Genomic DNA, 130469 nt, shown 5'->3' on the forward strand with positions numbered 1-130469 from the left:
ATCTAATTAGTGTTCAAATCTCCCCAATTGCCTTAACACTTTTTGTTTTAACCTTTGGTGTGTTTGAATCCTGAAACAATGGAGCAAAGGTAGGGGTGTGTGTGTGTGTGTGTGTGTGTGTGTGTGTGTGTGTGTGTGTGTTCTCCTTAAGTCATTGCGCACACTGGCTGGCTACATTTTACCTCTCTTCAAAACAGGCATTTCATTGTCTCTATAACACATCCCCATTGAGCAACAGAATTTAGAAATTAACTTAAAACCTTGCTATGTGCTTTACAAATACCAGATAAGGTTCTGGTCATGAAACTATGGTATAAGTGATAGCTTATGCATAAGTGATAGCTCGAAAGGTACCCTTGGACATGAGAACCCAAAAGGGAGCAGGGACAAGCAAACACTCAGCTTTGCAACCTTTGGGATCTCCTTACCTTTTTGGTGGCAAAAAAGACCCCCGCCATTTGACAATATCTAATAAAATAGTTGGTTTATAAGGCAAATGCATTCATATGTTTATTAAAAATGTCTGTAGCTTCATTTACAACCAACATCCTTATCTTTGTCTTACATGGCTTTGTTTTTGTGTACAATCAAGGCCCCAGTATCATCCCTTCTGGGTATAAATGAATATATTTATTTTGCTTCCCCTCAAGCATAAAAGGATGAAAACATTGCTACGGACAGCCCTACAACTTTCTTCTCCCAAAGAGGAGGTGCCAAGGGGTGAAGAGTTAAACTTTCAGCCCCGCACCATCTCCACCCATCTCATTAAATAAATGAACAATGTAAGTGATCTATGTACTTGCTAAGCAACCTCAGCATCTTGACAAGTCCCTGGTAACCCCTCCTCTCCTCAATCAGATCAATCTCCTTCAAGTCCTTCTCTAGAGTTAACACTGGCTGCAACCATAGTAACCTAACATTACATATTTCATTACTTTAGATACTCATTATCCCTTTCTACCCGGGACCACTGGGTCCCCAACCAGGCATGGCTCCCCGCCCTCCCTGCCCGGTGGGATTATCACTCTCACTTTACTATTAAGATCTTGAAAAGGTTTTTGATTGTTTTTAAATCTGTCCCCTGGAGAACCACTAGGTGCATCCCCTAAGCTTAGGGACTCGAAAGGTTTAAAACCGCCGCCCCAGGCGGTGCGCTTTTACGGCACTCTGCCTTCCCCGCCTGCTCTCGGTCCGCGCCGGGTAAGTGCCCCGGTTCTGATCTGGGACAAAACTCATGATCTTCTGGCTCAGGTTCTGTGAACTGAGTCATTCTGGCACCGAAAATATTCCGTGACTCAGCAGGCCCGCAAAGGAGGATGTCAGATCCAGATAATTTCGAGTCTTTTAAAGGCAAGCTGGGGAACATAAACAACACAGTGGAAGAATTTCGCAGTGGGTGCGTACCCAGGGGAAAAATGTCATTCCATTCCCAGCCTTTTCACTTCCTCCCTTGCCCCTGTGAAGACGACAGGTTACACTTTATAATTTAGAGGCAGGAAATCGCTTCAGAAAAATGCATTTTGATGCTGCAACCAGACCCCTTATTCTCCGGGGACCGGGTCAGCCCCCTAGACATCCCGGCCCTCTCCCCGGGAAGGGGTTGGAGCGGAGCCCGCGCGGCAGGGAGCGATCCCGGGCCGCCGGCGGGGGCTTGGAGCCTGCGGGCCACCCCCACCGTCGGGTCCCTCCCGTGCCGGCCTCCGGGCGCGCCCCGCTGGACGCGAGGACGGACACCTGGCGGGCGGAGGTCCGCGCTTCTGCGGCTCTGGTTGGCGCGGGGCCGGAAGGCCGACCCCGAGCGACCTCACCGTCGCGCCTTTAAAGCCACCTCACTACCCCCGCCCCCAACCCGGAGTCACCCGGGGACGCGGGGTCCGGGGACCCCGATGCCCAGCCCGCGCGGGGCGCTGTGCCTGCAGCCTCCCTGCCCTCCCGGCATGCACCGCCCCGCGCCCCTCCAGGCCCCTCCCCGCCGATCGCGCGCCCGGGCCGAGCGCGAGGTGCCCCCGCCCCTGCCGCCGCCACGAGTCGCCGGGGCGGACCGAGGGCGGGGGAGCAGCGACGGGGGCCGCAGGCGCTGCCGAGAGGAGGCCGGGCTTGGGCTTGCGCCTCCGCCAGACCCCACCCCACCCTGCCGACCCCACCCCCTGCGCCTTCCTCCCGGGGGCGCGCGCGCGGGCACGCGCTCGGAAGTCGGGGGTCGGCGCAGAGTGCGGACAGCGTCCCGGGCGGGTGAGGGCGGCGCGGAGGCGGCGCGCGGGGCAGTGGTCAGCGAGCCGCACGGTCCTCGCCAGCAGCGCGCCCACCCGCCGGTCTCCAGCCGGAGCCGCCGCCGCCACCGCCCGCCCCGCGAGCCCGGCCCCTGGGCCCGGGAGCTCAGCCCGCAGAGCGGCCTCCGGGGGACGCTGCCGGGAGAGGAACGCGCCGTTGCCGGTGCCGTGGCCCAGCGCGCGGGCGGCGGGATGAGGGGCGGCGAGCGGGCCGCGCGGGCGCTGCGGCCCCGGGGGCGCCTCTGGCCGGTGCTGGCCGTGCTGGCCGCGGCGGCCGGCTGCGTCCGGGCGGCCATGGACGAGTGCACGGACGAGGGCGGGCGGCCGCAGCGCTGCATGCCCGAGTTCGTCAACGCCGCCTTCAACGTGACCGTGGTGGCCACCAACACGTGCGGGACTCCGCCCGAGGAGTACTGTGTGCAGACTGGGGTGACCGGAGTCACCAAGTCCTGTCACCTGTGCGACGCCGGGCAGCCCCACCTGCAGCACGGGGCCGCCTTCCTGACCGACTACAACAACCAGGCCGACACCACCTGGTGGCAGAGCCAGACCATGCTGGCCGGGGTGCAGTACCCCAACTCCATCAACCTCACGCTGCACCTGGGTAAGCGGTGACAGCCCTGCCCCCTGCTCCTGCTCGCCCACAGCACGGCGCCCGGGCCGCCCCCACCACCCCCACCCCCACCCCCACCCCTTGGCCCAACCTCTGGGGCCCACACAGCCGCGTGCGGGCCGCTTTGCTCCCCAGCCCGGGCCACACAGGAATTCCCTCCTCCAACTTCACTTACCATCCCGCGAGGGCCAAGATGCTTCCCGCCAGCATCTCTCTGATTGCTTTTCTATTTTTATTTTTTATTTTTTTCCTAACTCGGCCGGATTCTCGCTCCCTTGATTAGTCACTATTCCGGCTGTTTTTGTCCCTCTTCTTTGAAACATGGAGCAGAAGCTCCCACCCATGCGTTCCTCTCTCCTAGCGGGGCCATCGCCACGCATTCTTGGATCAGAGGCAGGAAGGTCCACCTTAAGCACCGTTACCTCGTTGCCATGTCTCCAGGGTCGAGGGTGATTGCTCTTTGCTCTGTTGAGTAAGCTAGAGAGGAAGGGGTCCCAGATTAGGGAATGTGAGGAGACCAAATGCCTGTACGACCCATAAAGCTCTATGTAATTAGAGTAGGAACTCACTTTTAAAGTTATTGCTCCTTACAGTTCTTCAGCCTTAAAGTCACAAAGCGATTTCACTGCTAATCCCAGTACAGAGAAAACAAAAGGAGGTGTCTGCACTCCCTGTAATTGCTTGGGCCCAGTTTTGTCCCTGGGTAAAAAGGCTCTCCTGGCTGTCTTCCTTTTTGCTTTGGTTTCAAGCAAGTGTAGAAACATGTATAAGTGAGCTTTTAGAAATCAGGAAAGGGATGTATAGAAAACTTCATTGGGTGGGGAGCGGGGTGGGTGGGGGGTAATGCATTCGGATGGACATGTTTATCCTCAAGGATCAAACATCATGTTTCAGCTAGATAAGTGTTTCTTCATCACTGCAATATGTAAACAAGGGAAATGATTTACGTTGTTTAACAGAGTAACAAACAACACGCTGTGTGAGAAACCAGCATTCCAGCATTTGATTTGTGGAAGCTTTAATCCCCATTGCCATTGGAAGTCTCGATTTCACCGGGAGCTGGTAGTAATGAACTTCCAGAGAGGGCAGAGTAACAAGCCATTCTTCTGTCAACGCAGGATTATTCTATAAAGTGAATGACATTAATTTGGGGGGCCTTTGGAAGGAATGTTTTGTAGGCAAATGGTTCTTTTGGTAGTGGTTTGGTATTTTTCTTTCCACTGCTCTCTGGTACACTGAACTTTATACAAGTGTCCAGATGCCAGAGGAGGAATATGACTTACAAAAAATGCTTTGAAAAGTGGAATGAAATTACTGTGTATGGAGTGTTAGAAAAGCAGTATTTAGCACCTTTGCTGTGGCAAGTACCATTTTATTTGTAGTCAAGGCATTAGGAAGAGGAAACTTTCGGAAAGTAAGTTCAGAAAGTGAAATTCTGAGACACCTCTTTTTCAGGAAGAAGTAAACTGTGCTGAGCTCAGTTTTTCAGAGAGATTGGGAACGTGTAGAATTAGCAGTTTTGTGGATGGAGCCAGGTGCAAGGCACCTAGGGTCTCAGACTTAGTGGGGCTGCTCTGGAGCTATTTCCTCCTAAGTGTTACATTTTTAAACTTGGCCAAGATCACTTTTGAAATGTATATCCAGCTATTTTTGTTTAAATTGTGACTTGTTAAAATTTCTGTGTTGAATTTAGAATGGCCCACGAAGTCTTATATGATCTATTTTCAAATACTGAATATTTCAAAGCATAAGGCATTGCCTTAGGCACTGCCTTGATGTCTCAAAGTGCCTGAGAGTCTCAGCTGAACATTTCTGAACAAGAATCTCCTTATTGAGGTAAAGGTGGGGCTGTCAGTCTTGCCCTCTGAGTTTTCTGCTGTGGGTACCATGTAGCAAAGGTTATTTGAGGTGAACACAGAGGTGGCTAGATTACTCAGTGATTACTTCTCTGTTACAGCCACCATGTGGTGGGTAAGACAGTATCAGTCCAGCTAGGTTGCTACTGCTGGGAGATAGATGGATTAACTGTGGGTCTTGGTGATTAAAAGGTCAAAAAGAGATTTTAGAGTTCACCTACTTAGGACTCTAACGTGACTTTTTGCCCTAAAAATATATGTTTGGACTTGTTTTTTGCTGTAAGCTTTTTTTTTTTCAGGGTTTTTAAATAATCTTGGTAAATGCAGTTCATAAACTATAGGTTTAGAAATTCTAAGTACAAAAAAAAAGCTAAAGTAGTTTTCAGATGACCCTGTGATTAACTGTAAAAATATTTACTTTAAACTTTTCAGATAGACAATTTCTAAAAACTTGACTAGAACTTATTGTACTTGTTCTTGGGTCAGAAATGATGTCCTGGAGGAAATTGTGTATGGTGGGAAGGGGAGGGAGATTAGTGTGTCTCATCAATATCTCTCCCCTTCTCACTCACCTTCTATCCTCCTTTCCTCCCCCCCCCCCCGCCCTTTTAAATGACAGGATATATGTATACATGCTTGTTATGGTCTATAATTTATGGCAAATAGGCAAGGCTTGATGATGTCCAGCATATTCACTCCCTCACCCCAGTTACTCCATGGGTTCTAGCTAACTAATTATTCCCACGAATTCAAGTACCATGACTGCCTGTGCATCTATTAAATCTCCCCTCCAGTTCAGATTTCACATACCCTCAAACAAGTGATGCATATTGTGCCTTGCCCTTCCGGAGCATGTGAAACGCCAAGTGAGCGGTGTGAAAGAACTGGTTCTGGCGGCCACTTTTCTAGGCTTCCTTTTAATGTTCAACTTTGAACACAGTACACTTTAAAATAAGCAAAGTCAGATTGCACTTAAGTAGTCGCAAGAAGCATACGTGTTTTGGCACCGATCGTAAGTCATTTTTTATTGTAAAAATAACACATGCCACGGTGAATTAAAACAGTAAGTATAATGACTAGCGAGGCTCTGCATCTCCGGTTGCTAAGTTGCTTTAGAGACCACCGTGCACGGTTTCTTATGTAACCTTCTGGAAACTTTTCATGCACACACATGTGTATATAAAATTACATGATCATTTTAACTGCTACCTTTTTTTGGGGGGAGGGGGGATGAGGCACATTTTAACAGATGGCAAGTACAAATTAGATCATTGTACTATTATCATCACTTGCACAAAAGCCAGGAAAATCAGCACTGGTTCTGAAAGTAGCCACGTCTTCAGTAGCATATCCAGGAATCCAGGGTGCAGGGTGCAGAGTGTCTTCTGATAAAATGAGTTAAAGTTGCTGTGGGAACCAGGCACCCTTTTCTGAAAAGAAGTCTTATTTTGCCTTCAACTTCTGGATCTTCTAACATCTGTGTGGATTACTCGATTGCTGATTGTGTGGCTGTTGTGTTTTATAATAAATCACTATAGGTTTCATTAGTATCAGTGGGGTAGCTGATAGTAAGATTGTGGCTGAGGATTTGCTTTTTATTAAGCTGCCCTTTTCATTAACTTGATAGTCATTGTGGATGGAAACTCGGTAGACGGGGGTCTTCATCTTGGAGGAAGGTAGCTTTCTCTCTTTCTAAAAACAATTAGATTAAGGGAGTGCTTATAAAACCAACTCAGTCAAAGTTTATGGAACTCCTAAAATTTACACCAAGACCAGATTCATTCCCAAGCTCCTCATCAGCTTTAGGAACAAATCGTGATTAAGGGATGCATTTTTATCTCTCTAAATATCCTTTCTGTGTATCTAAATCAGAATAATTGATCTCTAAGGATATTACATTTTATTCTGTTTGGTCCTCTGAGTGGCCAGATTATTATGATCTTTGAACGCATAATAATCTGGCCACTCTGTGTGTGTGTGTGTGTGTGTGTGTGTGTGTGTGTGTGTGTATTAGAGGCCCGGTGCATGAATTCATGCATGGGTGGGGTCCTGGCCAGCCTGGCCAGGGGGAGGGGACATGGGCAGTTGGCCGGCCTGCCTGCTGGTCGAACTCCTGGTGGATGGGGACAATTTGCATATTAGCCTTTTATTATGTAGGATATACACTGAGTGGCCAGATTATTAGGCGTTCAGAGATCATCATAATCTGGCCACTCAGTGTATATTTGGCATGAAACAAACAGCGTTTTCTCCCCAGGAAAATCTGCTGGGTAGGCTCTGACTGACTCCGTCAGGGAATGGTGTGCTCCGGTGACTTCACTGTGGTATTTGCGTACCCCGGGGGGACACTATTTTAGATTGTCTCACAAAGGCCTGATTTACACTTTGCAGGTTTCAACTTGAGAAGTGAAGGCGCTCTTCTTTAATGGCCAGGGGTTGTTGAACACAGTTTTAGAAAGCCCTTGTTTTCCGGTTCTGCAGTTCACTGCTTTTTCTGTAAACGCCTTGTCCGTGTTCCTGAAGTATTCAGAAAAGCCTCGCACACATTAGGAGAGAAGTTGGAACTAGAGGCCACCCCAACCCCTCCCAGTAATTTTTGTCATTGGCCACATCTGTGGGAAGGCTAAGGCTTGCCTATTTCAATTCTAAATCCTTTTAGGAAGTTGGATATGCCTTTTGCTATGCACTCCTTCCCGCTGTGCATACATTCTCAGGTTACTGCCAGAGAGTCTGCAAGCATTTTAAAAATACCCACTCAGTACATGGCGCAGTAGCCCATAGGAAGGTACAGGAGATTGACGGTCTCGCCTTCCGAAGTTTAGACTCTGTTAGATGGAGTTTTCCTGCTCACTGTAATGCCGTTTCAATAATAAACCGGGAGTGCCTTTATACTAGTTCACAGTTTGTAAAGCCTCCAGGATATCACGGATTTGATTTTCACAGCTCGGAGCAGGTAAAGGTGAGGATCCTGAGGTGGTGATTTGCCAGCATTCACCAGTAGAGGTAGATTTTGACTCCTTAGTCTAAAGCACTCGCTCCTGGGACTCAGCTTCTTTAACAGATCTCTCCGAAAAACTCGTTTATTCCAGAGCAACTTTAAAATACAAGGTCATGTACACACTGACTCAGAGATACCAGACTCCCTTGGTTTCCCTCCTAGTCCCTCTCAGTTCCTTTTTACTCGTTTCTGGAAGCCTTATTTTTATTTTACTTTTTTTAAATGCTGCTCACTCGCCCTGAATGAACTCTTAATCCCAAGGCTTCATCTCCAGGCTGGCCAGCTCTTTCTCCGGGCCTAAAGACCTGTTGGTCATGGTCAATTTGGCATGTCCAGAGCCCATGTCCAAAACTAAAATTCATCCCCATCATCGTCTTACCCCACTCAAAAGCCGTATCTTCATGCACAGATGAATGTTTAACCCCGAGGCCCTCGAATCCAATCCTTTGCCAAGTCTCCCATGAAAGATAACCACGCTGGACAGGCTCTCCTCAGCAAAGATTACCGTGTTTGGCGAGCAGATAGGATCCACTGCTGGGCGGTGGGTCAGCCTGGCGAGCTGTAACTCCACCCCCCCTTCCCCACCCATCTTTCCCCGCCATCTGCCTAAGACTCCACTCTTACCTCCTCTATCTGCCACTGTGGCTCTGGAATCCTTATCTCTGCCTCTGCCTGACGGTAGCTCCCATGGAATTTCACCTGGGTCACTGCAAAGCTTCCTCGCTAACTGGTGGTCTTTGTGCCTCCGGTTTGGCTCCTGGTATTTGGACAGCCTCACGCTGGACTGAGCGATGGTTCTAAAATGCAAATCTGAGGATAACATTTCCCAGCTGAACATGGTGCAGTGGTTCCTTAAGACTTGAGGATAATGTGCAGACTCCTTGGGGTGGGGGTACAAGATACTTTAGAATCTAGACCTTCTTCATCGCTGGGCTTCAGTTTTGTCATTTTCATGCTCAGAGGGCTGGTTCTTTGCTTTGGAACCCTTCTTCCTGGTTGCTGCCACCTCCGGGTATCCTTCCCCCCGTTTCTCTCTCTCCCTTTTCCATTCTCACTCTCTGGCCTGGATTAGGGGTTCCACTCTGTGTGTCTCTGTCTGTTTCCACTTCTAGACCACGAGGTCTTTGAAGGCAGCATCAAAGACTTCGTCGTCTTCTCAGTTCAGTGCAACCAAACTAACATTAATTAATTGCTTGTTAAAAAAAAAAAGGGGGATTAATCTGCCCCTTATCCTGAAGATGATCAGTTCCCAAGGGCAGCCTTTCAAGCGCCTGTGTGCTGGTTCTGTTACCTTGCCTAACTTGCTTGCTCTAAGGTTTGTAAGAGGGACCTGCTGGGATTTGCAAGCATCTTCTTTCCTGTGAAATGATAAAGTTAGATGTTTGCTCATTTGGGCTTACATTGACAGCTTGCTAAAAGGGGCCTACCAGAAAACTCATTTATAGAAATGTCCCTGAGGTTTTGGAGCATTGTGCCAGACTGTGGTGACACTAATTAAGTATGTCTGCTTTTCTTTCCGCGGTCTCTTCCCGGGGGCCAGCCTAAAATAACTGGGCCCAGTCAGCCTGGTGCCCTGGGCAGCTCCATATTCATGAAATAAAATAAAGCAGGCTTATCTCCTTCTTAGACAATGGCGCTCTCAGACCTCTCCTGGGAGGAGAACCTTGTGGCGAGCCTCGGGGATGAATTAGGGGATTTACAAGATTTCTTTTCAAACTTTAGGATTTATATTCCCTCGGCTTCCTTCTTTTACTCTTTGTTTCCAACTGTGTGGCCGCTTCCTGTCATAGGGAGGGCGACATCAGATTTTTGTTATATCATCTTCCTTGCATTTCTGATATTGTCTTCGGATTTTTTTTTTTTTATTCTTTGTTATTTTATCTTCTTTCTGTTTTGAACGTTTCTGGAAATATTAATCCAGAATCAGCCTCCTTCACATTTTAAAAAATTTTCTTGAAATAAAAAATACAAATGGTCTTGTATAGAGTTTGAGACTCAGTGAATTTTGTTTGATGATAAATCACCGTGGATGTGAAGCTCTCCGCTAACCATTAGTCAACAGAGCGGCAAACCACGGCTCACGAGCCGCAGTTTGCCAACCACTGGCCTAGGGCAGTAACCTGCCCGTGTTTCCAGAGATACTGCAATGACCAGTCTTTTCCCCTCCGTTATAGTTCTAATTTTATGTTCTATGTCTTGACTGGGGTGGAGGTTACATAGGTGTATACATATGTACAAATTCAGAAGTTCACATTTAGTGTTTGTGCACTTCATTGTATGCAAATTATTCCACACACAAAAAAACCAATCATAACACAAAATAATATATAGGTGATTTCATTTGGTTTTGGCTTAAAATAGAAGAACACAGAATCTGAGGCTTGATCATCTAAGATATAGTTCTCTTACTGTCTTTCTACTTGCTGGCATTCATAGGTGATGTCAGAAAGTGAACCCGCTGGTTTTAGTTGCGATATCAGCCGGTTTTAATGGAGAGTGCCTTCAGAAGGGTGTTCAGGTGAGCTTCTCACCTACCTTTAAGCAGGTAATGGTTTTGGTTGATGCTTTGTGGTCTGAAGTGATAAGTTGGTAAGTTTGTGGGTTTTGCTGCTGGTAGATAATCCTCTAAGAATGTGTCTGCACAGTGGTGGTGGGTGCTTGGTTCCAACGTCTGGTTTTTATATGTAAGTTGTTTAATTTCTGTGGTGGAAACGAAATGTTCCACAAATTACGTGTAGCTAATGTGAAGGCCCCGTCTTCTTTCCTTTCTACCAGTGGCTGCTTCACATTGAGCCAGTAAGTCTGCAGCTTGGATTGTGTGGCTTTCTTAGAGAAGTTTATGAAATGTTGTGAAGTATTTACAACTCAGTGAAAAGACCCACTCACTCAAAATGAGTTGAGCTTAATGGACTGGGATTCTGAATAGTTAGTGGACAAAGATCTTATGTAAATAAGGCAGCTGGTGAGAGAATTCTTCATTTATGCCCATTGTAATATGGGATGTGTGGGTAACAATAGATGTTGAAACGTTATATCCTCAAGTAATTTGTAATGTGTCTGAGGAGATGAGACAGAAACATTCATGTGCAGGAAATCTATGGGACAATATAAGCACAGCAAAAATAATTCAGTGGAAACTTTTTGAAGTGCAGAGGGAAAACCTGCAGAGCCCTTTGAATGAAGAGTGAGGAAAAGCTTCTTGGGTCTTGAAGAAAAGACCCAAGAGGGACATGAATGGAGGATTTTCCAGGAAAGGTGAGGTGCTTGAATGAAGGTCTAAAAGTAATCAGATAACGGTGAGGGCATTGTTTGCTTTCCTCAGAGTAGAGGAGACATGGAGGATGGGTTCTGGGGAGATGAGGATCTTGCAAACTAGGTGACAAAAGAAAGGAAATTACCTTCCATTGAGTGCCCCCTGGTTACCTCTTTGAATCCTTTAAAAACAATCTTGAGATCCACTTACTATATCCACTATGAATAATAATATCCACTATGAATAATAATATGAACTAACTTGTAACTTCTCTGAGGTTGGACAGGCTGAGTTTAGGTTGGAATCCAGAACAGACCTGATATGTGAGAGAAACTGTAGGAAGACCTTGAATTGGGGAGTGAAAAGAACTTAAAACCTAGGAGCTGAGCCTGCTGTCTCTGTAGACCTCTGCTTGGGGAGCTCTGGTTTTGGGTTGCTTCTTTCAAAACGGGCTTTGCAATTTTTTTCTTGGCAATGGAAGAATTTTAAATTTGGGGCACTTACACTATTTTAAAGTATTTAATTGTTAATGCCTCTAGGACTTTGTTAGGAATTTATTGAATTTCAGAATGAGATCCTGCGTTTTGTCAGCATCTCCTGACAGGGAAAGTGTACCTCATTGCCCATTTCCTGAAGGGTGGTCGGGGGAATGCCAGCTTATCTCCTTTTTGCCTTATCCATGACACCCCTTCTGGTGGTTGAGAATTGCTGAATTTAGTCCGGTTGCTTATGTTATCTGACATCCTTGAAGATAAAGCAGCCAGGCCCTCTTCAGGTTCTATTTCATTTCCCCTCTGCTCCACGTAAATTCTAACTCGTACGTGGCTGCTTTTTTGTTGTTCAGGTTTGCTAACTGAATAGGTCTAACCACCTTTTATTGATTGATTGATCCGTAACAACGGTGGTCCTAGATTTCTTTGTCTCTGTCGTCAGAGTGACTCCCTTCACCTTCTTTTCTGTATAAGTTACTTTGTAAATCTCTAACTCTGTCTATCGGATCTACCTTATCTATATTTCTATCTGTTATTTAATCTGTACCTTCTTAGTCTCCCCAGAGCATCACTGAGTGAAGGTTCAATCGGGGGACTATAGATATCCTTTAAAAAAAGTGTTTTGTTTTGCTTTGTTTTATTTGCTTTATCTCTAAAGAACAGGGTCATAGTTTCCACTTAGATTTTATATTTTGGGCTGCTCCCCTACTACAGACTATTTCCACTTCTAGAACTCAAGATTCTTAGGATGGGCTGTTCTTTACAAGTATCAGTTGACTGACTAAATTTTAAGTTCTGCTTTCTCCATAGTCCTGCTTAGTACACATGGTATTCCTGTGATGTTATCATACCATCACATCCGAGTGACTGATGATTTTTATTTTTATTTTGTTACTATTTTAAATATCTTTATTGATTTTAGAGAGGAAGGGAGAGGGAAAGAGAGATAGAAACATCAGTGATGAGAGAGAATCATTGATTGTCTGCCTCCTGCATGCCCCCTACTTGGGATCAAGCCCGCAACCCAGGCATGTGCCCTTGACCAGAATCGAACCTGGGACCCCTCAGTCCGTAGGCTGATGCTTTATCCACTGAGCCAAACCAGGTAGGGCTGTGACTGATGATTTTTAAATGTGCACGCTCAGTGTCTTTTCTGATGGGGAGGTTGGGTGGATGACACCCATTGTTACATTTGAGGAATGAGTGTTGGCCTTAAAATTGCCCGAGTTGGTAAAATATAGAGAATAAGTATTTTCTCAGGGCTTTTCTATCAACTCTGTGCAAAGAGAATATAAAGATCTGAACTATAGACCCTTGAACAACATGGGTTTGAACCGTGTGGGTCCACTTACACCTGGATTTTTTTTCAATAAATATATGGTTGGCCCTGTGTATCTGCAGTTTTACATCCTTGGATTCATCCAACCTGGGATCTAAAACAGTATTTTTGATCTATGATTGCAAATCCAGGGATGGGAATCCCCAGATGCTGAGGGCCAACTGTGTGCATTGTTCTAGGCCATGTTATGGAAAGGACTTGAGCACACAAGTATTTTGGTATCTGCAGGGGGGATCCTGGAACCAATCCCCCCAGATACTGAGGGATGGCTATAGTTAAGTTTTGGGGGAGTCAAAAGTTTCTGAAAAGGCGGTAGTGACAGCTTGCTGACAATGAGTTGACTAGGTTCTCTTGAGCTTTCTGTTCACTGGCAGGGACTGGGAAGTTAGGGTCTAGTTGCCTTGGTTTATACTTTTCTGTACAGCCGAGCCTGGTGCTGCTGTTCCTCCCACAGTGGTTTCTGCTCGTCCTGGACCCTATTCCTATAGGACTAATGACTCCTGTTGTTTTGGTGTCACTACGTTTTTAGATTATTATTATTTTCATGCCAGATCATGATCTGGTAGAGATGAGCATCCTGGAATTTTCATTGAAATTGTGTGTTCTTTTTGGAACTGGGAAGAAACAGGGGCTAAGGGTAAAGATTATGGGGAGGAGGGAGTTGGAGACCAAAAGAGCAATTGTCTAATGGCTTTGGCCATGTGATCGCCTCTTCATGGGAAAAGGGTCATGTTCTATGGGGTTGAGTGTCCAGGATTAACGTTTAGAGCAGCCCTGTATATACTTTTGGAATTTACAGTATTTTAGATAAGTTCATGGAATAGAAAATCTATTGAAGACTAAATTTTTAGAACTCTACTACAAATGATGCAAGTTTGTGGGAACATCTGTAATGCAGCTGTAATAAAATTTGTTTACTTGATCGGGATTGCTTTAGAGGCTCACACTGGTTCCTTTACTGCTATTTTCTGCATTTTTGCCGCATGCCAAGAAATAAATTAACACCAACTCCTGGTGGAATTAGGGGTCATTCAGTTTTGTGGCTATTCTAAGATTTTGGTTCTAAACTTATGTCCATTTCAAAGCTCTTCTGTCCTGGCACAGGGCATGGATGGTGAAACCAGGATACCAAAAGATGGACTGATTCTGAAATTAACATATTTTCCAGATGTTTGGAGAATGGAGGCTTGTTTTCTGTGCTGCTTTCTGTGCGTCCTTGTGTGTGTCTCTGTATTTTTATAGGACAGCCCCTTGGGGAAGGGAGGATCTGCTATTTGGATTGGGAAATAAAATAGGTGTTAAATTTTTGTGTGAAAACTTTTGAGTTTGTATTGCCATTTCTGTGATAGATTGAAGAGGCAACTTTGTTCCGAGGAAGGAGCTGTTGGGAAGGGTGGTGTTGGGGCGAAACTGAGAGGCAGTAACTAAAAGCAGACTCGTTCACATCTCTAGTGACTTTCAATTATGAAACGGGCCCCTGACGCTCTGACTCAGCAGCCTTTTCACCATGCCTGACTAAATAGACCTTGTTTTTGAAACTCACAGCAGTGCCTAGCTCCCTGCTGTCTTTTGTTCATCCTGCTAACACACAGCTGTTTTGTTCATACATCATTTTGTGTTCAGCTGCCCGGTTACTTCCTATGGTGAATAATGGACACATGGGAATTTGAACACCCAAGTGTGTGCTTATTCAAACAGGAAGTCTCAAGGAAGCGCAGTATCCTCGTCAGAGGAACAAAAGGTGGAACGGGAAAGGCCATGGTTGATTCTAAGCCTAAACCATCTGCAGGGAAACAGCTGACAGTTCCTGAGATACAGACACTCTGCAGCTTCAAGGTGGGATCCTTTCTTCAGAACTTGATTCATTTTTTAAAAAAATGTTTGGAGTCTTCCACCCTAATCCATGAAATAGAAATAGGAGGTGAACAAAGTCACGTGACAGCTCTACCTGTGGGGAAGCGTTGTGGATCTTAGGAAAGAAGGTGCAACAACTTGCTTTTACCGAAGGTGACAAACACTGTCCCCAGGTATAAGCCCAGACGTGGGACTTCACAGGGACTTGGAGAGCGGACAGGGTGGATGGAAAGATGAAATTCTGCACAGCCTTTGGTCGCTGAGCTGGAGGACTATGAGATAAAGGCGAGAGTGGGTTCTACACAGAAAGCATGCGTTCTAACAGAGCCATGGCGGTGAGGACCATGTGTGGCCTCCGAACATCCTGCTCACGGGTGCACCAGGGGATGGAAAAACCACGCTGGGCAGAGAACTTGCATCAAGATTGGGACTGAAACACATTAATGTGGGTGATTTTGCTCGAGGAGAGCAGTTACATGATGGTTATGGTGAAAATATGACTGTCCCATTTTAAATGAATTGAGAAAGGTAGGAAAACAGAGTGAAGGTGGAGTTATTATTGATGACCACAGCTGGGATTTCTTCTCTGAACGCTTGTTTCATACAGTTTTTGTGATGAAAACTGGTTATAGTGTATTGTACCAAAGACTTGAAACAAGGGGTTATAATGAGAAGAAACTAAAAGATAATGTCCAGTGTGCAATTCAAATTCTTTATGAAGAAGCATTAGCATTAGCATCCTACAAGGAAGAAATAGCGCAACAGCTGCCCAGCAATAAACCAGGAGAGTTAGAGGATAATGTCAATCAGATATTGAAGTGGATTGAGAATGGATCAAAGATCATAGCTCTTGACTTACAAGAATGGCCACTTTATAATCACTCTTAGTATTTCCCTGTCCACATCATATAAATTGTCCAATTATTAGTAAACCCCATTAAAATTGTGCTGCAGAACTGGTAGGTGGGTAGTATAAAGGTTTATGTTTGTTTTTGTTTGTTGTTTTTCCCATGAGAAAGCTGAACAACCTGAAGTGTAATGAATATAATGTTATTAAAGATTGGGACTAAAAACAGTCATCATTTCATGCTTCAATTGCTAAAGAATAAATAAATCTGACCAAATGTGTGGATGGATATCTTTTAAGTTTATCATAGAAGAAAATGATCATGATCTCTTAAAATAAAATTAAAGTCTAAAGATAAAGTAAAAAATGTGTTTACCACCATATACACTCTAGGACAAAACATAAAGCGCCAAAGAGAAGGATAAAAACTGTGGGACTGCAAAGGAGATCTGATTAGAGCTGATCAAGATAAGTGACTTCACGGAAAATGTTTAGATTCCTACCAACTTTGAGATTCTTTGATTATATGATAGAGGACTTGTTAGGACGAGTCAAATCCTGATTTTAGATTTAAAAATGAAAATGAAATCTCTAAAAGAAGGGGGAGCAAACAATTTATATTAAGCAAGTAGGGCAGCGATGTTTAACCTTTTTCCTCTCGTGGCACATACAAAGTAATTACTAAAATTCTGCAGCACACCAAAAAATACATATTTTTTTTGCCATTTGGACCAAAAAAAAATAGGTATAATTTTGATTCATTCATGCCAGATGGCTATTGTTGGCTGTTGTCATTTGTTATTTGACAATCTAAGAGAAAAGAGGTCAGTGTCCCCTGACTAAATAGGTATTTATTGCATGTTTTAAAAATTCTTGCAGCTCACTGGTTGAAAATCGCCGAAGTAGGGTGATGCAAATGCTAAAGAAAAAAAAACATTTTGGGGCTTAACAGGAACAATAGTATTCAAGTCAAAGGAGTATTGGCTGTGTTCATTGTATGGTTGGAACTCTGCCCCCAATTCCAGTTACAGTAAACATGTTTACACAGCATGGGTGCTGTGTCTTTTCTTGATTCCCCTTTTTTCCTCCTTTTGCTTGTTTATTTGGTTATGTCAACCTCATGGCAAATTTCAACTCCGTGAAGATTTTATCTTAATATTTTAATTGATTTTTAGAGATAGAAGAAGGGAAAGGGAGAGAGAGAGAGAAACATTGATGTGAGAAAGAAACATCGATTGGTTGCCTCCTACACATCCCCTATCGGGGTTTGAGCCACAACCCAGGCATGGGCTCTGACCGGGAATCAAATCAGCAACCATGTGGTGCACAGGATGACGCCCAACCAACTGAGCCTCACCAGCCGGGGCTCCAGGAAGATTTTGTTAATTTCTGGTTCCTTCTGCCCCCTCCATAGCACTTGCTATTACGTTGTTGGATATTCATGTATTCATTCCTTTCTAAAAATCAGTAAAACAAACATAGTGCATGCCTATGATGAAAGAGGTGCTATCTTCTATTGTTTTCTCTATTTCCCCATTAGGCTCAGTTCATTGAGAACAAGTTGAGTTTATTGATTCATCTAACAAAACACTTACCGAGTGCCTGTGTATAAAAGGTGCCACAAAGTGCTGGAGACAGGGCAGGGAAGACCTAGAGCTGAACTTCTGGGTGAAAAGCATGCAGTTCAGAGGACCTGACCCAGGGAGGGTTTTATTGCTTTCTTTTTTCGTTGGCTCTAAGATCCCTAGCGTAGAGCATGATACCTTTTTCTCTAGGTGCTCAGAAGTTTGCTGAATGAGTGAGTTCCTATTCTATGAGGCTATGGTCACAGAATGCAGATGCAGGCGAGAATGGCAATTTTGTTTAGATTTTCCCAAGGTGGGCTTTGCCTTTTACATAGGGTTGTCGGAACTTAAGTGGAATGGGATGGCTAGTGCATGGTGTAGCTTCCTTACCAACATCCCTAGGTAAAGGCTAGCCACAGTAGCAGAGAGCCCCAACAAGAAAGCTGTTTAAAAAACGTTTGTTTCCCTTTCACGGGGTGGTCCCGAGGTAGGTGGGCAGCTGGGTAGATCGATCCACACAGATGTTCCTTTCATCTTCATGCTCTGCCATCCATCCCTTGGGGTGTGGCCCTCACGTGTGTGTGTGGTGGAAGTTGGGTGATAGACTCTTCTGTATTCCAAATGGGAAGATAACGGTACTGCCAAGGAGTGTGTGCTTCATTCTCAAGACAGAGACCCAAAGGTGGCACATCATTGTATCATCTGCCACTGGAGGGTGCTTAGTCACCTGGCCACTTCCTGTATGCAGTGGAGGCTGGGAAATGTAGGCTAGCTGGGCACCTGTGCCCAGCCACATGTCTGATACGGTGACAGAGGGAGAACCGATTTTGGCAAGTGGCTCTGGCATGCCAACACTTCTACTCTGGTGATGTCCTTGCCAGCGCTGTGCGGGAGAGCCTACCTCTCCCAGGTTCTGGTCTTCCTGGAACACCTTCTTTTAGAGGCTCCCATTCTGTGGCTCACAGTTTTAGGAAATGGATCTAGAAAAACTAGCAACCTCTGTGGACCCTCACACCCTCGGGCTCCAGGAGAAGAGGCTCTGCCAAAACGGGCGCGTGCTCATCCTGCTCTTCTCAGCGTGCAGCCGTGGCTCCCTACCTTGGCAGAATTCATTTTATCCTGAGACGGGACCAGGCTGGCACTGAGACCTTGCCTCGGCGTTGAGGACGTAACGGGTCCAGGGCGGAGGAGCACCTCCCGGGCAGGATCCTGATTCAGGTGACAGTCCTGAGCATGTTTACCTTGGGCTGTGATGGATGAATCAAGTCCGCTGTGAAATCCAGATGTGTTTTTAGATCGAGAATCCCGGGAGTGATAAAACAGTGCCTGTTGTTTGTGCCACTTACCGGCCACTTGGACATCCTGTCTTGTTCTGGAATCTTTTTTTTAATGTGTTTACCTTTTTCTTGAATATGAGTTCACGGAGGGCAGGAACTGTGTGTAAATTCACTAGATCAGCATTTTAGAGCTAGGTACTTGACTTATGGAATCAGAGTAAATTTAGTAGAATGGGTGTGTACACATAACAGCCACAAGCAGTAGCAGTACCCCCAGCCAAACACTTCCATATTCCTGCAGCGAAATGTATTTACACTTGAGGCTGATTAAAGGCTGCAAGGACCTCACACTAAGTTTAAGTCATGCTTTGTTGTCATATGTCAGGAAAATCCTCTGCTCTTGAGCACTTTTTGAATGTTGGTACATTGCGTCACATTTCATTATATGTTATACCACTTCTATAGATGGTAATAATAGAACTACTAAAGACTATCTCAAAATTTGTCACCCAATAGGCACTTGGCAATTGATTATTATCTAACTAAATGAATAAAGCCCATTTAATAGGAACTTTTATTTGGTCAAAGGAAGAATTTTAACATTTATTTTGAGAATTTGAGTGGATGGGTTATTAAATTACGGCAAAAATATTTAGAAGTACATAAAAGAGCGTTATAGAAATGTTTAAGAGAAGTAGTAGTGGTTGAATTCTAACCAAAAATATCCATTCTAAGAAAAAAGTATTTTTTCCTTGTTGGATTGTGTGTATTTTTTTTGTAAAAATGTGATTTCATCTCCAATACCTGTGCATAGTTTGTTAGGAACCTGGCTGCACTAAAGCCATCTCATTTGAGATGCTTTTTGAATTGGAGTTAATTCTGATTTCTTGTTCTCAGAAGCAGATGTCTGGGTCCTTCCTCTATTCACACTTTTGCATCTCCCCATTTTCCTACCTACTTAGCACAGCTTTGTGTGTGTGTGTTTTTTTTCTGTCCTATTGTTTTAAATCAGTAGTAAATCAGTGTCTCTTGGAATCTTTTATTTTTTTTTATTTTTTATTTTTTAAATATATTCCATTGATTTCTTTACAGAGAGGAAGGGAGAGAGACAGAGAGTTAGAAACATCGATCAGCTGCCTTCTGCACACCCCCCACTGGGGATGTGCCCGCAACCAAGGCACATGCCCTTGACCGGAATCGAACCTGGGACCCTTCAGTCCGCAGGCTGACGCTCTATCCACTGAGCCAAACCGGTTTTGGCCTCTTGGAATCTTTAAAAAAAAAAAAATCATGTTGAGGATGAGTGTATAGATGGTTATAAATGATTTCTTTTACCCGTTGAGTTCTCTCAGCTTGGGTTTTGCTTTCTAAAAGATTGTGGTCTCCTTGAATTACTCTTATTTTTTTCTTGATCAAACTTATTATCTTTATTTGCTCAGGGTCCTTTGCCATCACCCTTTGCCTAAAATATGCCATGTCCTTTGGCCTTGATCATTCCAGTGTTGTTTTTTAAGGAATTTGCCTTCTCAATACATTCTTTGCAACATGCAGAAGGATGAAGACAGCAGTGGGTATTGCACCACCCATTTGGTCACTTGAGCATACTGTCTTGTTCTGGAATCTTTTTCATGTGTATTTCCTCATATGAGTTCACTGAGGACAGGAAGTATGTTTTAAACCACTAGGTCAGCAGGTTAGAGCAAGGTACTTGCCTCACGAAATGATAGGCATTTGCATATGCTTTGTCTTGATGAATCAGAAAACTCACTTCGAAACGGATAGGGAAGCATAGGGCTAAATTTAACAAATATGTGCAGGCTAATTTCCGGACATCGCCCCATTGTGGACAGTAATAATAGAAGACCTGCCCGTGGGTTCCGATGCATTTTCTTTTCAGAACAGGAAAGTGGCTGAAACCAACTATAAACTTGTTCTTTTTAAGAAGCCTCCTCTTCCTTTCCAGGATCCACGATGCCAAGTTCAGTACCTTTCTTTTTTTAGGATGGCAGAGTTTCTCAGACTGAGACTTGAAGAATTTCTGTCTCACTAAGTATAAAGTCCTGCAAAGTAGGTGTTTAAATTCCTTCTTCATGTCATTTGAAGGGTATTACAATGTCACACTTCCCTTATAAATTCTCAATACTGATTGCCAGCAAACCCAGAGGTTATTTCTCGGTGAGGAAATCTGTTGTCACTTAGGCCAGTGGTTCCCAAGGGCTCACCAGTAACAAACGAATCACCTCTGGAGTTTTTTGAAATAAGTTATGTGGATTACTGTGAAGTGCTGTTCAGTATTTACAGGTAAATACAAGATAAAAGAGATAATTATGTTGTTTGTGCAGCCGATTGTCTGTTTCAGTGCACAGAGACCGGAGTAGAAGTGAAAACTTCTTTTTTTTTTTAAATTACTTTATTGATTAAGGTATCACATATTTGTCATCAACCCCCTCCCCCGTTCCCTTCCCAAACCCCCCCACACGCATGCCCTCCTCCCCCTGTTGTCCGTGATCACTGGTTAGGTTCATATGCAAGCACACAAAATGAGTAGAGGAGTACTTCTTCTAACCCTAGGTACCCACTACCCTAGATTTTGTGTTTCATTCCCTTGCTTTCAAAAAGAGACAGTTTTATCATCCCTAGACAACGGATGGCTTGTTGTTTTTTTTTTAGTTTATAAAGATGGTTTACTATGTGCAGGCATCTACTGCAACTTGCTTTTGTCACTCAGTACATTTCTAAAGTGTAATAATTGTAATTAATTCATTTGCACCCTTCTGTAGGATTTCTACTAAGCGATTATACTACAGTAACGTATTGGTCATCCTGTTGATAGACTTCATGTTGTTGTTGTTAGTATGGATAATGTTCTGTGCGTATTCTTACACATGTTTCCTGATGCTCATGTGTGAGAGTCTCTCTCACTGGGTTGCTGGGTCATAATAAGTATTTTCAGTTGTATGAGATCATGCAACTAGTTTTCCACAGTGGATATGCTAGTTGAATGCTCACCAGCAGGGTTAATATAAGGCTGTTGACCCAAATTTAGTATTGTTAGAATTCTTAAGTTTTGCCCATTTGATGGTCTAAAATGATATTTCAGTGGCTTAATTTATAAGGTTAAGTATCTTTTCATGTGTTTATTGGTCTTCCATATTTCATTTTCTGTAAAATGTCTCTCCATGTTTTTTGACCTTTTTTCCTTAGAATTTTTAGAATTCTTTATATATTCTGGGTACTGATCCTCTATCTGTTACATAGTGTCTGTATTTTCTACCAGTGTGTGTGATTTGTCCTTTTTATATTTCTTATGATATCTTTTGGGCAGAATCTCTTAATTTTAATATGATCAGGTGTATCAGTATTTTCTCTGGTAGTTAGCCTTTTTATGTCTTCATATATTTTCTTTTAAGGATCTTCTAAAGTTTTAGAATCTGCCTTTTACATTTAAGTTCTTAATCCATCTGACATTGATTTATGTGTTGTCCTTAACTCCTTGGGCAAACCCCTTTCAAACTTAGTCTTCTAATTTAGTTATATCCCAGCTGTCTTTGGGCCTTTGCTCTTCCACGTAAATTTTAGAATCAGGTCATCAAGTTCTTCTATAACCTCTCTTTAGATCTTGATTGAAATTACATGAACTTTATACATCCATTTGGGTTGAATTGATATCTTGACAATATGGAGTTTCTCTATCCATGAACATAGTATAATTTTAGCCCTTCTTTAATGAATTCCAGTAATGGTTTCTAATTCTCTCTACACAAGCGTTGGCCTTTTTCTGTTAGATTTAATCCTGGATACATTTTATCTTTTATAATTTTTTTCTAAAATTAACATTTTCTACATCTTGGTTGCTGGCATATAGGAATGTAACTGGTTTTTGTATGTTGATCTTATAACCACTTGCTTAATTCTCTGATTAATTCTGATTATTTGTCTTTAGAGTCTCTTGGGTTTTATATGAAGACAATCACTGTAAATAATGTCACTTTTGTTTCTTCTTACCAATCCTTAACTGTTTTATTTATTTTTCTCTTTTCTTTGTCAGTTAGAACAATATACAAAGTTTCTGTTTAAACATTCCCCTTAAATACTGTGATTCCCAAAGCTTTGCTAATTTGAAAGATGAGAAATGTTTTTATTTTAGGTTGCATTTCTTTTGTAATTGTTGAGGCTATTTTTTATTCTGTGGCATAATATTTATTTCTGTAAGCTACCTCACTTCCTTTTTTTGTAAAGAGATGTGGTATTAATACAAATTTTTTTCCAGCTTAGTTTCTGACTTCTTTTTTCTATTAAACCACTGTAAGGAATGTTTTGGGCACAGATTTTAGTGGATTAAAATAGCTCTAAAATATTAAACTTAGTAATACACAGGTACTACTCACTTCTTTGGTAAAATTAGTTACCAAATTAGTTGCTGTCCATACTGTTCAACCTGATAAGTGGTAATTTGAATAATGAAAAGTTTGCTATTTATAAAATTCAGTCAAGACTTGATTAATACATTTGTGTCCCTAAAACACGAAGCAAACTGTCTCCGTGGCAACTCCAGGAGGCACTGATGGAGGGACCTGTGCTTTATTTAGTTTTCATAACTGAATCACTCTTGATTGCAGAGTTTGATAAATTTCTCAAGCTCCTGAGATGTTTTAGGACAGTCTTCTTGGTTTTCCTATCATGAATGTGGGCCATAGACTTTAAGCTCTTTCCTCCCCTTCTCTTTAAAATTTAATACACTTTGAAACCTTATTTATATCTGAGAAATGGATTGAAGTTAAAGGTCTTGGAACAAAGAATGGTGAATCTGTGTGACTTGGTAGAAAGATTGTCTGTACAACGTAAAATGTGATAAATGTCAAGTCTTTTGAGTTCTTGGGATAGATAAGCCCCATGTATCATTCATCTGTAAACCCCACAGAAATGGTTCTCAAAGGAGTTATGGTATTGTCGCTTTAGGGCCATATAGTGGACAGGTGGTGGGGAGGGCCTGAGAGGGGAGAGGGGAGGAGGCAGTCCCACACAACAAAGAATTGCCTGAATCCTGCCCATCTGCGGGATTTCCCAGGGGACATTTGTGCTATTAAAAAACACAGTTATAAAGATCTGAGCCTAGAATATAACTTTGTCTTCATACATAAACACAGAGGTTTTATAACATAATTTTATTGTACATAATTTCTCATGAAAACAAGTACCATGTAAGTAAATATTTTTTGAGCTTAACAAGAGTTTACAATCAGGAAAGTCATTTCACCGCCAACAGTGTCTCTTGGGGTGTTCAGGTTGCCCATAAACACACAAGCAGACCACAGTCTGAGGGATTCTGTGTATGTACTGCATATTCTTACTTAGCCTCTTTTCTAAAGTATCAAATGTTAAAGAAAAGTGTTAACGTTCAGTTGAAATTTGCCTTTACAGTTTTTCCTACATATGGATAGTAACCAACATGTTATTTTCCTATGGAACAGTGAGATAATTAAATTAAGTGGAATATTTTATAAGGAAACAAGCAGATCACGTTGGCAGAGGTATATCATCCTTCCTCATGTTCTCCACTCTGATAGTCTGTAATCTGTCCTGACATGTTATACCTACTCAGTTAAAGCAATATTCCTCTCTGTCTCAAAACATATGGGTGAATCTAGTCTGTGGTTACTTCTGACACCAATTTTCATTGCAGGGTTTACATGTACCCCTGCCCCTTCATTGTCTGTGTGTCTTATACAGAATGGCATCCAATCCTGTTTTTAAAAATTCTAACTTATGTTGTAGTGAGGAGGTACAAGTGTCAGATGGGTTTGCTATGCCTTCTACTGTAGTAATCCCCAAGGTTTTATATATTGAAATGAGCATGTTTTCTTTTAATTCTGGTTTACATTATAGTTTGGGCTACACACACACACACACACACACACACACAGACACACACACACACACCCTAGTTGGAAGTCATATATGTTGTAGATTACATAACTCAAGGATTTCATTTCATTTGGTGATAGTAATGTGGAGGCATTACAAAATGTTTATTATAAAAAGGGTCAGGAGTCTGATGGCTTGAGAATCATCCTGCAGCAGCCCACCTCATGTGCAATCTTCTGTGTCCTGCCTCCGAGTCCCGCCCGCCCCAACCCAGTCTGTTGTACTTGGAAGCCAAAGCATCTTCCTAAAATATCAGGTGTTAGTTATTTACCCAAGTACTATCTTGTATTAACTTTTTGGTTTCACCAACTGGAGACATGGAAAGTAGGGGCTATATCTTAAATTTCTTTGTATCTCCAACATTAACATAGTTCTTTGCAACTGGTGTATATTCCAGAAGTGTTTTCTGATATATTTAGTCTACCTCTCCCTCCTACCCCATTATGGTAGGAAGTCGGAGGAAGTTCTCCATATTTCCTTATAACTCTCCCTATTTGTTGTGCACAACTGCTTTTTCAGTGAGTCTCAGTGGTGAGTGTCATCATAATGTTTTCCATGGTGGAGAATCAAACCCGGGACCCCTCAGTCCGCAGGCCGACACTCTTTCCACTGAACCAAACCGGCTGGGGCAATATTTTGTTGACTTTTGATAACTGTTTTCTCCAGTGTGGAATTTGATTTATTGTGTGAGATTTGTTTTTGTTTCCTAGAGAGGAAATTTGTTTTTCTTGTCCCTAAACACCATACTCTTCCATTCTTACCACATTGTAAAAAAAATCAATCTGGACCATCTCTCTTCTGTGTGAGTTTTTGTTGTTGTTGTTGTTTTTTTACTCTGGATACAGCAAGAGTTGGGGCAGTACCCCTGGTAAATCATACCTGTATTGGGTAGCATTTTACATATGTTTTTGTGCATTGGTCTTCCAAACTCAATATCCTTGCCTGATTGTGCTGGAAATACAGGTCCCAATCAAGATGGTATTATCTACTAATTGATCTTTATCCGTCAGATTTCAAAAAGTTGCTATTGATTACACCGGAGTGTAGGATTTCATTGCCTGTTGACTCTGCCCGTGGATTTTATTACATTGTTTAATCGTTTAAGAGTAATTTTTGTCTGTATATATTTACCCCACCCTTTGTTAGAAATGTAGGTTACTTCAGCTTTGTGACTACTGCCAATAGTGCTTTGATATACTTGTCTAACTTTATGTGCCTTTCTGGTTGTTTTGTTAGGTAGAATTCTTGAATGAAACACGTGAGTATTTGTAAGGCCTGTAGGTGTTTCAGTCTTAAACTTTTGAGTAGCAGGCAGAGTGTATCTCTTGCTCTAAAAATTCCCCATTTCTCCTCTCCTTTTAATGTGAGGTAGTCAAATGAATTTTTCTTCACCTGATGCTTTAAATGTCCAATATTCAGAAATTAGCAAATCAGGACTGCCTAGGATGCAGCTCTGATTTTGGTTGTTATAGTGGATTAAGATGACCACCAATGCTTTGACACTTGTCCCTTTGCCTGTGGGCTGGCTTGTGACCTTGTTGACCCATATGGATAGTAGGTGAGATGACATGCCAGTTCCAGAGAAGTGAAGTTTCTATCTGGGTCTCCTAGAGCCCAAGCATCATGTAGAAGTCTGACTACCCTCCAACCAACAGGCTTGAGAGGACGTGGATAGGCACTCTGGTGGCTATTCCCAGCTGTGTCCAGCCTTCCGTCCCATCCCCATCAGGGCACCATGTATGACCACCCAAGCTGCCAGCTGCATACTACCAAGTGACTTCAGTCAACACCGTGTGGAGCGCAAGAACCACCCAGCTGAGCCCTTCCCAAATTCCTGACTCTCAAAATCGTGAGGTATAAAAACAGTGGTTGTCCTAAGCCACTGGGCTTGAGAGTAGCTTGCTGTGCAGCACTGGATAAGTGGGACAGTTTTGAGCCTCGGGGGTATTGAGTATGAGAGGCTAAGCTTTTCTTTCCCAAGGGGAATTAGCCTCTCTTCCTTCCTGGAATGTTGCTTAAAAAGAACCTGTGGACTCCCTCCCAGCAGAAATTGCCCTTCTCCTTGGCTTCTGCTGGAGAGCAGTGGGAAAGGAGCCAGAGCTATCCCGAGGCTGTGCGTTTTTGCATGAGAGCTGAAGCTTAGCTGGAGTTTCAGACCAGGTTACCATCACTGTGTCTTGTGTCTGAGAAAACAGGCTCTTTTCTGGTCGGTATCCCTGTTGTCTACTGAATGGGAGGCAGGTGCAGGGACCACCTTTAAGCTGATCCCCAGCAAAGCCTTAAATGTGGGGAGCAGTAAGAAAACAAGCTGTGTTCAGATTCTTGGTATCCATAGGCTCCTGCCACCCTCCATCAAAAAGCTTCCCTTCCATTGCCTGCCAAAGAAAGCATGTAGCCCCTGGTTGCCACCGAAGGTACTTACTCTGTGGGCCCCACGCTGAAACCATAGCCTTTATCCCCACCTTTTCCCACACGTGTCCCCAGGGTGCCTGTCCATTTTGTTGGTTTTTTTGTAGCTCATACCTTTTCCTTGCTCTTCTCTCCTCCGTCAAAGGCATCCCCCTTTCCACTCCTCACCCTCTCTCTCCCAAACTGCCAGTTGATACTCTTCTTCATATACTTGGAGGCTCCGATTATCAGCGGCTTTCTATTTCTTCAAGTTTCATTTCTTTATTCCTCCTGCTCATGTCTCTCCCTCTCCCTCACCTTGAGCACAGTCACTGTGGCTTTTTGAGTGTTTGTCTTATAGCCCTTAGGACAGTGGTCGGCAAACCGCGGCTTGTGAGCCACATGCGGCTCGTGAGCCGCGGTTTGCCGCTCTGTTGACTAATGAGTTTGCCGACCACTGCCTTAGGAGATTATAAACAGAGAAGGTCTTATTTATGATATAAAATAGTGTACATTAAATTATTTGCACTAAGTGGAAACCATTTCTATATTTGTATTTTCTTCTCTTTTATTCCAAGAAACTATGTGAAAGCTCTTTAGAGGTCAGTGACCAGAAACTTATGGAATTATTGTCTTCAGAGCATGTCGGTTTCCTTATGCAAACACAGGTAAATGAGGCAAGAGGCGTGCACAGTGCTTACTCTCTTTTTCCTAGTGTTGGCTGCAGTTCTCTGTAATTCTGCTTCCTGTCCAGGGAAGCACATTTCTGAATGTATTTGTTTGACTTTATGGTATAAGAATGCTGCCAGTCAGATAGCTTTACAGTGCATTAAATGTAAAAACTTGAAAAATTTGCTTAAAAACTTGATTTCCTTGCCCATTTTTAGTAGTCAGATCAGTTTTTCCCAGGTATCTTTGACTGTAGCCCATTAAGAGAAATAAGTTTTCCATTACTACCTAGTCAGACCACCTAACTGAAACAGGTTTCTTAAAACGTGTCTCGCCATTATTTCATTTATTGTACTAGGATATTTTCTATTCTATTCTAAATATATATACATATATATTTAAATGCTGGTCTTTGACCTGACTTTTATTTTTTCATTTCAAACTAATGTATTGTTTTAAAAATACTGAGTTGGGTAATAAGTGCTTGAATGGTAAGGGTCTGATTCTGAGGCCAATCAGCTTCCCTGAGAGAATTAATGTGTTTCAAGACCACAGTGATGATGGATCTAAGCAGGACATTTTATAAAGATTTTATAAAGACCTCATGTAATTCACAACTTGCCTTGTATGAACCCCTGACCTTGCTGATCCCGGCGTATTTGCTGTCCAGTGGACAAGTGCCCCGTCTCTCAAGCCTGATTGGAGCCGTCTTATTCCTGAGGGCTCTTCACTATGTTCCTCCCCTCCGCCCCCAGCTCACTGATCTCACCCTCCATCCTGATTCTTTGGTACCACTTGTTTAAAGGGACCTCAGAGACCTCAGAATTCATTTCACCACCACACCCATTTTGCAGAAGAAGAAACTGGAGTCCAGGGAACCGAGGGATTGCCTAAGGTCAGGTTTCCCGCCTCTCACTGGTGCTCTCTCCACTACTCTGTGCACCGTCTCAATTTTTGAGCTTCTTTTAAAAACAAAAACCCAAAGAAACAGGACTAGGAGGTTATGTATGTAGACCCGTACCCCCTAGGACAGAGAAGCCTCTTCCAGATATGCTCCTGCTTGCAGTCTATATACCTGTCTTATTTAGATGGTAGGTATAATATTTGAGTAATTCTGTCTTATTTAAAATTACACCATAGGCGTAATTTACTAAGCACCTACTATGTGCAAAGCTTTGAGGACCCGTGGGCTTTATCAGAGAGTCTGTGCCTTTGGAGAGCTCACAGCCTCCTGGGCTGTTAAGAGGCCGTGGGAATAAGGAGGCCTTCGGAAAAACCTGTTGTTTTCCCACAAGACAGATACAGAGAGACACAGATTGGTGCCCACCCAGTTCTCTCAGCTCCTCATTTGCTAGTGGCAGGTGTGTTTATATTTCAGAGCAGCAGGGCTGCCCGCTTCCTAGCTCTCTGGAGGCATCCAGGGACTTCTATTTTATTCGGTCTGCTTTCATTCCGTGCCCCTCCTCAGCCACCTTTGATGGGTAAACAGATTTCAGGATGCAGGCTAATGTCCAGTTTGACTAGTTTGCCTGTGTCTCTGGAAACTTCCTGGACCATCCCAAACCATACAGAAATTTATTTTAAAAACTTTTATAACAACTTTCAGACCAGCCTAAGCTGGTGGGGTTGGGAAGTTGAAAACATATATTCTACATCACCTTCATTTAGTCTCTATGAAAGTTTTTCTTTGTTTCTCTTCCTACGTAAATACTGTGTCCTAACTAAATGTATATTTTTTTATGTGCAGTTGAACACCTAAAAAGTAGCCAAGTCATAATTAAAGGTCATCTTTAGGATTTGTTCTTGGTTAGCAAATATTAGCAAACCTCATCTCTTTCTAAATATAAACCATCAGTTTATGTCATTGAGTATATTTGGCCATTCTAAAAAGAGACTCTCTCATTCTAACATGGAGAAGGACATTTAGTTTTTTGTCTATGATGTAGTTTCCCAAAACTTCACCACTATTGGCTGTTTGATCTACCCTAAATGTAGTCAGTTCTTGGAAATGTACTTAAAGACGCAATTTAAAGACTTTATCTCAAGCCTGCTGGTTGTGTGGCTGAATGAATGTGAGTTTTGGTTAACAGTTGTATTTTATACCGATATCATAGGGATATTGGGGTTGACTGAATTTTACAATGTTTTAGTTTTCCTACATCTTTATGGCTGTCTGATTCTTGAAATGAACACATTACTTTTTTGTGGTGAAAACTCTGTGGTTATATTTTAATTTGCTTGGCAGGTGTAAATTTAAGTCTGGTCTTGTTTCTTCTCTGCACTATTATCTATTATTTATTATAATAGATAATAGTGAGTGATATTGTTTTTCTGTCCCCAGGAAAGAATGGTGGATTTGGTGGATCTGAGAGTCTGCTATGTGAATGAATCATTAGAAAACACATCTTAAAGTGTTTAGGTTGAAATTTTGTAGTTCTTATACATCTTTTCCATTTTCCTGTAACATTTTCTATGTCTCAATGTGTAAATATTTTATCTCTACTCATACTAATATTTCCTGTTAAACAAATTAAAACTGTTTATCTAGACTTGAAGTATTTTTTTTTATGTCTCTGGGTGTGGGTGTTCTAAGTACCTCCCAGAAAAAACCTCCAGGAATTTTTGCCCACCTACTTGGTTTCCCTGGAGGGCGAAAGAAGGTGATTAATGAAGGAGAGAAAAAAAAAAAACCTCTCACACACAAAAAACCACAAACAAAAAGCTACTTACATGTTTATTAAAGATAAGACCCATCAGCTCCAATCTCAGCTGCCAAGGGCTCTTCACATAAGGTAATATGGATATATTGTTCTGTTTTGTAGCATGTAACATTTTCTTTTGTTGGAATAAAGTCTCAAAAGATGTTCTCGGAAGATAGCTATACCAGGACAGGATCTGTTTTGTTTTGTGTCTCAGTTTGGTGGGTGTTTAACGGAGGCAATTGCTTCCATTGTGTTCCCTGAAGCAGCTCATTGCTTAGCTTGTGATTTTAGAATCTTCCAGTAGTGAAGTGGTCTCTACATCAAGCCTTCACAAGCCCAGCATCCTTGCCCGGAGGAGACAGTATTAGACTAGACTAAGACGCCTGTTCAGAGGTTAAGAGGGGCCTTCCCTGTGGGTGATTTTGTTAACCCAGGCGTGGCTTCCTGCTTTGAGAGGTGTTGTGCTTAAAGGCGGGTGGATGGACCATTCATAAGTTATGTCACGGTGGACATGGCATCCCAGGTTCTATCAGCCCAGTTGCCCCGTTCTATACCCACATTTGTGGTTTGTATTGACCCAAGTGTGTGGTTGGAGATAATGAAGTGATCCGAGAAGCCATCTGATCTAATTCTTCATTTTAGCCAAGGAAAGTAGCCAGGGTAAATTACCTGCCCAGTGTAAGCCAACAATTAATGTGTGGCCGCTGTGGGCATAGAACCCAGGTCCCGCAGCAATCTGTAAGATAGTAAAGAGAGGACACAGATGTGGAACGGGGAGAAGACAAGGAGAGTGCCGGTCAGAATGGATGGAGAGCTCAGAATCTGGAGTCAGCTTGAATACCGTCTACCACTTACAAGCTGTGTGATATTTGGACAAGAACATTTTTCTGGCTCTAGGTTCCTTACCTTAGAGATCTTGTGAGGGTTAAATAAAATGGTGGTGTGAAGTGTGTGGGGACATAGCGAATGCTCCATAATGGCAGCTGTTCTTGTTCCAGGAGTTCCAAGGCAGGAGGGGGGGAAAGCAATGGGAGAAATGTGAGCAGTGTGGTAGCAGGGAGATGTATTAGTCAGGGCTCTCCAGAGGGGAGGAAATACATATATGAATGGAGAGATTTATTATGAGAAATTGGCTCACGCGATTATGGAGGCTGAGCTATCCCACGATCTGCTGTCTGTAAGGTGGAGACCCAGGAGCGCTGGTGGTGTGATTCCAGTCCGAGACCAGAGGCCTGAGAACCCGGGAGCCAACGGTGGTGTCAGTTCCGGCCCGAGGGCAGGAGAAGACCGTCCTCAGCGCAGGCAGGCAGGCAGGCAGGAAGCAAGATGTGGTGAATCCTTCCTGCCTCTGCCTTTTTCTATTCAGGCCCCCAGTGGATTGGAAGATGCCCACCACATTGGGGAGTGCAGTCTACTTTATTGAGTCCCAATTCAAATGCTGAGGCCACCTGGAAACATCCTCGCAGACACACGCAGAAATAATGTTGGATCTGAGCATCCCTTGGCCCAGAGAAGCTGTCACAGAAAAATAACCATCACAAGAAGGCTCTGCTGATGTTGAGGAGACAGTCTTCAGAGCAAACCTTTAAAAACCTCACATCTAATCCGTTTCACTGCTTAGGAATCCTCCTGGGCTCCCCCTCACACATCTAGAAGTTCAAGCCTACGTGACCGTGCTTTCCGTGGCTACTTCTTGTATTTTAGTCATGCGGAGTCTCTTGCAGTTCCCGAACCACGGGATGCATTTTCATTGTTTTTCTTAAGTAGCGGTTGTCCCTTTATCCTGTCCCACCGCTCCCCATTAGTCATCTTTCAAGACTTCATTCAAATTCCATCTCTTGGACCATGGTCCCCTCATTTCCTACCTTTCTTTACAGTGAATCAGTACTTCCATTGTGTTTCCATAGTGCCCTGTACACAACGTTACAGCAATTATTAAACTGTGCCCTAATGATATGTTTACACGTCTGACTCACCCAATAATCATTACATTCCCTGACGTCAAGGTCTTAGTCATCTTTGTATCCCTAGCACTAGATTGGTGCAAGATACTCATGAGATGCTTGTGAATGAGTGAATGAATGAATGAATGAATGAATGGAAACATACATTACTATGATTAGAGGTTATCCTAAGTTGATAGAACAACACGAGCATAGGTAAGGGTACAAAATTAGCGTTCTTTCGATGGGAAGAATGAGACAGTTTAATGGGAAAGAAGGATTTGTTTTGGGAAGTGGGCTTGTGTAAACGAGAAGACATGGTCCCTTCCTTTGGAAGGCTTTCACCGGAAGCAGAAGAGTTGAGCTGTCTTACGGAAGGGAGCCGTTTAGGTTTCTTGTCAGAGCAGTGACATGGTTACATAGCAGAGTTACGGGAAAATTCGCCTCGGGGTGGGATGGTTTGGAATGAGGAAAAGTTTGGATCCTGGAATACTAGTTAAATTATTGCAGCGATCCAGATGTGAGTTAATGAGGGCTGAGAAAGGCAGGAGGAGAGACTTAAAACAACAAACCTCGAGCTCTGGCAAAGTAGTTCACTTTTAGATTTCTCACATTTTGGTTTGCCAAGGTGTTATTTTTTTCTTTCCCTCTTCCCTTCAAAAGTAAAGCCCTTTCTATTTAAGTCTTTGGCATTAGTGGCTAAAAACTCCACCTAACTCTGAAAGTCTATACTCTGATTTTTCAAAGAGGAACAGAAGTTCTTTCTGTAATAACTCTTGTCTCCGGGGTTTTTAAGCATGTTTAAATTTTTATTTATTTATTTCAGGTTAGGCTCATCTCTGCTGGGCTGTGGGCCCAGAAGGAAGCTTGGGAAATAATTTGTCAGTTATTTTGTCATTTACAAGATGTTCCTATAGTCTCGTAATAGATAGCATAGCTTCCTTCTGTCATCCTTGTCGTGGACAGTGACAATCGGAAAACAGTGCCTAAATCTCTTTTTTAAAGTGTCTTTATTGTTGTAGAGTTGACTCTTAAACTGTGGCAGGTGCGGGCACCAGGTGAGCAGGCGAGTTTAGGCTTTCCCTGGCATATAAGTGTGGCATGCAAGGACAGTGACAGTGTGCGCGCTTATAAAGTTTTATGCAAGTGGACAAGCCCAAAAAGGAATTCACATGAAGACAGAGCGGAACCAACCTAATTAAAGACACACAAGTACACCACAGAGATGGAGAAAAGTTATTCCAATGTTTGTGTAAAAACAAATTTGACTTGTCTGCCTGAGTTAATGCATTTGATGTTTAAAATTTTATATGTAATACATATAAGTATATAAGTCAGGGTTCTCCAGAGCAACAGAACCAATAGGAGGTAGATATACACACACATACACAAACATATTAATCATACATGTATGTATAAGTCAATATATGATAAGTACATGCATACATAAATCTCTATATATATACTAATTTATTTTAAGGAATTGGCTTCCATGTTCGTGGAGACTGGCAAGTTTGAAAAATCTGTAGGGCAGGCCAGCAGGCTAGAAATTCAGTTAAGGGTTTATATTACAGGATTAAGTCCAAGAGCTGGAAACTCAGCCAGAATTTCTGTGTTGCAGTTTGGAGGCAAAATTCCTTCTTCTTTAGGGAACTTCAGTCTTTGTTGTTAAGGCCTCCACCTGATTGGATGAGGCCCACCCCTGTTAATCTGCTCTCCTCAGAGTCTACTGATTTAAATATTCATCAGAACTAAAAAATACGTGCACAGAAATACCTAGAGTGGTGTTTGACCAACTATCTGGATACCGTAGTCTAGCCAAGATGACACATAAAATTAACCATCATAGTGTGTATCTTTAATAGCAAGTTTTGAAACATTGTAAGCGTTATAAATTTAAATTTTGTTGAGTGTATTTCTTTGGAAGCCCAGAGCTCTGACAAGAATTAGAAGTTCTTGGCTCTGAGAGGCAGAAGGGTATGGAAAGAGCCAAGGATTGGAGCTGAGTGACTGGGGTTCAAATTCCAGTTCTGCCATTTATAATGTGTATGACTTGGTCAAGTTTCTTAAACTTGACTTTCAGTTTCTTCATTTATAAAATAAGGTGTTACTTCATCAGACTACTGTGGTGATTAAAGGAGAGAAGGATCGTAAAACTCCCCATATAGTGATTGGCATATAGTGGCATTCAGTACATGATGACTTATTATTGTGACTATTATTATTATAGACTTACATTTATATTGCATTTTAACGTTTTCAATTTCCCTTTATATCTTGTACCCTGTAGCCTTATACACAAGTGTCCTATTGAGTATACTGTTGGTATTATTAATAAGGAAAAATGGAATAAAAATATGGCATCTTTCAAATTTATCATTCTCTGTTTTTTAAAGACTATTATGATTGAACAAACTAAAAATAAGTGACATTATGATCTTAAAGTGTTGTATGAAAATTAAATGAGGTTGGGACAATAAGTTTCGCTTATTGTGTTTTTAGTCATTGGTATATAATTTTTCTGAAGTCATAGTTACATTTACATAAATTCTAAGGGTGCGTCTGGAAGTTAATTTATTGTTTTGACACCAGTATTCTTGAAAGGGAACTTTATTGTCTGGAAAATCTTTAAAGCAGGTCATATTCTTACAGATGTTACATCTAGAACCTTGTCTAACTATTGCTGACTTACCGATCAGTTCTGGGACTTTGCTCAGAAATAAAGTAATCTTTGATCTGTAAAGCTTTTAATGTTGTCTGGAATGCTTTTCTTATAAGTGCATTTTTTAAAGTTATGGAAGCACTCTTATTTTGTTTTGTTTTTTAAAGAAGGATTAGTGTGCTTCCTCCTGAAGTTGACCATTTTGTGCATTTCTCTGTTGCTGTGGTTCCACGCTGAGTGTTCTGTAGCTTGTCAGTATTGACCTCAATATTCATAGTGTTTGGGAGTATCACGATAGCAGAGAGGCCTTGGGAAAGGTAGGTTATTGGGGCTTCACATAGGTGATAAAATGAATGAGAAAAGGAAACTTAGCTGTGTATAGCTGTTGCTTCTGATGAATCTCCCAGAAAATGAGTGGATTGGAGTCCATTACCCTGAGCTTCCCATAGCACAGTGGGACATGTGCTTGGGGTCTATTTCCTAGTAACCTACTAAGAAGCTTATGGGCTAGATCGAAAGTACCTGGTGACATTCATTTTCTTACTTGAAAATGGAATAATAATTTTTAAAAAGCCTTTGCTATGCAATCTTATTGCCTAAGAGGATGGTACATTTTAATGGGTTATCTGTTTTGTACTGTGGTTTCTTTTTGTATGAATGACGCTGGATACAGTTGTCCTAATCTCAGATGCTTAAATGAACTTAAAGTGTAAGATAATTATTTTATCTAGATTAAAGTAGCACCTGGGATATAACAGTCCAAGGTGTAAGAAATAGTTAGCCAGCACTCAATTTATTGTACATGCATAAAGAGGGGTAAGTACATCCTTTGGAGTATGAATGAAGAAGAAATGAAAACCAGAAATGTTTTAGGGGTATTGCTACCCCTCGGATTAGTCCCGGAAGGCTAGCAGCAGCCACTAACTCCTGAAAAGGACCTGTCATGTGCAGGCACTATACTAGCATTCTATAAGTTCGTGATCCTCAAAACCACTCTGTGAAGTAGATGCTAAATTGTTGCAGGTGTGAAGTCAGTTTCCTTTGGGGCAAAACGTGTTTCAGAATTCATGAATTTTTTGGATTTTTAGAAAGGCAGTGCAGTGTGGATACTTTGTATTATATATTCTCCCTCCTTGAGCATTTTTGACCAAGTATCCCATAATTGAACGAATGACTATTTCTGTAGTGAAATACAGAAAAGTCACGCATTAGTGGAATAATGACTATAAATAGTCCCATGTCCTTCAGGTCAGATTTTGCTACCAGTGAGCTTTTCTGCCAAAGGAATCTGCTGCTAACTGAAAAACAACAAAAACTGGTTTATGGGAATTTCTAAGTTTCAGATTTGAGGAAAAAGGGACTATGGACCAGTATTTCTATTTTTACAGTTAAGGAAGTAATGGCCTAGAAAAATAATTTTCCCAAGGAGACTTGACCTATACTCATACATTTACCACTTAGTATAGTAGGATATGATCCTTCTGGAATAAGAGCAGATACATACAAATAATGTCATTTAATTTCTCTATCTTTTGTCATCATGACCCCATTGTTTCTGATTTTTTTTATGTGTCAGTGAGTTCTAGAGACAATATAAGTCAATATTGGCTTTTCCACCTCATTCTTTCCCCTCTAAAATGCAGGTTAGAATGTGCATTTTAACCTGGTTTTAGTGCAATACTGGGAAATTTCAGTCCTGCAGCTGAAGTTAGGAGATTTCTCTTCATTGTTTTCTACATGAAATTGTTCCTAACACTTTCAAAGTTTCTTTATAATTTATAGCCTTACTCTGTGGTAAGAGTATTTTTTTATTAGATATTTTCCCCTGGTAGGTTTTTAATTAGCAGAGCCTCTTAATTTTGTCTTTTTTCATGAAATGCGAAAATAGTTTATTTGGCCGTAAACTAGTACATATTTACTGGTTTGTTTATAGAAGGAGCTTGCTCTTTAAGACGTTGCTCTGTTTTTCAGGGTTCAAAACATACCTGCTGGTGTTTTTCTTGGGAATTAACTGCAATATATTTAACTATAATTAGTGTTTACTTTTAAAAATTTCATTTGAATGGGAAAAGTTAAGGAAACTCAGAATAGGCTCATGATGTCAGGGAGAAGATTTGTGTACCTTCCAGCCCAGCTGCCTGGTCTTAATGGGGCTGTTAAACTACCTCTTTCAAAGCCTGGGGTGAAGCCCAAATTACCTAATGCTGGTGTCTAAACTACCTCTGGATAAGCCTGTTCTTCAGCCTCGTACAAGCCCTCACTCTTTGTGGATGCAAAGGCAGGAGGGAGCTATTGGGATGACAGATGTTTAGAAAGAAGCCTTCAGTCTTGGGTAGAGGTGCAGTGAGAGAATGAGAGTCTAGAACGTGAGACTTTCAAGGGCAGAATTAACAGCTGTCTTCCCTTACATGAATACGAAGTGTGAGGTTCAGAATTGTGGCAAGGAGGGTATACAGTTGGATACAGTTGATAGGTTGTGATGGACTCCTCATCTCATGCACCTGGCATGCTTCTGATGGCCTGGACCTCTGTGCCAGGGGTCACGACGGAGCACTGAGAAACTGCATCCGAGCAAGACCCACCATGTTTGCCTCGGGTCACATTGCCAGTTAGAACAGGCAGTGATTGAAATTTGTTAGGATGTGGTAGTAAATTCCAATACCAAAATGCCCACGAAGGCACCACTCTGTACACACTAATAACCAGGACAGATTTACCCCTTCCAACACACAGTGTGCCAGACATACTGAAAACTGCGAGTACTCTAGACAAATGGACCGTTCCAAGCCCACTGAAATCTCTGGACACAAATTATTACAGACACGCAGTATGTAGTACTTCCGATATACTTACCTCTCACGCTCTGGCAAGCTCAGTGCATTGGCCGTCTGATGCAGTGATAGCTGCAAATACACCAAACTCTTTGGGCATCTTGAGTGTCTTGTCCAGATAACCCAAGCATACACTAGGAATCACATGCCCACTTCAACTTAGATGGGGAGAAAGGATCCAGACTGGGATTTCCTTGAGGCCATATCAGATCAATTTGTACCTTCTTTATTTTTTTAAGGGATATAGCAGACATTTATTAGTTTCTGGAACTGAAAGAATTGATCCACTTCAGAAAAGTTCAAGTTTCTCCATATTGAAAGGGTGGGTGGATCATAACACTGGAGATCAATTCTAGTCGATCTGTACAGGTTCCATGAATAGCTAGAGTTCCCTCTCGGACTCCAGAGAGCTGCAGAATGGGGGAGGGATGAGGGAACGGATCCCTCCCCAAAACCAGTTCTAGATCAGCTCCTTTTGGGTGATGCTGAGGCTGTAGTATTCCTGGGGGGAGGTGCCAGGTCCTTGGCCCCCTGGGCTGCTCTGGTCCTTATTTTGATCTCCCCGACTGGTTCCATGGGATCTTAGGGTTGACTTGTCCTCCCACGTCCTACCAGGATAGGAAGGCCTTGTGGGAGTTTCCTCCTTTTCCTTTCTCTTCCTAAGGGCTTCAGTCTGGTGTTGGGAGACTATCTGGTCTCCACTCTGTACACTGGTATTGTCTTTACTTTGCCAGGTTGACATGAAGGGTCCAGCGCCTGGACCTTCCATGGTCTCTTAAGTGGTCTGCCGGTCATCTCCCCTCCTGCCACCACCCTCACACTGACCTTGGGTGTCACTGCTACTGCCCCTGGTCAGCCCTGCTGGTGCAGGGTTAGGAAAGACAGTGTAGTGTGTTCCTAAGCACAGAGTATTTGTGTGAAGCAGGTGGTTGGATTCCTTTCCCACCAGCATAAGCAGGAGAGGTGGCCGCAGATACCTCAGTGACTGTGGGAAGGCTTCTGATGCTGACCCGATCATGGTCACCTTCTCCATGGCGCTCCATGGCCTATACCGAGAGGAGAAACATGGAAGTAGAGAAGACAATAAGTGAGACTAGATAGGGCTGTCCCCGTCTTCAAGAGCGTATCGTTAGAAGAATCTTTGAAGTCACCAGGTGCAGTTTCCCAGGGGATGCAGGAATCCCCCTACGGCACCCCCACAAGGGTCACTGCAGCTTTGCCTGGACAGTTCCAGTGCCAGGGAGAGCACTGGTGAGATTCACCAGTGAGCATCTTCAGGCTTTTACCGTATGCACTTGTCTTAGCATTTCTACAAATCAGGTTCCTAAAGGGAGACTGCTGGTCAAAGGCTCTGTCCATCTTACACTCTGAGCGCTAGTAACAGATTGTGCACCTGTGTGCAAAGCATGCTGCAGCGCCACACATTTATGCAAAAGTCAGTTCCTGGCTCGAATAAAGGGCTTTCTCATAGTTAAAAATGTCCGGCGGCAGATCAGTCTGCTGAGTCCACAGCAGTATGTGAGTGTTCCCGAACAGACAGGATGGTCAGGAAACTGTATCTCATCCAGAAACAGCTGTAATTTAAAATAACAATAATAGGGACAGCACAGTTGGTCTTCTACTTCTCTGGACACTATTCACAGATTTGGCATTTGCAAAATTGCCTATTCACTATTTGTAACCCGAAAATCAATATTCATGTTACTTTCTCTATTATTTGGGGACATGTGAGTTTTAGTTGTAGATGTCTATAAACTGCTTTCTCAAAAATCCCCTTATTGGGCTTCTTTTTTTTTTTTTTTGAAATATTGCGTTTGCTATTTGTTGCCTATAAGGGAATAAATAACTAAACTGCATTAAGAGTTGATTAAGTTAAACTGGAGTTCATATGTTATGTAAAGGTGAATTTTGCCTTTATTTTTCAATAAGAGGTTTTTATCTAAAAAAATAAAAATAAAAAGAAGTCTTAGTGAATATGTTTGCTGAATTTCTTGTTAGAATGTTTTAAAAATATTTATATACCTAGGGTATTCACCTGTCGTGAGAAATGTTCCCAGACCCATAGAGACAGAAGGTAGATTAGGGGGAGAAGGTAATGGGGATGGACAGCTAGTGGGTTTGGGCTTTTTTGAGGGGGGGAGGTGATAAAAGTGTTTTGGAATTGGATAGTGATGATGGTTGCACAGTCTTGTGGATGTACTAAAATCCACTGAATTATAAACTTCAAATGGGTGAATTTTATGTCAATCAAAAGAAGATGAGTGTTCTCAGGGCGCCCATCAGATATAATATACTTGGCACATTAATCTAAATCTCAGGGTCTTTGTGCATTTTTTATTTATACAATAACTATTGAGTTAATTCATTTACCATGCCCTCCGTACTCCAGGGAATAAAGACGTGGAAGATGGAGAGGACGTGCCAGGTGGACAGAGTGGTGTGGGCAAAGTCACGGAGTCCAAAAGGAGAAACTCAGTTGAGTGATGTTAAGTAGTTTGGGATGGCACCGTGCCCGGCACAGAGTAGACTCTTCATAAATAATTACTCAAAGAATGATTGAGAGTATGGACAGGTGAATGAACGTGCTGGATTGTAGGGTGTGTGCAGAACTAGGTAAGAGATACGTGGACTTGGCCATGAAAATCTTTATGCCATATGTTCAGGAACTTTTTAAAGTCCGAGTGCTTTGGGAAATTATTAGAAGTGTGAAAAAGGGGATGGAATGACCAGATTTGTATTTTATAAAACAGCGGTGATTTTATTGCCTATTAAATCATCCTCCCCTAGCCCTTCATGAGGCAAATACAGAGTCATGCAGTTGAGTCCCTGATTCCATTGTTAAACTGTTAGCAAATCATTTAATCTCTGGGCCTATTTCCTCACCTATAAATGAAGCAGTTGCACTTGGGAATTCTTCTCTTCCTTCCACTCTAGAGCAACCTGTGGTTTTAAGAAAAGGGACCAGGGACCAGTGCTTCTGTGGGGCCTCAGAGCTGAGCCCCTTTGGTTGGGTTCTGTGTCCTGGCTGTCAGCATCACTCGAGCCTGCTGTAGCGTTTAGATGACTGAGAGGCATTGTGGATGCTCAGGTGTTCCTGGGGTGCTTTCCAGTTTTGGGGGTGATGGTAGCATCTGTGTGTGCTTCCTTTGTTGTCAGGGTCATTACCACCACTTTTATTTGGATACTTTGATCTCTGGGGTAGCGAGATAAAAGCTCCTATTAGATTTCTATAAGTGGAACCAATGCTATATTTAGTTGGGAATTATGGAACCCTTCTTCTTTGGAGGTGGTGGGGAGACAGGGGCTTAACAATTGCTAGAGATATTAATGTTACTTTGTTTTTTTAAATTGGGGGCTTAAGAAGAAGAAATGCTTTTAATTTAGAGAATTCGGAATTATTATTATTGTTTAGGAATTAGGAATTTTTCTGTACTTGAATTTAGTGGAGTCTTTCTCATTGTAATGTCACCCTTGGTGAATTTCTGGTTAACATGTAAAGAATTATATGGAAAGAATTGTCAGGCAGGTGAAAAGGTAACTGTGAGCAGTGGGTGGGGGTGAGTTAAAGGAGGAGAAACCCTGCAGATAGTGGCTGAAGATGTGGACTTGTGTGCGGATGAATTCCCTGTGGTGGTCTGCAAGTTTGTGTGGGAGACATTTGTTCTCATTTCCTGTCTCATCACACCCTGCCACCTGCTGTGTCGCTATACAAAGTAACAGCACTTTTCAAGATTGCTGTTTAGGAAACCATATTTTATATGTCAGGAAGCCCATGTTTATTTTGTTGTTGTTGTTGCACAAAAGGCAGATCCAGGAAATGTCTCTCAAGGCTCTAAATTTGAAAGTTGTGTGAGTGTGTGTGTGTGTGTGTGTGTACATATAGGTGGTCAGGTTAGGGAATTGGCGATTGGTGGAGGAAGAGACATCATGAGTAACTTGGACCTGTGCACATGTAGATGTTTTGTCTGCACGTGGGTGGAGGAACATGCTCTACATTGTGTTCTGTAGCTCTTACCCTATGGGGTTTCTCACTTGAAAGTTGAAACAGCATCCAGTGACAGCTATAATTTAAAACAATAATAATAGGGATAGCACAGTTGGTCTTTTACTTTTTTTTTCTGGACACTATTCACAGATTTGGTATTTGCAAAATCGCCTACTCACTTGTAACCCAAAAATCAATATTCAGGTCATTTTCTCAGTTATTTGGGGACATGTGCAGAGCAGTGAAAAATGTGAGTCCCCTGATACGCACATTCATAGCTAAATTGCAGGGGACGCTCTGCCTTCTTGTTTCAGCTCCCATACGACAAATGTGTCCTTTCCATGGTCTATTTACTGCCAGGTTTTGCACATTTTTGTGCTTTTGTTGATTTTGCTACCTAAAATGGCTTTCAGAGGTCTAGTGTCCCTAAGCACAAGAAGGCTTTGATGTGGGAGGAAATGCGTGTGTTAGGTTAGCTTTGTTCAGGCACGAGTTTGTAGCAATGTTGGCCATGACCTCCATGTTAATGAATCAATAATATGTATTAAATGAGGTGTCCTAAAACAGCAGCACACATAGGACAGGGTTGATCTGTTGACGGGATGTGACCAGAGGCTTGCAAGAATCTAAGCCTGTATTTCCCCTGGGAGTAATGCTTCAATATTTGCTAAGTTGGTGTTTATAGCAACTTTATAGAACACTAGAGGCCCGGTGCACAAAATTTGTGCACTTGCGGTGGGGGTAGGGGGGAGGTGGCGGGAGGAGGTCCCTCAGCCTGGCCTGCGCCCTCTTGCAATCCGGGAGCGCTTGGAGGATGTCCAACTGCTGCGGAGGCAGGAGAAGCTCCTGCCACCACTGCTGCACTCACCAGCCGTGAGCCGGGCTTCTGGCTGAGCGGCGCTACCCCTGTGGGAGCGCACTGACCACCAGGGGCAGCTCCTGCATTGAGTGCCTGCCCCCTGGTGGTCAGTGCATGTCATAGCGACCGGTCGTTTCGCCGTTTGGTTGATTTGCGTATTAGCCTTTTATTATATAGGATAACTACCAAGAATAATGAAAATTGACTGTATTTAGGGTAGAAGCTTATTGTTCCTACTTACTTATGGTTCAGATGTCCGGGTGAACATGGGGTACTTTTATGCTTTCTAAAAGGTAAAAATAATCTCTTGAGAATTAAGGGAACTGTTTAATTTGGAACTAAGAACAAATACTAGCACACAGGTGAAGCGTGACTTTCTGAAGTCGGTTATTTGGGGGCACCACCTGTGATAATGTGACCGTGGTGAGCTCTGACTGTAGGTAAAATCTTGCTACACTGAAGCCTTGTGACAATTAATTCAAGTGGTCCTTGCAAGGTCCCCAGACAGCTCTGTGGACATGACTGTACAGTAATATTGAGCCCGAGTCACATGCTTAGTTCATGAAGAAGAGGCGGAGTACTTACCTAAAAGAGAGCTGAGCATACAACATTTTTAAAATATATTTTATTGATTTTTACAGAGAGGAAGGGAGAGGGATAGAGAGTAGAAACATCGATGAGAGAGGAACATTGATCAGCTGCCTCCTGCACATGCCTGCAACCAAGGTACATGCCCTTGATCGGAATCGAACCTGGGACCCTTCAGTCTGCAGGCCAACACTCTATCCGCTGAGCCAAACCAGTTAGGGCAACATACAACATCTTTTCCGTCTTCTCCATTATAGAGGATTTGGACACTATGTATTAGAAAAAGTTATCTTTTACATTCTGATGCGTTAATTTTATATTTTAATTCACAATCATTGGAGTCTATAAGAACAAAAATCCTGGAAGTTCTCAATTCAGTGCTGCAAGAGTGAAAGATGAAACTTTACTTAAATATCAGGTAGCTGAATAGAAGTAATGGAAACCTCTTTCACTGCCTACCTTTGGATATACAGATTGGACTTTATCTCATTTAGTTTTTTAAAAGACTTTTTTTCCTCCAAAATTCTAACATAGTCTCAATTCCACTTAAGCCTAAAAGAATTTTACTGAAATAAGGAGTGTCTGCTGTTTATATTTTTCTTGTCTCATGAAAAATATTTTCTAAAACAGGTTATTAAAATGATAGGTACATTTGAGCAAGCGTGAACGGAATTTAAAATTAGGAAGTGAACTCTCAGGTTATCTCCAAGTCCTGCCCAATGTTTGAGTCCTTTCACAAACTTGGGCTCTAAGCGGTTAGCTGTCCGGCCCTGTGGTCTCTAAACTTTCCTGATTCAGCGCATTAGAATAAAAATATTTCTTGGCATACAGCCACAATATATGTATACCAATTTATTTATAAGTTATATACACATATATACGATTGTCATTTATACAAATACAGTAAATGGAAAATGTAAAAGGTTAAGAGAAAGCTGAATATAAATAGAGTTTCCAATATTTTCCCCACACACATCCCAGTGGTCCATCTTGCTTGCTCATCGTGGATAGCAGTGATCTGTGTCCTTCCCTGGAGACGGAATTTACAACTTGTAGAGTCAGCCCCCTTCAGGTATGGCAGTGATTTCTGTAGTCCCGTGATTGGAATGAATAGCTACAGGCATTTGGTAGAGAGAACTCTCCTACCCTTGGAGAGTTTTTACAACTACATTTCCTTTAAAATAAATCCTCAAACTCTGAAATGTTTGGCTTGTAACTCTCAGCTGCCTCCTGTGTGGAGAGGGAAGGAAAGATACAGTACAGTAACGGTTTCTTAATCTCTTGGTGCACTGGGGCATGTGAAATCAGCGGATTGAACATTGCGTTGTCTGGCCAATTTCTATAAATGTTTCTGCAGCTGTCATAAGCAATGTATTACAAAACCTCATTCTGTCCTTTTAGCAGATCTTATAGCTTTTATAAAGAGAGAACCTTCTTTCCTTGGCCAGTTCTTCCCAACATGAGTCTATAAATAGGCCTGCACCGCGGTGAGAAGGCCGGAAGTGAGGACTCTGTTCACCCTGTGAAAGGCTGTGTGCTCTGCGAGTGTTTTTGTGATGGTTAGACACACTTCACGGTAATGCCTTCAGCTCCCTGTTACTCGCTTTTATTTATCCCTGAGTGACGAAAAAGGACATCTTGTCCAACAGAGCTTTGCCATTTTTATTTTTTAGTCTTAAGGAACAAAAGGATGCTGCCATGGGATTTTTGATGAAAAAATGAGAATCATGAGAAAAAACACCTTAGTAGTTATATTTTATTCCACTAACATGTCTAATGACTTTACTAATTTTTTCATCACGTTTTGCCGTCTTTGTCCATCAAACTAGGGCAGTGGTCGGCAAACTCATTAGTCAACAGAGCCAAATATCAACAGTACAACGATTGAAATTTCTTTTGAGAGCCAAATTTTTTAAACTTAAACTTCTTCTAACGCCACTTCTTCAAAATAGACTCGCCCAGGCCGTGGTATTTTGTGGAAGAGCCACACTCAAGGGGCCAAAGAGCCGCATGTGGCTCGAGAGCCGCAGTTTGCTAACCACGGAACTAGGGGAGCAGTGGAGCCAAGCTGGGAGTTGGGGCGGGAAGGCAGGAGGGGTTAGCCTCCGTTCCCTCCTCCGCCTTCGTGCACATCCTACTTGGGCACCATTGCAGACCTCTAGGATGCGACCGTGCGCCCGGACCACCCTTCCTCTGCACCACTTCAGAGCGAGGCCCATCTTCACTCGTTTTTCTGAATTTCCTGCCATCTCAGTTGCCACTTGACCATGTGAATGCACGCCAATGCATGTTTTAAGTTTGATCACTGGTTATCAAAGCTTTGATATAAATTTTGACGGAAAACCCTTCGACATTTACAACATTTGTGGATGTGCCAAAAAATTAAACTTTTCTCGTAGAGACCCCAATATGTTCCTCCTCCATGTCCATCCTAAGTATTTAAACACAGAAAGATACTTTAACTTCATCCCCAACTAGTTAAAGAAGGGCCTGCTGGTTTTAGTCGTTACCAGTGACCCACTCTTCCCACTGTAGTCCCTTGAAGCGCCCTGAAAGGCCAAGACAAGGCTTTTCATGGGTTCACTTTGGTAACTGGTGTAATTAGGAGGCACTTTGGGGAACAGCGTGGGTTGCTTTTTTTTTTTTAATTTAGAACAAAAGAAAGGACCTAACAATGCAAATAGTCTCAAACCTAAATTGCCCCTCTGTTTCTTTCTTTCTTTCTTGAAAAGCAGGCATACTTGCTGAAAGTTTGGGGGAAGCGGGAATTCCTTTGAAGTACCTGGCGGCATAATTCTATAGCATTTTTCTTTTTACATAGTGATCCCAGAGATAATCCTGTTGGGTCGCTTTGAACCCGGAAACTCCTGGAGTGGACGGGCGGACTGAATGCAGGAATGCCTTTTCCTGGGGTCGCTCCCTTTCCTGTCACCTCCCGCCCAGTCCCCGTGCTTGTGTGGACTAGCTCTGACCAGTTCTCTCTTATCCTTTCGCCTGTTACTTGTTTGAGGCCCTAACATGCTCTCTCTTAGGTTTACTCAACCCCGGTGTCATTCTTCCCTTCACCTTTGAAAGTTGTGCTTCGCTTTTTGTTTGTTTGCGTGTTTTCAGGTACATTTTCCTTGATATTTTAGATACAGATTAAAATTATGAAAGATATTGGTTCAGAAAGATTGTTCTTAACAGGAATGTTGTCACTTTTTTTTTTTTTTTTCCACTAGTGATGGGCCCTATGAATTTCTACGTCTGGAGGCAGGTATTAAATGGGAAAGTATGTATCACACTGGAATGTTAATTGTGTTTTTAAGTGCTCTTTAGTCTAAAAGCTCCCGTAATGAGATAAGATCCTCAAATTCCCAAATCTGGAGTTATGGTGAGGAAACTAAACCTTTAATAGATGGAGTCATTTTAGCTCATTCCTGTGATACAGTTAGAGACCACATTGGGAGATTAAGGAGATCATGACAGGTAATTAATGTGAGAAACTGTAAAAAAACAGAAGCTTTCGTGACGTATAAGGTATATGGAAAAAGGACAAGAGTAAATGTTTTAATCTGTGTCCCATTCTCTGGGAGATAGAATGCTCTAACTTTTTACACAACTGGTCTGATGGCTTTTACTAGTAGAGAGAACCACCCCTAGACCAGAGAAGGGCAGTTTGCCATAACTTGATAGAAGAACTGTTGCCTAAGAATGTTCAACTCCCGTTTGCCCCAGTTCTCTGCTTACCAAGCAACCTTCTGATCTCTAATTTGGTCTTCTGTAAGGGCCTGCCCTGTGCAGATATCTGTCCTATTGTTTTGACCAAAGTAGCTTTCATCAAAAATGAACATGTGGTTGTTTATGGGATATGGTTACTTTGGTTAGCACAAGTCACTTCCCAAGAGCCTAATCAGCTGATAAACATTGCATTTCTAGTTTGAAAAGCTGCCGGTCAGATGATTTTGCTTGAAAAAACTAACCAGTGTTCAGTCTTTGTAATAGATGCCATGGAGTTCTACTGAATAGCAACATAAATATTTGTATTACTGTAGTCATCTTAGAATGAAGGATAGCCTAGTGAGTAATGACAGTGCCATGAAAATGTACAAACAAACTTTTTGTCGTTGTATTGGCTATTTTTTCTACAGTGGATATTTAAGGCATCAAGATAGTTTCTGTATTTTCTAGGCTGTATCCTTCATCTTTAATTAGAAATTTATGTTGTTAATGTGATTTTATTAGTGTCATTTATGTTGCTAGATTGGCAAGTTTTTATTTTTTATTTTTTTTTAAAAAACAACACACAATTTTTGTCTTTGCTTATCTGAACTTAAAAATTGTCCTTAGGACAAACTTTTGGCAGCACTAATATTCTACGGTTTTCGTAGTTTTGGATGAAAACTGCCTTTGAAAGGCTATAGCAAAGTTTATTTGGCTTCTAAAACAAGTCTTTTAACTGAAATTTAGTAATGCTCCCTTTTAAATTAATAGACTTTATTTGTAGAGAAGTTTTAGGTTCGCAGCAAAATTGAGCTGAAAGTAAAATACGGAGATTTCCCACATACTCCCTCCCCCATCCACACACACAGCCTTTCCTACTGCCCACTTCCTATGCCAGAGTGGTACCTTTGTTATAATCCGTGAAACAACATTGACACATCCATATCCCCTGAAGTTTCTACATAGCTTACATTAGGGTTCACACTTGGTGTTGTACGTTCTGTGGGTTTGCACAATGTTTAATGACATGTAACCACCGTTACACTATCACACAGAATAGTTTTACAGCTCTAAAAATTCTCTGTGCTTTACTTATTCATCCTTCTCTCCTTCCAAATCCTTGGCAACCACTGATCTTTTTACCATCACCATGGTTTTTACTTTTCCAGAATATCATATAGCTGGAATCATACAATCTGTAGCCTTTTCAGATTGGCTTGTAACACGCATTTAAGGTTCCTTCATGCCCTTTCATGGCTCGATAGCTCATTTCTCTTTATTGCTGAATGATATACCATTGTCTGGATATTCCACAGTTTATTTATGAATTCACCTGTTGAAGGACATCCTAGTTGCTTCCAAGTTTTGGCAATTATGAGTAAAGCTGTAATAAACATTCATGAGCAGGTTTTTGTGTGGACATAAGGTTTCACCTCATTTCGTTTTCAATACCAAGGAGCGTGACTGCTGGATCATATGGTGAGCGTGAGTGAAATTTTGTAAAAAACTGTCTTTCAAAGTGACGGTACCATTTTACACCCCCCACCAACAACGAATGAGCGTAGTAATGCTTTTTAATCCTAAAGAGATTGGGATGCTCAGTGTGTTTTTGATGACTTCCTTATGAGGATATCATTTGGCAGATGACTGTGAAGTGTGAAAGGTCAGGGTAAAAGGGTTGACTGTGGTGTGTGATGTGTGTGCATACACCCTGGTGCCTGAGAAAGGGTGCTGAAGGGCGAGGACTTCCCAACACCTTCCATTTTCCGAATCACCACTGGCCATCCTGAAACTGCATCTTACATTTGGAATTGCTGCTGCAAATGCAGTCAGGTTGCTACTGTGACGATGGCACTGATGCTTCACTGTGTGAGTGTTGATGAAGAGATCTGTGGCATTTCAGGCATGCGCCTGGATCTCTGAAGATGGCTTAATCTGGGGTTTGTTAGGACCAGGGCCAACCATATCCTAGTGCTGGGAGTAGAAGTGAGGACTGTGACCCTGGACAGTGCTCTTCAGAGTCAGGATAGTTTCCTGGCGAGGCTCCCCGGCTCGAGCCTTGATGTGGACAGTATCATCGTTTGTCCTGTTAGTGACATCGTGGAGCAAGGGCTCTCTGGCCTTAGCACAGCTCATGCAAAGATAGTGAAATGCTCAAAAGCTCACATTCCGGCTGTCTGGGCTAACAATTCTGCCAACACTTCTGGCTTTCACAATGACTTGTGTAGGTGGGAGGACTCCAGAGGAAGCAAAGCAAGGTGATAATTTTCTGAATTGGTGCCAGGCAAATAAGAGAAAAAGATTTGTTTTTCTCCCTTTGCTATTCTGTTACCATACTCCCATTCTACCAGTATACTGATTTCTGTACTGATATTTCATTTTATTAGTGTTGATCTGCCTTTAAAGTTGATTTTCCTTTTGAATTCGGAATAAAGTGGGAAGGGGATGGAAGAGTCTCAAGCAGGGCACCCTTCCGCCTGGGTGACTTGTAGCTACTGTGTGGCAACATACGAGGTTCATACCTGACGCATGGCTGGCCTGCCACCCACATGCTACCTGACCTGTGCTGGTGTCTTCAGGGACTGAAAAGGGTGTAGGTACTGCTCTGTTCAATTTTGAAGAATTCTCATACAGAATCCCCCCCTCGGGCTCCCATCCTGTTTCTTTTGAGTAATAACATGAAATTTACCATCTGAATATTTGTAAAAGATATCTGCAAATATTAAGCTATTCCTCATTTTCCCTATTAGAAGATTTTTAAAACAGGTTTTTACCGACTTTTAATATGTAAACATTTTAGGGATATAGGTGAAATAATCAGATGTCTTTTGAAAATATTTACTTGATTAATTTGTGTGTTTAAGTAAAATAAAAAGTTAGGGTTGTTTCCTACATTCTTACATCTTATGGAACAATTTTATTACAATTTTTTTGCCTACATCTTTGACATCATTGATTATTAAAGTTACTTTTTAGCTATCAGCAGTTTCCCAGAGTACATTATGTACATTCATTTCCATGAATAAGTTGTTTATGATACAGTACTTTTCAAATTTGTATGAGATTGCTATCATGGAAATTTAATCTTAAGCCATGTATACTGATTCATATAACAACAGTATATTTTTTTCCTTTGTTTTATATTTGGGGGTTTAATGATATAGCCACTTACTCTCCTGCCTAATAAAGTATCATTTAAAAGGCTTATTATTTATAATATTCAGCACTTTTAATTTTAAAGTTATACCTTCCAGAGATAATTATATAAATCTGGCTTAAAATGTTTGCCTCTAAAAAAAACAAAACCCAAGAAACAAAAAGCCTTCTATCCTGTGTTCTTTATAAACTTCCCAAACTTCTGTTATTTGCAAGCTAATTTGTGTTCTCCACAGTAATTTGTGGTCTAAAATGAAGTAATTGGGAAACTTAGTAAGAACTAGAATATAAAGCAGTTCTCCTCTTTCTGAGAGGATAACGTAGGGGAGAAATTATTTTCTTTGTTCAGGCACATATGATATTAGAACCAGGCCCTGCCCTTACCTGTACATGTTTTCATTTAAGTTCTGGGTGGGTTCCTTCCAGTGAAATGCTGACAGTACCAGGCCCTTACTCAATGTGAACATTCTTAAAATTCATATACGAAAACAGGAGGAACACTGAAGTAAAATGCAGTTAGGGGTGCATCTTATATTGGTTTATTGTGTCAAAAACACCCATTTTATCAATTATTTAGAAGAAGAAATCTAAATTTGTATGTAACTGCTTTTTAGAAGTTTAGGAAACACCCACTTGGGATCAGTCAGCCTGCTTATGCCTTTGCTGAAACGCACACCCTGCTTGCTCTGTGTTGCCCTTTGATTTGGGTTCCACTAGATTGTAAACTTCGGGAGGGCAGAGACACATTCATCCTCACGTATTCTATTCCTGTTCCTGCTTGGAAATCAATTCCGAAAGTTGTTGCCACTAAAAAATGTGTTTATGAGCATGTTTTAAGAATTCTAAAGGCATAGAAAACTGGTGAAAACTGGCTTACGCTCATGCTATCCTTTTGCTCATGTTTTCTCCCACTGAGCCCTTTCCCATCCTCACATGCCTTTCGTTGATTCATACTAACGTTTTTTCTCTTTCGGTCCTCCCTGGACACTTAGGAACTTGAAGTGGTTTGACCCTTAGCATGTGCCCACTTAGTCTGGACTTTTCGGAGAGTTCTAAAAAGGGTTGGACACAGCACTAAGTATAAGCAGGCAAATTTTTTAAAAAATATAATGCCCATATCTGTTCTAAAATCCACAAGCAAACCTGCTTTATGCTAAATGACACATTCAGGTGATATAGGGTGGCCTTGCCAGTGTGTTTCTGTGGAGAGAAGGAAAACAGGGCAAAATCTAGGGACATCGGCTCCCCGGACTCACCAGGGTGGATCCACTGTGCTGCATGGCTGCATTGCAATTCTAATCCGCCTACATGCGGAAGTCAATGGGGTCTTTGTTCCAAACTTGTGGAAGAATGCGGGAGCCAAGTAGTGGTGGGAGTTCAGTGTAGTTCCACTGTTCTGGGGATTGGGCTAATTTTCAAAGGGCTCCAGACATTTACTTTTTCTGGTGAGAGAAGCAAGAGCAGAAAACCCCCTTCTTTCCTGCTGCGGAGGAACTTACTGTGAGACATTGCGTGTCCTTTGTCCCTTGTGGCTAGATGTGGACAGAGATGTTTGATTATTTGTTTAGAGCCTGGAGATTGAAATGCTTCATCGTTTGTGCACTTAGAAACCAAAAGTTATCTTTTCCTCATCCAAAGGCGAAGCCGCTGTGTGAGAACCCTGTGCTCGCAGTCAGTAGAGAAGTCTTACCCTTAAAAATGGGACCTGGATTTCTGTTAGCCTTCGCAGATCATTCAGTATGCGCTCACCGGCAGCTGGCAATCTAGGATTTGACCGGGCGCCTTGTATAGGTTCAGAAAATTACCTAAGTCTTTACAGAACTGACGTTAACTGGAAACCAGATGATATTTCATGTCTCAGATGTCATTTGTCCTTGTGAAATCAGCTCCTACGGCATTCTGGCATTTCTCTGGAATGTAACTCTAAGAAAAAGGGTTTCCGATCTAGTGGGGAAGTATCCTTAGAAATGTCACTGACACATAAGAGTATAGAGTCCAGCTTCTTGGAACTGGATTTTAAAGTTCCTTTTGTCAGAACTGGCTTACGGATGAGAAGCAGATGTAAGGTTGCTGCTTACTCCCTACCTCAGCAGTGCACTCACTTTACATTTTAATTATTCGTGTCTTCCCTTATAGATTGTATGGAATTCCTTTAGGACAAGGGTTGAGTCTTGCTTTATCCTTGTATCTTCAGTGTCTAACCTGGGGGGCATGCAGTAAGTTTTAGCCTATGTTTGCAAAATGAGTGAATTAGTGAATGAATGAACCAGATGGCAAACCAGACTTACCTAGGCCACTCTCTTTCTCTCATAGGGATGCTGCTTATTGCATAAGTCAGACACTTCTCTCCCATTAAAGGGCACCAAGAAAAATGTACCCCAGAGTAAAGAGACAGCAAGAGACAAGTCCTGGTCCTCATTACTCTCTTGGGTATGAGTATGTTGGGAGGGGCGGCGGGGGGCGGGTGGTGAGAGGGATAAGAAACGGGGATTTAAACAAAACATGCAAAAAATAAGTGAGATGATTCCAGGTACTAATAAGTCAATGGAAAAAGTGCCATGAACATGGGGCATTGAGTTTCTCAATAAATACCCAAATGTCTTCTTTTTAGTAGAAATCTTACCCCCAGGACTGGGCATCAGTCCATCTACCCCACAGAGAGGAAATCCTTGCTACTCCCCTGAAGGCTCAAGCATGCTCATGGTGGAAGGACTTCAGGAACCAGAGCTGCTAAACAGAAGGTCTCTGGAAGGATTAGTTCAGGCAGGGCTGGGGGCTTCTGGCCCTCTTAGTGATGCCATTCTGATGAACGGAATTTTTGCCTTTTAGCTTTTGGAAAAAGCTATTTTTTCTCTTTGATCTTGTTAAAGGCTGCTACATACAAAGGCTCTTTTTTTTCTATTGCCCTGTTTTTAAAATAATTGGAAGAAGGTCTTGAAAGGTTTCATCTTAAACTTTATGTCAGTATCCAGAAAGCACTGTTTCATTGTAGAATTCTGACCTGTTGTGTATAGGACATGAGTCAACCGACAGTAAACCAATATTTACTGGTCACCTGTTTTGTACCAAGAGCGGTGCCCAAGAGATTGCAGAACAGTGCTTTCCAGATTGTGGGTTACAACTTCCTAATGTCATAAAATCAACGTAGTGAGCTGTGACTAGCGTCTTCTAACAAATGAAATGGATAATAGGATAGAATATCAGATTGCATCACAGTATTGCATTGTTTTATCAAGCTGGAGTTTCAGTTGTGTGTGCTTGGGGTTACAACGTAAAGTTTCTTTTTTACTGTGTATGATGGTCAGGAAAGCTTGAAAAATATTATTCTTGAGAATATCTAAAAAGTATAGATAGATTTCTTTTGAATAAGTTAAACTCTTGGAGGAGAAAAGAAACTTATACAAAGGAGTAAATACTCAAGTGCAGAATTACACGGTGCATCCTGAAGAGCTTAGAGGATAATACAGGTTGGAAGTGTCATGGAGACAGTGGCACTTGAACTAAACCTGAACTAAATACGGGTGGGGTTTGGTAGGAGTGAAGGCTGGAGGATGAGTTAGAAGGGAGAAATGGTTGATGGAGAAAAAAGATGGCAAGTCTGGAGAGGAGTTTCAAGTTATGTTGGAGTGTTTTAGGGTCTGGCTTGGAGGTAGAAAGTGAAGCACAGTTGTTCAGACTTAGTCAAGTCTTGCAATAATACACCTTGGGAGTTTGCACTGACCTGCACAGGTAACCTGCACAGATTCATACGCTGGGGGGTGATGTGATGGAGGGTGGGCTCGTAGACTGTCTCCCAGCTCCTTCCTACCCCCTCTTTCGTTGTGAAGCTCCTGAGGGAATTTCTCCTAGGTGGGTGTTGGATACCAAGTCTTTGGCATCCGATCAAAGAGAGCCAGGAGGACTTTGGCTGCCATCCAGAATGTAAATAGAAAGGAAGAGCGGGTCCCATTGTGGGCCTTCGAGGCACTCCTGTGGGTAAGGGCTGTCTGTTTGAAATATGGCAAAGGATGGACTTGAGCATTTCTTCTGATACCACCGCTAAGTTTGCTCTCACTGTACAAGGAAAGGCAGATAAGAGAGGCTCCTTTTTGAAGCAACGGGAATCTGACCGGCCTACCTGAAGGGTGCTATGCAAATAATTTGTCATGATCTTCTCTTTGACCTCAATGCCCCCTCACTGGCTGTGGTGTGTGCATAATTTATAAGACAGCTTTGGGAGTGATCACTAAATATTTCTCCTCCCTAAGTAGGGACATTGATACTCTTTACTATTTTCCTTAAAAAAAATAAAATAAAATAAAAACCTTCTTCACTACTTTACTAATTTCCTGAACAGAAATTTAAAACAAAGAAATTTCTGAAATTATGATGTACATGAAAAGGAAAGGGATTTAATAGAAAAAAAGTGCCTTTATACATGACTATTTCATCTGTAACACTGCATACATCAGTAATTTTGATTGACTCTGGTTAGACGTTTTGATTCTTTGTTGTAGTAGATTATCAAATGTTCTAGACTGAGGCTGTACTAGAATGTAATTCAGTGTTTAATTCGAGTCATTAGGACAAACAGGCAGACCCTAGCATCTGGGAGTACAAGGTTGCTCACAGATACTTAGGGAGATTGCAGACATCTCAGATATTCGATGCGGGTGGGGGGCTTAATTTAATCAGCAGTGCGCCAGCAAGTCCAAGCACAGCCCACGAGAGATGAAGAGATGCAGAGAACACGAGCTCTGGTGTCTAAGGAATACTTTGTAGAGTGTGCATTTCCATTCCTATGCAAAGAGGGGGGCAGGGGTGAACGACAAATGCAAAGGGGCCGTATTCGCTTATACTTATTTACAGGGGCATCTGCTCACAATCAGTCGCTTGTGGAAAGAGTGACAGTTGGCAGAGCATTTTCATGATGTAGAATGTCCATCCGCTCAGAAGAACAGAGGCACAAGGAGGCCTGTGTGAAGGACCGAATTCCTTCCCACCCAGCGGACAGGGAGGGAGGTTCTCGCAGAGACTGAATGGGATCCGCTCGCCTTTTCCACTCTGTGTGTGGTTTTTAATCTGTTTTTTCCTGCTGTCCCAGCTCCTTGAATTGATCAGTCGGGTTCCCTCCTTTCATTGCTGTTACTGCTATTAAGTCTCCCCTGGAGCGGGTTGACAGGGGCACCACTGGGGAAATGCTGTGACTGAAAAAGTGTTGTTTTCCTTGTCTTTCTGCTTGATGGCTTCAAGTTCGTGGGCCGTATAAGAGCTAAAGATTATTAGTACAGATTTGACCTTGGAAATGAGTTGAATCTCCATCTCCTCACCTTTTAACTGCTAATTATCTTGCCCCTTCATTTTACCTCTTTTCTGCAGGGCACACAGGCTCAAAATTTGGGCCAAGGAAATCTGAATGTGTCCTCTATTGTCCCCACAAATGTGGAAGAAGGAGGAGGTGCATTCAGAAATTTTACAAGATTAAGAGCAATCCAAATACATTTGATGCCCAGAATTACTTATTGATTCATAGGTACAGTTTGCCGACCTTAGATTCTAAACTACTAACGGTGTGTCCCTAAGGCTTGAGTCTGGAAGGAGATGGAACCGGGGCCTCCAAGTATTTCTGACATGAAAACTAAAAGGTCACCCTATAGATTCAGTGTGGATGTTGTGAGAGAATTTAAAATCCAGAATATCAAGTCTGGAGTTTTGGAGTGTTCTTCTAATTCTTTAATCAATCTACCTTTCTTCTCCCTCCCCTTATTCCTAACCCTCCCCTTCCGCCTCTCTTTCTCTCTAATATCAGTGTGAGTGCCTGATACTTTGCTCTAAAGCGTGTGTGTGTGTGTATGTGTATGTGTGTATATATATATATATATATTACATACCTGAAATTTCTTCTCTGAAAAGTAAATATTTCCACATTAGTCTTTAACCAACAGAATGTAGCACCCTCCCTGAAAATGCCAACACTGCCCGACACAGACTGGGATTAAACAAGTCTAGGCTACTAGACAAAGGAGAAAAAGTGTTTTCTTATCTTTCTGAGTGCACTGAAGCAGAAGTTAACTCTTTGCTTCCAGATTTGTCCCTTGCCACTGAGAACTGCTGTTGGTCTTGTATCATTTTATTACGTACCAGTAATGGTTGGGAGGAGGCCGGAAGGACAGGAACCAGAAGGGATGGGGAATTTGGTTTTGGGGGAATCCCGACCATTGTCTGCATGAGAAGAATAGCACAGCGAAAGCCCCAGCAGTCGGTGGTTTTCTCAGAATCAAACATATATTTATTTCTACTTGCCTGGGAGATAGGGCTCTGAGGACACAAGTTGAATGACTGAGAGATTAGCATGGAAAACAATGTTGGAGAGAGTTTGGGTTCAGTTGGCCCAGTCACTCCAAGCCTCCTTGGACATGGAGTGAGCAGCCCCTCTGGAGCTGAGCCTCTGTATGTGTCCTAAAGAAGATAAACTGCTATTATTCTGGTTCACTGCGCAGGCCTGCACAGTTAACACTTGCAATAAATTTTACCTTGAAATACATGACATGTGAAAGTCAGAGTCATCACCCATAAGCGACTTAGTTGATCCTGCAGCTGAGCACCAAAGGCAGAGGCCTTTTCCTACCTGAGTCTTTAAAGGGTGAGCGCCAGGATGAAGAACAGTTTATATAGCCCTAGCTGGTTTGGCTCAGTGGATAGAGCGTCGGCCTGTGGACTGAAGGGTCCCAGGGTTTGATTCCAGTCAAGAGCACGTGCCCAGGTTGTGGGCTTGATCCCCAGTAGGGGGCGTGCAGGAGGCAGCCGATCAATGATTCTCTCTCATCATTGATGTTTCTTTTTCTCTCTCCCTCTCCTTTCCTCTCTGAAATCAATAAAAAAATATTTTTTTTTAAAAAAAGAGTTTACATTAGGGCCGTATTTCTCAAATGTGCATAAAAATCACCTGGGGTGCCCTTTAAAATACAGATTTGGGGAACCCTCCCAGACCCTACCAAAACAGAACTTCTGGGGGTCGGGCATAACAGTCTGCATTTTTTTCGGAAGCTCACTGGGTGATGCTACCAGGCAGGCTGGAGCCTTACGTGGGCCGGATTATGGGAACGACTGTAGCAGGAAAGCCTAGCCTGGGGCCGGGCTACTGGGGAGGCGCCCTCAGAGCGCCTGTGGGTTTTGGACTGTTTTGGAACCAGATGATTCTTTTTCATCTAGATACTTCGGTGATCCTGTTGATTCCATTGTTTTTGTTAATTCCATTATTTTTTCTTGAAGGAGGCCTTGGGAAAGGTTCTCTCACACACTTCATGGTGGGCCAGAGTGGGTCTCTTTTACCCACTCTTGTCCATTGACACTGCCAGAGAGGGTCCTCACTGTCCAGTGCTAACTGGATCACCCGATCAACATAGCACATGCTGTCTTCCCACCTTTAAAAGCAATTTTTCCTGAACCCCCTCTCCTCCCCTCCATCCACCATCTCATTTCTTTATAGCAACATTACTTGGAAAATTGTCTATATTAGCTTTTGCAATCTCTGCCTCCCCCTTCTCCCCCCCTCCCCAAACATTCTCTGGCTATCATCCCTGTCATTATACTACAAACCAATTGTCAGGCTCTTCAATCCAGTGGCCAGTGTGCAGTCTTCATCTTCCTCAGTTGTTCAGGAGTGTTTGATTCAATCGATCATTCTCTCCTTATTGAAAAAAAATTTTTTAATCTTGGCTTCTAGAATTCTACTCTTGATTCTCTTTCTGTTTCAGTGTCTATTCCTCTGGAGTCTCCTTTGCTGAGTCTTCTTATCTCCCCATCTGTAAAAGTTGGCATGTCCCAAGACCCAGCTGCGGACCCCTCTTCTGCGTTCATTCCCTAGGTGTTTTCATCTAATCCCATGGCCTTTAGTTCGGTCTGGCTGCTGATGTCTTCCAGGTTTCTCTCTCGTGCTTGGATCTCTCCCTGAAATCCAGACTTAAATGCCTACTTGACATGTCCACTCAGTTGTTTCATAATAAGCGTCTCCAAGTTAAAAAGGTTCATAATCGAATCCCCAATTTCCTTTCACTCCATCCCCACCCCCGTTTCTCCCATGTTCTTCATGATCTCAGAAAACAACGGCTTCTTTCTGGTTGCTTATGGGACAGCTTACACCCGACTTCCAATCCATCAGTAAACCAGGTCCACTTTACCCTCCAAATATGGCTGGAATCTGCTCACTGCTCGCTGGTTCTGCCCTGGACCAAACCACCCTTATCTCCTGCCTGGGTGATTGCAAAAGAACCCTGACCAGCCCTCTTGTCCCTATAGCCTCCTCTGTAGTCTTTTGTCAATAAAGCAGCCAGAGCGATCCTTTTAAAATACTAGTCAGATCATGTTACTCCCTTGTATAAAATCCTCCGGTGGGTTTTCACCTCATTCAGAGTAGAAGCCAAAACAAAACAAAACAAAAAACCAGTAGAAGCCAGTCTTACAATGGCCTGTAAGGCCTACATGATGGGCAGGCCCCCCTCCCCTCAGCTTCTTGACCTTATCCCCTGTACATTCCTTCTTGTTCACTCTTATTCAGCCCCACTGGCCTTGTCACCTTCCCTGGAACTTGCCAAGATGCTCCTGCCTCATGGTATTTGCTGCCTTGGTCCTTCTAGGAATGTTCCCCCCCCCACCCCCCACCCCCGCCATGAGTTTCCCTTCTCCCGAATTCTCCGCAAATGCTCTTGTCCACCTCAGGCTATTCCTGGTGACGCTGTATTAAATGGCATTCCTCCCCTTAACTTTGTTCTTCGCCACATCATTTATCATCTGGCACACACAATTTTTGTTTTTATTTTTGCTTTTTATCTATCCTTTACCCACCTCCACTCCCCACTGTACCCTAAGCCCTACGGTGTTGGGCTCTGTGATTCTCTTCCATAGCCCTAGCGCATAGAATGGTGAAATAGTAGGTGCTCAATAAATATTTGTTGAATGAATGGGGAAAAAATGGACATGGAATTATCAAAACCAGTTATGGCTATTAACTGTGCTTGACCTAATGGGTGGATGTGGTCAGAAATTAAGCAATTGTGAAAACTGAGAAAGACAATTTAGTATTTAAGATATTTTATGGTATTTATTTTTTTTTAGGAAAAAAGAAGTATATGATTTAGGGAAATAAGGGGCCAAGTTTATTAGGAGTTAAAGTAATGAGAGTAAAGGCATTCTAGCAAAATGAAGAATGGTGTATTCTAAATAGATCGTCTTGGTGGACTTCAGTTTAAATTCACTTAGCAAATAGTGGTTTAATAAATAAAAGCACACTATTGTTCAACTCTCTGTGGCCTTACGTGTGTGTGGGGGGGGTGTGTGTGAAGGTTTATTAGGGTTTATCTTAGTCTATTATTGCACCATTACATATACAATCTCTCGTTATATATAAGAATCTTTTTTCCGCAATCAGATTTTCTCACTATTATTTTGCATTCTTCACTTCTCTGTTATGGGTGAAAGTATGAGCAGTTCTGAACAGTACATGGATATCACAGAAGACATTACTTCCCATATACTTGTGTGGTCTTTTTTTTCCATAGCTAAACAATTTAACATTTTTAAAATATGGGTTTTACTTATGCAGCTTATATTTCATTGCCTTCCTATTTCTATATTTTATTTCCTTAGTATTATAATTAACTTCTTTGCTTTCTTTAAGTGACTCCATTAAATCCCACTTGTCAGTCAATCCCCTGTAGTTAGAACTCTGTTGTTCTGCGGAATGGATTTTTTGCCTCAGCTCGGGTGAGTGGGAGTAAATGCTGGCTTCATTCCTTTAGCTCAGCTCAAGGATTTCAGGCATGCTTGTGACCTACTAGCCTGAATTAGGGCTGGTATGGAATCTTGTGAGCAGGAGGTTTGGGTTAAGAGGGCATATGCCCAATACTTGGCTTGGAATTTCACTTGGGAATCTTGTCTCTTCTGGTGAAGGTTTCAAATAAAATGACAAAGATATACAAATTAGGATGAATTTATTTTATGTTATGATAATGGCAAATATCTGTAGCATCTAACAGTGATATACACCTATTTGAAATTACTCTTCAAGAGTGTGTGATGTTCTGGCGTTCAGTGAAGAATTCTAATTCTCTCTGTTCACATAACAGCTGTCTGGTGATCTCATATTTGATATGTGTTAAACCAAATCAGTTCTGACCTTTCCATTTGCTGAAGGGTATATGGCATTTTTGGATATCGCAGTTGGGCAATGCGAGCAGAAAGAGTTTATGTTTGGAAGATTGCTACGCTAGGTTAGTGCCATGGTCTTATTCAACAACAGCACCAACTGGTAGTTTTGGGAGATGAAGGTAGAACTGTCTTCTTTGGCTTACACTTTAAATTTGGTGCTTTATGGAAACATCTTGCTTTCCTAAGAGATTATCTTCCCCAAGGCATGCCAATGTATTTCAAAACATTGGTTTTCCTCTAAGCTCCTTTGTCACAGCCGTACAATTATTTTTATAAATAGCCAATGGTATAGAATTTTGTTGGGTTTAAACAAGATTCAATTGGTTGTCATCACTTCTCTTTTAGCTACCTGCGCTGTTATATCTCGGGTGGCAGCTTGGAACTGAAACTCCATATTCCAGCACTACTCATCTTAGCATGTCTTTCTGTCATGGCAGTGACACGTGTGACAGGAAGTGCGTATTGCATGTACTCGGGGAAATGTGAACCATTGAAGCTTTCTCAAATCGTAAATTCCATTGCATTTATTTTAATAAATTCAATTAAAAATGACTATTTTATACCGAGCTATAAAGGTTACTTGTCCTGGGTGTAAGTAGTGCTGATTTGGATGTATTTCCTATGGGATTGTGCCCACATACTGTTGGCATCAAGCCGATTGACAGAGAGGCCATGACAGAGGGGCACTGAAATTTAAGGGAAAGGACTGGGATAGTAAGTTTTTAAAAAGAACCTATTTTGAAGAAGAGTTTTAGGCAGTAGTAGCTAGCTTGTTAACAGGCAGTCAGGACTGAGTTTCCTGGCAGTTGGAATGACTCCATGTACCCAGATCACATTCTGCATGTGCTCATCAGTCCTCTTCCTGCTCACCCATCCTTGTCCACTTGAGGATCCCACACTCAGCATTCACTTGGCCCGGGGTCATCTTGATTGGCGAGGCCGTATTTGGACAATCTGCCTGCCGAGGTGGAGCGATAACAGCTGGAACGCAGCTGTGCATGTTGTCCTGGGAACTCTTGTTTCAGCCAGCAGTTACACCACTCACAAAATGGAAAACCGTTCTCAAATAGTTGCTTTTGGTGACTACTGTTTGTGTTAACTGTTTGGGGGGATCTCGTTTAGCAGCCTAAACATCTATCATCTCTCGTGGCCTTTCCGTGCTACAACCTTATTAAAGTTTTAAGATTCAGAAGATCAAGTCTGACTGCAAGGAAAACAGTCAGTTTATGCTTCTGAGGAGTTCGCCCAGAAGTACAATAGTGAATCAGCGACTCCTAATTGGAGACTTCAGAATGAACTCGTTTTCTTGGTCTAATTCAGGCCACTGAAGGGCATTTTGAAGTTTTGCAAAATTCTGTATGGCCATTGTCGCTCATTACTTCATTGTGAAGAAGGCTGTTGTACAAGGAACTCAGTGGAATTCTTCTGAGCTGCACATAACAGAGAGGCGTTTATGTTCGCCAGAAGTCAGTGCTTGACTCCAGTTCTGAGACAGGAAGGGTTTCTCCCCTGCTCAGCGATTAGAAATACTTCACCACGTAGGAGGCTTAAGCGGAATTCTTTGGCTTGGCCCCGTGTGAACAAAAGGCTGATTCTCGTTGTTCAGGCGGCCCCCTCCCCTTCTCTCATTCCCTCGCCGGCTTGAAGTGTAGGACTCGGAGCAGGAAGTACTAGTTAATTTTGTGTGCTTCATTCTCAACATCTGCACTTGAGGCTTTTTGTTTATGGGAGGAATGTGGCAGAGAGAGGGGGGAGGCAGGAGAACATTCAGAAGCTAAATATTTTCTTGAGGGTGTGTATATCCATCGTTAGTCTTAATGGGCATGCACATGGGGTGAGGGGTGGAAGATGTCCTAGTTGTGTAGTTGCTGGGACGCTTTTCAGACAAGCACTTCTGATTTTCTGAATTGTGTGCTTGGCATCTTCACCTTCAAGTCAGACTGTCTCCTTGGACACTCTTTCAGTGTAACGATAGTATTGTAGCTGTCACTGGACTGGAAATCAGGAGACCTGGTCCTGTTTTCTGCTCATCTACCGATTAACGAGATCATTGTACTTTGTCCGCTGTCAAAGGAGTAGGACAGACAGATACAGAGTAGGGAAGTATGGAGAGAGAGAGAGACAGAGAGACTCAGTTGTATGAATATGAGGTGAGGGGTGGAAGATGTCCTGGTTCTAGTTGTGTAGTTGCTGTTACACTTTTCAGACACGCACTTCTGATTTTCTGAATTGGAATGTTTAATGGAATAAGAAGTAGCTCCTTACTTTCCCAGTTCTTCCTTATTCATGGTTGCAGGTAATCCTGGATAGCACAGACAGCTAAGCTTTGACTCTTCCACTCTGTTTTCTGTATTTGCTTCTGTATTTATTCAGAATAGATTCCAGATTTCTTGAAGTAACTTGAGTCTCCCTATCTTATTGTCCTTCCATTGCACCTATGTAGAAAATCACACCTGCACAACGATGTCCCTACAAAGTCACGACCTCCTCCCTCTTCCGCAGTGTAGTCTCTGCCCAGCAAGCCTTCTTTTTCTCCAGTCATCTCTTTGCTAGTCTCTACACTGGCTCTTAGGAAGTCTCTACACTCTCTTCACATAGTCCCCACCAACATTCCCCCACCCCTTAGCTGACACCCTTGATTTTCACTGCACAGAAATAAAAAGTCATCAGTTAGAATTCTTTCAATGTCCATCCCTTAAAACCTACAAAGTCACTTGCATTTGCATCCAGATAGCAAGCAGGGATGCAGGGTTCCTCCTACATGGAGGCAATCCTTCCACCACCACTAGTCACGTTCTTGTATCCCACCTTTATGAAATGAATAAAAGATTTGACAGTGAAACAGAATGTCAACAGGGTAAATGTAGAGGAGGCTTTCAGAAGTGGCTCCTGTTCCCCGTCACCCTCCATCAGTGACCAAGTTACTGTTGATGTCTGCTTCTTACATCTCACTGGCATCCATTCATTTCTTTTCATCAGCTGTCCTACTCTTAGTTCAGCCACTGTCATCTCTCCGGGATTACTGCCACATCATCTTCACTCTTCTCCCCACCCTTAGTCCTGTTCCTTCCACAGTGGCCAGAGGGATCTTTCTAAAAATCAAACCAAACCATGCATTTCCTGACAAATCTTCCAGTGACTTGCCATTGTCCTCAAATTGAAGTTGCTCTTTAGCATGACTTCTGGCCGGCATATTCTACCTCCTCGTTAGCTCATCTCCAGCTACTCTCTCCAGCTCCAGCCATACTGTCAACTCCGATTCCTCCAGTGATTACGTCTCTGTCCTCTGGGCTTTCACACATGCTCTTTCATCTGCCTGGACAACTGAACCCTGTTTGCTCAGCCAGTTCCTCTGCATTCCTCAGGTTTTGGATCTAGATGTCACCCCCTCTGGAAAACCTCACAAATCTAAATTATGTGACTTCCCTCCACGCTCCCAAAACATTGTGCACTTCCCTGTCATAGCCCTCCTCGCATGGAAGCACAATGTTCCGTAGCGACTGCTGGACGGACTGCAACTCTATGAGCAGTCAGTCCACGTGGCTGTCTTGTGGTGTGGACCGTGTGCACATCCTCCACAGATCGCCCCATCAGCCTTTCCTCTTCCAACGGTGGCTCTAGGTTAGGATGAGAAGAGCAGCTCTGAAAAGGAGGCTGGGTGAGGGAAGGCCAGCACCCGCACGCTAGGTTGCCTCCAGGTTTAATGCTAGCAAGATTGCTTTCTAGGTGTGTCAGCAGTGAGAATGAGCACATAGGCCCGTTTCTTTCGGGGTGTGGCTTTGTGGTACAGATGTTGCTATGGAACTCAAAAGCACCCTGATCTCTTTTGCCTTCTCTCCTTTGATCCAATCTTCTGCAGGTTGGGTTGCTAAAGAAAAATGAGATTGCGATATCATAAATGTAGACAGAGAGAGTAGAAAAGTAAGGGTCATCTGTAATCTAGAGATTAGCGAGTCAGCCTTTGAACATCCTGAGCCACCTACTCCTAAGTGGTTTTCCCATTCTGGAATGTCTTAGATAGTCTCTGGAATGTCCTAGATACTGCATTATAGCCTCACCCTCATGCAAAGGTGATGTCTTGACATTTTTTACATAGTAAAGAGAGGTTAAATTTGCGTTCCTTTAATAGGAGGGTTGTAAACTGTATTTCCATGACCTGTGTCGAGGCAAAATATTGGATTGCATTGTAGATAGAAGATCCTGGCTGTACCAGGTGGTCCCTGGAATAATCAGGCCCTTATGTGTGAACATATCCAGGGTCCTCGTTCAGGAATTTTCTCCTAAACCTTGTTGTCATAATACCTTATATTTGTATAGAGATTTACAATGAGTCAAATATATACAAGATCTTAGTTTGACCTTGCAACAACCCTTTGAAGTGGGTGACTCAGGGATTATCATCCTCATTTTTTAGAGGGGAAAATGGCAGAGCAGAAATCACACAGCTAGTCGTTGAAGGAGGCAGGACCTGAACTCAGGTCTCACGGTGCCCAGTCCTATGTTCTTTCATGCCACATGTCCTTGTGTCCAAGCTCTTATGTGTGTGTGTGTTTTGTGTAGATGGGGGGGGGGCAGTTAATTAAACCAGTCTTTTAAGATCAGGACCAGTTGAGAAATACAATCAGACACGGCTCATCACATCAGTTTTATTATAGATAGACTGGAGTAAAGAACAGAGCCTGTACACATGGCTTCCGTGGTCTTTTTGCTCTTACTTCCTGCCCCCTCCCCTTGCCACCTCCTTTTCCCAATTGAACCCACCGTGACACTGAGCCTCAGATCTGTACCAGGACTGCAGCAGGCCTCCTGCCTGGAGGCAGAGGTGCTGTCTTGCATTGAGGAGTGCAGGAGATGGACTCAGACAGCTAGAGAGAGAGCTGGAGATGCCAGGCCACACATGAGCATCGTTCCCCTGGGGATGAGTGGGTTCCAGGAAGTGAGAAAACGGCTGAAGTCTGCCCTCAGCACTTCTGAGCGTGTAGGGGAGGATTTAGGATGGTTCTTCCTGTGCAGTTAATTCACTTGGGGAGAAAAGACTAGAAGCTCCTTGCATACAAGGACCCCTAACACATGCTGTCCCCCAAAGTGTACAGCCGAGGCCTGAGCTTGTCATTGTGCCCAACAAATACTTGTTGACCAACCTGTGATCTTCACTCTGGCATAGAAGCAGCAAAGAAAAGATAGTGTCAGACCCAATTTCTAAATGAATGAACAGTTGCACATGACCTCTTTTACCCACCCGAAGGCACACTGGCTGGCGACCAAGATACCCTGCCGTCGGATTGGCAGCTGTAGGGAGCTGTCTGATTCAGGGATTCTTCTTCCGGAGGGATGACAGTCCACTAACTCCTCCCTTCCCTGACCAGAGCTCACCTCTCACCTGTTCTCTTTTGAACATGTTCAAACACAACTTCTTTAAGCCACCTTTCTCCTTTTCTCTTTCTGTTTATTCAGCCACTGGAGGAATTTTTTTCTGTCCTACCCTATGCCCTGCCTCCTATCTCAACCACCGTCCTCCCGGTATCAGATTTCTCTTTCTTAATCTGGTCGATAAGTAGCATCGCAGTGCCCAGGATACTCTTCCTGCATGAAGAGATAATATTATCGTTAATATGGAACGAGTTTTTAAACATTTTGAAAGTGCCCAGAATACCCACTTTCAAAAACATTTTTTTCTATCTCTCAGTTAAGCGTTTGCTGAAACCTCAGCATTAAGAATACATGTACTTCCCCCCCCCCATTTTATTTTTAATAGTGTAAGTACAGTACTAACATATGCTACGATTTTTATGGCAAACGAAATTTCAACGACCTATGTCATAAGTAGGCTTTCATGAGCTAACCTATGAACCAGCTATCACTTGTCATTTGTGTGGGAAAACGTGCTCCGTTCCAGGAGCTGACCAGCCTGTCGGACGCGGCCGATGTGTCGTATGTTCTAGAGCCTTCTTAGTCTGCTGTGCACAGGGTGGTGGGTACACTCTTCCTCTGTCAGGTTCCAAAGCAAACTGGGAACGGGGGCTTTTTTTTTTTTTTTTGGCTTCACACATGAGATATGAACTTCGATGTGTTTGTCCCGTAGGAAAGTCTTTTGACATCACATACGTGCGCCTCAGGTTCCACACCAGCCGGCCAGAGAGCTTCGCCATTTACAAGCGCACGCGGGAGGACGGGCCCTGGGTTCCTTACCAGTACTACAGCGGCTCCTGCGAGAACACCTACTTCAAGATGAACCGCGGCTTCATCAGGACTGGCGAGGACGAGCAGCAGGCCTTGTGCACCGACGAGTTCAGTGACATTTCCCCGCTCACCGGGGGCAACGTGGCCTTCTCCACGCTGGAGGGAAGACCCAGCGCCTACAACTTTGACAATAGCCCTGTGCTGCAGGTAGGCACCCGGAGGGTGGCGTGGGGCCAGGTGGTACTCCCACGTACGCACGGGATGCAGGAAGATGGTGGTAATGGGGCCTGTGGTCCCCCAGCAAGACAGACAGCTGGCTTTCCTTCTGCTCTCCTGTGGACTCTCCCTAAGCAAGGGAAAGCAGTTTTGTTCCTGACCCACCCCACCCCCCGGTTGATGTTTGTTCTTACGTTCTCATGCACTTGCAAGTGTGTCCTGGGATATATAAACTTTACAAATTTTTTTAAAGTTGGACCATTTTAACTCTAGTGTTTGTACTTGAAGTGGAAACATTTTGCTTCTGACCTTGTGTAGAGGGCATTTGAACTAATCGATCCGGTTTTCTTGCATCCTTTCTTACCTCTTCATTGATTGGACAAACTAGAAGATATTTTATTAGCAAGAGGGAACAGCTGAAGCAGGATAGTTAAGAATGCCGCCTTCCTTCATTATTGTGCCAGGGAATTCTGATTGGGCTTGTCTGGCACTGTTGCCAATCATGAAAACTCCTCATTGCCTATAGCACTGGTGTTTGTGCCAGGATATAAATTTAGGTACCCCTGGTGTCATGCTTAAGCACTGTCATAGAAACTTTTCCCTATCTAGCAATAGAAAGAATTGTTCTACTGAATGCTGTGTACATATTCCTTATACACCATCATATGGAATCTTTACGTATTGCTTAGATTTCTGTGATTTTTTTCTTATGTTCTGGCTGTTTGCTCATGGAGAGACTGGCGAGCCTCATGCCCACACACTCTCAGCACATTAACACAGAATTGGAGGCACTTCTGTCCTGTGGTTGAAGCAGTGGTTCTTAATGTGAATGGGGGCAGGCTGTTGTAATTGACTGATGAGACAAGAAATATTGGATGTGGGTTTGCAAAAGCTGTGCTCGTTTCATGAAAAGCTATTGTGATTTCTCAGTAGCGGGGGCTTTATGCTTTTATGTCTTCTCATTTTTTCTCTCTGGAATTTATGATGTTCAGGACTCTTCCTTTAATTTGGTTGTATGGTTTTGGACAGTGGCCATAGATGAGATTATATTTCTCTCCGAGTCCAGTTCTTCCTTTCCATGTGTTTCTGTAAGCTGCTGGCTGGGAGATTATACATCTTGATTTTGGAAAACTCTGAGGGTGTAGTGAGCAATGAATATGTTTGCAGAGTCTTTCAGAAAAGCGTTTCTTGCGTTGGCAGTAAGAGGTGCTCAGAGTCAATGGCAGGAAGACTAGCTGACTTTGATAGATGAAAAAGCAGGAGACTGCCTGCCTAGGGGAGGAGTGATCTACAAAGACTCTTCAAGCTGACCCAGCAGGCATTTGCTAGCTTTGTTTCTTCCCACACAAATGATTGGGTTTGACTGTCCTGGAGAGGCAACAGGATAGCCGGTAGGAAAAGGCCGTGACATAATGTTGTGACTGGTTTTCTGGCACCTTCGCTAACTGGATGCCTTGTCAGCCGTCTTGAGGCCGTTTCGCCAGCTATAGGAATTCTGATGTTTGCTGCTCTTGTTCCACAGGAACTCACGAGACTTAATGTGGAAAAAATGCTGTAAGCCTCTGCGGTGGATTTGGTCAGTTGGCATCATTATGCAGAGACATTAACTATGTGTCTCTAGATGTAAGCGCTCTGGCTCTGAGATCTGGTTGCCAAGGGGGTTTAAGCTTCAGCTGATTGGACAGTGAGGAGAGACCAAGCACCCTTTTCCTCATCACCCCCTGTGCCGCCCTCCAGAAGTTATCTCCCTGCCAGGAGGGAAGCCTTTCTTGGTGTCATTGTATATGAATATTACCAAGCATGCATTGATTTAGGGTGATGGTTAGCATTTATTACAGCACTTACCACAATGTGCCACAGTGTGACAAGCATTGTTCTAAGCCCTTCAGATAATATTAACTCAACCCTCAGGATGACTATGGTAGATGCTTCTTTGGTTATCTCCATTTTACAGATGAGGAATCAGAGGCCCAGAAAGGATAAAATAACTTGCCCCAAACAGTTTTAAGTGGCTGAACTGGGACTCAAAACCCAGAAAGTCTTGCTCCAGGGTCTGTCTGCTCTTTTGAAGGTTCCCACTATGAGGGGAAAAAAAGAGGGGGGAGAACCTTAGATTCAGCCCTTGAGAAACTTTTATTCTGGAGAGCTGTGATAAAGGTGAAGGCTATATAAAATATAATAAGCATTAAACACAGATATGTTTAGCTATTTACATTACAGACGACGAAAGGATTCCTAACATTGTGGCCATGAGTGGGAGTTGTTATTGGAGTTCCAAGTTTGGATGCGGTGAAATCATCATCTCTTTCCTTTCTAATTATACTTGGAGGCTTGGTGGAGATTAGCTTTTCTGAGTTCTCTGTGTTCTGTCTGCCAGGTGTTTGGCGTGGTTGAAGCAGTGGTTCTTAATCAGGGGCGTGCCTCCCAGTCTCGCCCACAGCCCTGCACTCGCTCTTGCGTCTCGTTATGTCTCCATAGGTGATTGTAGTGCAGTCCCAGGAGAGGACTTGAAGTGGAGATGATGTCTTGGTTAAACAACCATGATTTATTATTTCTCATTGATTCTGTATTGCCCTGGGCTCACTCGCCGGCAGGTGAGCTGGGAGCTGGGTTTCTCTCTCCCTGTGATCTTTCATCCTCAAGGAGGCCAGTCTGGGCTTTTTCATGTGATGGTGGAATTATTCCAGGAGGGCAAGTCCCATGACAAGTGCTTATCAAGCCTCTGCTCGTGTTACATTTGCAGATGTCCCCTCAGCTAAAGCAAATCACACGCCCAAGCCCAGAACCCATGTGGAAAGGGGCTCCGCAGGGTGGGGACACAGGCAATGACAATGGGTTGGCATCATTTGTATAACAGTCTGTCACAGATGTAAACACCTGACTCGCATTAGCTCAGTGAAAGGGCATTTATTACAAGGGCTTTGATTTCACAAACTCTAGGGGGAAACTGTACAACCTTCATTCTTACCCTTGGCCGTTAAGGTACGCCTACCAAGTTGGTCATCTGTAGTTTCTTCCCATTTGTTCATTTGCTCAGCAAATACCATGCGAGCACCTCCTATACGAGCGGAATGGCAGTGAACAAAACAAAAATTTCCTGCTTACAATTTGGTGATGATGGTGTCAGAAACAGACAATATAAATAAAATAGGGAAGGGAAATCGGGCTTTCAGGGGTGGTAGCAGTTTTAGGTAGGGTGGCTCAGGAAGGCCTCCCAGAGAAGTGAAATTGTGGAGAGGATCAAGACAAAGACTGACTCTGATTGGTTGAGGCCAGTGTAATGATTTAGTGCTTCTACTTGGATGTCTCTCCCAGACCTATCGGAGTGGATTGGCTACGGAGGGAGCGATAGGTGGTGCCAAGTGGGCAGGAGGAGGTAACAACGACCAGCATGTCTTGTACAAGTGGGGAGTCACATGAGCTCTGTGCTAATATCTGATTGGATTTGGGGTGCGGACACAGGGTGGAGAGAAGGGACATGTATTGTGTACCCAGTGTATGCCAGGCATTTAGAAGTATATTTCATTTAAGCCTCTCAATGGCCTGTGAAGAAACTAGTATTATTCCTGCTTTAGGGGACTCTGAGTGGTAAAGTAACAACTTAGAACAAAGAAAGGAAGAGTCAAGAAGGAGAAGAATATCCAAGAAATTAAAGGAACCATTGAGTATTACAATTGAGTTAATGCTAGAAGAGGACATACGTTAAATGATACAGTCACTGTTTAGACAACTTTGTCCCATTTATATCTCTTATCTTTAGTCCCACTAGCTGTTTTTTCTGTTTTTGTTTTCTCACAGGAGTGGGTAACAGCCACCGACATCCGAGTGACTCTCAATCGCCTAAACACTTTCGGAGACGAGGTGTTTAATGACCCCAAAGTTCTCAAGTCCTATTATTACGCAATCTCTGACTTTTCCGTAGGTGGTAGGTAAGTAAACTATTAAACACTTTGAAAGGGATTCGAGCTTTGGTTTAGAAGTGAATGCAGCAACTATTTACAACTGTATTAATAATGTTTTAGTCCTTCTTTTTATTGTAAAAACCAAGTAAGTAGGTTTTCTAAAACCTTGTCAAATCAGGCCCCTTCGTGAATTCTTATTGAGAATATAGTGCAAAGCTCTATAATAGAGAGGCACTGTGAAGCTCTGGAGGAAGTGTAGGGCTGACATGCACCTTCGGATAAGAACTGGACCTTCTAGGATCCTACACAGGTATGGGGCAGACATGTATGAATATGTGAAAAAGTAAATACCAGCATAGCCCCATGTTTTAGATAAAAAGATGCCGTATGCCAGAGAATGCTGCAGAACTGTCAGGCTATAGAAGCAGATGGGCTCAGAGCTGGGTCTTGGATGATTTGGATGAGTGGGAAGGATGTCTGGTTTGGTACAGAAGGATGGGCAGGTCATGAACTAAAGTTTAGAGTTGGCAGAGTATAAGCCTACTTGACTCAAGGAAAATCTCTTATGTGAATTGGTAGAGTTGTAAACCAGAGAGATCGATTGATAGCCAGAGACTTTACACAGCAGGCAAGAATCTTGGACTTACCTCCCCTGTTAAACTCTGAGGTCTCAAGAGCAGAAAAAAAATTTTTTTTTTTTTTTTGCATGCAGTGTTCCTGGGGAGGGGTTGATGCTCAGAGGAAGCTGATGGAAACTGTCACCAATGAGAAATCATGTCATTTTTTGCAGTAGGGCTGTGATTCCACCACAGTGGATCAGGAAGATTAGTTGTGGGCATGTATGTATGAGTTATGAGCAGAGTATGCTCGAGAGGATTTCTATTCTTGTTATGACGCTGTGTGAGCTAGGTGATAGCTGACAAACACCTGGCATTAGGGTGGTGACAATAGAATGGAAAGGAACATTTAGATGCATTTTATTGTGAAGGAAGAATTGTCAGGATTTAGTCATGATGATTGTAAGGTTTAGTGATCAGGAGCATCGTGGTACCATTAACAGAATTAATAAAGATGAGTTAATTGGGAAGACGATGAGTTTGGGTGTAGACATGTAAAATTGTAGGTCACGGAGGACGTCTAAATTTGTGCAGCAGTCAAGGAGTTTGGGAGAAACATGAGAGCTGGAGACTCATCTGGTTATGCTGTAGATGTTCCAGAAATGTTTGGGTGTGTTTTTAAGTGGTAGTTGAAGCTATGGAACCGATTGCTATCTTCAAGGAAGCAAGTGAGGGAAACTCAGCACACCAGAGTGCACGTTGGTGTTCATGGGGATTTCTACAAGCTCTTAGTTTATGGTTTTACCTGCATCTAGGGGATCCTGCAAGGATTCTTACCCCAGAGAGATCCATCTGGTCATGAGGTATCTAAGGTCTCTTGCTGCCCTCAGATCAGAATACTTGAAAATCATTATGGCAGATAATTGCTGACATAATTATTGACTTGCTGTGTGCCTACACAATCCTAGGCACAGGAATAAAGCAACTTCTTGATCCTCCCAGGAACCCTATGAAATAGACATTATCATCTTCCCTATTCTACAGATAAATCACAGGGCGGGGCTCGAGACCCAGCAGCCTGGCTGCAGAATCCATGCTCTTCTTACCCAGTACACTTGGCTGCCTCTTGGCACACACATTTGACTTCAGGAAGTGATGCGGCAGATGTCCTCTGATATTGTTAGGGACTTTCTCCTCGCGTCTGGTTAATGCCCCATCCCCTGTTAAATAAAGTCACATTTTTCCCCCTCCGGTTTAATTTTTCCTCCTACCTGAAAACTCAAACAGCCCTTACCTAATCTTACTCAGCTCCTCAGTTTACAGTTTCGAATGGAGATCTCAAGCATATTCAGAGGTGGTTTCTGGTTCCCTGTGTCCATCCTTTTTCTGCATCCATTTCTGAGGCTTTCGGGTTGTCTCCTGTTTCTGAGTGTCTCTTCTCTCCCCAGGTGTAAATGTAACGGACACGCAAGCGAGTGTGTGAAGAACGAGCATAACAAGCTGGTGTGCGACTGCAAGCATAACACCTACGGAGTAGACTGTGAAAAGTGTCTTCCTTTCTTCAACGACCGGCCGTGGAGGAGGGCGACTGCCGAGAGTGCCAGCGAATGCTTGCGTGAGTGCCCCGTGCGTCGGGCCGTTCGCTTATCTTGAGATCTTCCAGGGGTGGGGGAAGGAATGGGTGACTTGCATTTATGCCTCCTTGAAAGGAAAACAACGAAAGGCAGTGCTTCTTTCGTACTTTGAAAGCGTAGGACGCGGACGTCAGAGGAACATCACAGATGAGGGCGATGGGCTGTAAACATAAACCGTGCTGGTTGTGTGTTTCCTTCCTGAGCACACACACCAGGATGGGAGCAGCATCCTCAGCGCTGGGCACGGTGCTTAGATCCAGATTCCGGGCCAGTGTGGGCAGCTCTAACATATGATTTCTCCCGTTTTCTTCTTTGTCGTCCTTTAAAGTAGTCTTCTTCCGACTGATGCTCCAGAGCGAAGGTCATTGATGAACATGTGTCAGTTACAATGAGTTCTAGACTAAGACTGCCATTCAAAAGCTTATTTATAAAAAATTAATTTTCCTTGATGTCCCTAAAGAGCACAGCGGGGAGAATTTTCTGACTCCCCTCATGCAGAGGCAGTGGCTTTGGGAGGAAGAGTAGACACTAGAATCCCTAGGAAAGGGTGAACTGGAGAAGATAACACGTTGTTTGTTCCTTCACAACGTCTTTGTTTACTCTGAACAGATAGGGAGAGGAATCTCAGGAGAAAGGAACCATGAAACCATATAATTATGACTCGCCAAGGACTTAAAATTTTAAAGCAGCTATAATTTTCTCATGTTCTTATAAATATCCCTTATCATATTCTCTTGGGAATAAATTGAATAAGAAAGCGGACCCTGTGAACTTGCAGGAATTGTTGGCAGAAGCCTTGAGAAAGAATTGATATCTTATGACTAATTTTATTAGCTGCCCAGAGCAGATTTCCTTATTCATCTTTTCTTTCCCTCAACAAATCCCAGATTTGCAGATTAACTTTATAGCCTCCTCCAGCATTCCTAAACGATTGCTTGGGCTTCTTTAGTTATTTTACTGAACTGTAATATCCAGTGTTGGAAGCTACATGATAAAGGCCGGCAAGAGAAAGCATGAACTATTCCTAAGGTGTGCCACCGAAGTAAATGCACACCTGTGTTCAGAAAGTATTCTGTTTAATGACGTGGGCATATTGAGGGTCCGTCCAGGAACATTATGAGAACAACAAAGACACTGGTTCGCCAGCTTACCTCGAGCAAATGAGCTGAATGCTGTAGGCAAAGGACTTTGATGAGGAGCTAAGTCACTTTGCTTTCTTCCTCTGTCCCTTTGGCCCTGTGACCCCTCAGAGAACGTTTCTGAATCTTGTGACAATAGTTTAGTATTGTCCAGGGGCTTGAGCTACGGAAGAGGAAATGACAGCTGCCTTCTCTTTTACCAGCTACTGAGGAGGGAGCCACAGCCTCTGCTTGAGCTGTGGGATAGACAGCGATTTTCAGCCAGGGTGCCACAAGAATTGTCAAAACGTGCTGTACCTGACTGCTTCGTCAGGGCACTGACCTCTCTCCCTGAGGTTGTCAAATCACAAAATGGCACCAGCCAACACAACAGTAGCCATCCAATGTGAATGAGTCAAAATTATTCCTATATTTTTTTATCAGATTGGCAAAATATATATTTTTGGTGTTCCCTCAGCACGCAGTGTGACAGCGGTGGCTGCAGAATTTTAGTGATTAGTTTATGTGTGCCATGAGATGAAGAAGGTTGAAAACTCTTGGGTAAGGACAGTGGAGACCCGGGAATTGTTCTGGCTCATAGTCTCTCTCTAAGCACCAGACTGTTCCAGTGGGGCTGGCTAGGTTGATTGTGGGGTAATCTAGGGAGGCTGCAGGGAAAAGAAACAGCTACTGAAGAAGGGAAAGGGAGCTATAAAAGTTACTTAACACAACTCTTAATTTGGTGACAGTAATTCGAGTTTCTAAAAAAACGTTCAAGTATAATATCATAAAAGAACTGATTGTAAATGAAGGAAGAAAATATGTATATTTAAATATTTTAAAACAACTACTTCCTGAAATAGAATAAAACTTTATTTTCTAAATAAAACTTTTATTTTTATTTAGTGTGCATGATACTGTCTGTAGAATCAAAGATACTTTGGGCAAAATCAATAATTCTGGTAAAAATCATCTGCATCTAAATACAGTGTAATAAAGGGTTTCTGTGACTGCAGATACTTGTTCTTAAACTATGGTTGTGCCCTGTAGGGGGTGGTATCATTAGTTACTTAACAGATGACGCAGTTGGCACTGAGGCTCCCCAGTGGATGGATGGATCTATTGGATCCAGATTTCGCTTTAATTCTGTTTCCGTCTGCAGAAGCACTAATTATAACCCCTTTGTCTCAGGTTAGCCCAGTCTGGATATGCAGATAACCTGGCACCTTGAAAGTTCATATCTTAATGTATTTAAATCATCTAAGGCCTGAAACATTAAGGTGCCTTGAAGCCTGCTTTTACGTTGGCATGTTCTTGGAGTTGGGATTAGGATGAAAGATAAAGACTCAGAAAAATTGTAATTTGACTTGGCTTTTATTTGTATACTAGAGAGCCAGTGCACGAATTCGTGCACAGATGGGTTCCCTCAGCCTGGCCGGCGGTTGGGGCCTATCGGGGCCGTCTGGCCCAGTCCCAGTCAGGGCCAATCAGGGCCAGCCAACCAGGGGGAGGGACCACAGGAGGTTGGCTGGCTGTAGGAACACACTGACCACCAGGGGGCAGCTTCTGCATTGAGTGTCTGCCCCCTGGTGGTCAGTGCACATCATAGTGACCAGTCGACCAGTTGTTTGGTCGTTCAGTTGCTTAGGCTTTTATATATATAGATGAACAATGATCTGGAGATTTCTTTCTAAGCAAAGGAATTCCTTGTCTTTTATGATGGTGCTGTTTTTTATCAGGATGAACATTTTCTATATAAACTCTTTATTGACAAACTTTTTCTTTTTCTTAATGAGCAATGCATTTGGCGGTCATTCTTATTCTAACACCATCTGTCACAGAGATGTGGGAAATTGTGGTTTGTTTGTTTAGTCTTGTAAAAACGCCATTCATAAGGAACATGGATCTCACTTAACTTGTGTGTTTGGCCGACAGCCTGTGACTGCAATGGCCGATCACGAGAGTGTTACTTTGACCCTGAACTATACCGTTCCACCAGCCACGGTGGCCACTGCACCAACTGCCAGGATAACACCGATGGTGCCCACTGCGAGAAGTGCCGGGAGAATTTCTTCCGCCTTGGGAACACGGAGCCCTGCTCTCCGTGCCACTGTAGTCCTGTGGGTAAGTGCCAGGCAGTGTCTGCTTCATCCTGATGGGTTTCAAGACAAAAAAAAAAAAGTAAGCATTTCCTGTAGCCCCAGAAAATGAAGCTGTTTCCTAGGCTTGTGCACAGGTTTGGTATGAAAATGGGGACATTACTATAACATGGAAATTATAACATGTCAATGATTCAGGATCTGCCTGTCCCCCCACCTCCACTCTCTTTAAACCACGTTGGACTTTCTGATGATTTTTGGGTGTGTATAAAACTGGGCGTGGCCTGAGCAATGATTTTTTAAAAATAATTAGCAACAAGATCCTAGGGAGCATTTGAACTCTACTGTGAAAGGTTAGCTGCTTCGTGAGTTCTTCCTTGTTAATGATTTTGTTTAGTCTGAAATCCTTCGAGAGCTTGAGCTGTTTCATGTTAGTATATGTCCACAGAGGTGGTGTGCTCTTAGTCCATTCTGTCCTTGCAAGAGTTTGACCTTTGTGTTTGTTGTGCATGCCGGTGTACACTTAACTTCTAGGCATGACCCTGAGGGAGCCAGTGCTTCCTCACAGAGGAGGGACGGGCCTCGTGTCCAGTTTACCGCTGGGTACAGAGTGACATGTTAGTGTTTTCAACATTGATGTCCATGGTGTTTGTCTGGAAAGGTAAAATGTAATGGCTTACAGGGGTCTGATTTTGAGAGAATTCCGATTTAAAATTTCACCTTTTTCCTCCGTAACCATCTAGAGATTGCATATTGGTTTTCGGGCATTGTTCTTAGTTACCAGTTTTCTTTTTTTGACATGTAATATTGCAGACATGCCGGGTGGTTGACATGCTTTTTACATTTTAGGTTCCCTCAGCACGCAGTGTGACAGCTATGGCCGATGTAGCTGCAAGCCGGGAGTGATGGGCGACAAGTGTGACCGTTGCCAGCCTGGGTTCCATTCTCTCACGGAAGCAGGGTGCAGGTGAGACCTTTCAACACCAAAACAATGGGGCACAACCTAAATGGAGCTGATTCCTAATGATAGACCTGTGGCTTATCTGCAGCCATATAGACATTTCCCCCCAAAATAATTGTCCACGAGATTCAATTCTTCTGGCTGTAATGATGACCCAGGATTGGTGTGCACAGAGATTAAGCAGAGTTTTACATATTAAATGTAATGGGTATTCTTGATTGAAACCAGATCCAAGTATAAAAGTGACATCAGTTAGGTATTATTATTATTATTATTATTATTATTATTATTAACATGTAAACCAACAGGTTGACTTTAAGAGTGGACTTTCTTTGCTCCTGTCCCTTCTCTTATTGTTTTATTCATTTTCCACCCAACAGGCCCTGCGTGTGTAACCCCTCAGGCAGCACGGATGAATGTAACGTCGAGACAGGGCGGTGTGTTTGCAAAGATAACGTTGAAGGCTTCAACTGTGAGAGGTAACTCATTCCTTCTCCAGCTGGATTGTGTTTTCTCTGTTATCATATTTCAAGCACACAAAAAAATGCCTGATTGTTTCTTAATCTTTTTCAGATGCAAACCTGGATTTTTTAATCTGGAATCATCTAATCCCCGAGGCTGCACACCCTGCTTCTGCTTCGGGCATTCTTCCGTCTGCACGAACGCCATTGGCTACAGTGTTTACTCTATAACCTCGACCTTTCAGATTGGTAACTTAGACCTTCCCTTCCTTCCCTAAAATGTATAACTAGACGTACAGTATTTTTTAAGAATCAGTAACTCTTGGAGGATTTTTTTGATGGTTAGCCAACACTTCATGTTATTTGGCTTTTTTGTTCGGGGGTTTTTTGTTTGTTTTTATCATCATATATAGTTTCTCTTTGAAGTTAATAATTAAAAAAAATTTTATTTTTCAATTACAGTTGACATGCAATATAATATTAGTTTTAGGTGTACAGCATAGTGGTTAGAAATTCATATAATCTACGAAGTGATCACCTTGATTAATCTAGTACCAGTCTGACATCATACATAGTCATTACAATATTTTTTACTGTATTCCCTGTGCCGTACTTTATGAAAACATACACATGGGTTTAGAATTCACCATCATTAAATGTTACATAAAATAAAGCAAAAATGTAACTTGAGGGGTATAGCATATCTAGGTACTGTTGTAGGATTCATTTATTCATTGCTGTCTTTCCCTATCCATTTTTTTGAAAGATTTTTAAAAAATATATTTTTATTGATTTCAGAGAGGAAGGGAGAGGGGAGAGAGAGAGAAAAATCAATGATGAGAGAGAATCATTGATCAGCTGCCTCCTGCACGCCCCCTGCTGGTGATTGAGCCCACAACCTAGGCATGTGCCCTTGACCTGAATCGAACCAAGGGACCCTTCAGTCCATAGGCCATCGCTCCATCCACTGAGCCAAACCGGCTAGGGCTCTCCCTATACTTTTTATATGTGTTTGTGGTCCGTAAAGGAGGTGAATTCAGGGTGTTTACAATGTCACAGCACTTGTGTTTTTGTCCTCTGCTTGCAGATGAGGATGGTTGGCGTGCAGAGCAGAGGGACGGCTCTGAATCATCCCTGGAGTGGTCCTCTGAGAGGCAAGACATCGCCGTCATCTCAGACAGCTACTTTCCTAGGTACTTCATTGCTCCTGGTAAGTGAGGCCGGAAAGCAGTCTGGCTGGGGTGTGCTCCTCTGTAGTCTCCTTCTCACATCCTTGCCCCATGTGTCTGCGTTCCAGCCAAGTTCTTGGGCAAGCAGGTGATGAGCTATGGTCAGAACCTCTCCTTCTCCTTTCGAGTGGACAGGCGAGACACTCGCCTCTCTGCAGAAGACGTGGTGCTCGAGGGAGCTGGCCTGAGAGTGTCCGTGCCCTTGATCGCGCAGGGCAATTCCTATCCAAGTGAGACCACTGTGAAATACGTCTTCAGGTAAGGTCCTCTTCATTGTAAAGTGTGACTTGACCGGAAGTGGTTTCTTTATCTGAGCTTCTCAGGCTTCCAGGTGAATGTTGAAGATAAGCTTTGGGGTCCAAGGGGCCTTTGTAAAAGGGAGCCTTCCCTGTGTCACCCTGTACCCGTGTCACCTGCGCTGTCAAACCAGCAGACCGATTTCTGACTTGGTCACATTGGCAGAGCATTACATTGTTGGCGGCCTAAATGAATACGAAAATGCTTTCTCGGCCCCCAGAATTGTCCTTACAGAAGCTAATGGGGCCCCTTCTTTCTCTCCAGACTCCATGAAGCAACAGATTACCCTTGGAGGCCTACTCTTACCCCTTTCGAATTTCAAAAGCTCCTTAACAACTTGACCTCTATCAAGATCCGTGGGACATACAGTGAGAGAAGTAAGTTATGATATAATGTAGAAGAGCTGTTTAACACGATTAGGTAGAAGGATCCATAATATGCAAAAGGATATCTCTAAAGTCCTAATACTATAAAACTTACCCTAAAGAAGTGGTATAAACTATATACATGAATTATGTATAAAAAAGTATTTTTAATCACTTTTAAGAACCTGGAGAAAATTTACTAAATTTTAAATACTATTGTCTTATAATGGATAAGCCTATTCCAATTACATTACATATAAATAGATTCTTCCAAAATTTCTAAATATAGTTTTGCTGGCTCACATGACTTAATAACCTCAATTTCTTTTTATTTATTGTTCTGTAATTCTCAAGTCTTTTATCTGTTGACTAAATTATAAAACACTTTAAATTACTGAATGTACATTTGTTATAATTTGAGATAAACAAAGTTGTTTTAAGTATGCCTTTCAAATTTTTTTCCTATAAAAAATTTTTGCAGTGTTTTTGAAAATTCATCTTTATTGTTGAAAGTATTACAGATGTCCCTTTTAATGAAGACCTCTCTCTGTAGAAAGGTAGAACTGGCACAGGGGAGTCAGTGGTGAGGTGGCACTGAGAGTGGCATCAGCAGCTTGGGGGTGTGGATTTTTTATTATTGAGGCATAATTGACATAGGCCATTGTATTAGTTTCAGGTGCATGAAATAATGATTTGATATTTGTTCGTATTGTGAAATGATTGCCACAATAAGTATAGTTTATGTCCATCACCAGACATAGTTACAGAATTTTTTTCCTCTCGTGATGGCAACTTTTAACATTTATTCCCTTAGCAACTTTCAAATATACAATACAGTATTATTAGCAACTAGAGACCTGGTGCATGAAATTCATGCACAGGTATGCTCTCTAGGCCTGGCCTGTGATCAGGGCCATCTTCCCCAGCTGCCTGCAGCTGGCCCCGCCCCCTGCCACCACCCACCCCCAGTTCCCTGTTTGCCATCAGGTGATCAGAGCCTGCTGGCCAGGGGGAGGAACCAAGAGGTCAGCCGTTCCTGCCCGCTCTCTGGCCACGCCCCTGCCGCGGGTCGCCCTTTGTGTGGGGTGCCTTGGCCTGGCGCCGCCCGAGTCCCCAGCCACCCACCCCTGGTTCCCTGTTTGCTATTGGGCGATGGGAGCCTGCCGGCCAGGGAAAGGGACCGAGAGATGGACAGTGCGCCTCATAGTGACTGGTTGAGCGGTCGTTCTGGTCCTTCTGCCATTAGGGTCAATTTGCATAATACCCTTTTATTATATAGGATAGCTACCACACTGTATTACATCCCCATGATTTATTTATTTTATAACTGGAACTTCGTAAACCACCAATCTCTGTTCTCTGTAGCTATGAGGTAAGTGTTTTGGGTTGTTTTGTTTTGTTTAGTTTCTCTTTTTGTTTTCTTTTTAAAGATTTTGAGTGTAAGTGAGATCATGCAGTGTTTGCTTTCTGTCTGACTTATTTCACTTAGCACAATGGCCTCAACTCCTTGGATGTGACTTTCAAGATGCCTGCATGAATATCCAGATGAAAATGTCCTATAAGTGGTAGTTAGAAACATGGATCTGGGGCTTAGGATAAAGTTTGGACTGGAGATCTGGAATTGAAAGGTTGTCAATGCATGGGCAGTAATTTTTAAACTTGGAAACTTGAAAAAAAGGAAAAAACATGCAATTCTGGAAACAGTTATTTAAGGACCATGCCCTGAGCCTCAAGAGAGAAAAAAAAATTTTGAGAAGGAGAAACCATTAACAAGCTTAAGAAGTTAACACCATTGGATTTTGGGTTGGGTGACTAAGGATTCCTTGATGAGGTGGAGTGTTTTGTGTGTGTGTATGTTTTTTAAGAAGTGTTGAAACTAAAATTAGAGTGCAGTGTCCCAATAGTAATTTGAAGGTCAAGAAGAAAAGTAAAGGTTATTCTTTTAAGAAGTGTGGCTATAAGGGAAGGAAAAAAGATGGATTATAATTTGGGAGTAGGGACAAGATGGGAGGAGGAGTACTTTTAGGATGGGAGCTTTAAGCATGTTTACAGTTGGAAGCACATTAGCCATTGGAAAAGTATCTCATGATCTAATTGTTGAAAAACCCCATAAACATATTTAAAGTTAACTCTTAAGTTCAAGGCAGTAACAGAAGAGATACCCTTCAGCCTCAGGTTGTCAATTTCCAAGAATGATATAAGCAGCCAATGATATTTCATAACATGGGGAAATACACTTGAAAGATAGACTGGCAGAGACAGGAGTGGGATGGAAATGAAAGGGAAACCTGATGACATCATCAGGGCCTGCCTCTTCCATGGGATGCTCCAGCTGAGGCCATCACTGGCACGGTGGGGTTGGACGAATCATGGGTCTAGACCAGTGGTCGGCAAACCGCAGCTCACGAGCCACATGCGGCTCTTTGGCCCCTTGAGTGTTCTAACGCCACTTCTTCAAAATAGACTCGCCCAGGCCGAAAACCGACGTCTGCGCATGGGCCGAGAAGTTTCAATCGCACTGTACGTGCGCGCCCGCACGTGGTATTATGTGGAAGAGCCACACTCAAGGGGCCAAAGAGCTGCATGTGGCTCACGAGCCGCGGTTTGCCAACCACTGGTCTAAGCCATTGTAAGGCTTCCTCTTTTTTTTTTTTTCCCTTCTGGAAAGGGGAAAGCATTGTGATATATGGCATAATGGCTTTGGAATAACTGCATACGTGTTGAAGTAGCCCTGAGTATTAGAACTTGTGTGCTTATTTTTGCTGTTTTGTGCAGGGTGTAAAAAAGTATAATTGAGTGGTACTTGTTGACAGGTGCTTTCCCTGCTTCCTTGTCTTTCTACAATCAGTACCTGCTTTTGTCACAAGAGAACAAAAACAGTTTACTGACTGCAGACCTAAACTCTTCTTGTCCTCCATAGTCTTGCTCTTCTCTCTTCTTGCTCTGGATTATGGTCCAGTGCTTTTCATTTTTTATATTGGTGATTGGGAGAACTGTAAAAGCCACCAATCTCGGTGTGTGTTTAAAAATATGTTTGCTATATTCCAGACACAGCACCAGCTACCGCATGATTATTCTGAATGCTATTTTCTACTTATCTTCTCCAGTAAATGAATTAAACTGATGGCAGCTTGTCTCTGGAAGTTTGGATTTGGTTACCTTTTAATGTTACTGACTTCTCATGAGCTTTTTCAAAACGGAAACCAGTTCAGCGATTCTCTCTCCCACACCCCACACAGGTGCTGGATATTTGGATGATGTCACCCTGGCTAGTGCTCGTCCTGGGCCAGGGGTCCCTGCAACTTGGGTGGAGACCTGCACCTGTCCTGTGGGATACGGAGGGCAGTTTTGCGAGATGTGCGTCTCGGGCTACAGAAGAGAAACCCCGAGTCTCGGGCCATATAGCCCATGTGTGCTTTGTACCTGCAATGGACACAGTGAGACCTGTGACCCTGAGACAGGTGAGCAGATGCTCTTTGGGGGCTGCTCGACCTAAGTTCTCCTCAGCAGACGGGTAGGAAATCCTCATGGTCTCCTTTGTCTGTTTCTCACACCCGCTCTCCAAATAGGTGTTTGTAACTGCAGAGACAACACAGCCGGCCCCAACTGTGAGAAGTGCAGTGACGGGTACTATGGAGATCCAACCGCGGGCACTTCCTCCGATTGCCAGCCCTGCCCGTGTCCTGGGGGCTCAAGTTGTGCTGTTGTCCCTACAACACAGGAGGTGGTGTGCACCAACTGTCCTACTGGTACCACCGGTGAGTCTGCTCTCTCCCCCTGCTCACAGTGTCCATCCTTTAGAAACACTGTGAGGAGAAGGGCTTTGAAAATGTCTGGATTATTTTTGTCTGGCTTAAGGATTACAATTTTCCTCGTAGACAACATTTTGTAGGGAACAGGTTGATTATAGACTTATAAAATGCATATTAGATACTTACAATAGCTAACATATTCACGGCCAGAAACTTTCCTGCCTCGTTAATCCTCAGAACCCTGTGAGGTAGGTTCTGCTATCATCCCATGTTCCAGCTAAGGAAACTGAGGCACAGAGACTCTAGGTTACATGACCAAGCCTGCAGGCTCGTCATTAGAGGAGCTAGAATTTCAACCCAGGTGTTCTGGCTCCAAAGATGATGATCACTATAGTAGACTCCCCCACATAAGATGAAAACCAAAACAACTTGGTTTTTAGTTTGTGGGGCCATTATCCGGGGCTTCTTGATATAAAGTGGTAATTAAAACAATCGTTTTATATCCTTTCTCCAAATTGTTCTTTCAGAGTATCAGAGCCCATCACATTTATTGGGAAAATATGTTCATTTTTTTTTATAGCTTTGGATAGGCCCGTGTTCCCATTCTCTGAGTTTCTTTCTTTCTGATGAAAACATAAAACTAGGTCTTTCCTAGCTACTCAAGGAACTGCCCACCCAGGCTGGCTGCCCGAGGAGACCGAGGCTCACTGGTGATCGTTCCTCTTCTCACATTGACTTCAGCCTCCACGTAATGGAGAAGTTCTGGCCAGGCCTCTGATACAGCCTTGGACTCCATTACAAGCCTTTGTTCCAAAGACATTGCTACAGAGCATAAAAATAAATGAGAGACCAGAACACTGAGCTAATCATCTGTATCTCTTGTATTTCATCAAAACATTCTTTAATCATTGGGAAACATCCAAACACCCTGTCTCCCTCCCTGCTCCACTGACCCCTCCCCAAGCATCAGGGCATTGCAACACAGAGATGCGATCATTTGCGTAAGATGGTTGGGAAAATAAGGAGTGGAAATTTGTGTAGAACTTTATATTTTTTACTCTTTCCTGTTTTTTTAAAAAAATCAGTGGCCCAACAGAGTCTCACGCAGACAGACTTCCCAGCCTCATTCCCCATCACCCACTCCCACGCTCTGCTCCAGTCCTCCTGGGCTTCTCGTCGTCCCTCAGATGTGCCAGACTCTTTCGCCTGCCGTCTGCTGTTCTCCTTTAGAGTGCTCACCCCATTCTCTCCTACCCAAACCTCCCTTTTTCTGGCCAACTCCTCTCTCATCTGGGAGGTGGTGTTGAAACATCACTTTCCCAGGAAGACTTTCCAATGGACCCTCCCTGCCCTCCTACCCCAGGTGCTTAGTGCCTTTTACTCTGCAGCCATAGGATCTAGCAAGTATCCCATGTATAGTATCTACTCTTAGATGTACTTAATATAACGTTTGATGGTAGAGCCCCTTACTCATTTTGTTGTTTCACTGGGTAGATGGCATTTGCAAAAAAAAAAACACAGTTAAGCATAGTGGAGTTGTCTTCATGTCTATACTAAAGGGTACCAATGGTGGATTAAGACAGTTTGGGATGGAGAAAAAGAGATCTTGGGAAATGTTATAAACATGTTGGTCTCTAATCAGGTGTTTCTCACACAAAGCTTGGGAAGTATATTTGTCTCATTAGTTACCACCTGGCTTGAAGCAAATGATCTATAGCAGTTCTTGAGGATGTTCATTGGGGTATAGATGTCATTGATAAACAGCATAGCCCCTGTAAAAATATGCTCTCACTCTATTCCTTTATCCTTCTTTACTTTTTAAAAAAATATATACTTTATTGATTTTTTACAGAGAGGAAGAGAGAGGGATAGAGAGTTAGAAACATCGATGAGAGAGAAACATCGATCAGCTGCCTCCTGCACAGCCCCTACTGGGGATGTGCCCGCAACCAAGGTACATGCCCTTGACCGGAATCGAACCTGGGACCTTTCAGTCCGCAGGCCGACACTCTATCCACTGAGCCAAACCGGTTTCGGCTTTACTTTTTTTTTTTTATATAGCATTCTTTAATCACTTGATATTTTCATGTTTATTCATTTGTTTATTGTCTATCTCCCCTTCTATTCCTCCACCCCCAGTTTAAGCTCCATGAGAGCAGGGACCTTTATCTATTTTATTCACTTTTGTATCCCTGACACTCAGAATAGCGTTCAAAATATGTGTTTGTTGAATGAATGTAAATAATTATTGGATAAATGAATAGAGATTGCAGATATAAGGTAAGATGCAATTCATTTAGGACACTATTGAAGAATATAAATAACTCTTGATAATCACTGAGATTCTAATGTGGTTTGCATTCACATTTAATGTTTAAAACAATCTTTTGAGGTAAATTAATAATAACAGTCTTTTTTCTACCAGTTTTTGAGTGCATGGCATTAGGAATATAAAAGTTACTAATGGTTGGTCCCTACTCTTCAGGGGATAAAAGTATGGAGGGAAGCAAAGATAATTTTAATACATTGTGGTTAATTCAGATGGAGGGATGCATACAATGTGCTAAAGAAGAAGAAAGAAGGATACCTCTCCCATTGCTGGGAGGGATGACAAGGAAAACTAAGGCTAAACAGGCATATAACCTGCCCAACACCGTGTAAATAGTATAGCTAGGATTTGAACGTGCATCCTAGACTCTAAGACAAAGAGTAGATGAGCTGTAGCTGCCAGAGGGTATTTTGGAGTGAGATCTTTCCATGGGCTACCATGTACTGTTTTAGGTTTTCCACCAGATTTTTTAAATTAAGTTTTATTCAAAACAGGTTTCAAAACATTTTAAATGTGGATCCTATCTAGAATAGCTAAATTATCTAATGAAAAAGCAGAACTGAAATGCCGTCTTCAAGCTAATCTGGACAAGGATTTCAGGTGGGGGTTTGGCAACTATTTGTATCAGAGACCAGAAGGCCCCCAGCTTCCTCTCCTCTCTCAGCATCCTGTTTCTTCCCCTTCTGCCCGAGCCCAGCCACGTATTCTGTTCTGTTCGCCTCGTCAGTGGTCTCCGTTAGCCACCTGCAGTGGTCAGTCCTCTGGCCTGCTCTCAGCCACCCTGGGCACTGTAGACTGCTCACTTTGCTCCAAACATTTGCTCCTCTTGCCTTTTTTGACACTTCCATCTCCTTGGTTTCCTCCTACCTCTCTTCTCTTGGGTCTCCTTTGATCACTTCTGATTCTCAACCTCAGGCTTTCATGTCAACTTGATAGTCTCCCCTTAGGTGAGTAGACCCCATCTTTAGGATTCAAAACCTCTCTGTTACAGCTGCAAAATCTGTATCTTCAGCCCTGACCTTGGTGCCCTGAGCACTGGCTACCTGTGTACGTGGTGGCTGGAAGCCCTCCACATGCTCCTCCTCCTCCATTCTTCATCTGTCTCTACCCTCACGAGACCCACATCGAATGGTAGCCTCCCTGGTAAATGCAGAGTATTTGTTCAGAGGCTCCTTCTCTGTGGGATTCTCATGGTTTGGTGACCTTAATCAAAGTTCTCAGCTACTGGCAGGTGGCCTTCTCCAAACAGCTCTTTCTAGGAAAGTTAGAAACTATTAGGTTCTGGTAACTACTCCATCCATCCACCCCTGAAGTCCAGGTTGTGGAGCCCATCAACCCCATGGTTACTGTCCCAGGTGCTACACTCTCCTCTGGTTTCCCTATACTCTGCCCATATCTGGGTAGATCGTATCTTTACTAAATTCTCTTCAGGTCTTGCTGATTTGAATCTGCTGACTCTTTTCTTCTGTGGTCTTGGTTCAGATGACTAAAGGAATCTCATATTTAAGCAAATCCAGCTAAATCTTTGATTTCTTCTTTTTCCTGACTCAACCCTGTTCCCTCTCCAATCTTGGTCATCTCAGTAAAAATACTACCTTGCACCTCGTTGCTCAAGCTAAAATCCTAGGCATATTCTTCATTCCCAGACACAGTCAGCCAGCAAGCGTTACTGGTTCTATGTAAATCTGACCACGTTTCACTTCTTCCGCTGACACCAACCTCATCCACATCACTATCATCTCTTCTTGCTTCACAGAGTCATGAGTTTAGCGTGGTAGGAAGAGCCCTGAATTCTAGTTCTGTCTCTCACTACCTGTTTGGTTGTGGGCAAGTAGTTTAACCTCTCTCCCCGGTCTCTTAGCTATGATAGACGAGGGTGGCAAATGATCTCCAGATTCCCTTGTAAAATGCTCAGATTCTGTGCTGGTTGATGCTGCTCAAACAAGGATTAGCCTTTTATTTTTTAAGAGAATGATCCTACTCACCCTGTTGTATAGGACAGTGGTTGGCAAACTCGTTAGTCAACAGAGCCAAATATCAACAGTACAACGATTGAAATTTCTTTTGAGAGCCAAATTTTTTAAACTTAAACTATATAGGTAGGTACATTGTTATTAACTTAATTAGGGTACGTGGTATTTTGTGGAAGAGCCACACTCAAGGGGCCAAAGAGCCGCATGTGGCTCGCGAGCCGCAGTTTGCCGACCACTGTCCTATACATAGGTATAGGAGATTTATGGTATCAAGGGTCACCTTTCATCTCTTAATATCATCAATAAGGCAAACATGTGAATGTGCCATCCCTTGGGAATGGAGAGGTTAAACTCTGAGCCCGACTCACAAAGCACGTTCAGTGTGTGATTTCAGGTAATCCTCAGGACAGTTGAGCTTGAAGTAGGCAAACCAGGTGCTACTTTCTACTGAGGAACCGGGGAGGTGCCCAAGGTCACAGTGCCAGGACCGCAGCCCAGGTCCTCTGCTCTCCTAGGCTGGTGCCACGTCCACTGCACCATGTGCCTCCCAGTCAGTGGTTACACTAGGCTATTTGTCACCAGGGTAATTTGTAAGCAGACTCTTCATAACCAGTAGCACCGGAAATACCTAAGGCCTTTCTTTCGTAACATCCGATTGTGTCATGCACAGGTAAGAGATGTGAGCTCTGCGATGATGGCTACTTTGGAGACCCTCAGGGGACACACGGCCCCGTGAGGCTTTGCCGGCTGTGCCAGTGCAACGCCAACATCGATCCCAACGCAGTTGGAAATTGCAATCGCCTGACAGGAGAATGCCTGAAGTGCATCTACAACACGGCCGGCTTCTACTGTGACCGGTGCAAAGATGGCTTCTTTGGAAACCCGCTGGCTCCCAATCCGGCAGACAAATGCAAAGGTGATCAGCCACCGGCCAGATGCCGTCCCAATTGTGCTCATTCTGAGAACTCGCTGTGTGGTCGGTCTCTTTAAATATTTACAGTTGTTCGGTCTGAAGCAGCACTGCTCAATAGAAATAGCTACGCGTCACTTACGTAACTTATATTTTTCTGTAGGGACATCCAAATAAAGAGAAACAGGTGAAATTAATTTTAATAATATATTTTATGTAACCTCATATAGCTAACATATGTTATCATTTCAACAAGTAACCAGTAAAAGCACATTATTGAGATGTATGTTTCTCCCCACACCAAGTCTTCGGAATTCACGTGTATTTCACATTTCCAGCATCTCGGTTCAGAGCAGCTACATTTCAGGTGCTCAACAGCCACAGGTGGCTGGTGGCCACTGCACTGGACAGCACACATCTAAAGAGTCTGTTTGTAAAGTTTGCATTTTTGTGTTTCTCTTGGGTGAGTTGCCTCTTTCGCCGTCTCTCTCTTCCCGCCTCAGCCTGCGATTGCAACCCCTACGGGACCTCGCGGCAGCAGAGCGGCTGCAGCCCCGTGACCGGCCAGTGCGACTGCCTGCCTCACGTCACCGGCCGGGACTGTGGAGCTTGCGAACCTGGATTCTACAACCTGCACAGCGGGCAGGGCTGCCAGAGGTGAGGCGTCAGGGGCCTTTGGGAGAAGTGACCGTCGCTTTTTTTCATCGGAAGCGATGAATGTTCACGCGTTGTTCGGCTTGACTCTGTTCAGGAGTTACTCGAGTGCCTGACATGGGAGGCAGGACTGGAGAGCTGTAATGAAGCTAATGGGGGGCAAGGCGGGATGCCGTGGCCCCGGCTGGGTCAGCCTCACCTGAGCAGCATTTTAAAAATACACAAATGACAAGGTCCTTTCAGAGATGTTTAGACTCAGACCTCCAGAGCGGCAGTTGGGGAATTCTTGTTTTCAAAACTCCTGGTCAGGGCCTAGGAGGCGCCACGTCGGAGAGCCACAGGCAGTGGCTTTAGTGGTGGAATAACAGTGTTTGTGTGCTGGCTTAGGAAAAGAAGTTCCGAATAGATTTCCTGAAAATTACTTGAACCTCAGGGGCTCAGTAGTCCTCAACATTCTGTTTTCTGTTACAAATTATATCAGTTTTATGCTGAAAGGGGAAAAAAGAAGTTTGCTTAAAGTCTGTGTTTTTTGTTTTTGTTTTTTTTTAACCTGAGAAATGTCCTGTATTCATTTCAGGTGTGACTGCCATGCTCTGGGTTCCACCAACGGACAGTGTGACATCCGCACTGGCCAGTGTGAGTGCCAGCCGGGCATCACCGGTCAGCACTGCGAGCACTGTGAGGTCAACCACTTTGGCTTTGGACCCGAAGGCTGCAAACGTAAGGGGTGTCAATGGCACCGAACTCTTAAGTCTCCCCTAATTCTAGCTGGGACCGTAAGTCCAGAGAGAACTCTGACAGCCCCCGTCTCCCCGACGGCTCACAGCCAGGGCCGTCCCTAAATCATCATCTTTGCTTTATTCCATGAATATTAATTATCCTTTTCTCAAACTCTGGGGATTGAGAGCCTCTCTGGTTTCTTTGCAGCCACCCTCTTTATGTCTTCTTTTATTATGTTCCTGATTCTTCCTTTTGCCAGTCTTTCATTTTCCCAAAGAAAAGCCTCCCTTTGGTTACTGAGTGTCCCACTGTGCTCAGTAAAACATTTTATTGATCACATTCTTAGTGCAGATGATGAAACTGTGAGGGAGTCTGCTCAGAACTATTTGTTGACTTGCTGGCTGCAGTTGCTTCCCACCCTTGGGGCACTTTTGGTGCAGTTACATGTAAACAGCTGCTGCTCCTTGGCATAAACACTTGCCTGGAATTAGGCCTCAGAACAGTGTGGGGTTTGCTTGCTGAATTCCTTCATTTCTCCTGTGGAACGCAGCATAAGTCATTGACTTTCTGCTCAGAGAACAAAGTGAGGAAACAGACCAGCAAATAATGTAATACAAGCATTAGCTTTTGGGTTTTCTAGCTCCTTAGTGAGAGAAATATTAAACAGCAGAGAGATGACTTCTCCAAGTGCACGGAAAGGGCTCTGATCTGTTTAATAGACTAATTTCTGTAATTATTGAGTGACATGAAACGTGCCCCCCTCCAAAGGATGTACATTTTACTTTAAAATTTATTTTTGTTATAAAAATGTCTGTATTCTCAACTAAGTAGACTTTACCATTTAAATTCTAAGTCAGCCTGTTTAAAAAAAAAAAGTCTACTTATCATGATATTACAATCAGTTTATTGGTAGCCTGAGTTCAGAGAAAATGCACTCTTCCTTCTTTTCCTTATCCTGTCCTTTTTTGCCTTTATTCTGCAGCCTGTGACTGTCACCCTGAGGGGTCCATTTCACTCCAGTGCAAAGACGATGGTCGCTGTCAATGCCGAGAAGGCTTTGTGGGAAATCGCTGTGACCAGTGCGAAGAGAACTATTTCTACAATCGGTCGTGGCCTGGCTGCCAGGAATGTCCAGCATGTTACCGGCTGGTGAAGGATAAGGTGAGCTGCCAACAGTGCACTCATTCATTTATTCATTCATTCATTCACTCACAGTGCAGATGTTGAATGGCCACTCCCTGCGCATTGAGCTCTAGAGAAAAAATGGTGGACAAGGTAGACAACAGTGCCTGCTGTCAAAGACTCAGGCTCCAATTGGGAGATAAATTATAAACATTAAATAAAGAAATCCTAACAGATAAGTGCCCGAAAGAATAGAGACCAAGAATATAATAATAATAACGGGGGGAGCTACTTTATCCAAGGCCTCTCGAAAGAAATTCACTTCAGGTGAGATCTTAAGGATAAGAAGGAACAAGCAAGTGGAGGGTAGGCTGTTCCAGGCAGAGGGAACACGGGTACCAAAGCCTCAACACTGGGAGGTGCCCGGAGCCCGCCGAATGAGGAGGGAGCAGTTTGTGCTGAGACTGGAGAGGGAGGTAGAGGCAGTTTATGTTGCACGTGTTGACCAGAGTAAGGAATTTAGATCCTATACCAAATCGAATGGGAATGTACCGAAGAGTTTTAAGCTAGGAAATCCGACTCATCTTTTAAGACCACTCTGACTGCTACGTGAGAATGATGGCAAAGGGGAAGCCTAGATTGAACTGGATGAACATGTATGTTTTGTGGGGTAAGTCAGTACAGCGGGCAAGCATTGGGAAGGAGGAGGATCAGGATGGATGTTGGGTATTTTGCTTAAGGTAGCTGGAGGCGTTATTTATTGAGATGACTCAGAACAGATTTAAGAGGAAAAAATCAGGAGTATAATTTTGGATGTTAAGTTGAGATACCTATTGGAGAGCCAAGTGGAGATATCAGGAAGGTAATCTAAAGGACAAGGGAGAGGTAGAACTGGAACTCAGCACATAGTGTTTAAAGTCAAAGGAGTGAAGTATAGCACAGGAATAGAGGTGATAACATTGTAATATATGGTGCCAAGTGGGTACTGGAAATACCGGGGAAACTCTTTGTAAACTATATGATTGTCTAACCACAGTACTGTACACCTGAAACTAATACAAAATAATGTTGAGTGTAAACTGTAATTGAAAAATAAAATTTGTATTTATTAATTAAATACAAATAAAAATGAAGTCAATGGAATGGGCATGCATGGAGTGTCTGGACCTCCTTGTTATAGAGTGCCCTCTGAGTTGTATTCCTGCAGGAAGTACAGTTGCGTTCTTCTGAAATACCTGTATGTCCTACCTCTTCCTCTTCTCCCTTCATTATATTTAGGTTGCTGATCATCGAGTGAAACTTCAGGAATTAGAGGCTCTCATGGCAAACCTTGGCACTGGGGGTGAGGTGGTGCCAGATCAAGCCTTCGAGGATCGACTGAAGGAAGCAGAGAGAGAGGTGATGGACCTCCTTCGTGAGGCTCAGGATGTCAAAGGTACGCAGGATCCAACGGGGGGTAACTTCTGTGAGGCAAGGCAGTCTTAATTCAAGGTGAATTTGTATGATTTTATAAAATTCTTTCTCAATTTTTAAACTATTTGTAGCCTTACAAGAACCTGTTAACTTACTGGTTTAAGTAAACATAAAAAATTCTCCAAACACATCAAAAAGGATTAGACATTAAAGTTCTGTTTCATAAATTTTTTTCATTACAACGTGTTCTAAATAGTTTCTTTAAAAATGATTAAAGGTGTGCATTATTTTAAGTAGAAAGTTGTAGCATTGGTTTTCTAACATTCTAGTGAGTAAGAGTTTATGTTAGGCACTGCTTTATTATTTTCTTAGAAAGGACTCTTGTGAGGAAAAGTTATGGACTGTGGGTATTGGCTAAACAGATAACTGAATGTATAACAATATTTACAAAAGCAAAGATTGGAAATTAGTGTCTACTTGGGAAACTTTCTAATTAATTAGCAAGCATATGTGCTAGTATACATAAAAGTATATATTTTACATATTATGTGCATCTTTAATATCATTCCCAATTTGGTAGACCAGTTCTATGTACATTATCTGATGAGACTGGTGACAGGCAGCAAAGGGGTTGACTTAAGATTAAGGAAACAATTGAGTAGATACTTTACTGACTTCACAAGAAACAGTTTTTGAAACTTTGAAAGAAAAAGATGTTAAAAAAAATGTTATTTTAAATAATTTACTTGCTTTTTAAAATCACTTTAGATTTTTACTTCTTACTCTGAATTAGCTCTTTCCTACATTTGGACAAGTTCTTTCCTACAGGTATTGAGTGCCTATCGTATGCCAAGCATTGTGCTAAACAGCAATAATGAAAAGATGAGTAAGGTGCTCACCATCCGGCTGAGGTCACTCGGCTTTGGGGCTCTCCATCTCTGAGATGCCCGGTTCACAGACACTCACTCACAGTAAATGCGCGTTAACGTTATCACACTTGGGACCGCCATGATGGACTTCCATGCTGAGTGCGTGAATCTGTATCCACGTGGGTTAGAGAAGTCTTCCTGTTAGAGTTCAGGTCAACAAAAACTTAATAGATGGCTTATTTCTTATTGTCAGTATCTAATATCTAGAATTTTGACTCCATAAAAAATTATTGATGTAGAGAAGGAAGTAATTGGATGCATCTGCTTTTGGCCGGGTAAATTTTATATGAGAATCCAGAATTTGTTCTGTGAGGTAAATTTTTAAGGAAAATAAAACGAGATGTCAAGAGCGTATGTCCACGCTAGGGTTTTTTTTTTTTTATGTATATATTTGCTTTGATTGTAGCGTTTTAAGTCGTGACTACACACTAGGACTGGGGATATAGTGATGAGTGAGAGAGAGGATCTCGGAGTCAAGTGGGGCAGACAGACACTGTGATGAATGTAACTGGGCACAGTCATGACTGACTGGCTCTGCCGATGGGGAAACTTGTCAGGAAGCTGCTGTGTTTGGAAGAGTAAGGATGACGAGTGCCTCGGATGCTCTGTGAGGTGACGTGTCCCCCCCGACCCTTCCAATAATCCATGCACCTTCTTCTCTGCCTTGCCCTTGCAGATGTGGACCAAAATTTGATGGATCGCCTCCAGAGAGTGAATAACTCCTTATCCAGCCAAATTAGCCGCTTACAGAATATCCGGAATACCATTGGAGAGACTGGAAACTTGGCTGAACAGGCGCGTGCCCGGGTAGAAAGCACAGAGCAGTTGATTGAAATTGCGTCCAGGGAACTTGAGAAAGCAAAGATTGCTGTTGCCAACGTGGTGAGTGAGCGTGATGCTCTGAGGTGGGGGCGGGGGAACCCTTCGGTAATTTGTAGCAGGTCTGTTACAGTCAGTGGAGCGTTCACTCCTCCAGCTAACTTGACTCCTGTGTCTTTTTATGTGTCTCTAAACATGGAGCAAGAAAACCACGTTGCTCACAGTCGTCATGAGACAGTTATCAGGAACTGGATCCAGAACCAAAGCTACATCTGGGTCCTTTCTCTAGCTTTGTTCTTTCTATAGCACTAGGCAACTGTAGTTCCTGTTATCCTTTCCCGAAACTAGAAGTAATAACTACAATCAAGGATGCTGCTATTAAAGATCTCTGAAATTAAGAAGAGGCATTCTTTTTGCTAAATGACACTAACAACAATTTAGTTTTGCCTGGCCAGTATGGCTCAGCGATTGAGCATGGACCCATGAACCGGGAAGTCATGGTTCAATTCCTGGTCAAGGGCACATGCCCGGGTTGCTGGCTCGATCCCCAGTAGGGGGCCGTGCAGGAGGCAGCCGATCAAATGATTCTCTCTCATTGATGTTTTTCTCTCTCTCCTCCTCCTCTCCCTTCCTCTCTCAGAAATCCATGAAAACACATTTTTTTAAAATTTAGTTTTGACACTTGCTTTATTAAAATTAAATAATCCAGTCCTTTAAAGTTAGTGTTTTGTTTATTTCTTCTTCAGTCAATCACTCAGCCAGAGTCCACGGGGGACCCGAACAACATGACCCTTTTGGCTGAAGAGGCGCGAAGGCTTGCAGAACGGTAATGGCCAGACCCCTGTTCGCGGGTCAAGTTGTGGCTTTTCTTGTGGTGTGTTCCCGCATCCTGCACCCGCAAGCTCTTTCCACATCACCCTCCCTCGCAACGTTGGCTCTCTTTTCTGGAATGTTATCAGCTACATGTGCTCTTTTCTTCCCTTCCTTTGAAATTAGAATATTTACTTTGGATATTAGAGTATGATGGCTTGAAGGGAAATTATGTTTGCACATCTGAAAAAAATAACATTGTTAGATGTTTAATTTCAAAACCTTAAAGTTAATAGATAACTAAGAAGCTCGGCAGAATTTAGTTATTTTTAACAAAAATGTTTAATTTTCAAGTTTCAGGAAAAACCATTTACTAAGCCACAGTACATTTGAAAATCAGCCAAAGAAAACAGACCATTTCATTCCTGATTTTTTAAAAAAAATTAAGTGTAATGTAATTTCTTAAGAACACTTTAAATTGTAGAGGGCATCAAGTTAAAAAAAATTTTTTTAAATAAAATTGCTGGAATATATGCTCCGTAAGGGCAGGCATTTTTGTGTTTTATATACTGCTGAAGTCCCCAGTGCCTAAAACAATGTGTGGCATACAGTAAGCACTCAACAACATGTTTGTTGAATGCATTGCAGAACAGCTGTCAACCTCATGGCTGCTTCAGGAAGCCTGAGGTTGGAATTTTATCCCCGGTGTCCAGAGCAATTACATTGGCATTTTGCTGAAATGTGTGCGAATGTGAATGTGTGAGCTGTGTCCTTTAGTTCATAGAGCATTCCTGGTCTCATAGCTGGATTTTCTGATTAAAAGAAGACAGCTGAAAACAGTATGGAAAGCTCCCAAGAAAATTAGGTCTTGGAGATCAATTTATTCCAGTGTACTTCATACGTGAATTTTGAAGGAAAGTTTATCATACCAACATGAACGGCTACCTACTGCAGTGTGACATTGCAGTATAAAACAAAATTTTAGAGCTGAAGAAAAATACCTTAGCGGTTACCCATCTGAAATGCATTTATTTGGCTGGAGAGCCTGTTGATATGTTCCTTGCCATTTGGTGTTGAGTTGCTTTTCTTGGCCAGTAGTGGGGTTGCATGTAAGAAATCTGAATAGTCAAAGCTATTTCAAGACTGTGTAGTAAATGAACCAGAGTAGGTCTGGGATTTGTGTTTATGAGTAGATATAGGCGTTCCTGCTAGCAGACATGGTTTTATATATAAATCACTCTTAAATAATTGTAGTTAAGTTTTTGAAGAAATATAAACATTTGTTCCTATAAATTTTATACCATTAATTTTCTTGGAAAATACCATTTTCTTAGATTACAGAATGCTACTTGTAAACTCAGGCCCACTAAAATGATTGCAAATTTCCAAATGTATAAGATTTTCTAGTATTTGTAGATGCATATATACATTAGTATGTGTAATAAGGTAAGCATTCCCTATGTTCTACTGCTCTCCCCATCAGATAGCTGTTTCATGGTTTATTTTTTCTTATATGTTATACAGCCATAAACAAGAAGCTGATGACATTGTCCGGGTGGCCCAGACAGCCAATGACACATCAACTGAGGCATATAATCTGCTTTTGAGGACACTGGCAGGAGAAAATCAAACAGCATTGGAGATTGAAGAGCTTAATAGGAAGTGAGTGAAATCTAAATGTGGCTTATAGCCATTCAGGTGTTCTTGTAAGTAACACCAGTTCAATGAAAAATCAAATGCTGGCAGACTAAGGGCATGCGTTCACGCACTAAGGTTTCTTCTGCTTGTCCTGCTTTTCACCTGGTCCCATAATTAGAGCTGGGGATGTAGAACCATGGAGATATTATTTGGTCCAATTACTGTAACTGCAGAAAACAATAACAAGACTAGCCATGATACTTAAAACTGCATAAATGAAAACAGAAGAAGAAAAGAATCATAACAGGAAATACACTTGAGTTACAAATATTTAAAAAGTGTCGCTATGAGAAAGTATAAGGTAAACCAAATGTTATGAATAGAATTGATGAGATGAAATGTAAACTTTAGCTGTGTTGGTATTAAACAATAGCAGTTTAAGGCGGCATTTTCTTTGAGGTTTTCGAAATACTTTTGTAGTGATTTAAATGGAAATGAATCCGCTTAATATTAAGATGCCAAAAGCAACTGAGTTTTTCATGAAATCCCATCTCTTGTCCCTTAGGTATGAACAAGCGAAGAACATCTCCCAGGATCTAGAGAAGCAAGCGGCCCGAGTGCATGAGGAGGCCAAAAGGGCCGGTGAGAAAGCTGTGGAGATCTATGCCAGCGTCTCCCAGCTGTCGCCTGTGGACTCAGGGGCCTTGGAGGTATGGGATTGACAACCTGTATGCACAGGGCTTTGGTTGTCACTGTGTCACTCCTCCCTACACACACACACACACAGTTGGGGTAAGAGCTATTCTGACCAGCCCACAACTGTCCACCCATGGACTCACCGCTAAGGCGAGTTCTATTTTAGATACATAATAGAACTGATTGAGGTAAAGAATCCTGTGATTATAAACATTAAATAGCAAAGACTACTTTAGTGATATGAATAGTCACCCCTAAGTCTTTAATATAAATCCAAATTGTAACATATTTGGATTAATTAAAGCAGAGTACACCTAGATCGTCACTCCCAGGCACTACCTGGTTGAGAACGAGAGCGAAATAAAAGAGAATGGTTTAAATGAAAAAATTACATCAGGATGCTCAAAGTCAGGTAAAATATTTTGGAATTGGTAGTAGTATTTTACTTCATCTGTACTCTAATCATAAATCCTCATACCAGGCTCTGGATAAATGGTATATATACAGTATATATATATATTTTAACTTTTAAACTTAAAATTTATTATATTACACTTCTTACATCCACAGTGTTGACTTTATTTTTATCATAAAGGTTTAGGTCTCTTCAGATATGTGTATACTGTATCATTCCACATATGTGAAATTTGAGAATAGGCAAAACTAATTGATGATACTAAAAATCAGACTGGTGGCAGCTGCATTATTGGAAAGATGGGTGTGGAAATTGACTGGAAAGAGATACAAGGGAATTTCCTGGGGAGGAAATATTCTGTATCCTGATTGGGGTGTTGGTTATAGGTAAATATATTTATCTAGATTCATCAAACTAAGCATTGTGCATTTCACCACGTGTAAAGTATGCCTCAATTTTAAAATAAGGTCCATATTTTGATCTATGCTGTTCTTTTAAGAGTACCTATTAAGTATTATAGAGTAGCTAAGCCTACCTCTTCATCTGTTTGATATAAAATGGAATGGTCTTACTTGCTTCTCACAGAATGAGGCAAATAAGATAAAGAAGGAAGCTGAGGATCTGGATCGTCTGATTGACCAGAAGTTAAAAGATTATGAGGACCTCAGAGATGACATGAGAGGGAAGGAGTTTGAAGTGAAGAAACTTCTGGAGGGCGGCAAGGTCGAACAGCAGGTCGGTTTGATTTGCAGGTTGCTACATTCCTTGGGGCAAAATCTGAAACCATCCAAGTGTAAGCTGTGTCTGTAATGTCACCCCAGTAGCAGAGGCAGCAAAGCACGGCATACTCAGAGCAGGGCCTGTGCGGGATGCCCAGGCCCAGCCTGCTGGGTGCTGGCGAGTCTCAGGGTGGCTGCCTGGCTGTGCCTGATCTGTTAGGGGAGAGGGGGTTCCCTTGGCTGGTTTGGCCTCTGATCAGCCATGTGCTTGCAGACCGCCGACCAACTCCTAGCTCGAGCTGATGCTGCCAAGGCTCTTGCAGAAGAAGCTGCTAAACGGGGACGAAATACCTTACAAGAAGCCAATGACATTCTCAACAACCTGAAAGGTATGTGAGGGTCAGATAACAAGGGTCACAGGGTCAGTTTGTATGCTTCCTCCACAAGGGCGAGTTCTTTTTTTTTATTTTTATTTTAACCATGCGATTCTTTGAAAAATAATAGTTATCCCCACTTATCTGTGGGGGATATGTTTCAAGATACCCCCCCCCCATGGATGCCTGAAACCACAGATAGTACCAAACCCTAGATATACATACCTATGATAAAGTTTGATTTATAAATTAGGCACAGTAGGAGGTTAACAACGATAACTACTAATAAAATAGGACAATTATAACAATATACTGTACTAAAAGGAATTGAATGTGGTCTCTCTCAAAATAACTTCCTGTATTCCACATATAGCATGATACCCTAGGTTGGATAAAGGGATGATTCACGTTAGAATGGTTCGAAATTTCTTTTTTTTTCTTTTTTTAATACGTTTTTATTGATTTTTAGAGAGAGAGGAAGGGAGAGGGATAGAGAGATAGAAATATTGATGATCTAGAAACATCATCAATCGGCTGCTTCCTGCATGCTCTCTATTTGGGATCAAGCCTGCAACGTGGGCATGTGCCCTGACCAGGAATTGAACCAGTGATCTCTTGGTTCCTGGGTCAAAGCTGAACCACTGAGCCACGCTGGCTGGGAAAAACTTAGGAGTTGTTTGTTTATAGAATTCCCTATTTAATATTTTTGGACTGTGATTAACAGCAGATAACTGAAACTGTGGAAAGCAAAATCACAGATAAGGGGGAAACTATTGTAGTATAATAAATTCTATATACTGTCATCCATATTCAACAGTTATGGTTTTTACTGCACTTAATTCATCCCCCAATATCCATCTTACCTTTTTTTTTTTTTTAACCCTCACCCAGGATATGTTTTTATTTATTTTCTGGGGGGAAAGAGAGAAACATCAATATGAGAAACACCGATTGGTTACCTCCTATATGTACCCCAACTGGTGATCAAACCCGCAACCTGGGTATGTGCCCTGACAAGGAATCGAACCTGAAACCTTTCTGGTGTACAGGACAACGCTCCAACTGAGCCATATAGCCAGGGCCCACTTTCCTTTTTTTCTGAAGTATTTCAAAGAAAAAAAAAAAACAGAGCTCATGTCATCTCACTCCTGCATACTTCAATATGGAAAAAAAAGGAAACTTTTTTTGGTAGGCTCACTTACTTAACCTAGATATGCCTATTTAGCTAACCTCTCTTGGTAAATGGAGATTACCTTTAATTTTCTCTGCCAGTTGCATCTCAATATTTGTGTTTTCTTTTCTCGCCCAAATTAAAAGAAGAAACGTTCTGAATTCACTGTGTAGTCCTGGATTTGTTTCTGATAAAGTAGCCACAGGCTCTATGAATACTAATGCTTAACACAAGGATGGTTGAATGTAGGGTCCCAGTGTCAGTGGGGTTGAGTTAGAATCGCCAATCCCCATCTCACTGTGAACCCTTGGGGAAATTACCTACCTCTTTAATCCTCAGTTTTCTCACATATAAAAATGGCACAATGCCTGCATCACAGACACAACGAAGCTCTTCACTCAGCACCTAGCACATAGTGAACACAAGGAAACGGCAGTTTTTAGTATTGGTTGAGGTGGTAGTGATGGCGTGCCCAGCACTCTGCCTGAAAATACACTTCTCAGGTAAGAATTTGCCTTCTAGAGCTAGATGTTCATTCCTCTGACTCTCCTGTGTAGAGCTGTGTGCTTTGTTCTTCTGAGATTTCAGTCCATGCTGCTTTCATTTTCTCCCCTGACTTTCCTTGTCTACACTAATAAAAGAGAAAGATGCAAATTAACCGTACTTCGTGATGCCCACCAGCCAATCAGGAGTGAGTATGCAAATTAACCCAAAAAAATATGGCAGGGTAATTTGCATACACAGGTGCCCAGCGGCCGGGGGCGGTCCGCACCGCCCCAGCCGCTCCGGGCCTCTGGGCAGCGTGGGAAGGCGGAAAGGTGGCTCTGGGCCAGAGCAAAGATAGAAAGGTGGCTCTGGGCTGGAGCAAAGCCGGAAAGTCGGCTCCGGCCTGAGCGAAGGCAGTGCCGGCAGCCAGGGGAAAGAAGGCCCATTCTTGCGTGAATCTTCGTGCATCAGGCCTCTAGTTTGTAACATAAAACCCAGTCTCAGTTCCCTGAAAGCTTCCCTTTGGTTTGTTGAGTGTCTAGTTCAAATGCATTCCTTGAACTTGTTTTAGACTTTGATAAGCGAGTGAACGATAATAAGACTGCTGCAGAGGAGGCACTAAGGAGAATCCCCGCCATCAACCAGACCATATTTGAAGCCAATGAAAAGACGAGGGAGGCACAGCTGGCCCTGGGCAATGCAGCAGCGGACGCCACAGAGGCTAAGAACAAGGCCCACGAGGCGGAGAGGATCGCCAGCGCTGTCCAGAAGGTGTGTGTTTGCCTCTTCTCGAAACAAAGTCTTTGCTCATGTGTTTCTTGAGTTATTTTCCTGTTTCTTTCCAGAGACTCAAGAGCCCTGGTAAATGTTTCCTTGGCCTCAGTAAAATGATCTTAAACTAACCTTGTCATTTTTTATTGTTTTTCTTACGAGGCATTAGAGTAGGCAACTCCTCTGATCTAGGAGGGAGAATCATTGAAAAGGTCTTTGACTAAAATTTCTACTGTCTCAGTGGCAGGATCTGAGTTTGTGAGCAGGTAGATGGCTCCAGGGACCCATAGAGCCCCTTCCTACAAAAAAAATTAGGCTCTTCCGAAATCAGGACAATTCTTTGACCTGGACAGTTGACCTTTTTTTTTTCAATCTTGTATAGAATGCCAAGTCAATACATCTTTGAAGCTGCTCATTCAAGCATATTGGCCATACCTAAGCCCCACCTGTTTAGAATTCCTGTAGCTGCCATTGCTGGCTTCTTCTACTCATTGTCCGGCTGGCTTTTTTCCTACCTACAGGTCAATCTACATGATTTATTAGGAGGATTGGTGCTGATTCTAATATTACATATTTGAGAATCACACACATTTTTAGTTTCTTTAGAACAGTCAGTTTCCGCTTAACTGAATTGTATGAAATATTCCTGCTTCAGGATTATGGTCTTTTTGTACATTATGATGAACTGCCAAGTAGAACAAGGCCAGCCTTGAATTTAAAATGTATCCAAGTGAAAGAATCTAATCAATATGATGTGGTGGAAAGTGTGCCCCATTAAAATGTTCAGCATTTGCCAGCTCTGTGACCTCAACTAACAATGGGAATAGTAGAAGACAAAAATAAACAATAAACTCAATATGCAAGTCAACATCCAATATAAACTACTGCCCTATTCTTTCTGGATTGTATTTTTGATCCATTTGACAGGTTAATGGTGTGGGTTTTTTTTTTAACCATTCTTTCTTTTGTACTTAGAATGCTACCAGCACCAAGGCAGAAGCTGAAAGGACTTTTGCAGAAGTGACAGACCTGGATAATGAGGTGAACAATATGTTGAAACAGCTACAAGAAGCAGAAAAGGAGCTGAAGAAAAAACAAGATGACGCGGACCAGGATATGATGATGGCGGGGATGGTAAGCGACATTGACATAGGTGCTCATGGGCAGAAAGGGAAGGGTATTTCATAAAAAAAGAGTCTCTTTCATATGGATTTTCGTTTCTCATTGTGTTTTCTAGTCAGGAATTGGGTTAGTAACTTACATAGAAGACAAAGAATTTGGATGTTCTGCCAGGTGGTTGCACAATTGTCCTGTCCCAAAGCTGCTCTCGGTTAAAATCAAAACATTGTTTTGCACATCTGAGGCTTTAGGGTATTCCACAGTATGTGTTTATATTTTTGAATGGATAATTCATAGAGGGTATAAAGTAAAAAAGGAACAAAGAATGATGCAATGAAAAGTCAATTTCCTTCCTGCTCTTGTTCTCCCAGCCACTTGCTCCCTTGAGGCAAAAACCTGCTTCTTGTGGAAAAGGACATTTTTTGAAGCTGGCAAACCATCCCAAACTTGCATCCCATTGAATGATTCCCCTTTTGTGTGATAACACCATTTGTAACCAAGTTGACTTGGGAATGCACAGCCCAACCAAAAACGGTTGATGCTGTATTTAGTTTTTGAAAGACTTTAATGAAGCCACAGTGGACGCACTCCTTCCCAGTTCCATCTGATCTCAGTCACAGGAATGATAGACATGAACTCATTTCGTTATGCACTTCCAGTCCTGCTAAAAAACAGGCCCTTGGCTGTGGGTCATTTTCGCCTTGGAAGGAGAAATACTAGGCAGTTCATCTAGGTAGAGAAGACGTTAAGGAAGTGATAACAGGAAGCATCCCTGTGCAAACACCCTGTTTTATTATGCATTTTTTTATGGTTGTCTTTTTTTTTTTTTTTTTAATTGTCTTCATTTTCCGTAGCAAGGTGTGGCCCAACTGGAAATTCCCATCTAGTAAAAATAGGTGTTTCTCATCGAGGGTCTCCAGATTTCATCTGTAATCTGGTTGTAGAAACATTAGTTTTAGATCCTGTTAGAAGAAGAAGGCTGTATTTTTTTCTATCTTTTTACAAAAATATATATTTTTATTGATTTCAGAAGGGAGTGAGAGAGCTAGAAACATCAATGATGCGAGAGAACCATTGATCGGCTGCCTCCTGCACGCTCCCTACTAGGGATCGAGCCTGCAACCCGGGCATGTGATCTGACTGGGAATCGAACCGTGACCTCCTGGTTCATAGGTCGACGCTCAACCACTGAGCCATGCTGGTCGGGCAAGAAGACCGTATTCTTGTTAAACTTCCATAAAGGGCTTGGACTCTATTCAAAGGGTGGAAAGAAGATCCATTTTTTGTTGTTGTTCCTTTCGGTAAATAATTTCTAAGGAGCACAGTGCACCATCACATACAGTATCCTGTCTACATTTTTATCAATCCTGAAAAGCCAGCATCGGGCCAGTATTGTGACTTGGTGGTTGGTTTGTGTTTTTTAACCGAAAGAGCACAGGCTCATGGTTGTTCCCAGAAGGGGCAGCAGGGCCAGGGCAGCAGCACTGCTCTCGGCCACAGCTCGGTCCTTCGTGCACAGAGCAGCCTGCAAAGGCTCCGGAGGAACGGCTGACTGTGATTTCCACAGAGATTAATCATTGATTTGTGATTAATGTGAAGGTTTTTACCCCTTGCTTTTTTTCTTTTTCTTTTTAAAATTTTGACATTGTTTCCAAAAATTTAACGTTGTCTTGACCCCAAAACTAAGAAAAACATTTATGTGGCAGGGACTTCACAGCCACTCGCTTGTGTCCTGAGAGATTTATTTCTGAGAGCATCTGTGTTCTGATATTTGGACACTTCCTCTTCCCTGGCCTACTCCTGTGACTCATGCACAAGTGTATTTATTCAGGTTTCCTGGAATTTTCCCAATTATATTTATCTTCGGTTGATTTTTAAAATGTAAATTGTTTTGGCCCTGTGTGTGTGTGAGTGTGCACGGCAGGTTGGGGAGACAGTTATAGAAGAGTGTCACTTGATTATGAAAGTTTTCTGAAGATGGGACATTTCTAATAATCAAGCTCCTAAGAGTGTCCTGAAAGACATGTTTTAGGTCTAAAATGTAGTTTTTGTGCTCATTCTTTAAAAATAACTTGTTTCTGCCTGATGGATTTTATTATGAATACAACTCCATGTGTTTTTGAGTGAGAGAGTGAGAGAAGGAGATACTGTTGATCTTTGAAATACAAACACAATTAGTGTAGGCATACTGAGTGCCTATTCATGACTGTTATATGTATTAAAAATAGCAACATCCTCAACATGAAGATAGACCCGCCCCCAACCCCCACCCAAAACAAACAAACAAACAAACAAACAAGCCCTGCAGTGAGAGATTGAGGTTTTATGAGTTAGGAAAATTAGATTAGTTGGCTCATTGGGGAAGAAGTGCTTCAAGCAGATGAAAGCATATGGTCAGGACAGGTGTATCATTTATCCTTTCCCCCCCCCCCCGACAGGCCTCTCAGGCTGCTCAGGAAGCCGAGATCAATGCCAGAAAGGCCAAGAACTCCGTCTCCAGCCTCCTCAACCTTATTAACAACCTCTTGGAGCAGCTGGGTGAGTAGCCATAGTGTCTATTAGGGAATCTCCGAATTCTTTGTACTGTTCTTGGGCTCTGATGTAGTTGATTCAAAACCAGACATTATATATGATGCAAATTTTGTGTGAACTGAATCTTGACTTTGGGTTGTATTACTTCAGTTAGTACGTACAAGGTCCTTCCAGAGAATCTGACTAGGTATTGAGTCTGACAGTGGTCCCAGGACTCAACAGAAGTTTGGAGATGGTGTTGCCAGCCAGTGGTGGCTCATTTATGATTGAGGTTTAGGATCCAGTCGAACCGTGATTGTCCTCAGCTCATCCTACTGGCAGAGTCTGTAAAGGATTTCAGTGATGCGATAAAAGAACACTTTCGACTGGTTGTGATGCCACTGCCTGGAATTCTCTTCATTTGCCGATGGAAGGATAATCTGATGAGGTGACACTTATATGTCAAAAGGAAAAAAAAAGGCTTGATTTTTTTCCCAGGAAATAAAAGCATACTGGAACCCTCTTTTCATCCAGCTTGATAGAGAGCAGGCTTCCTATGAGACAGATCTCCTTTGTCACTGGCCGTCATCATAAAGTGGGAAACTGTAGTCAGCACAGCTCTGTACAAGGCATTCATTCATTTCCTAGCCTTTAAAGTTTGGGCAGTGTTTTCTTGGACGGAGTGGGGGTATATTTTTTATCTGTCTCAAATGTCAAGAATAATAAATGGTGTGCGAGCAGATGGGTTTGAAAATGAAAGTTAGCTAAAAGAGGTCGATTTTTGAGGAAGAAAGAGCTGGATTTTAAAGTTCGTCCGACTTGGGTTGGAGTCTCTGCTTTGTTGCCCAGAAGCTGTGCAAACTTGGGCAAATTACTTAACATCTGAGAATCCCTGATGTCACATGGCCTTGTGAGCAGTTAATCAAGCACAGCATGTATGAAGTGCTGACTTGTGTGTGGAAGTCTGCTTCCATTTATTATGGAAGCAGTTCCTTTCCAAAGAACCTCTCTTCCTTGCTGATTTTAAAGTGAAGCTTTGCCGAAATGAGTCAGCATTTCAGCCCTGGCCATTGCCCACCGGGCTCCTCGTGGTGTCTAACTCTTGAGAGCAGGACATGACTCCCAGAACCAGCTCAGCTTCCCTGGAACCTCAGTGCTGAGGCTCAGGGTTCTAGCCCAAAGGGGTTTGTGTATATTATATGGCACTGAAATGACATACTTACATGGAAAAAGTACTAAATGCCACCAGATGACCTTCAAAACCACAGCAAGGTTTAAGGTCCTAAGGCTGGGCACTTAGGAAACATTTCACAAAAACCATTTTCTCAGAAAATGCATCCAGCCCAGTATTCAGTATACGTTCTCCCCCTTCCTGCCGGGTGGGTCGGCCTGGTGCTTGGCTTGCCTTGCGGATGCCCTTGCACGACAGAGACAAGTCCCATTCGCAGGCCGCCTTTTCGTAGTGGCAGCTGCGGGGCTCTGTGAAAAGGCCAGGGGTACTTGTGGAGTGAAGGCATAATCCTTTCTGAACGCGTCTGTTCTCTTCTGGGTCCTCTCTGACTCTACAGGGCAGCTGGACACCGTGGACTTGAACAAGCTCAACGAGATTGAAGGCACCCTGAACAAAGCCAAAGACGAAATGAAAGTCAGCGATCTAGACAGGAAAGTGTCCGACCTGGAGAATGAAGCCAGGAAGCAGGAGGCTGCCATCCTGGACTACAACAGGGACATCGAGGAGATCATGAAGGACATCCACAACCTGGAAGACATCAGGAAGACCTTACCCTCCGGCTGCTTCAACACCCCGTCCATCGAAAAGCCCTAGTGCCTTCCTTCAGGGCTGGCAGGCAGTCCTCCCGCCGGGAGCCACTGTGAGGCCGGGGCGTGCCTCCACACAAAGATGACATTTTCAGACCCCCACTTCTCTGCTGCTCGCCACCGCTGTCCTTTTGAACCAGGAAAAGTCACAAAGTTTAAAGAGAAGCAAATGAAACATCGTGAATCGGGAACCAAGGGTTTTACCTAACAAAGTCTCTCTCCCACTTACGGCGCTCCCATACCCACACTTTCCCTTCCGAGTCGCGCAAGGACGTGCCCTCACGCAGAGGCCTCCTCCAGTGGCGTGCACACTTCGTGGGAACCCTTGCGTGCCGGGGCTGGGCAAGTAGCCCTCCCTTTCTCACTGGTGCCAACAGAACCTCCTCCGCCCCAGTCCTCTCGTTTCTATGAAGGAAAAGTTTGGCTGCTCGTTGTAGCATTGTGATGGCCAGTATAGCCAGCCTATAGCTAAAGGAAATGCATCCACGTCTCCTGCCCCTCCTCCTCGTGAGCAAAAGTAACTAAACCTCCTGTGCCAAAGGTATATTGGTCCTTTAGAAGGTCGAGAGCCGTCACCACTTGCTTTAGCTACTTTGAGTATAGGACACTGAGCCATCCCCGGGTAAGGATGCAATTGTTCACGGCAGTCTCCGGGAGAATATGAGGCCGAACGTCTTCTCCTGTGTTAGCAATTGACTAGGAAGATAAACATTCTTCAGATCCTTGGGCAGCTGATCATTTCAATCTGGATGGGCAGCTTGTACTTGCCACTAGACTTCCTTTGATATTCCTATCAATGGAATCTATGCAGAAGAAATAGGGATATGATAACCACTAAAGTTGTTTATTTTTTTTTCCCCCCCAAATCTGATTCTTAGAGCTTTGTGTTAGTGTGTTGGTATGGGAACTAGTGTTGTTATCTGGCAGAGAATAGTTGGTCCCTAAGATCTTGACAAAACACAAGAAAAACAAGCCCCCGTCTTTTCTAGCGAAGGGATAAAACGTAGGTCAGTTTTTGTTGTCAGGATCCCATGTGTCCATATTTCTTCCATTGGGAAGAGATGACCTATTTGATCCTTAGCCTCATTTTTTTTTTTTTCTTCTGACGTTCCCATCGTCTAGAATTCCTCAAAACACGTGTTTGCCAAATCCAGGTGGCAAATACTTGCCCTCAGTAGTTCATACAGCTGCCAACACCATCTAGTTCCTGCACTTTGTGATTTTAAACCCACTCTAACCCTTCCCTCTGAGTGTCGAGGGAAGACCCTTACGTGGAGTTTCCTAGTGGGCTTCTCGACTTCTGATCCTCAGCTCTGTGGTTTTCTTTTAAGATCACAGTGTGACAATTCCCTGCCACACGGCCCCTTCCTCCTACCAACCTGCCTTTGAGATTCATATATAGCCTTTAACACTATGCAACTTTGTACTTTGCGTAGCGGGGGAAAGAAACTATTATCTGACACACTGGTGCTATTAATTATTTCAAAATTTATATTTTTGTGTGAACGTTTTTTTGTTTTTGTTTATCATGATTATAGAGTAAGGAATTTATGTAAATATACTTGGTCCTCTTTCTAGAATGGCACTGTCTGTTCACTTCTCTCCACTTCTCCTCGTCCCGGGCACAATGTGTCTGATTACCTCCGCCCCTTCCATCCGCAGTTCTCCGGATTGTACCTGGTCCATCCCTTCGCTCTTTGCCTTGTGTTTGCAGCATGCCCATTCTCTCACGCGAACATCAGCCAGCCTGCTTTCCTCCAGCCGCAGCCAGCATCCCAGTCCCTCGCCCCCCGCTCCACTGCAGTCCTGGGGATCCTAAACGGCAGCACGGTGTTGCTCTTAACACCTGCTCCAGAGCGGGAATGCCAGGCTGCCAGGGGAGGGAGGGGTGAGGACATTTTGCAGAAGGATAGCTTCAACATCAGTGTAGCTCTAGCCAGGGATGAGCTAGAGATGCCCGTTCTGCAATGGTTGGAGCTGGATGGGTCAGTCTTGGGAGAGATTGCGTAATCCCTGAGAGCGCATCAGGGAGGCGCTCCAGATAGAGTGGGAGAGCCGCCTCGCTCAGTTCTGCCCCTTCCCATCTCCCCTTGCGACCAGAGGTGGCTTCACGTGGCACACTCCTAAGCCTTCGCTCCTGCTTCTCTCCTGCTCTCCCAGGACCCATGGCTCCTTGCCAAGTTGTCACAGCAGAGTTTCCTAGCTAGTTCCTCTGGTAAAGTGGCCGTTTCCTAATAGACGTTGTGGTCAAGGTTGCAGGAAGAGGCCTGAGATAGACTGCCAGGGTAGCTTTCCATCCAGCCTCTGGGTCAGGGTCACTCCGGTGAGTCTTGGGCAACGGTGAAATATTTTGATTCTGTTGTTGGCTTTTCTTTTTCTTTTCTTTTCTCCCCCATCTGTGTGGTATATTTGTAAGCAGAATTTTATTTTTTAAATAAAAGTTCTTTATAAGACGATACCTTGATTACACCCCTGCAATATAGCCATTGTTTCATTGTAGAGTTCCAGTTATCTGTATTTTACAATTTAATACAATCGACAGGGTGGCTGCTGCGGAATGCTGGGTGTCACAGGGGCAGAGACAGCTGCTCCCTGGGATTCTGTTTTTAATTCCAACTGTGGCCCTTTTACATGTGCCTTCACCTGAGCTGTTTGCCTTCATTTCTACAGTCTTGCTCTCCAGGGTGGTGAATAAAATGCAACACTTGGCAATTTTTATGTTTTAAAAAACCAGTATTTTATTTATAATAAAATCTGAATATTTGTAACCCTTCACATTTGGTGCGTCTTGAGTATGGGGGCGGGGGGCGTGAGATGTGTTAAAAGGTGTTTACTTATTTTCATAAGAACAGTCCTCTGTGTGTGTGTGTGTGGTGTGTGTGTGTGTGTGTGTGTACATTTTTTTCTCTTACCCTTCTCAGATTGGGATACTTCGGTGTAGCCCAGAGGTTGGCAAGCTTTTTCTGTAAAGAGCTAGATAGCAAATATTTGTCTTAGACTTTGCCGTCCAGACAGTATCTGTTACAGCTGCTCCACCATTGTAGGAGAAAGGCCACCATGGACAGCATGGGAACAGATGAGAGTGGCTGCGTCCCAGTAAAGCTATTTACAAACACAGGCCATGGGCCTGCCATCTGTAGTTTACCCCTGGTGTCGTCTCAAAACTTGATGAATGACTACTGAGGACTATTTTTTAAGTTATTTGGGCTTCCTAAATTAGCAGCTGTATGTAACAAGTTGTTTCGTCTTTTGAATACTCACATGTCTTTAGCTAAAGATGGTTTCTTCAGATGATGGGAAACACCCAAACATGGAATAAAAAGAAAGGGTGAGTAAGGAATGTGCTGGACCAGCAGGCCAGGCGTTGCTCATTGTACCTCTGCCTGTCTGGAGGGCTGAGCCGGCTGGAGTCACCTGAGACCAGGTGAGCAGCGTTGGAACTACAGAGACAGCAGGTGGGCTTTGGTTCGCTCTTCAGCGCTGTTGACTGCCCTGCGTTCCCGTGGAGGACACGCCACCTTCCCCGGCTTAGGCGTCATTGTGACTACGTGACCTGTAGTGAAAAGCCGGAGCGCTTCCCTTTCGACTTCCTCTGAGAGCTTTAGAGGGCGCGAGTTACTAGCTCTACACACCTCCTCTTAGTTCATTCGCAGGATCTGGTTCAAATACAAGTACATCCTTTCTAGTGACTGTGTCAGCGGGATGAGTGGGATTTTAAAAACGTGCTCCTATTCCTTTTGTTTCTGCAGTTTCTCCAAAGTTGGTACCAGCGTAATGTGATTCAAAAAAAAAAAAAATCCCCAGAGGCTTACTCTGTAAATAAGCATCGTAGTCCCCAGGGAATCTGAATTCACCAGCTCCGTCCATGAAGCTTACAGCGGGATAATGCCGAAGAGGACCCCTGGGACCAAGGGGTCCCGAGGTAGAAAAGCAGGTGGCACCTTCTCCCTAAGGTGAGGAAAGTCCCGGCCCGAGGAAACATCAGATCTCCGCAGGCCCATAGCTCATGGAAACAAGTGAGAAATGGTCAATGGCAGATAGTTTTGCCCATTCACACTAAGCAGGTTTAAATGAAGTGAGTATCCCTAGTTGGAGTGAAAAATAAGAAACCTTCTGTTAGTAATCTCTCTCTCAGAGGCTCCACTGGTTCAGGAGTCCTCAACTAGCGTGTCCTCTATACGTACTGCGTGTCCTAGAAGGATTGCATCCGCTCTGCATGGATAAATGAAATTCTAAATGCATGCTCAAGAAAAGGAAATATTTAGCAGAAGTCCAAAGAAAAGCTTCACAGTCCCCGATTTGCAATTCAAATGCGAGAAAGTCCAACATTTCAAGTGTTGTATAAATCCTCCATGTCTTTGCTTTAACTCTTCTCTCTGCCTAGAACGAACGCCCTTTCTTTCCTCTTCTCAACACAGGAAAGTCTCCTCTGTTGAAACTAGCCAGTCCTTCCTGATGTCTACCATCCCTCCCAGCCTTGTCTGTCTCCTAGCACGGCCCTTGGGCACATGTTTATTGATCAGGTGTTCCACCCACCTCTACCTCCCTCCCTCTCCCCAAGACCCAGGTCTGTGTCATTCATATTCACACCCTCAGGGCTAGGAGGGTGTAGTTACTCAGGTTGTCTAGATGATATGAACATAGTCATCCTTCCTCATTGCCTTTTCTCCTTATTCCTGTTACTTTTCCCCTGCTATGAGCAGAGAGGGAGGTTTAGAGATACTCGTTAATGCCCTCTCTTGCTTCCTTCCAACAACATTCTGCTCCCTCAACACACTCATCTAAGCAGGGGTTTGCAGGACGATAAGCAAAACCAACTCCTGTCTTTCACCAAATGGCACTGCACACGCCACACACACAGCTAAGCAGCCAACGTCCAGTGAGTGATGTGATCTGTTCCTCCGGCTCCCAGCCACACGATAGCCACTCCCGGTGCCATGGGCGTGGGCCTGTGATTTTTACCAACAGCCTCTTCTGTAGGTATCTCTGGCTCTGGTCCAAGTTATAGCATTAATTCCCTTCCTTTTTCTCTGATTCCTTGGAATGGTCCCAGTGAATTTAAACAGACTGGGATTAGAAGCCTTGTAATAGAGGCCGTAGAGGTATGGTTTATGAGTAATTCAAAACAGTTTGTATTTATTTCTACAAAAAGTGGAGGGTCACGCCTTGATCGGAAATGCAACCTTCTCTTACAGCATGATTCCCACAATAATGTCCACGTCGACTTCAGTGGCTGTGAAATGTGCCTACTTATACCTGTGAGGACCACCCTTCCTCCTATAATCCATTTTTGCTATGGCTAGTAGCAAAAAAATTCTACTTGAACTTAAGGCTGATGTTTTAGGACAGTGGTCGACAAACTCATTAGTCAACAGAGCCAAATATCAACAGTACAACAATTGAAATTTCTTTTGAGAGCCAAATTTTTTAAACTTGAACTTCTAACGCCACTTCTTCAAAATAGACTCACCCAGGCCGTGGTATTTTATGGAAGAGCCACACTCAAGGGGCCAAAGAGCCGCATGTGGCTCACGAGCCGCAGTTTGCCGACCACTGTTTTAGGGGGTCCATTCCATGGAGTCTGCCTTGATACTGAGATCCTTCATCATTGCAGTAACTAAATGTGATCATCAACTTTTGTGCTGTGGCAACTAAGTGTTAAGCATTTCTAGTGCAATTTCTTTCTGAATACTCAGTGCCCGCCTTCTGGGATGTACATTAGTTTTCTTGCTCTTCGCTGTTAATCAATCCCCGCCATTTCTTCCACGGATGCTTCTTCCCTACTGAGCATAGTTTCCAGCTTGAGGTTCATGCAACGTAAGCACAAGTCCAGCCACAGCAGAGCTGTTTGGGGAGGAAGGGCTGTGCTGGTGTGGATTACACCTTCCTGGGTTGCTGAGCCAGCGTCCAGGATGAAGGCTCGGGGGAGACAGCTGTGATTTGGGTGATTACACGTTTAGCCTGGTCAGAGAAGTGTGTGTGTTGCAACTTGCTGATTGCTCTTGGCTCAGACAGTCTGCTCTCCGCGGTCTGGGTCGAGCTGATGCAGAGGCTGAGAACGGGCCAGAGATGCGAGTTTCACCCTGTAGATTTCAGATGGGTCGCCCTCTTTAAGTTCCTGGGGACTTTGGAAGGATTGGCACTATCGAGGTAGCTTGCATTGTATGTCCTGTTTGAAAAGGCACCTTTGTAATTATTTAATTTGCCCCTCATTTGATTAGGGTCTCCATTTGCCCAGTGAGGAAATTCAAGCATGGTCCCCCGCTCCATCATCCTCATCACTACTTCAGCATGTTGCTTTATTCACCTGTGATTTTGGTTTATTTTCCCTTTAAGAATTTTCATGGTACACAATTATTTTCAGTTTCAGCAAATCCCTTTTTTGGAGAAATCAAAACAGAATTTAAAGTATATTAGTAACTTGACCAATATATGGAACCAATTAGTGGCAGAATTATCATTTAGAACCCTATTGTCCTCAAGCAGCCTGGCCCATATACACCACCCAGCTCACACTGCTCTCCTGCTGCCCTATTTACTAGTACGTCCAGGGGTAGAGTGTAAAGCTGGCTCAGCTATCTCTACCTTCACCGAGTTTCCTCTAATGTTAACATCTTAGAGAACCATGGTACATTTATCAAAACTAAGAAATTAATATTGGCAGAATACTCTTAACTATAGTCTTTTGCCTGCTTTTAAACACTTTCTTCTTCAAGACACCATTTTTAAAGTAATACTGAATTTTAAAATAGAAACAGAATGTTCCACATTAATACCCAACCGATGGGTATTAATGTGGAGTCCAAAATAATTTATTTTACTTTCCTAATAGACATAAGACTCCCCAATGTATAACATTCATAGTTCATTACAAATAATGTCATTAAACAAATTGCTAAAATGTCCTTAATGCTTCAAAAGTGATTTTTAAAGATCTATCCTTAAGTAGAATGAACATGTCATTCCTAATAATGTGACAAATTTAAGTATTTATTAGAAATGGGAGATTTACTTATAACAAAGATTACATTAACATTTTTTATTATTACACAATTTCACACTTACAGAAAAATTGCAAGAATAGTACAAAACATTCTTCGATAGTTGACCTGGATTCCCTGAATGTTACCATTTCACTACATTGGCTGTTTTGCTGCTCTCACTCTTGCTCTCTTGCTCTTGCTGTCTGTGGAAGGAGAGTGGGAGAAAAGGAGATAGGGAAGGATGGAGAGAGGGACAGAGAGGGACAGAGAGAGAAAGAGAGAGAGAGAGAGACTGTTTTAAATTACAGGCATGTCGCCCCATTGACCCATAAATACTTCAGTGTAAAGACAGGGAACTTTATTATATAACTACAGTACAGTTGTCAAAACCAGAGAAATTACCATTGATACACTACTATTATCTACAGCCATTGTTCAGATTTTACCATTCGTGGTAAGCAGAATGATGGGCCTCCAAAGATATCCACATGCTATTCCCTACAACCTGTGAATGGATTAGGTTACTCAGCAAAGGGAATTGAAGCTGATTTTACAGTAGATTATGTTGGTTATCTGGGGGCCCAATATAATCCTAAGGATTCTGATAATTGGAGCAGGGAGGCAGAAAAGGAAGTCACAGTGATGCAATGTGATGAGAACTAGCCCACCATTGCTGGCCGGAGGATGGAGGAAGCGGGCAGGGGCCAAGGAATGCGGTGCCTCTAGAAGATGGAAAAGGCGGGAATGGCTTCTCCCCTAGAGCCTCCAGAAGGGAATAGAGACACCTTGATTGACACGAGGAAAATCCCAATCAGACTTCTCACCTACAGAAATACAATAAAGTTGTGTTGTTTTAAGCCACTAAGTTTAGGGTAATGTGTCACACAACCATAAATAACTAATATATTGTTTGTCTCAATAATGTCCTTCATAGAAAAAGAAAATCTGAACTCATGTGTTGCGTTCAGTTGTCATGTCTCTTTCCTGTCCTTCCATCTGGAATAGTTCCTGAGACTTCCTTTGTATTTTATGACATTTGACAAATCTACTTTTTAAACCTTGTAATGTAAGTATTTTCACTTCCAATTGATTTCTCCACTTTCCACAAGATCTTTGAAATACTAATTTCTGTCCACGAGCTGTGAACAGACCAAAAGATCATGGAATAGACTAGACTTTTTATAATTCATCATTACCATCTAATGCTACGAATTTGGCGAGCTTGTCCTGAACGTTTCCTCAAGCACAAAATGAAAGAGAGCCAAGTCACTTAGTGTGAGAGATGCCTTTGAAATTAGGATAACCAACAAATTCACCTGAAGACATCAAAACAAGTTCCGTTTTTACCTTGGGTCCTAGCGCATGGCCACGATTCATGGACAAGTTAGCTGAATGCCCTTAGCTAAGTCACCTTCGCCTGCATTTCCTAGAAATGGGTAAGTAGGTGTAACTACACAACATGTAGTATAACCCCGCAAACTTAAGTTACTGTGGGGCCTGAAGCTTGTACAATTTGGGGCCTTCTTTTTAAAAATATATGAAATCACAAATGCAAAAGTAAGTACGGAGCCGTGAAGGACCCATGGGCTCCATCACCCCCACATGGGAAAGCCAACCACAGTGCACTTACTATATTTATTTTAAGGCAGAGCAGTTGCTTCCTTTATGTCACTGTTTCACTGGGCGTGTGCATGACTGTACTTCCCCTGCGCTGCAGACACCTCAGCCGCTGTCTGGCCCGGAGAACCTGTTTGGTGTGCTCACTGCATGACGACATGGGTGCGGCTCCGCGGGGAGTGCCCGGCCTCCAGAATGTGCCCGGAGGCTGCAGAATCAGCCTTCTGCCAGAGGAAGAAAGGGCACCCCAAGGCGTGCATTCACTGGGGCAGCGGGCAATGGCTTGACGGGGCAGAGCCTTCACTGTCTGCTCCATTAAATCTTTCAAACTCAGAAATGGAAGAGGCAAAACTGACTTCTTTTTTAAAAATATATATATTTTTATTGATTTCTGAGAGGAAGGGAGAGGGAGAGATAGAAACGTCAATGATGAGAGAGAATCATTGATCCGCTGCCTCCTGCACACCCCACACTGGGGATGGAGCCCACAACCCAAGCATGTGCCCTGACCAGGAATCGAACCGTGACCTTCTGGTTGTTCAGAGCTGCTCTCGGGCCCCGGCCTGCTCTAAGCTCACACCATGCTTAGAATATAAGCTCTGGACAGCAAGCGCATAGCCCTGATGTCTCAGCCAGGACTTGGTGCCAGGTGTGTTTTTATTAAAACAGCAACAGAAATAATGCTGCTTCCATGAGCTAAAAGATCTGAACTCTACAGCTTAGCCTTTGGAGTCTATATTTCCAGAGCCTGGGAGATGGTAGAGGAAGATAATAGTGACTTTTATTTAGGGAGCCCACTCTACTGGGGACCCCAGAGTACCCTGTGGGTACTTGCTCTCTTCAGTGGCACTGTGAAGAATATTCTGGTCAAAAGATATTGAGAGGAACTTTAGTTTAGAACTGAAACACCTCAGTTGGTTCTCTGTTATCACAGGAAAATGACTTTTGATGGTTACTCATCTAGTAATAACATAAAGCCATGCATGTCCACCTAGCACGCTGAGAATCTATTCTATGACTTTCTGAAGTAACCCGGGAGAGAGATTTACCACCTATCAATGATTAGCACAGATTTATCCAGGCCCATGCACTAGGGGAACTCTGATTTTTGTTCTTATGCACATCATTACAGTAAGCAATTTTTTTCGCAAATGTTTCCTACTGACTCCTGAGATGAGAAACTGATGACCTGTCATCCTACAACTATATACTGAGAAGCTCTGTGTGAGGCCCTGCCGATGTGGTGGGGATAAAGCAGATAAAACCCTGCCCTTAAGGAATTTACATTCTAGCAGGGGAGACATAATAAACAAGGGGTAGATGAAATAAGTAAGCTAACCATGTAGCACTTAATATGTTCCAGATGCTGTTCCAAGCACTTTATAAATATTAAGCCTACAACCCAATGGGGTGGGTACTATTATTATTATTCGCATTTTATTGATGAGGAAAATGAAGGAGAGAGAGATTCTATTTTGACTACCTGGTAAATGACACAGCCAGGCCTTGAACTCGGGCAAACAGACTCCAGCACTTACCCATATCTCATCCACCACATCATACTGCCTCCAACTAGCATGCCAGTGTCTAGTAGGGTAGAAAGTTCTATGGAGAAAAATAAAGCAGGGGAGGGGCAGAAAGTGTTTGGGGTGTGAAACGGAGCTTGTAATTTTTATACAAAGTGATCAAGAAAGACTTCACTGAGAAGGTGGCATTCAAGTAAAGACAACTCTTATTGCCTATAAGGGAGACAACTCTAAAAGGGAGCAGAAAAATAGGGCAGAAGCTAATGTGTAACATGGGCTCAAGGGAGTTGTTGTTGTTTTTTCAGATGGGAACATTTGAGAAAAGAAAGAAAAGCCAGTGACTCCAGAGAAAGGGTGAAGAATCCTTCTCCAGGGGAAGGGTTAAGTCCTCCCGTCGGCCTTACATGGGGCATGTGACAACAGGGAAGATGAAAAGGAGGACAGGCAGTTGCATGTGGCAGCAAAAGCGTGTGGTAGAGGTTACCTTCTGGTGCTTCTAGCTAGGTCCCTAGCAGAGAGTGACATGGGGGAGGAAGTGTGGGCTGTGGAAAGAAAAGGGGAAAGTGTGAAATAGTCTTCAAGGAGAATAGGAGAACCAATGGACTATGGAGATGGAGTCTGATTGCTCAGAACCCCCTGAGGTTAATAAGCATGGATTCAAAGTTATGACAGTAAGTTGTGCATGGGATTCTAATGGGACTCTAAGGCATGACTGACCATGGCATTTCTAGTGAGTGAGGAGGGCTGCGGTGGCGAGAGGGGGTTGGAGAAGTGCAAAGGTGGTAGGTTGAGTGGACTGTAGGTCCCAGGGGGGAGTGGTATTAAGGTCTGGTCAATAGAGAGACTGACTTTGAAAAGGCAGAGTTGGTGATTAGAGATTAGGTGTTTGAAACTGAAGTTCTGGAAGAGGTACTATTACTTGGAATGGCAAGATCTAAATGTGAATGCAGGAATGAGTAGCCGAGCAGGGTGTGTTTTACCCGATCATTTACTTGGTTAAGCAGTCACATTTTTCTTTCTTTCAATCTTGTGCCTATAGAAGCCACTTTAGTAAATTGTTCAAAAGTCTTATTTCTAAGTGAAACCAAATGAAATCATTGTTCACTGGTAGTCCATAGTCCATGAATGACCCATCATGACTCACCAATGCCCTGGCTCTCTGCATCCTGCACACACACATGACTGGGACAGTTGATGAGACTCCTTGATGGAAAGGGATGGGTCTGAATCCCAGGTGAACATTAGCAAGCGCACATACTTGGGGTTGGTGAAGTACACTTGAGTAATTTCTGTAAAGCCAATGGTTTCACAAGGGATATTTGATCTGCTCTAACCAAATATCAGATTACTGTACTTCCCTTGGTGGTTGCCATGAGCTTCCTGCAAATTGACCTTCTTCTGTGTGTACCTCTCCAGGCAAAGAATTTGAAAACCTTTAAGCTAGACATTCTTAATCAGAACCCTTAATTTGACTGGCTGTTTTTCAGCAATTGAGTTAATTGGGGGGGAAAAAATATCTCAAGAATAAAAACCCATATTAATGATCTCTCTGAAAAATAAAAACAAAAAAAGACAAAGAACTTTCCAAAATTTTGAAGTGAGGTCAAAGGGTGGGCAAAAATTCGGCCTACACTGTCTCCATTAACTATAGCGCTGAAGAGGAAAAATGATGAGTGAATGAGATCCAAGATATTCCAGAAAGATGACAGTAATCACACTTTAGACAATTTGGGGGACACAGAGAGGGCACCCAACATGTTAAGTGAAGGCATGAATACCTTAGTCTGGAAAGTAGAGTGAGTGCCATACTTTAGGGGGAAAAAAATGTTAGCAGGGTTTAATTAACCAGAAACCATAGGCAACCCCAAAAGCTTCATTCGTGAACTTTCTATTTAATCAGGGATTCTCTATTTGCTGCAATTGTAGGAAGTGGGAAATGGAGGAGTCTCTGAACCAGATAGAGTTATTTCTTTTAAAAATCCTCATTGTGGTTACACTGGAGCTGATCAAAGGCTGTTTTCCTTCTGCTCATTTCAGTGGCCTGGGATAATAAGTCAAAATGAAGGCCTGTCCCAGATGGCTGTGGGAGCACAGCAGAACAAGATAAGAGAGGAGTTCACCACTGGGAGATGGATGCTTCTATAGCCCATGCAGTGGGTGGCTTTCCAAAGAAATGTGTCAGAACCACCGCGGAATGCTGCGACCAGGCTGTGCCCCACCTGAAGGGGAGTGAAAGATACCCGGTGAGCACATTAAAGGTCTCTCTGTCTTGGGGTAAACTTTGAAGAAATGAACAAACACCTATTTCTGTAAGCTGATGCTTTGGAAGCAATGAAGACAACAGTCACTAAAGTTTGATCTGACCAAACAGAGGTAGAAATCTGATAGGCTGATCCAACAATACTCATCCCCCATTTCCTTTCAAATGAACAATTCCAAATGCATGCTTTTTGGTTTTACAATAAGTCTTTCTAAGAAAAAGTCCAAGTGGATGTTGAGCTACCCAGCCAGTTATTCTAATTGTAATCATCCTAATTCCATGACATGTCCTTTATTCTCGAGTTGTGTGGTGTGTGTGTGAGAGATTTGGGGGAGCATGCCTATGCTAAAGCAATCTACGGATGTGTGCTTTAGGAGGGACATGGAGATGGCTCCCTTTCTAAGGAGGGGCAGGACTTATGGCTACAGAAGGAACCGCGTGGCCTGGAACATCGAGAACACATTTTCAGGACATGCTGAGGCAACCAGTTTGAACTCGCCAGAGGATTCTTTTCCACTTGGCTCACAGCTTTTCATTCATACTGGCTTTGACCATCCCACTCGTTTTATTTTTAGTTTCTTCTTCATTTTCAGGCCTTTCCATGTAGGGTTAACAAGGACTCTCTAATTCCTGAGCTGGTTTTAGCAACCTTGCTTTTGATATATTCCCCCCATGCTCAGCTTAAGAACACTCCAAGCATTAATACTTGATGGCAGAAAGTAGTGAATGTTAACGACATCGATTTGGGGGAAGCCGGCTTTAGACTATTTTTCACTGGTTTCTTGGTAGAAATTAAATAATTCATTCAAGCAAAGATTCGACTAGGAAAATTACTTGAAGAGAAAAGACAACTCTCCCCTACGGAAGAATTCCAAATAATTTACATAGATACTCTGCTCTCGAGGAGGGAGTGGGTAACTCCCCATTTCTTAGTTGTGGGCATGTGTAGTGACTTCCAAAGAGTCAGATATGGGAAGAGGGAGAAAAGAGTAACTTCACGGGGAGAAACCAGGCAAACAACCTCAGCCAGGTGGTCAAGGTCAATATCAACATGGTGTTGAAATCATGTACCTTTCACCAGAGGAAATAAAAATGGCACTTATCTCCCCAAACCCCACAACCCTAATCTAATGATGACAAAAATATCCGGCAGTCCTCTGCTGAGGGACATTCTACAAAATAGTGACCAGCACTCCTCAAAACTGCCAAGGTCATTTATAACATGAACAGTCTAAGAGACTGTCCGTCAAGAGGAGCCTAACGAAACATGACCACTAAATAGTCTAGTAGCCTGGGTAGGATCCTGGAACAGGAAAAGGACATTAGGTTAAAAAAACTAGCAGGGGAAATCAACCAGCCACCTCTCGATGCACAGGACAACGCCCAGCCAACTGAGCCACACCCGCCGGGGCTTTTATATATATATTAATGTACTTGACTGGAAAGTAAACTCTGCTGCTCTCAGAGTCCATCTCATGCAGAAAGTCTGGTCACGAAGCAGGCAGTTCTGGGCAGCCAGAACCCTGTAAATATGGACTGCGCAGGCTGGCAATTCTCTGAAGAGAAGTATGTTTCAGAGCTTCCACTTTTCCCATTCCGGGCCCTTTCCCCTCATAAAAATAAGAGCCCGTGTTTACCTAGGATACTGTGCTAAGTTTTTAGCCCATGTATTACCTTTCACCTTCACAGCAGCCAACATTATGAAGGAGGTGAGTGTTGTTATGTCATTGTTTTATCCATGAAGAAAAACAGAACCACGCTCACTCTGTCTGTAAAAGTGGGGCTGGAATAAAAACCCAGATAGTCTGGGCCCAGAGTCAGTGTTATTCTCACGTCTATCATTTGTGTACTTTCCTCCCCGCTCACTCCTCGTCCTGGCAGCAGGAGCTTCAACAGGAATTATCCTTAGGCTATGAATGGCCAGAGTCATTTTGACCCGTGGTGTCAACTGTACTGTGTGGACTCTATAGAGAAATAATGGAGTGGGGTGGGTGCGTGAGCAAGTTGGGAAGGCACCTCTCTCTGAAGTCATGCCTGGTTCCTAATTACAACATTGGTCCTGAGCACACACTCAGATCCCCACAGGTACTCGGAGTAACATTGAGTCCTATCCTATAGTCTATTCTAGCCCTAAGCCTAAGTCAATCCCATCTGATGCCTTGGAAACAACCCAACCTTGGGGCATTTTCAAGTGGTTTCTATAATGAGCATTAGCAAACCCACAGGTGTGCCTAAATGAGGATTTGCGAAACTGAGCAGACTTTCCCAACCCTATACTTCAGAAAGGTTGGCTCCCTTTTATTTACAAAATACGGTGAGTTTGTATGTACCAGCCCAAATTCAGAGAAGGGGGCTCTTTCATGTTTGCAAAAGATGTCCGCGAGGCATTGAGAGAGCAATTGGAAACAGCAACTTCTCCAACTCTGGCCTCTTCCAAAAGTGGTGAGAAAGTTCACAATTTACTGAAGACCCTTAGAAAGGCGAGTCCAAGAATAGACCCGTTCAGTAACTTGGTAAATAGAGGGGGCTAAAAAAATAAACCATTCCACCACGACTTCCTGCTGGAAAAGTCAAAGCTGCTCAGATCACTTGGAGGGAAGACTGCGCCTCTGGAACAGGCAGCAGCATGTTTTCAAAGTTCCCTGGGGTGTGGGATGATGACAAGCTTTCTTTCTTTATTTTCCCCCCTTTTGTTATCTGTGTTTTCTAATGTTTCTGCAGTGGACATGTATTGCACCTGTCATAAGAAAAATAAACAAGAAAAGCTATGGAAAAAGAAAGGTCAGATGGCTGTTTTGGCAGGAAATCGCTTACCTAGAAAATCATGACGTAACCCTGGGCAGGACTGGCCCTTCCTGTGACTGGGCAAGGCACTGCCAAGCCCTGGTTTGCTGGAGATTTCTTCTCTGACGGCAGCGGGTCTCGGGGGAACTCCAAGTAGCGCTGTTGGAGGGTTGAAGATCTGGAAGAAAGCTTGGGTAGCCTGGTTCTATGAAATTAACAAGTTTCTTAAAGACAATTCAGAAAAACACGCACACATAAACAAGAATCAAAAGCAAAGAACCAGAGAGCCAAGGTTGGAACACAGATCAATGTAAGGAACCGATATGGATGAATCTAGATGAGACATAAGTCAATGGAGTTCAAAAACGAGGGCTTTCATTCAGAGGCTGGTGTGTGTGCATCTGTTTTCAGCTCTTCTCAGGAAAAAAAACCAAACGAGAAAACACTCCACTTAGGTTGACATGTGAGGGACTACATGTCAACCCAACTTTGAGTCCAACTTTCTCTCGTGGAGTGGCAACATGATTTAGGGGCCTGGACTCAGCTCCAAAGCAGGCCCGTGCTCACCCAAAACAGGGTCTGGCAAACTCTTTCTGTAGACGTCCAGAGAGTAACTATCCGAGCATTTCTGGGTCCGATGGTCTCTGTTAGCAACTACTGAACTCGCTTGTTATAATGCAAAAGTAGCCATGGGTAACGTGCAGAGGGAGAGTGTGACTCTGTTCCAGTAAAACTTCCCAGAGGCAGCTGGTGGGCAGGATTCGGCCCGCAGCCACGTTTGCTGACCTCTGGACTAAGCCGATCACAGTTCTCCCAAACCTCTTGCCAGTGATTACGGCATCTAGGCTAAAACCAATCAGCCTAAAGCATTTTCCTGGAGAAAATTACTAGTTCAGAGACAGGCATATGACCAAAACTGGCCCCATGAAGAGGAAAGATTTTTGTTTGAAGTTTGGGGGAGAGGAGTTTGACCTCGTCCTGCCTATGTGAATAAGGAAACGTATAACCCTGATTGTAACTGGCCACCAGTTTACAGCTATGAGGACAACTGCCTTCAGGTGAAGTGTACTCTGGGTGATGGAAGAGAAAGATAAAACTTGCCTCCTTGATGGTCTCAATGGACCACAGGATAATATAATCCCTGGATTTTCAATTATGTGAGCCTATAGGTATGCTTATTGTAAAAACCACTTTGAGTTGGGATTTCTATTTCTTGAGGCTAAATGCATAGCTGATAGAAAACTTAAAATGTTTATGACTTTCAAAACTTGCAGACACTAAAAAGAGTTGACACCTGCTCCTATAAAAGTTCCTTTCCATCATTAAAAATAAATGTGAAATATAAGCATAACCAATGGACACAGACACCAGTGGGGTGAGGGCATGAGCGGGGGTGGGGGGGGTGGAAGGGAAATGGGGGGTTAAGGACACATATGTAATACCTTAATCAATAAAGAAAGAAAAAATAATAAATGTGAAAAATAGGGAATAAAGCTACACTGGCTTTTTGTTGTTTGTTTTTTGTTAATCCTCATCCGAGGATATTTTTTCCATTGGTTTTTAGAGAGAATGGAGGGGAAGATAGGAAGGGGAGAGAGAGAGAGAGAACATCAATGTGAGAGAGACACATCGATTGTGTTGCTTCCCAGGGCAGGGATAGAACCTGAAACCCAGGTAGGTGCCCTTGATTGAGAATCAAACTCGAGACCCTTCGGTGAACAGCCGACACTCTAACCTCTGAGCCACACCAGCCAGGGCACAGTAGCTTCTTTTAATTACCTAGAGTGGTGGTATGGGCCTTGTTGGAGGCAGCGACGGTTTGATTAAATCTATGAAATATATGGGTTGGAGGACACTTTCTCTGTGATGAGACTAAGAACATGAATGCCAAGAGGCACTGAGAGTATGGACTTTCTAGTAACAACACCCTTGGTCTTAAGCGTAGGTCTCTTCCCTTCATCTTCTTCAAGCTCTAAACTTAAGCAAGTACTTTTCAAATGCACATCTAAAACTGAATGAATGAAAATGATCTTAAACCTTAGGACTTCATAAAAACAGTTTATGAAAAAAAGAAACCACTTGTAAAATGTAAAACAAAATCTTTCATAAGCAACATCTCATTTTGACATTTAATGTTTCTTATACCATTCTTATAGTCATACATCATTCTTTTATATTCATTTTAGTCTTGCTTAGTTGTATGAATTTACAGCTTTGTTGATATATTAAGTTATTTTAATAAAATAAGAGAACTTGAGTTTCAGAATTGTTTTTCTTCCAATCAGTCTAAAACTCACCTTTCTATATCTCACTTTAAATATTAATATGATGGAAATTATATCTTATCTAAATTACCTCTTAAGTATGTTAGGAAAATGACTGTAAGCTGTGGCACAGTTAAATGTAAAAACCTTTTTACAATCTGGTTTTTCTTTGTCAAGACATTCATAGAAAAGCTTGGAAACAGCCTAAAAAAAAAGCAACCAAAACCATCACCAGGGATGGCTACTAGATGTCAAAAATGGGATTTTTCAGCCAGACAGGCCAGGGGACATATAAAGTTTATAAAATCATAAAGTATTGGGAAATGCTAAAATATACTCTTGTTTAGCAAATCCTAAAGTATTAGAACCAAGGACAATTAAGAGGTCCTTTTAATAAAATAAAGAAAAGTTGATTTTATGTAGCAGATAAAAAAACTCCTAGAAAATATATTTTAAAAAGAGAGTTGGTTAAATTTACAGGTGATAGATAATTCCACAATATGCTAATAAGTAAATTTCAGGATATTTTGCACTGTATTCCTGAACATTCATTGAGGGTTAGTGTTATAGAGGCCACCCACTCCCAAACACCTGCTGGTTCTCCTGTGGGGTCCAGCCTCGCTCTGTGTAAGGGACTTGCTCTGAATGGGCATGGCCCTGTGTGGTATCACCCTTCGGGCTCTGTCTTTGTTCCAGAGGGAAACATCTACATTGTGGCTGACTGGCTAGACAAGATCTGGTTCTGAAAGGAAGTTCACCAAATTAATTTTTATTAATGTAAAATTATGTATAAAGTTAATAATCCTTCAGAAAATTCCAACAGGAAAGATTAGAATGTTGATCGTATTGGGTCAGGTACCTCTAAGATGGGTTTTCCATCAGGCCCTGAATGGTCAGAAGATATAAAATTGCCCCCCCCTCCTTTTTTTAATTCGTCTCAAAGTTTCATGTATGTATCTGTACTGCCCTACAATGCCTTTTAATTTTTTTTTTCAATTGCAGTTGACATACAATATTATATTAGTTTCAGGTGTACAACCCAATGATGAGACATTTCTTAGAAAATATTGAGTATAAGATTAAAACTAAGAAGCAAACCTACCAGACAAAAGCCCACAGTTTTTACTCAAAAGGACATTTTCTACCTGGAGCTCAAGTAAAATATGTCCCTTTCTGTGTGTAGACTTTTTCGCATAGGTGTCATTCTAAGAATTCCTGGGGCATATAAAATGTATTCCCTTCCATATAAACAATTCTTCCGAAAAACCAAGGAGTCATATTCTGCTTTTGCTGAGCTTTCTTTCCTAAGTTACTTCCAAGGGTTGTATTCAAAGAGGACCTTGAGGTAAGAAAACAGCAAAAGCATCAGTAGCTTTGGTCAAGCAATGGCAGTTAGCCCTTGCTCGGCTGTGCATTTGCACAATAAAAAGCAGGACATTGAAATAATGTCCAGATAATTCAGGCCTACTAGTACACTACATTCACCGAAAGCAGGTGGGTGGGTGGGAGAAGTGTGTCATTTTGGTTTAAGTTGTCTGAATCACTGCGTTAATTCTACTAAATCTAAGTACACTCAGAGGTTTTCAGGTTAGTGAGGAGTGTCTAGATTTTTCTGCGATTATTGGTAGCTCTTTCCATAATTGCAGTGGTCTAAAAGTCCCACCTTTTAACCGAGGTCTCATCCAATCTGCAGGCTTCCTGAAGTAGAACCACCCAGGAATGTTTGGGGATTTCTGTGTGACCCGGCCCCGGAAATGCTGCGGCTAGGGAGGTAGCTACTGGGATCTGGAGTTCTCTCCGACCGCTCAGACTCTGCACTAGACCAACAATCATTTCCAATTACCCTAAGGAGTTCAAGAATTGAATTACTTAATAAAGTGCTCATACCTGGATTAAGATATCAGAGCAAGGGACCTGATTGGATGATGTAAAAGGAGGTTGCATAAGAGTCATTATACACTGAAGAATTGAAAAAGGTAACGTGAAAAGGAAAATGTGTCCCTAATAACCAAACTTTTATTGCAGGAGAGGAGTCACTGCAGAATATGGTATATAAAAGACTAGGAATTTCATGTTCTATTTGAAATTCTTGTTTGTTTGTTTTTAATGGGAGGGAGGCATGTTTATCCCATGTGAGGCTTAATTTTTTGTATATTGTAGGTCAGTAATAACTCTAGATAGAGGTATTGGATGTGTAAGTAACCTCAACATGAGGATAATAGCAGGACCTGCTTCCTAGGGTGGTGGTGAGGAACACACTCCAAAACCCTGCATTTCCCAGCGCTGAGCTGGGCACATCCAGAACATTCCATACAGCTTCACTGTCAGTACTGTAATTGTCAGCATTATTACTAGATGTTTACAATGTGTTCACAGATTCTTATCTAAAGGAGAGGACTAGGCTCCGAATGCTATATATAGTTTTTCAGACTTTATAACTTCACTTATTAAGGCGAGTTCCAGATGGCCATGAAGAAGCACAGTTAGAAACATGGTTACCTGGACTCCGTTCTGGCTCTGAAAGGCAGGGCTGGGGAGCCTGACCTAAGGGTGACCACCTCTCACCCCGTCACACCTGCAGCCCTGACCTCACCCATGAAGCCCAGCGAAGAATCCTCACTGCGGTGGGCTCCTTCAAATCTGGTGGCCTCTCGTTCAAATCCGAATATTATGGTCCAAGTATTAGAGTGGCCAAGGAGCCACGGGCAGTGTTTATTCTGCTAGTGGCCATTTCACCCAGGAGTGGATGACAAAATTTCAGTTTAAAGGAACGTGACAGTTGGCACACCCCTAAATCTACTGAAGTTGCCTCCCAGAATCTTTCACTCTCTTGGTTATTATTATTTTTCCTTCTATTTTGTTTTCTGAGCATGTGCCCTCTCTTCTCTGGCCCTCTCTATTTGTTGTATAGGTTAAAAAAAAAAAAAAAAGACAAAAAGACTTGATTTGAATATTTCTGTCTGCAGTAACTACACCCGAATAGACGCTAGGAAGTTGTTCTTTGTGCAGAGCTGTGATTGCCCACCAATCCCTGGCCCACGTGGGTCCCCAGCCAACCACAGAAAAAGGATCGCCTCCCCTCCCAAAGTAAAAGGCAGAGCCGGGCCTGGCCCTGGCCACCGCAGCTCCCTGAGAAGCTGCTGTGGGAACGCCATATACGCTTCTGCCTAAAGTGAAAGCTGGCCACTTCAGCCCGGGGGCTCGCTTCAGAGAGCCCTGCTCTGGAATCCGGCCAGCCTCAGAGAATTTACCCGGACGATCCAGGAAACATGAGATTTCCATTTATGGACATTTTCCTTTACCGTTAAGAACAAGAGGAGCTGCCCTCCCCGCCACCTCCCCACCCCACCCCCATGCCCCGATGGCTTTATTTTACATTTAAAAATGCTATGCAGGAGCTGACGTCACGGGCGCTATCTGGGGAGATTAAGGGCAGGGAATTGGGTCTGATGTTGGCATGTGAACAGCCAGTGCTTCAGTTTTTATCATAAGTGAGTGAACGCGGTGACATGCCAGACATTCCTTCTGAAAGTGAACTGAGGTAAAGATGGAACTCGAGGCAAAAATCAACATGTCACTTGCCATTCGATTTGGGAGGTTGGGGTGCAGAGATGACAGTTCTGTGACGTGACTGACACAGCATTGTGGAAAGGAAAGTCCCCTGTGTGTGTGGGAGGGAGGCGGGGGGAGGGGGGTGACTGAGCTGCAAACGAAACAATGGACCGAGGGGACTTCCAGGGCCTCGGCCTTCCTGCCCTGCCCGTGGAAATGCCCCAGGACCTTTCCGTCTGCAGGACTGGAGAACTTCTGCATAGGACATTGTCCCCACGGATCCCAGGGCTTACCCTGTAGATGAATGTGACAACTTGGGGGACGATAAGAGGAAAATTCCAGGGCTGACTTCCTAGAACAGAATTCGAAGACAAGTTTGAAGTGCAGGCCCCTAAGCAAACATTTCAGAGAAGCATCTGTTAAGTTTTGTAAAGTGCCGAAACAGGCAGGTCTCCGGAAGAGGGGTCGCCCTGCAGTTCTTGGGTGGTATTTCTGCCTGGAGACCTGAGATGGCCTTCTGCTTGGAGCTCCTGAGAGCTCATCAGAAGCAGCGAGACTCAGGGTTGGACGCCCTCTGTGCTGTGCTGTGCTGGGCTGTGCATGTCACGACTTATGCAGACGCTGTTTCTGGTTTTGGGTTTGAATTTGCACATTTGAATTAATGTATCATCTTAATTATCAAGTAGATTTTTTGGAGCTTTTTCTCTTATTTTTTATACCAGTTTTATTGAGGTATAATTTATATACAATCAAAGGTATCTATTTTAAGTGTACAATTGGATTATTTTTGACCACTGTCATATTTCAGACTATTTCTCTCATCCCCACAAATTATCCTCATGCTCCACTGCAGTCAGTCCCCTATCTCTGGTCTCCACTGAACTGGTTTCTTTTCTCATAGTTTCACCTCATTTAGAATTTCATGTAAATAGGATCATATAGGATATGTTTTTGTGTGTGCGCGCCTGGCTTCCTTCACTTAGCACAATGCTTTCAAATTTATCCATGTCCTGTATGCATCAGTAGTTCATTCTTTTTTGTTGTGTGTTTTTTCTACATTTTTTTTTTGTGTTAAGGTATACATAATAAAGGTTCCCACCTTAACCATTTCTACATGTACATCAAATTGACTTTCGTTTGGATTTAAAAAAAAAAAGATTTATTTGGGTCATGTGGAAAAGCAAATTGATTTTTGTTGCCTTTTTGAAAAGCATGTGTTAATTGAAGTTGGTCATAAAAATATGTTTACCTCCATCTGACCTTTATAGTTTCCTTGAAATAGAAGATCCCACCCTGCCATATTTAAAATGAAGTTGTAAATGCACAAATTTTGAGCCATTTGTCAGGCAAATCTGAATGTGAAGGAAATCTCCAGATACTAGTATATAGCAAAAATACAAGTTACTTAACAACTTCCAGGTAAATATTTATAGTTAGGACATAAACCTGGATTAGACCAAGAGTTCCACAGAAGTTTAACGTTATGAGTGAATAATTTCAATTAGTAAAAGGTTAAAGAAAAAAAAAAAAACTTCCATCTTTCTCATATATTCATTAGTAACTATAACAAGGAAAAACTGACAGTGCTTAGTGATAATAAAAGCAACAACAACAACAATATTTTATTACAGCTTACTTATATAGTGTATATTCTATGTCTGATGGTGCTCTGAGCTCTAGGTAGGTCATTAACTCATTTCATTTCCCCATCAACGTTTCCGGGTGAGTGTTCTATTATTATCCCCATTCTACAGATGAAGAAACTGAGGCTCAGAGAAAACTAAGTAACCTGCCTTGATGAGAGCCAGGATTTGGCCCTGAGTTTCTGCTCCAGAGCCTTGATGTTTGACTACTAGAATACTCTTAACCCCAGTAGTGCCCTAGAGAAAAAATTTCAAATTAGCAAAGGGGGCTGCTATTGTCCCTGAGCAAGGTAGATTAAGCCAGAAGCGGAGGTTGCAAGCCTGAGCCAGACAGGTCGTTTCGATGTATGAAGAAGCCCAGAACAAGGCCACGAGAAGAGGTAGGAACTGAGAAACACTGGCGCATCCTCTTTACAGGAAAGAGGTTGCTGGCTGGCCTGGTGCCCAGGGGCCTGCTGCCCATTTTTCTAACCCAGGTCCAGGTGACCTCTGGGGGTTCTTTCAGAGCAAACCTGTGAGGAAAACCAGAATTCTTTGTTCAGAGTCCATTGTGGTTTGGCTTTATTGACGTGGGCCAATAGCCCACAATCTGCTTGGGTTGTCATAGATGTTGACAAGTAACCATTGACTGCATATTGAATTCATTCAATATTGTGAATTTGTCTTTTTTTTTTTTTTTATTGTGCTTTGTAATCAGACCTAACAAAGGGTTTATGGACTCTGGAACTAGATTGCCAGGTTTTGAATCTTAGCTTTGCCACTTATTCACAGTGTGACTTGATCTTTCCAAGTCTCTGTTTTATCATCTGTAAAAAGGGGAAATGAATAGTACACCTATTTCATAGTGTTGTTTTGAAGACCAAAAGGGTTATTATGTATAAGGGATTGATAACAGTGATGACAAATAGTAGGTACAATATATGTGTTGGCTATTATCACTATCCAAAAAGGATGATAGATATAAATATCTATCCCACCGTTTAAGATATAATGAACAATAGTGATCTGTGCTAAAATGAAACTGACCTCCCAGATTTATTTCGGGGGGCTTGCTCCTTGGTCCTGCTGGACTGTGGGACATTGCGCAGCCCTGATGGGCGGAAATACAAGGAGCAGAGGGTGCAGGGACAGGAAAGGGACAATGTTGGTCACACCAAGATTTTCCATTCTCTCGCTCTCACTCACTGCACCTAGCACGGTGGGCTTGGATGATACTCACAGTGGGTCTCAACAAACCTCTTCTAATGGGTCCATCGAGAATGGCTACAGAAATAGGGGCTAGGATGTAAAAGGAGTAATAAATCCGGATCCTCTTTCTTACACAATTCAACAGAATACTTATTTGGCACCCAGTGTGAGCTAGATGCTGGACCAGTTATTAGGGATACCCCCTAGCCTTCATAGGGAGGCCCACCTGTCCACAGGGGACTCCATGAGCTGCTAGCCCAAGTGATCAGGAAGTTATGGGGACCCAGGTGGGGGGGAACCGTTGGTCCTGGCCCATGATGGTGAGGGAAGGAAGGAGGTGTCAGCAGACTGGGTGGGCTGGGATCCGGCTGCTGTGTTTCGGAAAGAGGCTGAGAAGAGGACCCTGCTGTAACTCTCCGACTGGCCTGTTCTCCTTGGTGCCTCTTAGACCACAGCTGATCAGGGCTGCCAATTCACTTCTGAGTGTGCGCACTTGAGGCTGGACCTCCCAGTTTGAGGAAGGGGC

At 43.0% G+C, this 130469-nt stretch overlaps 1 protein-coding gene and 1 pseudogene across 1 annotated transcript; both read left to right on the forward strand.

The window, feature by feature from the left end:
- The first annotated feature begins 2110 nt into the window (after positions 1-2110).
- Positions 2111-108901, forward strand: LAMC1 (laminin subunit gamma 1). Its single transcript, XM_008145932.3, has 28 exons — positions 2111-2874; positions 66041-66345; positions 70153-70283; positions 72262-72428; positions 75501-75689; positions 76514-76631; positions 77006-77104; positions 77199-77335; positions 78174-78296; positions 78384-78573; positions 78877-78989; positions 82217-82438; positions 82547-82735; positions 87702-87947; positions 88445-88598; positions 89173-89315; positions 90298-90476; positions 91716-91872; positions 93456-93661; positions 94345-94424; positions 95933-96070; positions 96612-96756; positions 97743-97892; positions 98151-98265; positions 100479-100678; positions 101654-101812; positions 104236-104335; positions 105877-108901. The coding sequence occupies exons 1-28, from the start codon at positions 2463-2465 to the stop codon at positions 106131-106133; spliced, it is 4824 nt and encodes a 1607-aa protein (XP_008144154.2). The 5' UTR covers positions 2111-2462; the 3' UTR covers positions 106134-108901.
- LOC103290083 (adenylate kinase isoenzyme 6-like) lies at positions 14579-15528 on the forward strand (annotated as a pseudogene).
- Positions 108902-130469: the final 21568 nt, after the last annotated feature.

This window comes from Eptesicus fuscus, chromosome 22 (assembly GCF_027574615.1).
Source record: "Eptesicus fuscus isolate TK198812 chromosome 22, DD_ASM_mEF_20220401, whole genome shotgun sequence".
Lineage (NCBI taxonomy): Eukaryota > Metazoa > Chordata > Mammalia > Chiroptera > Vespertilionidae > Eptesicus > Eptesicus fuscus.

Coding starts and splice junctions, on each gene's coding strand:
- LAMC1 (XM_008145932.3), top strand. CDS start 2,463: ATGAGGGGCGGCGAGCGGGCCGCGCGGGCGCTGCGGCCCCGGGGGCGC. Junction 98,266..100,478: donor CATTCTCAACAACCTGAAAG/GTATGTGAGGGT, acceptor AACTTGTTTTAG/ACTTTGATAAGCGAGTGAAC. Junction 104,336..105,876: donor CAACCTCTTGGAGCAGCTGG/GTGAGTAGCCAT, acceptor CTGACTCTACAG/GGCAGCTGGACACCGTGGAC.